Source organism: Melospiza melodia, chromosome 27 (genome assembly GCF_035770615.1).
Source record: "Melospiza melodia melodia isolate bMelMel2 chromosome 27, bMelMel2.pri, whole genome shotgun sequence".
In the NCBI taxonomy this organism is placed as follows: Eukaryota; Metazoa; Chordata; class Aves; order Passeriformes; family Passerellidae; genus Melospiza; species Melospiza melodia.
Window position 1 is genome coordinate 6,742,360 of NC_086220.1, and position 141,998 is coordinate 6,884,357.

Sequence of the window (141,998 nt, forward strand, 5' to 3'; positions counted from 1 at the left end):
GCAGGGACAGCTGCAGGGTCTGCAGGGCTGAGCAGTATTGCAGGCAGGGAGCCCCCAGTGTGGGGAATAATTGGCAAATGTAGTGGCATTCCCTACATTCTCTGGAAGTTTTGCAAAATAATAATAATAATAACAATAATAATAATAATAATAATAATAATAATAATAATAATATAATAATAATAATAATAATAATAATAATACCTATTGGGAATAATATAGGGAATTATTTGAATTATATTCCAATAACTGGAATAATTCACAATTGGAGTGAATAATCACCCCATTGATTCAGAATGCTGAACAATTGCTTTATTAAACTATATTATATTTATATATTTATGTTTTATATATATTTATATACACATATATATATAATTTATTAAACTATATTCTATTTAATAATTGCTTTATTAAAACTATAGTATATTAAAGATCCTATACTATAGCTATACTATACTATACTATACTATACTATACTATACTATAAATACTGAAAGGATACTAAAAAGATACTAAAGAAAAACCCTGTCTGAGACAGCCAGGACACAGCTTTGCCCCAGTTTCCCAAAGGAAACAAAACAATTCTGAGCAGAATCCAACCGACAAATCCCTTCAGGTAAACAATCTCCACAACACATTCCACACGTGCAAAACAACAGGAGCAGCAAGTACAGATAAGAATTGTTTTCTTTTTCTTCTCTGAGGTTTTTTGCTGAGATTCCCAGAAAATAACCTTGGGGAGTTGTTGGGAAAATATCTTTGGGAATTTGGGAAAATATCCTTGGGAAGTTGTGCCTGCCTGGTCTCCATGAGGAGAGCTGTGGCTGCATGTGCCCACTGATAGTCTGGAGGGACCAGAGCATTTCAGGATCATTGTTTGTCCATTTGTTGCTTCATTTTGGCTTTACAGAGGAAGTTTTGCATCCCAGTGCCTGATTTTAGGACCTTTGCTCACTCCCTGGGACAAGCTGGTATTTTGGTTAAAGCATTACTGAGGGCTACAGTGTGATAGAATGTGCAATGTTATCTTCAAGAAGCAACTGTACTTCATAACATGAATTAATTAACACCTCACACTTAAACCAAGTAGCTAATTACAGACCTTTTAGCTGAACAGAGTGCAGGGAGGGAAAATATAAATGGTAATTACTGAGTTAAGCAGGATGTAATGTGCATGCAGGGCTCAGCTGGGACATCTCAGTCAATACTCAATTATTTCCTTACCCTGTCCCACAGGTTGCCCACTGTGTTGGGCCCATGGCTGTGCTGGGATCACCTTTGCTGGTGATTCTTTAGGTAACCCCAAACCAGTCCTACATCACACCTAGGATGCTCTGAGAGCCCTTGTGTGGCAATTTTGGGGATGGAGCAGCAGCTCAGAGCCCGTGGGGACACAGAGGGGTCCAAGGAGGGGTGGGTGTCCCTCAGGAAGGCACTGGAGCCATCCCAGACCTGCTGGGCTCCTTGCCAGCACCAGGCCTGTGCTATTATGGGCAGATCACCTGCAGAATGCATTTTTAATCTTGAGAGAAAGAACTTGATTAGTAATTATTGGTGCAGAACACTTGGGGAGTCTCTGCAGAGGGTGAGGACGGGCTGTTTCACTGGAGCTGCCTGTCACTTTTGTCACCTAATTATAAAACTGTTCCGTGCCAAGACTCTGGACAGGCAGAGGAAAAAAAAATCCTCAGCGTAATTGTATTGGTCATATTTTATAGCCACTAATTACTTGCTTTGCAATTAGCATTTCTCTGGCTGGCTGGCCGGGGAGCTGTCACAGCCCTGGCTCAGGACACATGGCTCAGAGCATCCCTGGCACAGCTTCCTGGGGCAGGGAAGGACATCAGGCCATGGGTGGTGATTCTGCAGCCCCACAGCACAGGAGGGCAAGGGGGGCATCACTGAGGGATGTGGTGGTGTCCAAATCTGGGACAAGATGGGTTTGATGGCTCCACCTGAGCTCAGCGTGCTAATGAATCAAAATTCTCATGTGAACTTTAGCTGCGTCCATAAATTCTTCATTTGTCATTATTAAAGGTGTGTCAGCATTCAAACTGTGGTTTATAGCTGGAAATTTACATTGTATTGTCTCTGATGCAGCAAATATTCTTGTGCAAAGCCCATCAGGCAGTTTTCTACTGATTAGGAATTAATGGCTCATAAAGCAGAGCCAGAACAGGCTGGTGTGAATGAAGGGAAGGCTGTGCCTGGTGGGGTTCCCCTCCTGAGGAATTCTGAAGGAAATTGGGTCAGTCCTCTGAACTGCACCTCCAGGTGCTCTCCTCTTACATCTCACAATACTTTTGTTAAGCCTCTGGTTGTCTCTGCATTGGCAAATCTTCAAAATCCTTCACCTCCAGGAAAGACCATCCGCTGCTGCAGCAGCATGGAAACACTTTCAGCAAGCAAAAACTTCACTTTATCCTTTTAATTCAGCCCAGTGCCAAAAGTTCAGTGATTTATTGTGCTTTATGCAAGGTTTTTCTCTAGGTCTCTCTATGGCTGGTGTTTGTTTGGGAAGTTTTAGGGATTTTGCATTTGTTGGAGTGTCTCAGAGTTGTCATGATATGGTGAGAGAGCTTGTCTGGTCTGAACCCAGCCTGGGCTGATGTGCCCTGCTGACACTGTTCCATAAACACATCCAGTCCTCAACTAAAACTCTTCTAACAACTAAGTTAGATGGAATCAAAGATGAATCAGCAGTTAAATGCATTTGTGGTGCTCCAGGTGGCCGGGGGGTGATGCAGGAGCTGCAGCCTGGCCTGTGCTCCTGGGGCTCAGAGCAGGAATGGCTCTGAGAGGGTTGTACTGAATTATTTGTCCATTTGTTTCTTCTTTTTTGCTTTGCAGAGGAAGTTTTGCATTCAGTGCCTGATTTTAGGACCTTTGCTCACTCCCTGGGACTAGCTTGTATTTTGGTTAAAGCATTACTGAGGGCTACAGTGTGATAGAATGTGCAATGTTATCTTCAAGAAGCAATTGTACTTTATAACATGAATTAATTAACACCTTACACTTAAACTAAGTAGCTAATTACAGACCTTTTAGCTGAACAGAGTGCAGGAAGGGATAATATAAGTGGTAATTACTGAGTTAAGCAGGATGTAATGTGCATGCAGGGCTCAGCTGGGACATCTCAGTCAATACTCAATCACTTCCCTGCTCTCTGAAGGCTCAAACTTCCCTGCAGTGACATCTCCAGTGCTCTGACGTGTCCCTGCTCCAGCCCAGTGCCAGGAACACAGAACAGTCTCCTGATGTGGCAATACCAGTTGTGAGTTTCTCTGGGTCTGGATTGAAGGCACTTGAGGCAGTAGTTCATGTTCGGACTCAGGTGTTTATTATTTCTTATTAAAAACAGTCTCACTGCTGTGAGTTTGGCAGCTTTTCATTAGAAGGCACAAAATGGCCAACAATCTCTGGTTACAAGGTCCTTTAAGACTAAAATACCCAATTAAGAACTGATACCTGGATTATTTTCCCTTTTAGCCCAATAACTGACCCCAAAGAGCCCCCAATGGGGACTTTTCTGCCCAATTACAAAATTCCACCCAAACCCATGGAGAAGGAGGAAGAAGAAGCATGAAGAAGAAGCCCAGGACAGCACCCTGTGCCCTCCATCTTGCTGCCATCCACAGCACACTAAAAACCCCAAAACCTCAATTTCTCACCAAGTGATGCACCTACACTGCTCTCTATAATCTATTTCACACTTCAGTGGATTCCAGTCTATTCTGGAGTTTAGGAAACTTTCTCCATGAATGAGGGTCAAAGTCAGTGGGGCACCCCAGAGCAGACAGAGAAATATTCCCAGTGCCCTGAGTTTCCACATCCTGAGGCTGCTGTGCCCTGGCAACCAGCTCTCAGCCCGTGCCATGCCCTGGTGGCCCAGATCTGCCTGTGCCATGTCCTGGTGTCCCTTCAAAGGAAAAACGCTAATTTCTGTCTGAACAAGACAAGAGTTACAAATTCTACATCAGCCCCTTTTTGTGTGTGCTCCATGCAGCACCTCTGCAAAGGGTTTGAACAGGGATGAAACCCCCCTGGTAAGAAGAGAGGATGAGTATGGTGCTGGCTGGCAGCTGCTCCAGGCCTGTGGTATCTCAAAGCTGGGGCTGCCATCGAGGGTCCCCAGCCACCTGCAAGGGAAGAGCTTCTTTAGGATTATAACAGTGGCATCCTGTGTCCTCTTTGGTCCAAGCTGATGTTTGCTGAAGGATATTGGGAGAATTAGTAGAGCTATTTCTCTTTAATCCTGTCCCAAGTGACAGCAAAATCAAGCTAAAAGGCAGGAGATCCTGTGCTGTTGTTTTAGGCAAGAGCCCAGTGGTGATAACAAAGGGTTTTATCTTTATGGGGGTTGTTTGATTCAGAGAATAAAATAACCCTAAGTAACAAAGCTGGATGAATTAAAAGCTTAACAGCAAAAAAACATTTTCTAGCCCCACAAACTCTTCAGGAACTTGTCTGGGCTGTCCCACTCCTCCCTGAGACCAGTGACACTGCCAGGCAGCACTGTCCTTCCCTCTGGGGCTGTCCATACTTGGTTGCTGGATTTACCCTTTGTAGGAAAGAGGTTTTAGGGCAGGCAGGTGGTGGCTTTTGGCAGGGATGCAGCACTGTGGGGCTGCTGGGGGGTTCAAAGAGCCAGGACCCCAATTCTCACCGCTTGTGGTTTGACTTTTATTTGATGAGTCAAGGGATTTCAATAAATGGGCTGTGTTTGCAAGGGTGATGTTTCTGCATCCCTGACTGCCATGAACAAGGGCTGGGAGGGGGGGGATAATGGGAAGGGATGTTTCTGAGAATCTTCTTCAGTCTTTGCTCTCCTTTCCTGGCAATATCAGCGAGCGCTCCAGCACTGCTGCCCTCTAATCTAATCAGAGCCAGGGAAACAGGATTTGTCTGACCACTTAGATACCCACCAGCAGAGTAAATACCAGATATGTTCTGTGAGAATGGCCAAAAGCTATTCCAGCCCCTTTCAGTGCAGGGACAAGATCTCAGGAACCTGCACCTCTCCCTGCTTTGGGCTGCTGCTCCAAATTCCACCACTGCTGGCCTTGAGCAAGGCTCTGCAGGTGGGTTCATCAATACAGGGCAGGATCTGTACATGGGGAACTGCAGCCCCTTCCTTCTCATGAGCATTTATGGGTGTCTTCCAAAGTGTTTTCCTTTATGATTATTGATTAGTAGATAAAAGGCCATTTCTTCTTTTAATAAAGGCTCTGATGTTAATGGATTCCCTCCAATCAGATTAAGGTGTTTTGGCCCATTTTGCTCTAATGGAGGATGATTGAGAAATAAATATCTGGTTCACAGCTGGCTCCTTGCACTCTCACTGTGCTGAGATGCTGAGACACTGCTGGGAAATAAAAACCAAAAAGGCTGGAGGAGTTTGAAAGCCTTTACAGAGGGTCCAGCACTCCCTCCTACCAACCCCTTCTGGGCTGGGGGCACATCCTGGGACTATCCCAAAAAGCACATGGAGAATAGGGGGAGGTTGTGCTGGGGTTGTGCTCATCCCTCTGAGCTCTTGGGGCAACTGGTGCTGCAGGGACTGCTCTGCTCTCATGCAGTGGGAGCTGTGCTGCCCTCCCTGCCTGCTCCTGCCCTCCCTGGCAGCCTCTGCCATGTGCCATGGACAAGGGCAAAGCACAGCTCTGTTGTCTGCTGGATAATCAGAGCTATTAGATGCACTCGTGTGTGCAAGAGGGTGTGAAATGCAGATGGCTGGAGGGCCCTGGGGAGCAGCAGAGAACAAGTGGGGACGTGCCCATGGCTCTGCTGAGGCCAGGATGGAGCACTGGCTGTGGTTGCTGGCCTGGGGGCCCCTGGGGCCCCTGAGCCCATCTGAGTTGTACAGAGCAGCTCCCCAGGCTGTGGTTGGTCCCATTGTGTTAAGGCACCACTTCTGCATTTTAAGTGTGTGCTCCTGCCTCTAAATGATCCTGGAAATGCATTGTCTCCTTAACTACTTTTTAATTAAAAGTCAGGGATATTAGAAAAGAGAAATCAATTCTTGTCACAATTAAGACTTGGTTTGAACAATTGCAGCATGTTTCAGTGAAGGATCCTCTCTGGGCTTATTGATCTGTATTGTCATAATGTCTAGGTTATTGCCATGGCTCAGACAGACTTAAATGAATATTTCAGCTGAATTATGTATGTTATCTGGCAGGCAGAGGAGGCTGCCTGCTGCCACTCAGAGCCTGCAGGGCTCCCCTGGCTCCCACTCCTGCTGAGGCCTGGCTGGGATGAGCACTTTGTCTCCTCTGTGAGCCTGCTGATTGTGCCCAGGGCCTGGCGAGTGGCTGGGCAAGCCAGGTAATCTCGGGGTTTGCAGCCCCAGGAAATTCTCAAAGCTTGCAGGCATCCACAGGGCAGCCAGTGGCACCTGCAGTGCTGCATCTCCTGCTAACAGGAGCTGAGCACAGGGGCTGAGCCTTCCCCACAGCTGCCTGTGCCTCCCCCAGCCATGGAATTCTCTGTCTTCCTTTGTCTTCCCCTCCTTCTCCCTTTCCCTCTCTTTCTCTCCCTCTGCAGAGAGGGGCTGGTGGGAGGTCTCCAGCACTCTCCACTGAGAAAGTGACAGGAGAGTAGGAGGCTGATTAATCAAAATCTAATATGATGAAGGACCTTTTTAAAGGTAAAAGATGTCCCAGTTATGGTTTGTCTGCCCTTTAAAAGTTCTTGAGAACTAGGGGGTCTTGGAGGGAAAGAAAATTGATTTCTCATGGTTCCTCTCGTACCTTGGGGCAGAAAGCAAATTCAAAGGGGCCCTGCCATGAAAGGTTAGAGTCTGCTGCTGTGGCTGATAATGAGATCTCTCCGAGATAAATCAAAACACCTGGACTCCACCACGGAGCAGCCACTGGTTTAACCCAAGAGCTGGAATCAGGAAGAAGAGAGGGCACATGCTGAACCTGGCCTGCTGTGGAGGCAGAGGTGGCAGCAGCAATGCTGCAGCTCCTGTTCTGTTGGTGCCAGAGCTGTTCCCTCCTGCCTGGCGGTGCCTCTCCACAGTTTGTGCAGAGCCTCTGGCCCCCACCAATGTACTTTTCACATCATCACTGCTGCCTTCCATGCAGTGGCACATCAGCAGCTGTGCTCCCCCAGTCCTGTGAGCTGCATCCCCCAGACTTGGGGGCTGGGGAGGGAAAACCCTGATGGCCTTGAGTTAACCCTGGTTAACTCCTTGTTAACCAATGGCCGTGCCTTCAAGGGCTGCAGCCCTCTAGATCCCATTCACTTTGTGATAAGTAGGATTCACATAATAACTTCTGGCTCGTATTAATGCTTTTAATCTGCAGACCTCAGAAAGAGATGAGCCAGAGAAAACCAGGAGGAAAAAAAAAGAAAGGAAGCAGAGAAAAGTGAGTAGGATGAACTCTTTACCTCTCTATCCCATTAGCATGTTCACCGTGGATTGCAAATCCTGTTAGGCACAGGCAGCCTGCAGATCTCCGGGCAGAGCAGAGCAGTGTTAGAGGTGGCTCTGGCTCTGCAGCAGTGCCAGGGCTCTCCTCACTGCTGGCTGCCCCCAGGGTGCTGGGGAGGGCCCCAGCACAGCCTACCCTGCACTGGGACTCCCCAGCTCTGACATTTGGTGCTCTTTGTTTTGGGTTCAGCAACCCTCAGGCTCTGTGTTCGTGCCTTTGCTGTTTGACTAATTGGAGAAGTGTCTAATCCTCTTCTCCACCGATGTCACTGTCATGCAGCCTGTGATTAAACACGCTGTCAGCTGCTGCTGTTTACAGATAACAATGCTGCTTTCTCTCATTCCTACACTATCAGGCTCATTAGGAAGGTTTATGGATAAATTAGTCAGTCTGGGATTGAATAATGTCTGAAACGTCCTCAGTTCCACTAAGGAGCTGCATCTTCCTGCTCTGGATAGCCAAATGGGACAGGGTGACAGTGACCTGAACCGCTGCACGGGGCACAGGGTGACCCCCAGATCTGGAGCCTGATTGCTGTCCCCATGTGGGCTCTCTTCAAGGAGACTCTTCCAGGGGTGAGCCCCCACTTCTGGTACCAGGCTGGAGACAGCAGTCAGTGCCTGGCTGATAAAATCCTCTCTGATGCTTCATTACAGCAGATTCTGCAATACACATAAAAAGAGGTTCTTTTCCCACTCTCTTTGCATGAAACTCTCCTACATTTCCAGAGAAGGTTCCTGCTAGGCTTGCTGCCTGGCTGTTCAATACAGCAGCAACAAACTGCAGCTGCAGATGGGAACAGGTTGTTTCTGCCATTTGTTATTTTTTCCCCTAATTATCATGCAGACTGGATGCTCTCTCCAGCATTCCCTCCCTTTCTGTTTATTCAAGCAGGATTTTTGTGAACCTGTACACCCATTTCTGTCTGGGCCTGGAGTGCCCCATTAGAATGGAGAAGAATTTATTGCTCCCCTGAGCTGCAGCTCTTTCCCCAGTCCCTTCCACACTGGCCAGAGCTGAGCTGGGATGGCAACAGGCTGGGATGTGAGGGTCCCCTCTCCATCCTCAGTCTCTTTTCTCTCTCCAGGGCTGTATCTCACCCCTGGCAGGGTGGCAGCAGGAGCAGAGGCACCTGCAGGCATGGAAAGCTGTCCTGCTCTCTGCTGAGCACTGAGCAATCTGTAATTACAGGAGAGCTTTCAGGGAGCTGGACACATCATGCTGGTGCCTTATTTAGAGTCTGCCCAAGTGCTGAGTCCTGGAGAGTAAAATGCATCTCTGAATTAGCCACAGCTGGATTAAATTGCTAATTATAATTTGCAAAGTGTGTTCCCTTCTTCTGTCAGGGACAAATGAGAAAGACTCACTCTGCATGACCTCCCCATCACCCTCACCCTGTGACTGGGGGGGATAATTGGTGAATGCCTTGTGGTGATTGAGTTACCAAGCGAGTCCTGAAGTGTCTTTCCTCATCAGTGTGTCACACAAGTTGCATTTCTGATTTTCCTGGTGAGTAAGAGCCAGAGAAGAATCACTCCAGGGAAATCCCCAGCAGTTCACTGCCCTCGTTGTTAAGGGGCATTTACTGCCATGTTATTGAGGGGCCAGGAAAGTTAGAAATCTTGGTAATGCATTTTAAATGGTGATCAGCACAAAGATATAAATATGACAAAGCTCTTAATAAATAGAGGAAACACCATCAAACTGGGGAATCCAGGCCTAAGGTGCGTTGGCACTTTGGGGTCCCCTTTTGGGGTGCACAGGGGTGCTCTCCTCAGGAGCAGTGTGAACCAGACTGGCACACTTAATCTTCAAATTAACCAAAGTTTGAGCTGCAGGTTCAGCACAGGGCAGCTTGGAGCTGCTGAGGGAGGTCTGGGAAGCACTCAGGCTGTGGAGGGAGCCAGGAACCAGGGCAAGCACTGGCCCTTGCTGTGGCCACTCTGGAGCTCCTTCCCTGGCACTCACCTCAGAACCACACAACCAGCAGGACCAGCCTAAAACACCTCTGACAGTGAGTGATGGCCACATGCTACAGATCCCTCTGGGAAACATAACCAGCCTGCTGTAAAACCATTTCTGATGTGACTGAAAATAAAAATCCTGATGACAGCACTTCAAGCAGAACTGCTGCAAAGCTCTGTAAGTGGATTTAATGAAACCAGCCAGGAAGAGAAGGAGAGCAAATCAAAGGTAGGACAACTTTGTTCAAATTACTGTAACTGGTACCAAAATTATGTTGGTGGTGGTTTGCACCATTATACTTGAGGTACATCCTCATTTCTCCCTCAGTTCTCAGAGGTTCACCCACTCTGCACCTCTGCCTTTCAAACAGAGCAAGTGAAGCCACAGCAGAGGGGCAGGCTGAGGGGAAGAAGCCTGTGGGGTGCTGGAATCCTGCCCTGTGCTCAGGGCAAAGCACCTGCCTGTTGGGAAGGATGAAAGTTTGACAAGAAAGTCTCACAGATATGTGTGCTTGGCAGAAAGATTTCTGAATGTAGAATCGGAAGAAGGAATAGAAAAGAAAGCAAGTTTTGATATAGAAGAAAAGAATTGCTGAGCCAATATTACTGGATAACCAAGGAGGCAAAGGGTGTGTTAGTTAGAAGGGGTTTTATGGCTTAGAGCAAAGGATAAACCCTCCCCAAACAAGAAGATGGTTTTACCAAGCAGAAAGATTTCACAGGCAAACAAGTCAGCAAAGTTGCAAGTAAAAAAAGGTCTCAGAATTTTCCATTGCAGGAAAACTGAAAAACACCTTCTAGCTTAAACTGTAATGTACTGACTTTTAGTGATTGGAGAATAATAACATGAATATGGTAATTACAGTAGTTATGATAGGCTATAGATAAAAGTTAAGGTATAGATTGGTTCTGCTGTATTAAGATGCTCAGCAAAGAAAAGTATAGAATGTAATGTAACCAAAAGAAAAGTATAGAATGCATTGTAACCAAGAGAAAAGTATAGAATGCATTGTAACCAAAAGAAAAGTATAGAATGCATTGTAACCAAAAGAAAATTATAGAATGCACTGTAACCAAAACCAAAGTGTCTCCAGGCCTGCCTGCAGCGGGAGCTGACAGCTGTAGGCACAGGCTCTGTCACCCACAGCCACGGGCTGCTGCAATGTCTTGGATGTCCTAAACTGCATTTTGGAGAGCAGCCTGGAGTCCCACATCTCATTTTGTCTCTCACACCTGCCGCCTCCATGAGCCTTCCCACTGCTCCCAGGGGAGCAGATCCCACACAGCTCCTGAGCTCAGAGCCCCGTGTGCCCTTCAGGCTCTGTCACCAGGCTGTGACACCTGGATCCCTCCTGTCTGGCTCTAATTAGCAGCATGTGGTAATTTGTCTCTGCTTGAGTTGGAATTTAACACCGGGTGCATCCGTGCCCCAGCCAAAGGCAGGGTTCATGCTGATGATGACAGAACAGGGTATGACTTACATAAGGGTAATGATGTTATGCTGCCTGGAGCTCTGGATTTTCTCAGTATATGATGAATGTGAGGCATTTAAAAAAATTAGAGACTCTATTTTACATTATTTTCTAGAACATGGATATCTGGGAGCTGTCTGGAAATCCATTAGCAAGAAATGTAAAGATGCTTTAAGGCATTTACCCAGATTAGCTGTGTTTATGCAGTCAAGGGTCTTTTATGTGATTACCTTAAAAGCTAAAGAACTGCTGCAAAACATTTCTAGTGCAGAAGACATTGTGAGGCAAAGAGTACAGATCTGACAGAAAGACAGAGCTGTTAAAAAACAAGAGCACAGCTCTGGTAGCTTTGTATTTGCAGACAAAGAACCCAGAAGGTAGAAGGGTTTTTCCCTTTGCAGCTTTGAGCATGAGATTTATGGGGAAGTGTGGTGGTGTTCACAGGGGTCTCAGGATGAGGGAAGAGATGAGAATCTTGACTTTGTGTTTCGGAAGGCTGATTTATTATTTTATGATATATATTATATTAAAAGAAAATTATATATTAAAACTACACTAAAGAATAGAAGAAAAGGATTTCATCAGAAGGCTAGCAAGGAATAGAAAGGAATGATAATAAAATCTTGTGACTGACTAGAGAGTGAGACAGCTGGACTGTGATTGGCCATTAATTAAAAACAACTACATGAGACTAATCAAAGATTCAGCTGTTGCATTCCACAGCAGCAGATAATTATTGTTTACATTTTGTTTCTGAGGCTTCTCAGGAGAAAAATCTTGTCAAAAGGATTTTTCATAAAAGATGTCTGTGGCAGGGAAGCTTTACATTAACTTCCATTTTCACTGTGATTTCTGCCTGTTAGCAGGAGGGGATGAGCAGGAATGGAGCATTGTGACACAGGGAAGAAATATCTGAGCCCTGGGATCAGCTGGGGCTGGCACACTGGTGAGGTGCCACTGGGACCTGATATCTGAGCCACTTTCCTCTCTGTGATATTCCAGAGAATAATGCCAGGCACACTTGTGCTGTATTGCTGCTGCTTCCTCTGCTCTGGCTCTGCCCTTGTCACAGCAGAAGTCCTGGACTGTGTTTGTGTGACATGCCAAAAACAGTACAAAACTGCAGAAATCCTTTGTTTTTATTGTACAATAATACTTGCAAGTGTGGAAGAGAAAGGAGAGGTGCAAAAGCTTTTGTCAAGGATTGCTCCTTCAGCTGTACATTGGGGCCTGCATCCTCATGGCTCCTTTGTCCTTTAGCATAAAAAGTAATTTGTCAGCAGAAGAAGTAAAGTTTTGTTTTTCAGTACAGATCTGGCTGTCCTCCCACTGAGACTTTCAACTCTCTTTATCTCAGGAATTGATGGTCTTGGTTTCTGATTCTCTTTCCTTGGTGTTTGTATTGATTTTTTTTTTTCCAGGAGGGTTATTTTCACCGTGGTGTCAAAACTATCTTTCTGTCTGCACTTACAGCAGGTAATAGCTCAACTTGGCCAATTACACATTTTCTGGGCTAGCCCTGCTCTTTGCACAAGATCCCCTGAAAATCTGGAGCTTGGCTGACCTGATGCCTTTGCTTTTCCCTTTGCTCTTGTCTCTGCAGGCTCCAGGAAGGAGTGAGGAAGGGCAGCAGCCCCAGAGCTGGATGTGAGCAGCAGAGATTGTGGTGTTTGTCAGGGTCCCCAGGATGAGGTGAGAGATGAGAATCTGACTACAAGTTCTTAGAAGGCTGATTTATTATTGTATTATATTGCATATTATATTATATTGCATATTATATTATATTGCATTATATTATATTGCATTATATTGCATTATATTGCATTATATTATATTATATTATATTATATTATATTATATTATATTATATTATATTATATTATATTATATTATATTATATTATATTATATTATATTATATTATATTATATTATATTATATTATCAACGTATCATATCATATATCATATCATGCTGTACTAAAACTGTACTAAAGAAAGATAAAGGATACATCAGAAGTTTTAGCAAGAATAAATAATAAAAACTCATGACTGACTCAGAGTCTGACACAGCTGGCTGTGATTGGCCAGGAATAAAAAACAAATCAGATGCTGGATAAACAATTTTTAAATCACTTTCCAAAGCAGCAAAACAAGGAGAAGGTGAAGCTTCCCAGCTTCCCAGGAGAAGGAATCCTGGCAAAGGGATTTTTCAGAAAATATCATGGTGACAGAGATAACCAGACCACCTGGTGTTGCTCTTCCTTCACCTGCAGACACTGGCCCCTTGTTGTGGGCTGTGCCATCCTGGGGACAGCATTCCTCCATCCTATCCTTGGTGTGACTTTGTGAAGAAATCCAGTGGAGTCCATTAAAGGCTGCTCTGTTTCTCTGTTTTCTTCACACCAGCAATGGCTTTGTCATCTGCTGCTGCTGCAACAAAATTCATGAGATCATTTTTCCCAAAGCATGATACTTAAAATCTCAATTAAAATACCTCTGGCTGTTCTACTACCAAGATTTTATAAGTGCTTGGAATAATATTTCAGATAAACGGATAAGCTGTGTGCTTTTAACATGACAGACCCTTCTCCTAGTAAAACATATCTAACATAAAATCTTCCATATACTTCCAAAATCCTCTTCCCTGCTTGGCTCCTCAGTGACAGCAAAGTGTGCATGCCTGTGGAGCTTGGTGGTGAATGGAGCTGTCCCTGGGGTCTGGATTGATTTGCTTCATGACATTGATACCTTCCACTGTCCCAGCAGCAAGACCCAGTGTGTGAATACTAAAAGGAAGCTGCTGTGCCTGGAGGCAGGCAAGTGAAATCCTGTATATTACACTGTGAGAGTTGTGTGTCATATTAGAGCAATCTGCCTTTAAAGGGCATCTTTCAAGCACAAACTAGCTTTTTCCCACACTTGAGTGATCACACAAATAACTGTGATTAAAGGTCAAGTGCCTGGGTTTTTCTATTTTACTCCTTAAAAATTTTATATGCGAAAGAAAACCTAGAAGTTAACATAGCATGAAATTGTCATGCAGTTCTGAGCCTTTAACGACAACTAAATATCACTTTTCTTCCTGGGTGGCTTGAGAAATCTCCAGTAATAACGGGTCACTTCTTTTGGTTTCCACTTGAGGAAGATTATAAATAAACCCTGTCTTTTGCTTCCCTGCTCTGTAACATGAAGGAGGGAGGGTTTTGGTGGCATGAACATGTGTCCTCAGCCTGCATGGCTGTTCCTGCTCTCACCAGGAGCTCCTGGGCTGCAGGAGCATGGCAGGAGGGGCTCCAGGGCTGGTGCAGCAGCACGCCAAGCACTGATCCATGCTGAGCTGTCCTAGATGGGAAGAACATTGATAAATGGATTTCCTCACCAGTAAAGTTAACACAGAAAGGAAAGGTAATGACCATGTTGAGAAATGGAGAGCTGGAAACATCCTCTGGCTCCAGATATCCAGCTGGGCTTGGGCTGAAGTCTGAGCACCAGCTCCTGTCAGCAGGGCTTGGATTGGGCTACCAGAGCCTGGCCGGGCTGTGCTGGATGGAGGCTCAATGCTTTTATTTTTAATTTATACTGCAATGTTTTACATCTGACACACAATCACAGCAAAAGGAACATCTCACAGGAATAAATGTTTGCTTTGGTATCACGGTATCTGCCATCAGGAGGAAAACTGGTGGGCATTCAGCCTCACTAAACTTTGCAAGAACCTGCATGACCTACAATTAGTAATAATCAAACCTCGTCGAGTTCCTTCCCCAGTGCAGAAGCTGGCGGCAAATACCTTGGCTTTTACAGGACTAAAACAAAAAAGGGATTTTACACGACTAAAACAAGCCAATAAACACTGGCTCGTTAAGGCTTTGTGCTGTGGTTTGCACACCAGCATGAGCACCAAGGGTTAGTCCAGCCCTTGGAATCCCAGGGCTGTACCTGGGGAGGTCATTGGGAGCTGTGCCACGTCCTGTTGCTTCATCAGCCCCTGGCTTTGCTGCTGGTGTTGGTCTAAAGCCACTTTCAGTGAGCTTGGAGTTGTGCTCCTTGCAGCCAAGGATTGAAGAATCGCCTCTCCAGCCCAGGCGGCCACAGCACTGCGCTGGGTGTGGGTCTGGCAGGACTCGCCCTGCCCGGGCTGCCTTTCTGGCGTTTCTCTCTGGGCATTCCTGCTTTCACAGCAGCTGCTGGGCTTGGAGGACCTCGACATGAAGCCGGGAATAAAATTTCAAGACAGAAAGGCTCGATAAAACCGACATTCCCGGGCATCGTCTGCAGCCAGGGCAGGGATGAGACTGCCCCGCTGCTCTGCCGGACCCTGAGGGGGGCAAAGCGCTGCTGATTGCGGCCGCAGCATCTCGCCATCAGCGAGGGGAGCAGCTCCAGCAGCACAAAGCTCAGCACGGCCGCGCGTTCCCTCAGGAGCCAGCCCGGTGACCGAGCCCGGTGACCGAGTCCGGTGACCGAACGAGCCCGGTCACCGAACCCGCCCGGTGACCGAGCCTGAGCCGGGGGCCGCCCTCCCTCAGCCGGCTCCGGAGTCACCGCCCGCCCGTCTTGACCACGCCCCCTTTCGCCCCGCCCTTGCCTCCCATTGGCTGCGCGGGCCGAGGCCCCGCCCCGGCGGCGGCGGTTGGCGCGCAGCGGCGGCGCGGGGCGCGGAGTCGCGGCGCCATGGAGACGGCGCTGCCGCTGCCGCCGCTGCTGCTGCCGGTGCTGCTGCCTCTGCCGCTGCTGCTGCCGCTGCTGCCCGTGCTGCCGGTACTGCCCGTGCTGCCCCGCGCCGCCGCCGAGCAGGGTGAGCCGGGCGTGGCGGCAGCGCCTCCCGGTGCTCCGGCGCCTCCCGGTTCTTCGCCGCTCCCGCGCCGTGTCCCCGGTGCTCCGTCACCGCCGTGTCCCCTCGGCGCATCGGCGCCGGCTTTGGTTGCCCGCGGCGGGTCGCGCTGCGCGTTGCGGTACCGGGAGCGGCCGGCTCGGCTCGGCGCTGGGGTCGCTCCGGGATGGCCGGACCGGTTGTGGGGCAGGTGTGCCGCCGCTCTCCGGGGCGCGGAGATGTGCCGGAGGAGCGGGAGAGGACGGACGGGTCCCCGTGGAGTGACCGGGTCAGCGCGGGGTGTCCCGGTCCCCGCGGTCACCGGAGGAACGAGGCAGCGTGCTGCCAGTGCCGTGACACGGTTCAACCCTGGGGTCCGCGTTCGCGGGGACTGCGCTGCCACGGACGGAGCCCGCTGGTCCCGGAGGCGAGAAGAGCGTCCCGGAGCATCCCGGAGCGGTGTCAGGGATGTCCCCGCCGGGGATGCGCCGCCGCGCCCCTCGTTCCCGGTGTCCCGGAGCATCCCGGAGCGGTGTCAGGGATGTGCCCGCCGGGGATGCGCCGCCGCGCCCCTCGTTCCCGGTGTCTGAGCCCGAGGCTCAACCTGCCGCTCCGGGGTTGTGGCTGTTTGCTGGCTGTGGAAGGATCGTGAAGCTGTGAACTGAGGGAAATAGCTCTTCCTATCAAAGACAGAATTGGCTGTTTTGTGGGAGAAGGGTGGTGTTTGCCAGGGAAATCCCTCTTTCAAAGCAGCTGCTGGTGCCTTTCGGGTCCAGCATCCGCACGCTGTGGGCATGGTACAGTGGCAGTGCTGTCTGTGGTGATGGCACAGTGGCAGTGCTGTCTGTGGTGAGGGTACAGCAGCAGTGCTGTCTGTGCTGATGGTACCATGCTGTCTGTGGGCATGGTACAGTGGCACTGCTGTCTGTGGTGAGGGTACAGTGCTGTCTGTGGTGAGGGTACAGTGGCAGTGCTGTCTGTGGTGATGGCACAGTGGCAGTGCTGTCTGTGGTGAGGGTACCATGCTGTCTGTGGGCATGGTACAGTGGCACTGCTGTCTGTGGTGGTGGTACAGTGCTGTCTGTGGTGATGGCACAGTGGCAGTGCTGTCTGTGGTGATGGTACAGTGCTGTCTGTGGGCATGGTACAGTGCTGTCTGTGGTGAGGGTACAGTGGCAGTGCTGTCTGTGGTGATGGTACAGTGGCAGTGCTGTCTGTGTGTCCCTGAGGTTGCACAGTCCTTAGGACATTGATCAGGCACCTGCGAGCTTGTCCTGGGTGTGCAGTGACAGCTCCCTGCTCACACGGTGATGCCGTGGCTGCTGGAGCCCTGGCACAGCATGGCACTGAGCTTCCCAATGCATGGACACGGTGGATTTTACCAGCTTTTTTTTAACCAGCCTTTCCTGTGTCAGTGTTTTCCTAACACGCTGTCTTGCCTGCAGTTGTCCTGCTGGACTCCAAGGAATCACAGGCGGAGCTGGGCTGGACCTCTCACCCATCCAACGGGGTAAGCACGGGGTGGGACTGTCCCTCTGCACCTCTGGAGAGGGTGGAAGGGTCAAATGCTCAGCAGCACTTGAAGTCCTGCCTGTGAGAGCTTTGCTTACACGGAGCTGGGGTGGGGCTGGCAGCCTCGGGACCTCCTCATTCAAGGTCGATGGGTAGCTTGGTATGATCACTGCCAGGAGCCTCTGGGAGCAGAGCAAGGAGTGAGGTCCCTCCTCAAAAGGGATTTTACACTACTAAGACAAGCCAAAAAACAATAAACATCAGGGGGAAAACGGGTGGGCATTCAGCCTGACTCAACTTTGCAGGAACCTGCAAGACCTACAATTAGTAATAATCAAACCTCGCTGAGTTCCTTCCCCGATGCAGGAGGCTGCTGGCAAATACCTTGGCTTTTACAGTACTAAAAGAAAAAAGGAATTTTACACTGCTAAAACAAGCCAATAAACACTGGCTCGTTAAGGCTTTGTGCTGTGGTTTGCACACCAGCATGAGCACCAAGGGTCAGTCCAGCCCTTGGAATCCCAGGGCTGTACCTGGGGAGGTCACTGGGAACTGTGCCATGTAATATTTATTTCATCAGCCCCTGGCTTTGCTGCTGGTGTTGGTCTAAAGCCACTTTCAGTGAGCTTGGAGTTGTGCTCCTTGCAGCTTTGGGTTCATTTTCCTAAATGGAAATAAAGTGTTCAGAGGGAAGAGTGATAGGTCTGGAGTCATCTGTGTGGCACAGCTGTTTGTTTGCAGAAGGAACTCTGTTCTGGGTATGTTTTGACTGTTTTGCATAAATTTACCCCCAGAAAAGATTGCTCTGGGAAATTGCCAGGTTGTCATTCAGACTGTGAGGGTTGAATCATCATCATTTCACTGATCAGAATCTCTGCTGATAGCTTTGGGGAAACCCTGTTTCACTTGCAGGATTGGAGGATTTGTCCTGTTGTAGCTGAAACTTCTCCTGGCTGAGAAGCTGCTGCTGTTTGTGAAGGTGTTTGACATCCTGATGTGATGATGTGACTGGTGTCCTTAGAGATGGATTTCTTGGAAATCTTGGATTTCTTTGGGTGGCCCAACCCTATCCAGCATTACACTGTGTGGATGCACCTTCCCAGGGATGGAAAATCTGAGGAGTGTGTGGGAGATGAAGGCTCTGGCTCCTCAGCAGAGGATGTGTCCAGAATCAGGCTTTGTTTTCCGAGATCTGCTGCCTTTCTGGTTGTGTTTTCACATTTGCACCTCTGTGGAGATCTCAGGTGTTGGGTGGTCCAAGAGCAGCTGGTGGGTTTGGTGGGCTGAGGACTTCCAGTCCCTACAGCACCTTTCCAGGGACAGAAAATATGAGAAATGTGTGGGAGATGAAGGCTCTGGCTCCTCAGCAGAAGATGCGTCTAGAATCAAGCTTTGTTTTCCAAGACCTGGTGCCTTTGTGGTTGCATCTTGTGTGGTTGTAGCTCTGTGGAGAGCTCAGGTGTTGGGTGGTCCAAGATCAGCTGGTGGGTTTGGTGGGCTGAGGACTTCCAGTGCCTACATCACCTTCCCAGGGACGGAAAATCTGAGGAGTGTGTGGGAGATGAAGGCTCTGGCTCCTCAGCAGATGATGTGTCCAGAACCAAGCTTTATTTTCCAAAATCTGCTCCCTTTTTGGTTGCATTTTCACATTTTTACCTCTGTGGAGATCTCAGGTGTTGGGTGGTCCAGGAGCAGCTGGTGGGTTTGGCGGGCTGAGGATTCCAGTGCCTAAAACATACTGACCTGTGGTGGGGAGGCTGTGGCAGTGACATTTCTGCTGGTTAGCATGTCTCTGCTGGGCCAGCTCCCGCGCTTTGTGTTCTGTCCCCAGTGGGAAGAGATCAGCGGCGTGGATGAGACCTACAAGCCCATCCGCACGTACCAGGTGTGCAACGTGATGGAGCCCAACCAGAACAACTGGCTGCAGACGGGCTGGATCGCCCGGCGCGACGGCCAGAGGATCTTCATCGAGCTCAAGTTCACCCTGAGGGACTGCAACAGCATCCCTGGCGTGACCAGCACCTGCAAGGAGACCTTCAACCTGTACTACGTGGAGTCTGACTCCGACCTGGGCTGGAGTGTCCACGAGGGGAAGCCCACCAAGATCGACACCATCGCCGCCGACGAGAGCTTCACGCAGGGCGACCTGGGCGAGCGCAAGATGAAGCTCAACACTGAGCTCAGGGAGATTGGGCACCTGAGCAAGAGAGGCTTCCACCTGGGCTTCCAGGACGTGGGGGCCTGCGTGGCGCTGGTCTCCGTGCGGGTTTACTACAAGAAGTGTCTGAGCACGGTGCAGAACCTGGCGCTGTTCCCCGACACGGTGGCAGAGACGGCCTTTGTGACGCTGGTGGAGGTGCAGGGCACCTGTGTGGCCCATGCTGAGGTGGATGTGGATAACCCCCCTCGGATGCACTGCAGCGCAGAGGGAGAGTGGCTGGTGCCCATCGGGAAGTGCATGTGCAGCCCTGGCTTCGAGGAGAAGGATGGGGCATGCAGAGGTAAAAGTGGCCATTGGTGTCCTGGCAGCTTTTGTGTGTGTCAGTCCATGCTGCTGCCAGAGCTCTCTGGTGCCTGAGCACAGTTTGGACAAATAGATATTGGATATTTGGATAAGTGGAATTGTCTTTTGCAGCAATATGTTTGTTTGGGTGAAGGCAGCTCCCCATTGAAACACCAGAGGTTTGTTTGGAGGGCACGGGGCTGCTCTGCAGAAGTATCAGAGCAGGTTTGGTGGGCTGAGGACTGCTGCCAGACCTCTCTCTCTGGTGCCTGAGCACAGTTTGGACAGGTGGATTTATCTTTTGTCAGCAATATGTTTCTTTAGGTAATGGCAGCTCCTTAGTGAAGCACCAGAGCTTTGTTTGGAGGGCATGGGGCTGCTCTGCAGCATAGTGCTGCTTGGGCAGATGTGTCAGAGCAGGTTTGGTGGGCTGAGAACTGCTGTCAAACCTCTCTGGTACCTGAGCACAGTTTGGACAAATGGATATTGGATATTTGGATAAGTGGAATTTGCAGCAATATGTTTGTTTGGGTGAAGGCAGCTCCCCAGTGAAGCACCAGTGTTTATTTGGAGGGTGGTAATTGGAGGGCATGGGGCTGCTCTCCAGAAGTATCAGAGCAGGTTTGGTGGGCTGAGGACTGCTGCCAGACCTCTCTCTCTAGTGCCTGAGCAGAGTTTGGACAGGTGGAATTGTTTTTTGTCAGCAATATGTTTCTTTAGGTGATGGCAGCTCCTCAGTAAAGCACCAGAGGTTTGTTTGGAGGGCATGGGGCTGCTCTGCAGACCTGTCAGAGCAGGTTTGGTGGGCTGAGGACTGCTGCCAGAGCTCTCTGGTGCCTGACCACAGTTTGGATAAAAGGATATTGGATATTTGGATAAATGGAATTGTCTTTTGCAGCAGTATGTTTGTTTGGGTGATGGCAGCTCTCCAGTGAAGAACCAGAGCTTTGTTTGGAGGGCATGGGGCTGCTCTGCAGCCTGGTGCTGCTTGGGCAGACATGTCAGAGCTCAGGATGCTGGCAGGCATTTCCCACAGCTTTATCTGTAATGTTAAAATTACTCTAGAACATTAATATCCCTATTGATACGCTTTGGACACGGTTTAATGATTTGGTGACTGTACAGCTCACAAGGTTGTGTTTAAGGGCAGCTGCACAAATGGATGCACCCTCTGCCTTAACAAGGCATCCCACTAATGAACCTGGGGCTGGGACCACTTCCATCTCCCTTTCACAGGCAGGTCAGAGCCAGGTGTGGGATGCTGGCTGCCGTGCTCTTCCTCAGAGTGTGCAGCCTCTGAATGGAGAGAATTGCTGGGCTAATGCCACCCCTGGGCACCTTCTTGCCAGCTGGGACCTGGGGGAGGAGGTGAATTCTTCAGTAAAACACATCTGAAAAGACCCTTTGATGTCCAGGTGATACCTTGGATGTCCCTTTTCACCTCACAAACACATTGAGAAGAAAACAGCTAAAAGTCCCAGGCATTGGAGTTCCCCACACTGGAGGCAGGAGGTGCAGTAGGAGATTGAGCTTTCTGCCCTCCAGGAGCACATCCAGGCTGGAGGTTCTGCCTTGCTCCAGGTTGGTGGGATGCCCTTCCCAGTGCTCTGGGCAGTGGCTTCTCCTTAAGAAGACCTTATTAAAGCTATCAAATTGAAATCTCAGTGCTGTTGATTGCTTCCGTGGCTGCATGGCAGCTTGCCACGCTTCCCACATCTGTTTGGAGTGGGGATTTACATAGTGAGTCCCAGAAGGCTTTTGCTAATGTTTCAGGTTTCTCTGTGTTGAGTTTAAATAATTCATATTCTCTGAGGAAAAATATTTGAAGTAATTTAATGGACATAATTAAGTTTCTCTCCCCTCTCACAGAAAGCAGGTCATTAGTCATTCTCTGTGGAGCAGCGTCTGATGTCTGGTCAAATATCAGAAAATAGTTTTTAAGGGTTGAAAGTTTTGGGTTTGTTTGCAGCCCTGCATTAGGATAGTGCTAAGTGAATAGCTTGAAAAGATTCCTGATGAAAGCTGTGGAAATCCTTCAGTGAGGACAAAAGCCCTTGAGCTGGAGGCAGCTTTGGGAGTTTGGGGATGTTAAACCAGCCAGGTAATGGCACAACACACCTGGCACCACCACTGTGATCCTGTGGAGGCTTTGGAGGACTCTGAGGGTGTGAATCCTGCATGAAACCTCTTGGTCACAGTTTATTTTGCAGGTTTTGTGGGCCTGAGAGGTCTGGGTGGTGGACTGGGGGTGGTAGGGGCTTTGCTGGTGCCTGTGGGGTGGCATGGGGGCCAGGGTAGTGGTGGCAGCAGGACTATGGAGGTGACAGCAGGGCTGTGGTGACAGCAGGGCTGTGGTGACAGCAGGGCTGTGGAGGTGACAGCAGGGCTGTGGTGACAGCAGGGCTGTGGTGGTGGCAGCAGGACTGTGGAGGTGGCAGCAGGACTGTGGAGGTGACAGCAGGACTATGGTGACACCAGGACTGTGGTAGTGGCAGCAGGGCTGTGGAGGTGACAGCAGGACTGTGGAGGTGGCAGCAGGACTGTGGAGGTGACAGCAGGACTATGGTGACACCAGGACTGTGGTAGTGGCAGCAGGGCTGTGGAGGTGACAGCAGGACTGTGGAGGTGGCAGCAGGACTGTGGAGGTGACAGCAGGACTATGGTGACAGCAGGACTGTGGTGGTGGCACCAGGACAGTTACAGGACTGTGGAGGTGGCACCAGGACTGTGGAGGTGGCACCAGGTCTGTGGAGGTGGCACCAGGACTGTGGTGGCACCAGGACTGTGGAGGTGACAGCAGTGGAGGAAGCAGGACATGAACTGCTGAAGGTGTTTACCCTTGGTGGCAGAGCTGGTGTCCCTGTAACCCTGATTGAATTACTGAAAGCATCCTGTACCAAGAGAAGGTTTGTGTCCTCACTCTGAAATTAGGAGAGATGACAAAAAGGACAACAGGATTTCTGACTCTGCTAATTCTGCCTGCAGGAGAATTAGCCTTGCCATGAAGGAAGCTAAGGAGAAAGGAGAAGCTAAGGAGAAAGCTGAGCCTTCCCATGTCCAGCCTTCAGTCCTGCACCACTGACAAGTTTGCATGTTTCTGATGAATTGTTTTTCTGTTTGGTGGAGTGCAGCCATCTCTGGGGTGGGACTGCACAACTTTAGTGTCTGTTTAACATCCACCCACAAAGAAGAGGAGAGTTTGTCACTGAAAATACACTCAGACTTGTCTTGCCTGATGTATCTCTGCAGCCAGTTGCTGCTGTGTGCTTCCTCTGACCATAAAACACATTCCCAGCAGATACACAGCAGGCAATTGGGCAGCCCTGTGCTCTGTGGATGATCCCTTGCCCATCCCTGTTTTGTTTTCACTTGCCTTCTCAGCTTTGATGTGTTTTTGCCATTAATTTTGTCAGGTGTGAGCTGTAGCCCCTTTGTGCTGGTTGTTTTGTGTAAATGAAGCCCTGGTGTGGGGGATCTGCCTGACATTTTCATTCAAAGTTGTCTCCCTCTGCTTCCTCTCTTCTATCCAATCCCGGGTAATATCTGCAAGGAGAATTTCAGCAAAGCTCAAGGTTAATATTTACCAGCCAGATTTGCTGCAAATAAGACAACTTAAACCAGACATTGCATTAATATGATGGAGGCCAGTTACCAAAAATAGCAGCCAGCCACTCTTCTTTGACAGAAACAGTAAATTTGTGCTCTGGCAAAGTTTCCTCCTCAATTCATTTCCCTCCATTTCTGACAGCCCTGGCAGGAGCCAGCTCTGCCCTGCTGCTGTGTCCCATGCTCTGCTGCCCCCACCAGCACCTGGAGCCCAGCTTGGTCTGGTCAATGATGGTCTAATTAGTGTCCCTGTCCCTTGGCTACGTGGGAATGACATCACTGGAAACAGTTTTAGAGTTGGAATAGTTTCTAGTGCTTTGTCAGGATTTTTAAGTGACCTTTTAAAGAGATGAGGGTTGCTCATCCCTTTAAAACCTCACACAGGAGGTGGCTGCAGTGACAGCCTTGTCCACAGGTGCTGTTTGAAATGGGGAATAACAGAAATTCCCCCTCCTTGTCTGCATCACTGGGTGGATTTTTGAGCAGCATGTTGAATTCAGCCAGCTATGGACAAGACACAAGGAAGATTTATTTGTATTTCTCTTAGGGAGAAAGCAGAGGTTTAGGGTGGGAGTGGGATGTGGGGTGAGTCAGTTGTTCTTCTGTCCTTTGGATGTGTCCCATCCACAGCATTGTGTCACTGCAGTGTCCTTAGGTGGAAAAGAAATAGTTCCATTGAAAGTTAGAGCAATTTTTGACAATATTTTGTCATTTACTGCAAAGATACCTCCTGAAGCCTGAGGTCTGCTTTTCTGTTTAAATAGAAAAAAGATGGATCCAAGTGTACAGCACTTGGAGCTTTTGATTTGTTTCATCTTTTATACATTAGCTTACAAACCTGTAAGTGCTCCTGGAGTGTTCTTTATCTGCTGACTGATGCTGGAGGATTATGCATACATTTATTTTTCCTCCTGGGGCTCTGCAAGTTGCACAGAGCACCAGGTTTTGCTTTCATCACAGATGCAGCCACAGGCATCCCACAGTCAGGCCCTGTGCTTGCTGCTGTGTGGAACTGGAGGAAATTCCAGAGGAAATTCCAGAGGAATTCTGGAGCTGGACATGTTGAGGGGAGGTTGTGAGGTGGGATCAGCTGGGTGCTGCTGCCCACCAGCCACACACATGGAGCAGCAAAATGAGTTCAAATGAGTCCCTAATTTTTGCTGCTGTGTGGAACTGGAGGAAATTCCAGAGAATTCTGGAGCTGGACACATTGAGGGGAGTTTGTGAGGGATGGGATCAGCTGGGTGCTGCTGCCCACCAGCCACACACATGGAGCAGCAGAATGAGTGTCTCATTCTTGCAGCTGTGTGGAACTGGAGGAAATTCCAGAGGAATTCTGGATCTGGGAACATTGAGGGAGGGTTATAAGGTGAGATCAGCTGGGTGTTGGGTGCTGCTGCCCACCAGCCACACACATGGAGCAGCAAAAAGAGTCCCTGTGCAGTAATGTCCAGCCTTGGAGGTGTCCATCCTTTGGGACTGCACGTTCCCTTGCTGCTCGCAGCGTGTCTGAAATAATTCTGCCTTTGGAAGTTGTGACAGATCCACACACAAATCGCTCCGTGACATTTAATTTCAGAGCAAGCTGCTCTGACAATTACAAGCATCACAAGTTGTTTGCAGGATTCCTGTGAGGTTAAGGTCATGGATATCATGGATAACGTGTTGGATGGGCTGTTGAAATCCAGAGGGGACGTGTCTTGCCCACAGCTGAGGGGGTTTGTGTGAGCTCAGAGTGCTCAGCAGGGCTGTCCTTCTGTCTGTCTGTCTGACTGGTCAGCCAGTCCTTCACCAGGAGCTGCTTGGTGGCTGCATTAGGGAGCTGAGAACACAGCAGTGAATTGCACTTGGCTGAGAGGATGTGCCTGCTTCAGTGTGTCCTTGAGGAACATTCTGGCATAAATAGCACAATGAGGTTCTGTCAGTCCTGGCTGGATTCATCACATGCACTCTGGTAGATATTTCCAGACTGTCTTTCTTCTGGGCTAAATCATCAAATTTAATTTCTGCTATTAAGAGTTCCTTGTTGGGGATGCACAAGGATCTTGCCCTTGGACTCAGGTTTTCGTTTTAGTACTCCACAAATTATTTAACAAGGACAAAAATTACAGAGTAGCATTGTCTAGAGGTGTCAGAATTGCTGGCAATGTGTTGGACTATAGGCTGCTTGTTGAAAATCAGTTATTAAAAACCTCCAAATTGTGTGGAAGGCTTTTGGATTCTCTGGGGTGGTGCAGCCTAAAGTTCCCATCCTGGCAGCCATGGAACAAGGTGAGAAGAGCCTGACTCAGTGCTTGCATTGATTGCTCCTCATGCTGGCTTTGTCCCTCTCACAGAGGCACAGAGATTGGACATGGGTGCTGTCCCTCCTCTCTGCCTGCAGTATTGATCCCAGCTGGTGCAGCAAGGCAAGGTGAGACCTCAAACTCAGCATGGAGGGGCAGGAGCCTCTCTGCCACCTAAGGATGTTTTCAGCAAGGCTCTTTGTAACCTCAGTCACAGCACTGAAGCTCTGTCAGTGATTTGGTGCCCTGGCTGGTTTGGGCAGGGTGTCCTTGTCCATGGGCACTGCTGGCAGCATCTGTCCCTCCTTGGGGCTGCTGCTCCCTCCTTCCCCCTGTGCTGGCCTGAGGCACTTTGCCTCTGAAGCACTGATGAAATGTTTGGAACATAATAAACAGTGACTTGATAATGGGATTTGGATGGATGGAGTAGGGCTGTGCCAGTGAGGGGTCAGCAGGAGCTCCTGTGAGAGATGCATTGGGAACAATTTGGGTGACAGAGGTGACATTGCAGGTTTGAGTGCTGCTCAGGGAGGGCTGGAGGGGCCCAGTGCTCCCAGTCTGCCCTTGCTGGGAGGGATTTGGGCTGTCAGGCTGCCTGTGGTGCTGTCCTGGTTCCTGCTGTGGCACCCCCAGTGCTGGCTGCCTGTTTCCCCAGCTGTGGCTTTCCTAAAGAGCATTTTTATGAATGTCTGCTTCAACAGAGAAAATTAACACACATTAAAGCAGATGAACTTTGTCAAATACAATTCCAGGACCAAAACTGGAAAGGAATTGATTTTGGAAGACAACCCAGTTGTAGTGTTAATTATAAATGCCTGTATAGGCATTTTGAGTGAGGCTGCAGCTGTTATTAATTCATGCTGGCACACACAGCACTGCTGCTGGTAGGACTTCACTGGGAAGGGGAATGGAAAGCTGTGCTGTGCCACTGGAGTAGGAAACCATGCATTTTCTAGGTCTGCATCCTCAGTTACCCCTGCTTTCCCCATGGCACAGGCTGGGAATGAGAGAGGACGTTGCTCTTTCCAAAAACACCCTGGTGCTAAGAGAAGCCTTTCCCAAGGTTGCTCCATGCTGGCTAATTAGCCAAGCTGCCTCACAAATGAGTGCTGCTGCTTTGGCAGTGTGCAGGCAGTGTTACAGAGGGGGAATGTGCTCTCCCTGGCAGTGACAGGATCCTAAATGTGTTCCTCCCCTCTTGAGGAGCTCCTGTGGTCAGCATGGTGGAGCTGGAGAGAGGCACTCGATCCATCTGACCCATCTGACTGCTTCTCTTTGGCTCTGGGACAATGAATCATTGAATTTCATTGTTTAATAATTTAGTTGTGGTAGCACCAGAGGACCAGGAACATGACAGAAAGCAGTGTACAAAAAAAGAGAATTTCATTCTATAAATTGATGACCTGATCCCCCAAAGAGCTGTCACATTCCCACTGCAGAAATAAGCAGTGTGAAACGACAGGGACACCTAAACCAGCTGGAGACCAAGAAAAACACTCGTAGGATGAGGTGGAAGAGGGTGGGAGTTTGTCTGAAAAAAGAAGCAGAGACTCACACATGATGCATCACATGTGCTGGGCACTTTTGTTCTTTTCAAGGGCAAGGTTTGGACAGCCAAGATAAAAAAAAAAAAAAAGCAAATAAAGCTCATAGCTCCTTGTGGAACATACTCACATGTGGTGCCTGCTCCTGAGACATGCAAATTGGGGCATTTTGTGGCATTATTAATGTCAGGCACTTCTGTAAACTTACTTCTGGCTGTTGGAAAACAGGGTGGGCCATTCTGAAAGACACTTCTAATTGGGAATGTTCAGTTTCCTGCCATGAGATGTCAGATTTGTGTGACAGGCACATCTGAGGGATGGGGTCTGGGTTTAGTGTTGGATCCCAACATGTTTGTCAACAGGATTGATTTTCCTGTCTGATGCAGTGATGTTTCTGCCCTGTGTGGTGGTCAGTGCTGCCTAACTAAATGAAAAAACCACACTGTGTCTCCATTCTATGAATACACTACAAGTTTTGATTTGGTTTCTCAACTCTAAAGAGGGAACTGGAAATTTCAGGAGTCATTTTAACATTTGCTATTTTTTCCTGGTTTATCCAGCACCCTAGACAGGGAATGACATTACTGGGAAAGTCAATGCAGAGCTACAGAACCCAAATGGGTAAAAGTAAAAAAAGTAAAAAGTAAAAAAGTAAAAAGTAAAAAAAAAAAGGGAATCTTTCTTTGTTGGTGCCAGGATCATGCAGGTGCTCAGGGAAAGCAGCTTAGAGGGTGGTGTCTGCAAAGGAGGCTCCAGGAAACAGGGAAATGCACTCATCAGATGTGTCCCAATTTGTGTGTCTCTCCCCTTAACAGCCTCTCTCTCTTTCAGCTTGCCTTCCAGGGTTTTACAAGCTCTCCCTCCGTCTCCCTCTGTGTTCTCCGTGCCCTGAGCACAGCTTCACACATGAGGAAGCCTCCACCTTCTGTTTGTGCCAGACAAATTACTCCAGGTCTCCTTCAGACCCACCATCTGCCTCCTGCACACGTACGTCTCTGTCTGTCTGCCCAGGCACTCTGTCTGTCTGTCTGTCTGTCCAGGCACCCTGTCTGTCCTGCAGTGCCCAGGGCTGTGCCTGCCTGCTCTGTGTGCTCACCTCAGTCTGTGCTGGGGTGGGGATGGAGGGGCTGTCCCTACAACCCAGACTGGTGAGGCAGATGTGCAGTCAGGCTCACAGACTCCCTGATAAACTGGGGCACTGTCATTTAGTCACTATAATTCACAGGTTTTAATTAAATGGCCTCTAGTTAATTGGACTGGACTCCAGCTGCTCTGGTGATGGATGCTGTCCAGCTGGCAGCACAGGGATGAGGAACCCTCCATGTCTGCTGAGCATGGCTGGGCAGTGTGTGACCAGGAGTGGGCTCCCAGGGCTGGTGCTGCTCAGGGAGGTGCTGGGACAAGCCAGGTGCTCCTCACTGTGAGCTGTGGCTGGTGGTGCACACACACCCCTGCAGCTGGCATCCTCTGTCCCACATCCCACCAATGCCTCCATGTCCCCTTGTGCCACCTCTGGCTGTCCAGGAGCTCTGTGTCCCCTTGTGCCACCCCTGGATATCCAGGACCTCCCTGTCTCCTCATGCCACCCCTGCCTGTGGCTGTCCAGGACTGTCCCCCTGTGCTCTACCCCCAGTGCCTGCTCTGCTGCTCCCAAAGAGAACATTTAGGTTTGTGATGTGTTATTCTTTGAGCCAGGTCTTATGAGCTCTCAGAGAAACCCATCACACCTGAGACAGCTCAGCTACCCTGAACGGCATAAAATTAGCAGCGTGGCTTTTGAGGCAGTGTTGGGAACAGAAAAAGGTTTAATAAAAGGCAAAATAACAAAGCTCTTAGAGAGAAAAACCCAGCCAGGTTTTTCAGGGGCAAGAGGTGCTAAAACACCTCACAAAAGTGATTATTTGCTTTGTTGAATTAACTAAGTGGGAGCTCTTGGCCTCTGTCCAGTTGGGCAGCCCCAGGTCTGAGGTGAAGTCCCCAAGGTCCAAACTGCGAGAGGAACTTGTGGGCTTTATCCCAATTGAAGCAGACAGAATAATTCAGTCACTCCACCAACAGAGAGCACATTCCTATATGTTTACCCCAACACCTGTGCCCTGACCCTGTTTTCCTTGCAGGCCCCCCCTCAGCCCCCAGGAACCTGGTGTACAGCCTGCGCCAGAGCTCGCTGGTGCTGCACTGGAGCGCCCCGGCCGACGCGGGCGGCCGCAGCGACCTCACCTACAGCCTGTGGTGTGCCCGCTGCCCCGCGGGGCCACCAGGGCACTGCCAGCAGTGTGGCACCAGCGTGGGCTTCGTGCCACAGCAGACGGGGCTGGTGGAGCGCACGGCCACGCTGCTGAACCTGCTGCCCCACGTCACCTACACCATCCGCGTGCTGGCGCTGAACGGCGTCTCGGCCGTCAGCCCGCTGGGAGGGCAGCAGTATGCTGAGGTCAACGTGTCCACTGGGCACACAGGTAGGTGACACTGTTGGAATAATTACCAATATAGCTGGATGGGATGTGCTTGAGCTTGTCTGGCCTTGCCGCTGAACCAAACAGCAGCACTGTGGTGTTTCACCCCACAGACACTTTGGGCTGGCTGGGTGTGTGGTGTTCACCCCACAGACACTTTGGGCTGGCTGGGTGTGTGGTGTTTCACCCCACAGACACTTTGGGCCGGCTGGTGTGTGGTGTTTCACCCCACAGACACTTTGGGCTGGCTGGGTGTGTGGTGTTTCACCCCACAGACACTTTGGGCTGGCTGGGTGCTGCAGTTGGGCCCGTGGGGACAAGTCCAGGCCTGCAGGAGCTCTGGGGGTGCTGGGATGGAGCTTCCTCCCATAACAGGGGCTGCTCCTCAGGTTTCCCTCTGGCAGAGAAGCTTTAAGGTGATGGTGAAGGAAAGGAGTCAGTTCTGATGGAGGGTTTGGATGCAGAGCTTTATTCTGGCCCACAGGCCTCTGAATGCAGCACCAGCTCCAGCAGAACTCCCTGAGCCCGTGGGTGCTGTTCCTTTGAACCCGGGGAGAGGGGCAGGGAAGGGGCAGGGAGCCACCAAGCAGGGACAGGAGGGGAGGGACAAAGGGACAAAGGACACCTGGATGGTCCAATGCCCCCAGAGGTAGAGGGCATCCTTTGAATCTGCCAATCACTCGACACCTTCTGGAACTCCAGGACTGACAGACAGTGCTGGGAGGGGAAAGGAGAGGGGACTGACACACCTGGGAGGGAATTATCACGGGAGGAACTGGGCTTCTGGGGTAAACCCTGAAATCACAATGCAAGAGCACAGATGGGGACAGCTCGCTGCTTTGTGCCCCTGTGGCTGCTTTGCTCTGGCATGTTGTATTTGACACTCCTCTGGGAGGCAAGGTGCTGTTGGGGAAGGTGAGACAGGAAAGCCTCATAAATATGATTGCCTGGCAAAAGATTGTGAGAAAATGGAAACTATAAGTGAGATTGAAATGAAAGCAAGCTTTGAGATCCCTCAGTTACTGAACAACAGGAAAACAATGGCATGGCCAGCTGAAGGTGATCCCCTTTGGATCAAACAATCCCCTCTGCTTGCAGACAGGCCCAAGGCTCAGAGCAGACCCTGCCAGCTTGGCAGAAGGGCCCAAAGAGGAGTTTTTAGGGTTTAAAATGTAACCCAGTGTGGGAATGTAATGATTCTTCTAGGCTGTATGGAAATGCTGTAGGATTTTTATCTTGCACTGGACTGGTTAGTGAGAATGAGAATATTCAGCAAAGAAGAAGATTTATGGTATTGTAAGGGGAACTTTGCTCTCTTACCCTCTTACCTTCTTTACTGTCTCTCCCTCTCTCTCACCCTCTCTCCCCTTCTCTTCTCTCAGCCTGCTCTGAGCTGTGGCTGGCAGCTCCCAGCAGGGCCCTGCACCCAGGCCCTTTGCAATAAACCCGAAGTTCCCAGACCTGGCTGCAGAGATCTCTGCTCTCTGTCCATCCCCACTGTCCCACCCCCATCGCTCCTACACAAGGAGTGAGCCTGGTGACAGCCTGAGATGTGAAGGGACAAGTCTGCTCTGAGATCTGGCTGCAGTTTGAATTTATAAATCATAAAACCCCCTTTGATGAAGCAGCATTTCCAGCCCATTCATCAAAAAACCCTCCTTAAAATAGATAATTCAAATGTTGGCTATCCTTCAGAAACAAAAAAATTGATTTCCTCTCTCTATCCTGTGCTGGTCTGTGACACAATTCTTACTGTAACTGTCCCTTTCCATTTCCAGTTTGGCATTTCTGTTCCCTTGGGTAAGGGGAAGTGAGTGCCCATCCTGTGGACAGGTCCCTGAGCAGAGGGGTTGGCTCAGGAGTCCCTCCTGAGGTATTGTCTGTGCCAAAGGACAGTCAGGTCCCTCCTGTGCTGTTGGCTCTGCTGAAGGACAGTCAGCTCTGGCTTGTCGTGTCCTTGTCCATTCCTCTGCAGTTACATTATTAATTTGCATGAAAACCCTTTCCCAAGCCACACTTAATGGAGACAGATGATCCTCAGGTACCTCTTGGCAGGAAGCAGCCAACAATTTCATCTGAAGAGATTAAACTTTGATCTTGTTAGAAAACATTCTCCCACCACTTGATCAAATGCTTTTTTGTGCACGTTGCTGCTTTCTCTTCCCTCATGCCATAATCCCTGTGGCTGCATTGGGGGATGCTGTGCTGCAGACTGCTCCTCAGCTGAGTTGTCACTCCTCATTAGGATCTTTGCTGTTCAAGGATGGATTTAGCTCTGGGAAGGTCTTCTGCCTCCTGAGCTCAGGCCAGGGGCACAGAGAACAGGCTGGGGTGTGGTGAGAAGCCATTCCTCCATCCTGGTGCAGGCAGAGAGACCTGGAGCTGCCACCTTGCCTGGGCCCCCAGGTCTGAGCTGGCACAAGCTCAGGTGTGGGCAGTGAGTGCCCTGTTTTCTTAGGGAGCAAAGCAGCAAGTCAGTGATGCCAGCCATGCCTTGGTGTAAGAGCCTGAATGAGAGATGTGGGACTCCAGGCTGCTCTTCAAAATGCAGTTTATTCCATCCAAGGTGTTACAGCAGTCCAGGGTTGTGGGTGACAGAGCTGTGCCGACAGCTGTCAGCTCCAGCTGCAGGCAGGCCTGGAGACCCTTTGGTTTTGGTTACAACACATGATATACTTTTCTTTAAGTCCCAATGCATTCTATACTTTTCTTTTGTTACAATCCATTCTATACTTTTCTTTGCTGAGCATCTCAATACACCTTAACTTTTATCTATAGCCTATCAGAACTACTATAATTACCATATTCATGTTATTATTCTCCAATCACTAAAAGTCAGTACATTACAGTTTAAGCTAGAAGTTGGTTTTTCTTGCAGTGGAAAATTCTGAGACCTTTTTCCTGCTTGTCACATCAGCAGGCTTGTTTGCCTGTGCTATCTTTCTGCTTGGTAAAAACATCTTGTTTGGGGTGGGTTTATCCTTTGCTCTAAGCCATAAAACCCCTTCTAACTAACACACCCTTTGCCTCCTTGGTTATCCAGTAAGACTGGCTCAGCAATTCTTTTCTTCTATATCAAAACTTGCTTTCTTTTCTATTCCTTCATCAGACTCTACATTTAAAAATCTTTCTGCTAAGCCCACATATCTGTGAGACTTCCTTGTCAAACTTTCATCCTTCCCAACAGTCCTTGGCTGCTCAGAACAGCTTTTCCCCTGGGGGAGGGGGAAATCTCAGCCCCTTGCTCAATACCATGTACTCCTGAGGGAACTGAAATGCACGTCAAGAATGTGGATAATTAATCCTGTAATCTGCTCAAAATCAATGTCTCTTGTTGAGCTGTCAAGTCTCCAGATGCAGGTGGTGGCTGGGAATTACCCAAGCAGCTGAGGCTCGGAAGTTTCTTGGAACACCGACAGTTTTTATTGCTGGGGCTGCTCTGCCCTGGTTCCTCTTGCCTCTGCACCATTGGCAGGGGGTGACAGTGATGGTTAACCCATTCCTGTCAACAAAAAAGGGGAGAACTGAGGAGAAGCTTGTCTCCTGAGCTCTGTCTGCTGATAAGCAGGTTCAGAGGAAAAATTAAACAAGAAGCAAGACCTTATTTAGCTGTCAGAGCCTGCTCCTCTAATCCAGCTCCTTGCTGTCCTTCCCCTCCAGCACTCACCAGAGGGAATTGTCCATCGCTCCTTGTAATTGCAGCCAAAAGAAGAGATGCAATTTAGTCTGCAGGTGGCAAAATTAATACTGTGTTTTTTCTAATCTGTCCCCAGCATGAGACTAAATAAAAGTGTTTGAGGAGTGAGGGGAGCTGTTTGCCTGCAGGAGTGGAGCTGCATTAGCCATGTAAATGTGCACTCCAGGCCACTGTCATTTGTATTCCCGGCAGGAATACAAGGCTCCTGCCTTAAAGAGCTTTTAAATCTGCTGCTGATTAATAATGCAGCCAGTGCCAGAATGCAGCCTCCTTCCTGAGGCTGGAAATGGGGGTTGAGCTGGATTTGGTCCTCCAAAGCAGATTTGCCTGTGTGTGCCCAAGGCTGACTCAGTCATTGTGGGGCAGTGGGGCTGCAGGATGAGCAGCAAAAGTCTGAGCTCCTGGGGTCTTTGTCCTGAAAAGGTGCCTCTTGATGGTGAGGCAGCTTCTCTGCCTTGAAATGGAGATATCTGAGGCATGTTCAGTGTTGGGATGTTAGTAACTGGTGAGGGAAGGGAGAGGTAGCTCTATCTGCACAAGCAGGGGGATTTGATGTTTGTGCCCAAGTGCAGCTGTTGGGTGCAGTGAGTTGTTCTGGGGAAGGACACAGTGCCACATGTTATTTTATGCCTGTTCTGCTGTAGTTTTATGCCTGTTCTGCTGCTACCCTGCTTAATCAACAGGAGAAAACCCACGTACAGGGGAATGGAGTTTATAAAATCAGGCTGAGTGGTGAATAATTTAATGTTTGCTTTTTCAAATAGAGGCAATGATAGGAGAGCTTAAAATATTGATGGGAAACACATTTTTTTCTTCACAGTGTGAAATGCTTTATAGCCTGTGTGATTTTCTTTAATGTTTTTAAAACATGTTTGAGGCTGGCACCTGCTTTTCTGTCATGTACCACGGGCTCTGCTCTAAAGCCCATCTGTGAGTGAGCAGGATTTTTCCTGATGACTTTGTTAACAGTCAGGACCACACAGTCAGGTCTCTCCAGTCCATTTCCAGGATTCAGAGACACAGGAGGGCAGCTGGGTGATATTTTATTGATGGGGATCATACAACACAGTAAGGAGCACTTAGCTTATCTCACAGGAGCAGGACCCAAGGCAGGTGTTGGGGGATAATGTTGGATTATGTCCCACACCCTGAGGGAGCTGTGTGTGGGCCATGGAGCTGCACAGGAGCCCCTTTGACTCCTCTCACAGGCAGCCAAAGTGACTTGGAATCAAGGGGCAAATCACCATGAATAAAATATCATGAGGGCTTTTTATTTCAGCAAAGATTAATGAGCTAAGTAATAAATACAAAATTTCACAGATACTTAAGTTTACTTTCTAGGGACTTGTTCCTTTCCACAGGAGTCTTGGTGGGACAGAGACAGGTCCAGTGAATGTCCTGATTTGATGGGAAGTGGATGGCCACCGGCTCATCCTGGACCTATTCAAGTCCTGATTCAGAGAGAGGGGATTGGTATCTGCAGAAGCCACACACTCTGTTTAAGTGAAATGTTTTACTGGAGCAGCCCCTCAGTCAGTGCCTTTTTCCTCTCTGCATTTCCAGAGCCAGCTCCTGTCACTGACATCCGCACAGACAGAGTGGAGCAGAAGAGTGTCACCCTGTCCTGGCAGGAGCCAGGCCTGCTCACTGCCAATGGCACCGAGTATGAGGTCAAGTACTTCGAGAAGGTGAGCTCTGGGTGTGGGAGTCCTTAAAATCACAGGGCTGTGGGAAAGCTGCAAAAGGCAGCCTCAGAAACAGCAGAACTGTGATTGGAGCTAAGCAGAAGCCATGAGACTGGTCAGCAGGAAAATTATGTGAGAAGTAGAAAAGTAAGGACAAATAGAACAATGGTCTGTGTATTAATGCTTAAGGAGTTATTATTAAGGAATATTAAGTGTTAAAATTAGTGAGCAGTAGAAAAGTAAGGACAAATAGAACAATGGTCTGTGTATTAATGCTTAAGGAGCTATTATTAAGGAATATTAAGTGTTAAAATTAGTAAGCAGTAGAAAAGTAAGGACAAATAGAACAATGGTCTGTGTATTAATGCTTAAGGAGTTATTATTAAGGAGTATTAAGTTTTAAGGAGTCTAGAATAACTCTCTAAGCTACAGAAAAGTTTATCTAGCAAGATATTAGGAAGTTCTAAGCTTAATAATGGAACTCTGTGCATTGTGTCTTAAGGCTTACAAGCAGGTATTGTATTTGAAATAAGCAAGCATTGTTTAACCAAAGGTACCTGTGCTTATAGTGGTTGGATGGAACTACTGTCAATGTGCTTTTGCTTTGTGTGATTGGTCAAAAAACTTTTAAAGTAAGTTGTAACATTGAGTTCTTAGTCTGCTGCCTGGGATGTGAGCTGGTGACATCTTCCCATTGTCATCACCATGTAATGAGACTGATGCTGGAAAATAAAACAGCTCAAGGCTGTTCCCCAGCAGTCCCACCCTGTTTGTGCTTTGTACAAATTTGTACATATTGCCTGGCTGGCAATACTGGGCACTGCCATGGGCTCTGCTTGTGCCCCTGGCTCTGTGTCCTTCCCTTGCCCCCTTCAGGAGCAGGGGTGCTGTGTGTGCCCATCCATCTGTGCCTGACACCACAGTGGTTCCTACATCCTGGAGGAGATGCTCTCTGTGTTCCCAGCCTGCTCTCCAGGAGGGTATTGCACCTTGTGCTCTGCACTGGTTTAGGACTGAGAGCCACAAACCTGTGACTGTGGGTGGCCCTTCTACATGGGAAATATTTTTATGACACTTTCTTGATTTTAAAAACTGCTGCTGTTTGACAGGTGCAGTAGGTTGGGAATTTTAGGAGAAATACCAGTGGGCAGAGCAGGGACAAAGCTCTAAATGAAAATGAATGCAGTTTATGACACAGTTCTGCAAATTACCTTATCTGCGTGCGCTCAGGCTCGTTCTGGAGCTGATGGTGTGTCAGGCACACTGTGCAGGTGACATGTCAGCATTCTGTATTTAGAAACAAGCTACCCTGAAGCTGATTCATATTAATGTGATTTGCAGCATCTGATAGATTTGAGAGGAGGGATCTGTGGAGGAGGGCAATTGCTGGAGCCCAAGACAATAATTCCTGTGCAAATGGGCTGCAGCAACATGATACTTGGGGTATGAAATGAGGAACCTTCCTCCTTGAGTAGAGAATTTAAATTCAGTTTAGCAGTTATTCACTGAAATGAGCCTCTTGATGCTGACATGGATATCAGCTTAGTTCCTAATCTTTGCTTTTAAAGCTTTTGTTTTTACTGTGAAGATTCAAAGGGGGAAACATATCAAATGGAAACACATTTGGTAGTGATGTGAGCAGTGCAGTGAATGGCTGCTGCTCATGCCCATGCCTGTGCCAGACTGTGGGGCTGGGACACTGAACTGTGGGGCTGGGACACTGAACTGTGGGGTTGGGACACTGAACTGTGGGGTTGGGACACTGCCTATGCTGAATTGTGGGGCTGTGGGACACTGAACTGTGGGACTGGGGTCACTGAACTGTGCTGAAATGTGGGACTGTGGGACTCTGCCAGTGCTGGACAGTGGGGTTGGGACACTGCCTGTGCTGGACAATGGGGTGGGGACACTGAATTGTGGGTCTGGGGTGCCCTTGGGGCTCCACCTGCCTTTCACCAATCCCCACAGATTTGCTCCAGTCCTCAGCAGCTGCAGCAGGGGAGCAGGGAAGGACTGGGCAGTGCTGCTGGCTGCTGCCACAGCTGGGCCTGGCATGGGCAAGTTGCCATGAGGGGTGGCACAGCTGCTCCTCACCACCCCATTTTCTGCCTTCATGTCCTCACAGCACCATCCACCTCCATCTGCCATCTCCTGTGACCTTCCCATGTAATTTCTGTTGATCAGACATGCAGTGGATGTATTGTTTCTTTTGGAGGCTGTCCTGACGGGGCCCAGAGCTGAGGACAGGGCTGTGCCATGCTGGCTCTGTGTCACAGCTGTCAGTCCAGCTCCATCTCAGGTATCTCATTATTTCACAGGATCAGAGAGATCAAAGCTACTCAACTGTGAAAACCACATCAACGGCCGTGACAGTCAATAACCTGAAGCCTGGTACCCTCTACATTTTCCAAATCAGAACATCTTCCTCTCCAGACTACAACCCTGGCATTGAAGTGGAGACATTGGCAGAGTGTAAGTGCAGCAGGGCTCTAGCTGAGCCCCTGGGGATGCTGTGCTTGCAGCTCATGCTCCTGGTTTCATGGAGCAGCACTTGTTCCTCCGGTTCTGCTGCTCCAGGTCTAAGGGTCACTGCTGCCCAGGAATTTGCTTCTCCTTGCATTTTCCCATCAGATGTTGATGAGGTTGGTCCTGCCTGTGCTGGGGGAGCCTTTCCTGTCTCTTCTTAGTGAAGAGTCAATGAGGGCAGCTGCTCTCTGGCTCCTTTCTCATGAGGAGGCTGGGACAGGCTCTGCTCTTTGGCTGAGCTTGCCCAAAACCACGCTTAGCTCATGGCTGCTCCCTGCTGCTGTCCTGGCTCAGGAGGCACTTGGCTTGCCTGCTCCTTGGCTGGCTCAGGGCAGCCAGCAGCAGTGGTATCTGCTGAGACTTCTCCTTTTAAATTCCCATTCATAACTCTGGTCCAAAAGCATCTTATTTCACTGAGAGAGGGCTGGAGGGATGTTGGGCTTCAGCACAATCCCCCACACTGGCTCGAAGAGCAAGGCTGAGCTGGCTGGCTCAGAACAGCTCCCACAGATTGTGTTTAACAGGGCTTTAAATTGCCTTCATTTGCCACACAGAAGACATTTCAGAATTAATTGAAGCCAATAAAATTTTTATAGAGAATGTAGTAGCTATCTAATACCCCTGTTTGCAAAAGCAGGAGGAAAAGGGATTAATGTGATGAAAGAAAACTATTTGTGAGGCCATAAATTTTGATATGTTCCTCTGATAAACAGGATTCTTCCTCAGCTCTGATTCCCAGCACCAGGAGCTGGTGCAGTAGTGCTGGGCTCTGTCTGTCAGCATGTTGGACTGATCCCACCAGCCTGGGCTCTTAAAGCTGAACCATGTCACAGACATGTTTTCTGAAAAATCCTTTCCTTAGCATTTTTTCTCCTGAGAAGCTGAGAGGCCTCAGGAACAAAATGTAAACAATGATTATCTGATGCTGTGGAATGCAACAGGTGCATCTGTGATTGGTCTCATAGAGTTGTTTTTAATTAATGGCCAATCACAGTCAGCTGGCTCGGACTCTCTGTCTGAGCCACAAACCTTTGTTATTCATTCTTTCTTATTCTATTCTTAGCCAGCCTTCTGATGAAATCCTTTCTCCTATTCTTTTAGTATAGTTTTAATATAATGTATGTAATAAAATAATAAATCAAGCCTTCTGAAACATGGAGTCAGATCCTCATCTCTTCCCTCACCCTCGGACCCCTGTGAACACTGTCACAGAACCAGAACATGAATTGTTGTGAGGATGGTGGAAAAAGCAGCCAAACTCCCACAGCTCTTCTGGCCATGGGAGCAGTGAGCAAGGCTGCTGCTCTCCTCAAACCTGGCTGATGAGTGGCTCTGCTTCCCTCCTGCAGTGACAGTGGCCTCCAGTGAGCAGAGCCCCGTGCTCATCATCGCCGTGGTGGCCATCGTGGGGCTGATGGTGCTGCTGTCCCTGGTGCTTGGTGTCATTGTCTGGAGGAGGTGAGCAGGGCCAGCTGTGGTCCAGGGGGGTTTGAGCTGGGGTGAGGAGCTACTGCCCAGGTGCTGCTGGGCTCTTGGAGTCTCTGTACTCCTGGCTGACCCTGAGATGTGTCAGAGTCTCTTTTACCAGCCTTGCACCCAAAGAAGGAGTCAGGATTCTTCTGTTCTGCTTTTCAAGGTTGTTTATTTGCTGTTATCTATGACATTCTTTCTCTGACCTGCTGAGATCTGTCTGGCAGGTCAGGTTGTGGCACAGTCCCTGCCCTTGGGGTGGTGTTGGCTTTTTATACTAAAAACTACTTGTACTTTATTTACAATAATTTCCCAATACCTATCACCTATGTTAGACAGTCTGTCTCTACTCTAAACCAATCCAGAAGTGCCACCATCACAGCAGAAGATGGAGGCTAAGAAGAAGCAGGAGGAAGGACAGGACATGCCCAGATTCCTCCATCTTGCCTCCTGAACCCCATTCTAAATCCCCAAAATTCTACTTTTTCACCCTGTGATAAATTTACTTACATTCGATTCAAACTCTTGTGGCTTGTAAATCTTCACACAAAACTGATAATTGTTTCCATGGGCTCAAATCAAAGGCACAGGTGTTTGTGACTCTGTGCCAAGGTCTCTGAGCCCTCTGTCAGGGTTTTGAGTCCTCCAGAGGAATGTCCTGGGTTCTGACACTAAGCATCTTCATTCTCTTTGCAGGCAGTGTGGGTACAGCAAAGCCAGCCAGGATGGGGATGAGGAGCTGTACTTCCACTGTAAGTGGCACCAGCTGTCACAGCCAGTGTGACTGTGGGGATCCCTGATTTATCCCTGATTTATCATTGTTAATATCCCACCAAAGGAGCCCTGAGCCCTCACTTTTGAAGTGCTGTCACCCTGGGTTATCCCAGAGCAGGGGCCAGCACAGCAAGGCTCTCTGAGGAGCTCCATGTGCCAATGTCTGGCCTGGCTGCATGGGGGTCACTGTGTGCCAGAGGAAATGGGGACACTTGCAGCGTCCATGGGGTGTGTAAATTATTGTCAGCTTCGCAAGCAAACAGCCTTGTGTTCTGGGGCTACTCTGGATTATTGAGCAGCAATATTTTACAGCAGTTGTCAGAGGGAATTCAGATGTAGGGACTGATGAGTTTATTTGATTCCAAGCCTATGGAGTGCACACATGCTTTTCTGTTCCCCAAAGCGTCTCAGAAGGAGAAGAGCCTGCCTTGACCATTCCACTTGGCTTTGGAGGGTGGGAGCTTCACTGGAGCAGAGGGGCTGCTCTCCTTTACCCAAGAGTTGTGGTAATGGAGCAGAGCAGTTGGATTCACTCAATCCTAAAAAAAAAATAAAAAATCTTAGGAATCTTAGAACTGAGTCTTTTGCTTTGCTTGTAGAAAGGTGGTACATTGGTTCTACCCACAGACCAGGAGATGGATGAGCTGGGATGGTGTTTCCCAGGATGGGTGGGTGGAAGTTCTGCTGAGCCCCTCTCCTCTGCTCTTTCTGTCTTTCCTGCAGTTAAAATTCCAACCAGGAGGACATACATTGACCCCAGCACCTGCGAGGACCCCATGCAGGCTGTGCACCTCTTTGCCAAGGAACTGGACAATGCCAGCATCAAAATTGAGAGGATTATCAAGACAGGCAAGTTCCAGGGGTGGTGGCTGTGCTGGTGTGCTCCCCTTCCACTGGGCCATGGCAGTCCTGGGGGTACCCACCTGCAGCACAGGAATTTATCCAGTGAGGGTTTTATCCAGAAGCTTTGTTCCTCATTCCTGGTGTTTTCCTGAGGCACTGAGCACAGCCAAGCCACGCAGAGCAGAAAGCATCAGCAATTATCTGCATCTGGGCAGTTTGACAGCAGCATGAAAACTATTTATAAATACGTGAACCTAATGATTTATCGATTTTCATCAACTTCACTGCCTAAAACTTAAAAGCAAATTAAAATCCCCTGACTGGACCCTAGAGCCTTAATGGCTGCTGTATGCCAGAATGTGGGAAACGTGATCATTCTTTGTCATTTGTTTTCCTAAAGATAAATTCAGCTGTAGCAGCAGCAGAGGTGGAGGAAGGGAGGAGGGAGGGCTTTGCCTGCAGCTGAAGGACAGTGTTGAAGGGGAGAGGACACTGAAGAGGGGATGAGGTTGCCTCTGAACTGCAGGGTGGAGCAGCTCAGAGGAGCCCCATGTACCTTGCATGAGCAAACTGGTGTTCGAAAAATCAAGAAAGAAATTAGTAATGAAGACATTTAAATCTAAGGAATTGGGAGTGTGTTTGTCTCACTGCTGACCTAACAATAACCTGATTTCCAAATCAATAAAGCTGCTCATAGCTACATGCTTTTTGCTGTCAAGCCAATATTGGTTTTTTATGTTGGGAATTCTGTAGCTGCTGTTGTGGAGCACATGGCTGTGCAATGGGATGTTCTTCCTCAAGGATTGCAGGAACCCTCCCTCACAGCCCTGCTGTGTCCAGCTCTGTGGGAAGGAGACCAGGAGGCAGAACCAGCCAGGCCCAGAGCATGACCTTGGTGATTACTCCTCCTCTCATGGGCTAAAACACAATATGCACTGGGGCAGAGCATGGAGAGAACACTGAGAGGCTCTGGAGGGTCAGCAGCTTCCATGGGGTGTATAAATTATTGTCAGCTTCTCACGAACATGAGCAGACAGCCTTGTTTTCTGGGGCTACTCTGGATTATTGAGCAGCAATAATTTTACAGATAACAATTGTAAGACTATTGGAATTTACCAATATAGCTGGACAAAACATGCCTGAGCTTGTCTGGCCCTTGCTGCTGAGCCAAACAGCAGCACTGTGGTGTTTCACCCCAGAGACACTTTGGGCTGGCTGGGTGTGTGGTGTTTCACCCCACAGACACTTTGGGCTGGCTGGGTGTGTGGTTTTTCACCCCACAGACACTTTGGGCTGGCTGGGTGTGTGGTGTTTCACCCCACAGACACTTTGGGCTGGCTGGGTGCTGCAGCTGGGCCCGTGGGGACAAGTGCAGGCCTGCAGGAGCTCTGGTGGTGCTGGGATGGAGCTTCCCCCCATAACAGGGGCTGCTCCTCAGGTTTCCCTCTGGCAGAGAAGCTTTGAGGCGATGGTGAAGGAAAGGAGTCGGTTCTGATGGAGGGTTTGGATGCAGAGCTTTATTCTGGCCCACAGGCCTCTGAATGCAGCACCAGCTCCAACAGAACTCCCTGAGCCCATGGTTGCTGCTCCTTTGAACCTGGGGAGAGGGGCAGGGAAGGGGCAGGGAGCCACCAAGCAGGGACAGGAGGGGAGGGAAAAAGGGACAAAGGACACCTGGATGGCCCAATGACCCCAGGGGTAGAGGGCATCCTTTGAATCTGCCAATCACTCTGTGCCCTTCTGGAATGCCAGGACTGACAGACAGTGCTGGGAGGGGGGAGTAGAGGTGACTGATACACCTGGGAGGGAATTATCAGGGGAGGGATCCAGGGTTCTGAGGTAAACTCTGAAATCACAACGCACCATAAGACGGAATTCAGATGTCAGGACTGATGAGTTTATTTGATTCCTAGGAGTAAGCTAGTGATAAAGATTAGTTTTGCCTGGGGGTTCATTAGCAGGGGAAGGAGTTGAACCATCATTTTCGGTGTATGGACCTGATAGCTTGTTCAGCTGACCCTACTAGAAAGTAATATAAAGGAAGTATGGAGCATTTTGATTCCTCTAGTGTGTGTTTGATTCCTGCTTTTCTAAGTGCTAGGAGATGAGAGGGCTGGTATATCTCCATGTTCACTTTATCAAAGTGACCCTCATTGTTCAGGCACATTTCCAGTAGGGCCTTAGGTAAGGAGGTAGGCCTGCATAGGTAGGCTCCCACACATGCACAGAGCTCAGGATGGCCTGGTATGAGTGCAATCAGTCCTGCCAGGGATGTGTTTAACCCATTTCTCTGCCATGCAGGAGAGTTTGGAGAGGTGTGCCGGGGGTGCCTGAAGCTGCCGAGCAAGCGCGAGCTGCCGGTGGCCATCCGCACGCTGAGGGCCGGCTGCTCCGAGAAACAGCAGCGCTCCTTCCTGGCCCAGGCCTGCACCATGGGCCAGTTCGACCACTCCAACGTCATCCGCCTCGAGGGGGTCATCACCCGAGGTACATTTATTGGAATATTTACCAATATAGCTGGATGGGACATGCCTGAGATTGTCTGGCCTTGCTGCTGAACCAAACAGCGGCCCTGTGGTGTTTCACCCCACAGACACTTTTGGCCGGCTGCGTGTGTGGTGTTTCACCCCACAGACACTTTGGGCTGGCTGGGTGTGTGGTGTTTCATCCCACAGACACTTTGGGCTGGCTGGGTGTGTGGTGTTTCACCCCACAGACACTTTGGGCTGGCTGGGTGTGTGGTGTTTCACCCCACAGACACTTTGGGCTGGCTGGGTGTGTGGTGTTTCACCCCACAGACACTTTGGGCTGGCTGCGTGTGTGGTGTTTCACCCCACAGACACTTTGGGCTGGCTGGGTGCTGCAGCTGGGCACATGGAGACAAGTCCAGGCCTGCAGGAGCTCTGGTGGTGCTGGGATGGAGCTTCCCCCCATAACAGGGGCTGCTCCTCAGGTTTCCCTCTGGCAGAGAAGCTTTGAGGCGCTGGTGAAGGAAAGGAGTCAGTTCTGATGGAGGGTTTGCATCCAGAGACTGTTCTGACTGCTGCAGCTCTCTCCCATTAGTGTGTGTGCAGAGCCTGGCTATGGATGTGATAGTTAAATGGATATTTGTGTAAATCCAAAGAAACCAGAACATGTGAGCTGATTCTAACCCTAAAAGCTACGGTTTTCATAAGGAAAGGAAGTTCTGGCTGAGCTGGTTGCTTTTGCTTTCACTGGGCTGTGCTGTCCTTTGTGATTCAGAGCTTCTGATACTGGAATCCTTCCCAGCTGGGAATGGCAGGGAAGCCTTGGCCTAGTGCTCATTTTAACTTGGCTGAGATAACATCCTTATCTCCCCCAAAAGCCAGGCAGTGCAGGAGTTGGCACCTGGATTTGTAACCCCTGCAGGGTCTGAGTGATGGCAGCACTGACACCATGCTGTTTGTCTGTCTGTGCAGGGAGCACTATGATGATAGTGATGGAGTACATGGGGAATGGCCTGCTGGACGCCTTCCTCAGGGTGAGTACTGGGGTGTCTGCCCAGCTTGGACTCTCCTGGCCGTGTTCCCATGGCTGCCCTTTGGCTTTTCCTCCTCTGCTTTCACAGAAACACGAGGGGCAGCTGACGGGCACGCAGCTCATCTGCATGCTGCAGGGCATTGCCTCTGGCATGGCCTACCTGGCAGAGATGGGCTATGTGCACAAGAGCCTGGCTGCCCACAAGGTCCTCGTCAGCAGCAGCCTGGCATGCAAGATCACAGGGTTCAGACAGCCTCAGGAAGACAAGATGGAAACCATCTTCTCCACCATGGTGAGCTGCATTTCCACATTCTGTTGGCAACACTTTTCCTAGGCTCCCATCTCCTTCTTCAAGTATGAATAGGGATTCTGCACCTTGGGCTTCTTTCTCAGGTGGAAATCCAATGTGTTTGGTCAGGGACCTTCACAGCACCACGCCTCCTCTGCCCACAACCCTGCTGCACAAATCAGGGCAGAGGGACTTGTGTTTGTACAGCTGTGAGGTGGTTTTCCTTAAATGTCAGTGTACAAAATGCCATCAGCTCTTCCTGGGGACATCCTCCTCCCCCATTAATATTTCAGGACTCACACTCCAGTGTCGCGTACAGTTGCAGGGACATTTTAAACAAATTGAGGAAAAAGTTTTCTCTTAGCACTAAATGTGCTCCTGGCACACGGGTTTGCTCAGTGTCCACCCTGTGATGCCAGGCAGGGCACGATGAACAGTGAATGGCTACCTGGGAATTGCCAGCATTGGCCACATCCTGCTGGGCTCTCAGAAGGTTGCAGTTTATTGTAGCCCCTAGATATGTGAAAAGTCTCTGTTTTGGCTGCATGTTCAAAGAATGAGTCAGAGCTCTTCAGTTCTCGGTCTCAGAGTTGTTTATTGTATCTTATCTATAAAAATTTTTCTCCTGCCCTGCCAAGGTCCATCCAGCAGGACAATTCCAGGCACTCTGCCTGCCCCCAGGGTGGTGTTGTCTCTTTATACTAAAAACTACGTGTAAAATGTTTACAATAACTTTCCAATACCTATCACCTATATTAAACAGTGAGCTTCTACTCTAAACCAATCCCAAAGTGCCACCATCACAGCAGAAGATGGAGGTAGAGAAGAAGAAGAAGAAGGGCTGGACATGCCCACGTCCCTCCATCTTGTCCCCAAAACCCCTATTCTAAAAATCCCCAAAATCTACTTTAGTGATAATTAGTGATAATTTTATTATTACACTAACTTCTGTGGCTTTCAGGTCTTCATACAAAGCTGGTAATTTGCTCCAGGGGTCAGAATCAAACCCCCAGGTGTTCTGGGCTGTGTGCCAGGCTCTCTGAGCCCCCTGGCAGGGGTCCTGGCAACTCTGGACACCCAGAGGGATGTCCTGAGTTCCTACACTGGCCTGTAAATGATAAATCATTCCTGCCCTTCTGCAGCATGGGAAGAGCCTGGTGCTGTGGTCAGCCCCTGAGGCCATCCAGTACCAGCACTTCAGTCCTGCCAGCGACGTGTGGAGCTTCGGCATCGTCATGTGGGAAGTGATGTCCTACGGGGAGAGACCCTACTGGGACATGTCCCACCAGGATGTGAGTGCCCTGCAGCTGCAGGAGGGGCTGGGAGGCTTTCCCCAGGGTTTGCCTCTGGTTTGCAGCACCAGCTGACCCCAGCCCCTGGTGTCGTGCAGGTGATGAAGGCTGTGGAGGATGGGTTCCGCCTGCCAGCCCCTGCCAACTGCCAGCCTCCCCTGCACCAGCTGATGCTCAACTGCTGGCAGAAGGACCGCAGCCAGAGGCCCAAGTTCTCGCAGATCCACAATGCCTTGAGCAAGCTGGTGCAGAGCCTGGAGCCCCCAGAGTGCCCCAGCTCCACGTGTCCCAGGTGAGCACACCTGCCTGTCCCTCCTCTGCCCTGCTGTGCCCCACTCCCTGTTCACCCCGCTCTCTGCTGGCAGGTCCCATGGCACCTCCATCCCCCTCTCCAAGAGAACCTTCTCGGCCTTCCCCTCGTTCAGCTCCGTGGGGGAGTGGCTGGAAGCTATAGAAATGGGCAGATACAAGGACAACTTCACTGCTGCAGGCTACTGCTACCTGGAGTCTGTGGCCAGGATGACAGCCCAGTAAGTGACCCCTTCTCCTGGCTGTAACCTCGTGTGTGGGTGCAGTGAGAGCAGAGCCACATCCAGAGTGATTTACTGATAACCTGTGGTGCTGCAACACGGGGTGGTGGGCTCAGAGCTGCCCCACACTGGTGTGCTGCAGGCTCCTGTTAGCCCACAGTGCCTGGTGTCAGGGTCAGTGCTAAAGCTTGGGGATTTCTTATTTATGCATTTTCCTACTTGTGCATGTGTGGAATGGGCACTGCCTGGCCTGGAAGCAGTCAGTGTTGGAGCACACGGTGGTGGTCAAGGTGATGTGAAATGCACGTCAAGAATGTGATAATTAATCCTGTAATCTGTTCAAAATCAATGTCTCTTGTTGAGCTGTCAAGTCTCCAGATGCAGGTGGTGGCTGGGAATTACCCAAGCAGCTGAGGCTCAGGAGTTTCTTGGAGCACTGACAGTTTTTATTGCTGGGGCTGCTCTGCCCTGGTTCCTCTTGCCTCTGCACCACTGGCAAGAGTGCAACGATTCCCAAATGGGAATCAAGTTAGCTCATCTCCAGATGCTTTTATATTCATTAGCCACATCTTAAGTGCTGTAAATACACACTTGAGAAGTGTGGATGATTAACCCAGTGATGATTAACCCATTCCTATCAGCAAAGAAGGGGGAGAAGGTTGTGTGCTGGGGAGTGGCTGCAAGCTGGGTTTGTCTGTAAGGATTGTATGTGCTGGCTGACATGGGGCTCATTTTGCAGAGACATCCTGAGCCTGGGCATCACTCTGGCAGAGCACCAGAGGACCCTCCTGAGTGGGATCCAGAGCCTGCGGGCCCAGGTGATCCGGATGCACGGCCGGGGCGTGCAGGTGTGACACTGTGTCTGCAGCCCCTGCTCCTGGGGAGGAGAGACCTGCTGGGCCAGCCAGCCCCACCTCTGAATCCTGGGGGTCTCAGGTGGGCTGTGGGAACTGCTGGGTGCTGCCAAACACATGGTGGGAGAGCAGGGCTGCTGTCCCCTGTGCCAGCCCAGCATCCCCAGGGTGGTGTCTGGGGGACGTGGCTCTCCCCAGCACTGTTTGTAAGATGAGTCAAACTGTAGTGATGCCATTTCATGTGGTGGTTGAGTTCACAGGGTGGGATGGACCTTTTTGCACTTTCTTAATCCAGAGCCAACACTTCTGTATCTAGGATCCTGCTGGTGAATCCATGGGGACTTTTATACAGCCTGACAGATCACAGCAACCCCACAAGGAGTTTTTATTGCTTTTATATTTAGAGAGCAGCTCTCACCCAATGCCCAACTCCTGGAAGGTGACTTTCCCCATCTGTGCTGAAGGAAACTCTTTCCCAGTTGCATCCCTTCTGCTCCATGAGCTACTTCACAGAGTTTTGACACCTCAGCTGGTGAACAAAACCAAATATTCTCCAGTAAAGCACAGAGGAAATGGTGCTGGCTGCATCCATGCAATCCACACTTTGTTTTGTGAGCACTGTGCTGCCTGCCTGACACACTGGCAGCTCCCAGAGCTGCAGCCTGATCCCTGAGAAGACATAAATAGCATCTTAATAATACAACTTTCCTTGAGGTTTGTTAATTAAATGGGTATTTGCAGCTCTGTATGCAGTTTTTTTAAGGTTTTATTGTGATCTGTAAGTGTCTCAAGTGAATTATTAACGCTGAAAGACAAAGATTTACATAGGGGATGAAGGCTCAGAGTCTGGTTGGAAATGTGCTCCAGTCAGACCCTGCTGTTAGCTGCTCTGAGAGGATGAGGATGTGAATGAGGATTGAGTGCAGGGCCCCTTGGGGCTGGCAGGGTGAGCACTCTGCCCAGGAGAGCTGCATATGCTCTGGGGTAAACAAGATCTCTCCTTCCTGCCCCCTCTGCAGTTCAAACCATGCTCCAACCCCAGAGTCTCTTGGTCAGTGTTTTTAACAGAAATAATTTCTCCCAGTCTGGCCCATTCCAGTTAGGTTGGTCACTTGCCATCCCCATTTTTCTCACCCTGAAGAGCAATAGCAGTGACCCAAGCCCTGCATTCAGTGAAATGCCTGATCCCAAGGATCAGGTGCAATTTGTGTGCTCTCTGTGTTTACATTTTATCTCTAGAGCAAGTACATTACAGCTCTCTAGGCAGGGGGTTGAACTAGCTTGGTTCTGGGTCTCCTCTCCCCTCTCCCTGCTGGTGCTGCCTGTTGGGATGCAGGAGCCATGCTGGGAAGCTGCTGCTGGAGGAGCTGGTTCAAGGAGATCTGGAGACATCTAGGGCTTGGTGGTGAGGTGACAGCGTGCCTCAGTGTCTTGGTTTGGAAAGACAGGAGTCTGCTGAGCAAGGCAGGAGCCTCCCCTGAAATGGAGAATGCAAACCCTCCCCACCCCTCCGAATTGCTATAAATTTTAAATTAAGGGGCTCTCAGGCAAAGATATGGGAGCAGGAAATAACAGTTCTTTAATAGGGAAGAAAATAAAAGGATAAAATAAACAATGCAGTGAACTAAACCAACACTGCCAGAGTCAGAACCCAACCTGACACCCTGTGGGTCAGGCTGTTGGCAGCAGTGCCATTGGAATTGTGGCTCAGCCCTCCTGCAGTGTCAGGGCTGGCTCTGCTGGAGCAGGGATCCTGGAGAAAGGTGCAGTCTCTGCCTCTGAAGATCCAGGGGCAGAGGCAGCTGCTGTTCCTCTGGGCAATCCAGTGCAGAAGCCGTGCTGGTGTTCCAGAATCTCCAGATTCTATCCGGGTAGGAATGCTTGGCTCCTCCCCCTGGGCTCCCATCTCCCAATGGGATGCTGTAGTTCTTATCAGCCATGCAGGGACATTCAATAGCTGTTATCAGCAGGTGTGTCCACCCAGAGGGAGGAGTGATTGTGATCACTCAGAGAGAGATAAGGCAAATTGCTCACTTGACCAAAGACAACTGCCATACAGATGGTAATGGAACACATCCTGCCTTGGGATCTGGAACAGTCAGTTTGGAAAACAAACCTGGCCATGAGCAGGCAGCACCGTGTTCCCTCGAGTCCCCCAGAACAGACCCTGCCTCCAGAATAAGGGATATGACAAGGGGCCAGCTCTGGGTGCCTCTTGTGGGCACTAAAATCTGCTTTTCTGTCCCTCTGGATGCTGCCCAGCTGGAAAGGGATGAACCTCAGCTCAGTTATCTGTGGTCATGGCTCTTTCCCTGGGCTGCAGTGGCTGGGGGCTGGCCAGAGCTCAAATCTGAGCACCTGTTGGTTTGACCACCAAACTCCCAAAAACTCATTTACTTTTCAAACCAGGACACTCCTGTAGTAGCTGTGGCTGTGCGGAGGGGTCCCACAGGAGCTGGGCTCTGGGATGAGCTCTGACCCAGCAGAAACAGGAATCATCAGCTCTCCTGCAAGGAAGGAAAGGAAAGCCCCCCATGGAAGCAGCCTCCTAGCCCAGTTTTTGCAAAAATAAACCCTTTTAATTGAGCTCTCACCAACACGAGATAACAAAATTCATAGATTAAGCTACAGATTGTTGTTATGATATTAAAATTAACTTGCATCCTCTCAGCTTCTCTCCTTGGGGAAGCAATATAATTAAATTAATCAGCAAGGCTGTTTTGCAGCTGCAAGGGAAATGCCTCAAAATGACCCTGATCTCTTCCCATCCAGCCTCTGGCATGTCCTGAGGCTCTTGCCTTCTCCAGCATCTGCAACACTCCCCTCACTAGAAACCAAATGGGAATCAAGGTGGTTCATCCCCAGATGCTTTTATATTCATTAGCCACATCTTAAGTACTGTAAATACACACTTGAGAAGTCAATATATATTTTTATAAGCTTGAGACAAATGTAATATAATATTATAAAGGACTCTGTGTGCATCTCATGTTTGAACTATAGTCAGACATCTCCAGGGAATCTCAGTTGGTTTGGAATATTTATTAATAATGATAATAATAATAATAGTTATTATAAATGGTAATAAAAATCTATTGACATTTTTTTAAATTTTTTGTATTTATTGAACCACGGTTGAAGCTGGCAATAAAGAGATATCTAAATATCAATAATCCTGCCCTGGTTTGTCTGTGTGGGTCATTTCAATGTTCTGGGGGGAAATGCCACTTTATCAAAGGTGCCATGTGGTGAGTAAGGGACAGTTTTAGTAGCACCAAGGTGTGAAGTGATGCCTTGTTTTGTTAAATGACATCTGTGCTAAGGTGGGTGATACCTGTAGAGGGGGCTGGAGGGGTGGTTTCTTGCTAGTGGCACTTTGTGGGGAGGAAAAAGCGCCTGCTTTGCTTTTCTGGTGCATGTTGTGGTGTCAGGAAGGTGCATGGGCTGGCCTGTGGGCCAGGTGCTGTTCAGAGAGGTGGGAATCCCTCCCACCACCCCTCAGCATTCATTGCATGGTGAAAGTGAAACCCAGCCCTCAGCTGGCACCCCCAGCAGGTTTGGGGTTTGGGGAGAGCAAGGGAGGAACCAGGGCTGCTCCTCCTACCCCTCACTGCAGCCCAGACATGAAATCCATCCCCTTCCCCCTTCCTCAGACATGAAATAATCACCTTCCCCCTCCCGCTGTGTTCTCTCGGTGCAGAGAGGCTGCCAGAGCCGGGTGCAGGGCTCAGGTGAGCCTGGCCTTGCTGCCCCCTGCCATGGGCAGTGCCCTGGGAATGTGCAGGGCTCAGGTGAGCCTGGCCTTGCTGCCCCCTGTCATGGGCAGTGCCCTGGGAAGGTTAAAGGAACCAGGCTCTGGAGGAAGAGCAAGGTTTGAATGTGAATAATGGCTGATTATCAGGAAGAGCAGGTGCCATTTGTCATGCTAATCAGCGATCTGTCAGCTCAAGCAGCTCCTTTCCTCCTGCTGTTCCCCTCCCACGTGTGCCTGGAGAGCCCTGCCCGGGCTGGGACACGTTCAGACCCCTCAGCTCCTCCTGTCACACCAAGGACGGGTCCCCAGTGCCACCCTGGGCTGTGCCCATTGCCCTGCACCCCCCACCTCAGCCAGGATTAGGTGAGTGCCCCTACACTGGCTGGCCAAGGGATGCCCATGGTGAGACAGATGTGGGGATTTGTGGCCAGCTGAGGCACAGCTGGATGACACTGGAGCAGGGCTGGGTGACACTGGCACAAGGCTGGGTGACATTGGCAGAGATGGGTGCCACTGGCACAGGGCAGGGTGACTTGCACAGGGCTGGGTGACATTGGCACAGGGCTGGGTGACACTGACACAGCGCAGGGTGACACTGGCGTAGGGCTGGGTGACATTGGACAGGATTGGGTGACACTGGCACAGGGCTGGGTGACACTGGGACAGGGCAGGATGACACTGGCACAGGGCAGGGTGACACTGGCAGAGGGCAGGGTGACACTGACACGGGATTGGGTGACGTTGGCACAGGGCTGGGTGACATTGGCACTGGGCTGGGTGACACTGGAGCAGGGCTTGGTGACATTGAACAGGGTTGGGAGCCACTGGCACAGGGCTGGGTGACACTGGCACAGGGCTGGGTGACATTGGCACTGGGCTGGGTGCCACTGGCACAGGCAGGGTGACACTGGCAGAGTTGGGTAACCCTGGAGCAGAGCTGGGTGACACTTGTGCCTTGCCACTCAGAGCAGGGCCATGTGCACAGCAGCAAGAGCAGCCTGGCAGGCACATCAGCCATTGAATGACACAATTATAAACAACTCCGGCCTTTTTATCTTCCTGGGGCTGCCAGGCACCTTGAGCAGCACACAAAGAGCAGCTGTTATCACTCAGCACAGCAGCTCCTCCTGGGCAGCTGCCACCCCTGAAGGGGCACAGACAAAAGCAGAGGAGCTGTGCTGTGCCAGCAGGGCCAGGAGTGTCCCAGAGCCACTGTCACAGCTTGGCCATGGAAGCCCATGGAAGCTGGAGCTTCCTTTTTTCTGCCACCTCCAGAGCCCCAGCAGCAGGAGCAAAGGGGAAGGAGGACAGACAGGAGGTTGTTCAGAGGTTTCTGGAGTTTCTGTAACAATAAAAAGCACTCACAAGGTGTTCTCCCCTGGCACCTGCTCCCTCACACTGTTTGTTAAGGGTGATGTCTGGCTTAGAGGATGTCAGTAATTAAAAAGTCATTTAATGAGCTCAGGTTTATTGGCAGAGCAGACTTTCAGGAGTTGCTGTGCCAGGAGGAGCATGGCACCAGTGTTCATAGAGCTCTGAAAAGCAGCCACTGTTGGTGGCGCTGCACAGCTGCCAGGATGGCACTGGTGCCAAGCCAGGGTCATCCCCTGCCTGCTCTGCTGCTGGGCACCTCCTTGGGTGCTGTGGCACATCCCTGCTGTCCTGGGATCTCAGCTGCTCACAGTGACCCCAAGATACATTAAAAAGTCTCTTTTCCCAGCCCAGCAGTCAAAGAAGGAGTCAGAGCTCTTCAGTTCTCGGTCTCAAGGTTATTTATTGTCTCTTATCTATAAAATTTTTTTTCCTGTCCAGCCAAGGTCCACTCAGTAGGACAGACAGATGCACTCTGCCTGCCCCTGGGGCAGTGTTATCTTTTTGTACTAAAAACTACGTGTACATTATTTACCATAACTTCCCAATACCTATCACCTGTGTTAGACACTGAGCTTCTACTCTAAACCAATCCAAAAGTGCCACCATCCCAGCAGAAGATGGAGGCCAAGAAGAAGAAGGAGAAAGGCTGGACACACCCAGATCCCTCCATCTTGCCTCCCGAACACCCATTCTAAAAACCCCAAAAATCTATTTTTCACTCTGTGATAAATTCACTGTCATTCTACTTAAACTGTCGTGGCTTGCAGATCCTCATCTAAGGTTGGTAATTTGCTCCATGGGTCATAATCAAAGGCACAGGTGGCTTGGGCTCTGTGCCAGGGTCTCTGAGCCCCCTGGCAGGGTCCTGGCAGTCCAGGACAGACAGAGGGATGTCCTGAATTCCAACCCCCTGGCACCTGCAGCATGTGGGGAGCTTCCCTTGCTGTCCCTGCGTGGTGGGAGCCCAGCTCACTGCTGGGTGTGAGCCCTGAACATTTCCATTGACTCCCACAGGATTGGAATTCCATAATGGGGCTGAAATAAAGCAGCAGCATCACACCCCTGTGGGAGCCCTCAATCATCTGCTCCAGAGGCACCCTGGGGAAGCGTTTGGAAGACAATTTAGAACTGGGCAATTCAGGTTTTTCTTGCAAATCCCTCCTGTGTAATGAAGCCTGTTCCTGGTGGCTTGTTCCCAGGGGAATATTATGTCTCTGTTTGCTGGAAGCTTAATGCAGCCCAGGTGTGATGGGGCAGTGATGCCTCAGGTTTAGCTTTTATATTTTTCAGATTCTGTGCTGCTTTAGTGTGTGGGTCTGGGCTTCATATTAATGGATGGTGAGCTCTGTGCACAGAGCAGGGAGACAAAACAATTCCTGCTCCAGCTGGGGACCAAGGACAAATAATCCAAATTTCAGGCCCAAGAGCAGAAACAACATGGGATGAAGAGAGAAAAAAAAGAAGGGTGGGACTTCATAATTGGACAATTAACTCCAATATGCAAATAGAGCAGGACTGATAAAAGTGAGAGACCCTATGACCAGTTGTCCATTTTTGTGACCATTTTGGTTCATCTTGGGTATAGCTGGCTATGTGCTCTTGTGCTGCCCAAGGTGCATCCATTGAGGCCTACTAATAAATCCCTGCTTTATTCTTTAGCTCTGTCCAGTCTCTGTTCTAGGCCAGGCTTCTGAAGGCATCAGCAGCAGTGGGGAGCAGCCAGTGCTGCCAGACCTGGCTCACAAACCCTGTGGCTGCAGGCCCAGGGACTCCTGGGGTCCTGAGCAGGAGGTGCTGGGGCTGAACCCTCAGGCAGCCCTAGGGGTGGCACTCAGCCCTGGGGGTTTATTTGAAGAAATAGATATTATTTTTAATATTTATTTAATATTAATTAAATATTTTTAAGTTAAATATTTTAAAGTGAATTCTATTAAACACTAGGAGGCAAAAAGATTAAGAGGGCAATGAAGGAGATTTTTGTGAGATTTAGGTGTTCCTGGGTGATGGCAATTCTGTGTTGGATAATTGGCTGTTTGTGAGTGTAAATACAGTCTCCCAGGGTAATGGGATGTACATCAGGAATGCTGCACACCCCTGGGGAAAAACAGGCACCTCAAAAATGATGAAAGTTTCCCTGAGCTGGTTAAAATCATCGTTTAGAAGTGCTGCCCCTCCTGAGGAGAGCTGGGTGGATCTGTGAGGCACACACTGTCTCACAGCAATGCTCAAATCCCTGCCTTGCCTCAGGGGGAAAAGGATGTGTTAGGTATCACATCACACTGCATCGAAATGAGAAGTGGCACAATGAATCCAACTCCCCAAAATAAAACTTTCTTCCAGAAATAAGCTTGTCACTGTCAATTTAAACTCTTGCCAAAGAAGCGTGATTTGAGACAGGTTCCTCTTGCCAGTGATTTACAGTGGTGGGTGTGTTTAATCACTATTTCTGATAGCAAGAGTCTAAAGAGAGGTGTTTCTATTCAAAGGTCCAAACCCAGATCCTAAATGCAGCTCTGATACAGCACAGCTGTGAGGAGAGAGCACAAAGGACAATGCACTGAAGGAAAAGGAGCTTTTCCTGCATTTCCACTTCCCCAACACCACCCTGGTGACACAGGGGGGCTCTGGGCAGGAACACTGCCCACCCAGCCACAGCACTGGCCCTGCTCCTCAGCACCCTGAGGGGGTTTAAGGGGTTATTTAGAGACAAAATCTTACAAAACTCTGCAGGGAGGGAGGGGATCCTTCCTGGTTAACAAACTGTGAGAAAAGCATCAGAGTGCCAGCTGGGGAATGGCCTTTGTCTGGAGAAAGCCCTGATGTGCCATGCATGGCACCAATCCCAGTGGCTCCATGTTGGGGAAGATGAAACAGGAAAGCCTTATAAATATGATTTCCTGGCAAAAGATTTTGAGAATATGGAAACTCTAAGCGAGATTGAAATGAAAGCAAGCTTTGAGATCCCTCAGTTACTGAACAACAGGAAAACAATGGCATGGCCAGCTGAAGGTGATCCCCTTTGGATCAAACAATCCCCTCTGCTTGCAGACAGGCCCAAGGCTCAGAGCAGACCCTGCCAGCTTGGCAGAAGGGCCCAAAGAGGAGTTTTTAGGGTTTAAAATGTAACCCAGTGTGGGAATGTAATGATTCTTCTAGGCTGTATGGAAATGCTGTAGGATTTGTATCTTGGACTAGATTGGTTAGTGAGAATGAGAATATTCAACACAGATTTATTGTATTGTAAGGGGAACCTCACTCTCTTACCCTCTCATCCTCTCTCTCTCTCATCCTCTTTACCATGCTCTTCCCTTCTCACTCTTTACCACTCTCTTTACCTCTCTTTCCCTCTTGCTTTTACTCTTTGATCTCTCTTTCTGTCTCTTTCTTTGGGGTTCCTCTTTGGGCCCTGCACCCAGGCCCTTTGCAATAAACCACAAGTGCCCAGCCCTGGCTGCAGAGATCTCTCATCTCCATCCGTCCTGACCATCCTACCCCTGACACTCCTACAGCTCTCTTACTCCATCTCTAGGGGATGGGATGGGATGGGATGGGATGGGATGGGATGGGATGGGATGGTGAAATGCTCCTGGGCTGTTCTGCTGCCAAGACAAATCCCTGCCATGCCCCCAGAGCAGCCCAGCCCTGCTCAGGGAACCCACTGAGGCACCAGCTTGTGGCTGGTGGGTCCCTGTGAGATCATGTTTGGGCTGTTTGGGTCCAATATGCAACAGGACCCTTCAAGGCTGAGCCCAGCAGGGGCTCTGTCACTGGCTTGAGCAATGTTTCAAACACATCATTTATTTTCATTACACTTGTACCAATATCTCTGTCCCAGCGTTCCTGATGCAGGTAGACAGCAGTCCTCAGGAATGCTTTAATTGTGTTTTCCTGGCTTTGCACAGCTCTTATCTAATGCCTCCTGGCTTCATTAGATTAGACACCTCTTGTCCCGAGGATGTTGTCATGTTTTCAAATGGCTTCAATCAGCACCTCCCAGGCTCTGGCTATTTCAGGATACAATAAAGCTGAACCTTATCCAGGCTGGTGAGTAATGGAGGTGCATCTCCCACCCCCGTGCAGCCTGGCTTTAAATTTGCCTGCCTGACATCCTGTAGCTGCAGGCAGAACACAATTAAACCTCTTGTCTTTCAGGCATCGTCCACGCTCACACACAGCTCGGGAGGAAGAGCTCAGCAACAGCAACTGGGTTTGTAATGATCTTGTCATCCAGAACAGCAGAGAGAGATAAATGAAAGAGTGAGGAAGCAGCCAAGATCAAAGCCAGCTCTCCAGATGTCCAGGGCATGGCAGGTTGCAGGCTGGCTGTGCTCATCTCCTCGGACCCACGCTGGCACAGGATGCAGGGACGTGTCCTCAGTGCCAGGGAGTGAAATGCAGAGGGAGCAGCCTAAGCCCACCCAGCACCAGCACTGGGGGCTTCTCTCCAGGTCTGACTGCTCATAAACCTCATTCTGCAGAAGTGTTCCTCCTCTTGGGGTCCCAGGATCCCTCACCAGCCTGTGTCCCCACCACCCAGCTGCAAAGTGCCCACAGGCTCAGGAAGGAAACTGAGGTGGGAAGGGACAAACCAGACCCCAGGGTGGGGACAGAGACCCCCAGCTGCTCTCTGGGGGAGAGTGATGGTGATAGTGGAGCCCTGGAAAAAGTTAAAGATAGAATCCAAAATGTTAGGCTTTGTGCTTCCCCAGATCAACTGCACCTGTGTAAGCAGTACGATAAATTATATAATTGTTAGATGTGATTGTTTAGTAATTAAATATAATTATTATATAACCATAAGAATAATGAGAAACTATGTTGGAAATTCAGCGAGGGGCTAAATTTATGTATACAATAGAACAACATAAGTTTAATAATTAACATGAAAGTTATATAACAATAGAATATAAAAACATGATCATTTTGGATGTATGGTCGGAGTCAGATTTGGGTTGAATATACCCCTGGCACCCAGAGGTATTATTTTTATTTATTATTTATTTATTTTATTTATTTATTATTTATTATTATTATTTATTATTTTATTTATTTATTATTATTTATTTTCTTAATAAAAAGCACTGCATATAATCCCTGTGTGATTATGTGGTTTTGAATGCTAACAATGGCTCCAGGACAGTCCCTGCACTGTGTGTCCCTCCTGCAGCCCAGCACAGCAATCCCAGGCACAGCAATCCCAGGCACTCTCCCCTGGCAGCAGAATTTCCCCAGCCCTGTGTTCTTATCATGAGCCACCACAACATCAGCATCGATCCCCTTCACCCCACAGGCAGTATTTTGACTTCTGGAATTCATCTTACCTAGCAAGGGACTCTAAATATATCCCAGACAATTTCCTCTCCTCATTTTTAATAATCTCTTTCAGCCTTAAATTCATTTTTGAAAATATGTATTGGGATGATGGGCTTTTTATCACAGCTGATGGACAATATCCATCACACCTGTGTCCTACAGCTCACAATACACACACACACACATTCCTTCCAGCACTCCTGCATCAATTTGAGCAGCACTTAATTCATTACAGCCCCATCACTGCCTGTGCCTGCCCCCCTCAACAATGGCACTGGTGATTTGTCACTTGGGTCCCTGTAGGCAGCTCTGTCCCAGCTTGCAGAGCCACTGGCACTGCCTGAGCCATGGCATGGGGTGGAATAGCCCTGTTCAAGCACAGCAGGTGTAAAGGGTGCTTGTGAAAACCCAGGGCACTGGGAAGAGTTCCCTGTCTGCTCTTAGGGTGCTCTGACCCCCAGGGGAGCACTGACTTTGACCATCATTTATGGAGCAAGTTTCCTAAACTCCAGAATAGCCTAAAATCCACTAGGTGTGAAGTAGATTGTAGAGAGCAGTGTAGATGCATCACTGGGGTGGGAAATTGAGGTTTTAGGATTTTTAGTATGTTGAGGATGGAAGCAAAAACCTGAAGACAGAAAAGATCCAGTGTGTCTCTCCTTCCTGACACAAACCCATTCCAGGAGTGTTTTTGCCCCTGGGAGGGCCCAGCCAGAATCCCAGAAGTTGAGGAATCAGCCACAAGTACCCAACAGCTGCTTCACTGTCCCCACCCTGGAAACCTCCAGGAGGAGGCAGGTGGGAGAGCAGAAGCAAAAATCCCTTTCCTGTCCAGGATCTCTTGTCTCACTGGGCACAGCAGGGCTGAGGCTGTGCTGGCACATCCTCCCAAACCCTGAATCCTGGTGAGACCAGAGGGGAAGAGCAGGCTCTGGCTATTTCAGGATACAATAAAGCTAAACCAATGTGCTGAGGCTGTGCTGGCACATCCTGCCAACCCTGAGCCCTGCTGAGACCAGAGGGCAGCCCTGGGCACTGCACCAGTGGTGCCTCTCTGGGCTCCCAGCTCAGTCAGGGGCCCCAGGACAGCAGCTCCCCTAGCAAAACTTCTCCAGCAAATTCCCATTTTGCTAAAAATTGGGCAGGACCAATGTGTCTCTCTGGGCCCCAAACTCAGTCAGCTGACCCAGGAAAAACAGATTTTTGGTGGAATTACATGGGTCAGGGGAGAGAGCTGTATGTGCTGTCCTGCACCTTCAAATCAAGAACTCCTGCATGAAAAATCTGCCTGGAGATGGCTCTAATTTGTACCAAACCATCATTCCTTCCATCAGCAGGCAGGGAATTGCTATCAGTTTATGTCTTACACTGCCATTGAATCCATGGCCAGCTGGAAGATGTTGAGGATGACAAACCTGGCAGTGCAGCTCTGCCAGGCTGCTGGAGCTGCTGCTCAGGAGCTCAGAGCCAGCACAGGGGATTCACTGATAATTATTTCTCAGATCAATAGTTTTACATTTCCATTAATAATTTGGGCAGAAATGTGGAGCTCTCACAGCAGAGCTCAGCACACAGAGTCCCCCAGGCCCCAGGCAGCCCTGCCTGAAGCAGGGCTGAGCTCTGGCACAGCCAGGGGAAGCAGAAATGCATTTTCCCTGCCAGGCTGCACTTACCCAGCCCTGGGGAAACAGCCACGTGCTTGTTCCCTCTGCAGCTTCCTCTTTCCTAAGGAAAACTTCTTTTGGAAGAGCTTTGGTCTTAAAAATTGCAACTAGAGCTTTTAAATCAGGTGATTGATCAGTTAGAGCTTTTAAATCAGTGTTGATTTAAAAGAATTCTATAGCCAGGCTAGAAATAATAATTATTTTTGTTTTCCTTTTTTAAAAGCAGAATCTCAACTTACACATTCAAAAGCACATCCATTTTTTATCTACAGCTCCACTAATGGATGCCTTTAATTAATTAATATGTGCACAGCAGAGCAAGGCAGGTGTAGGTGGAGCTGAGTGGGATATGTTATTGCCACCTGCAGTTAGGACTTAGAATCTGCTCAAACCTCTCAAAGAGAGTTTTCCAAATCCATGAGGTCTTCCATACAATAAAATGGTTGTTCTCCAAAAGCAAATTAATGTATAAATGCTGTTCTATAAGCTTTGCCACACCCTGCACCAAAGAGCTCTGATTGCAGTTTATCTCCATTTTAACTATGTTGCAGGCCTGGTTTTGCCAAAAGTAGAACTTTTGAAATACAGAAAAGGTTTCAAAATCTCAACAACCTTGTTTATAGCTCCATAAAGAGGCTTAAATGAAGGACAAAGAGGCATCTTTGGAAAGGACAGAGCACCAGCTTACAAAGAAACAGGCTTTTTTCTAGAAAAAGAAAATTCTAGACAAAGTTAGAGAGAAGCAGAGTTCTTTACTCTGAACATGACAACCATCAGGCTTTCTGCCCACTTGCTAATCTGCAAGCCCAAGAGAAGTGTCATGGTTTCAACCTTAAAGGAAATTTTAAATTAATTTTATTTCCCTCCAAAGTTCCATTCATTTTTCTCCCATTACACACCATAGGTAAAATAACTAGTTTTTAGCTTCCATTCTGCATATCAATAAAAGAAATATACAAATAAAAACAAGAACTACAGAGGGATGTCTTGCTCACTGACTTCCATCCAGGGGCAATTTTGCCTCGTTGCAAGCCTGTGTGAGACAAACCTGAAAGGAAAGAGAGATCCATCAGTACTGAGACTGGTACAGCCCACAAGCACCTGCAGCTCCAGCCTAAAGCACAGCTCTGTTTTTCAGAGTGACAACAGCTCTTTTCCCCACTCTGTACTGAGCCAGATGTGATGTAAAGTTCCTGCTTCTCCCTTCTTCACCTCAGCCAAAATTCAAGACAAGGGGTCAGGGGAAATAAGGAGTTTCTATTGCAGCTCAGCAAGCCCCTGACTGGTGACAGAGGGACAGCACTGCCTTACAGCCATGGCTGACAAAAACACCCAGACTTACTGACAGCTTCTGCATGAGCCCTTGGGCCTTGGGGTTCAGCTGAAGGAAATTCTTCTTGGTCAGATCCTTTTCTGTCAAACGTATGCTCTGTGGAAACAAACACAAAGCTCAGGTTTTCTGTCTGGCCAGCTGAAGACAGTAAAAGAGTTAAATAAAAGAGGTTAAGATCTAAGTATAGACAGGCAGAGAACGACATTCAGCTCATCTCACACCTTTCCTGCCGAGCATTAATGCATTACTGGCTGTGGTGGTTTTAAATATCTTGTTTTGTGGTATGGGGGATAAAGCCACACTGAGTGAATGATTTTATTTTTGTGGGTGCACTGGCATTCAGCCATCATCAAACCCACTAAGGCTGCAGTAGTGTCAGTGTAAGTGCTTTAAAGTGAATGCACAATGAAACACCCTCCTGTTGTTCCAACCAGCTTGAGCAGTCCCCACTTCTGGCTAAGAACCTCTTCAGGTTTGTTTTAAACTCAATCAACCCCTCAGATAAACTGCAGTGGCGCAGCTAAAGATACAAGAGGGGCTGAAGGGAAGCAGGTGAGGCTCCAAGAGGTGCCTGGGCAGTGAAGGGTCAGGATTTACCTCTCCCCCACCGAGGGGCAGGGTGAGGATGACATCCTCAGGCTCAGCCAGGGGGCTGCCCTTGGCAGAGAAGGTGTAAACACGCTCGTTGATGGCGGGAGTGCGCAGCCCCGGCGTCTTGAACATCCTGAAACAACGAGATAGGAGAGAGTGATGTCTGCTCACAGCACCTGCAGACCACTAAGAACCTGAATGAGGGATGTGGGACTCCAGGCTGCTCTCCAAAATGGAGTTTATTCCATCCAAGGTGTTACAGCAGTCCAGGGTTGTGAGTGACAGAGCTGTGCAGACAGCTGTCAGCTCCAGCTGCAGGCAGGCCTGGAGACCCTTTGGTTTTGGTTACAATGCATTCTGTACTTTTCTTTTAGTTACAATGCATTCTGTACTTTTCTTTAAGTTATAATGCATTCTATACTTTTCTTTTGGTTACAATGCATTCTATACTTTTCTTTGCTGAGCATCTTAATACAGCAGAACCAATCTACACCTTAACTTTTATCTATAGCCTATCATAACTACTGTAATTACCATATTCATGTTGCTGTTCTCCAATCACTAAAAGTCAGTACATTACAGTTTAAGCTAGAAGTTGGTTTTCAGTTTTCTTGCAGTGGAAAATTCTGAGATTTTTTTCTACTTGCAACTCTGCTGACTTGTTTGGCTGTGCTATCTTTCTGCTTGGTAAAAACATCTTCTGTTTAAAGTGAATTTATCTTTGCTCTAAGCCACAAAATCCCCTTCTAACTAACACACCCTTTGCCTCCTTGGTTATCCAGTAAGACTGGCTCAACAATTCTTTTCTTCTATATCAAAACTTGCTTTCTTTTCTATTCCTTCTTCAAATTCTATATTCAAAAATCTTTCTTCCAAGCATACATATCTGTGAAACTTTCTTAGCAAACTTTCACCATTCCCAACATAGCCCAAGTCTTTCGTTTCAGGTCCAAAGAACCACTAAAGGCTGTGTTATAAACAGATGGTGCAAGGCAGATTGGATTAGAGACAGAGGGGAAATGTATTTGTTTTCTCTGTTAACAAACCTGGGATCAAATCTGGGTGTAACCATGGAGGTGCCTCCCTGAGCACACATATCAACCATTCTGCCAGAAGCTGGAGTGATGAAACTGTTTTTGCTTGATCTGTAAAAGGGAAATAAATATCTGTACATAACACAACCTCTAACAAGTGTACAGACACTTGGAGAAGGTGACCACCACTAACCCCAGGGGTTATCACTAACCACTGACCCCGAAACTGGGTACAGCTTGTTCTCACAGGACAGCCAGCTGTCCATCTTTCATTCACATCAGTTCTGCCCTGTAGTGAGGCACAACTCTCCCCCCCAAACCAAAGCCCATCCCACCAAAGAGAGATATTGATATTTGCACTCTCCATTTCCAGAGAGGAGACCGAGACATCCCCTTTACCTCTTGTTCATGCCCTTCAGTCTCGCTGAGGGAGGTCTTCTGGCCACACGTGGTTTTTTGGTGGATGCCTTCACCTGCAGCACACATCACTCACCAGATCAGTTATTTCCATCTCGTGGGAGTCCACACAAAGAGGCTTCCACACAAAATGCTCAGTCCCTTTCCATGCACAAGAGCCCAGAGCAAACAGCATTCTAGCCTTTGGGACCCTCCCCACTGCTAGAACTCTCTGGGAAGCACCAGCTGGGTGCAGTCCCCCTCAGGGCATCCTGGGCAGCCCTAGTCAGCAGCTCAGTCAGCAATTCCTCTCCTGAGGATAATTCCACCCCAGAGAACAGCTACTCACTCACCTTGGCAGTCCTTGCATCCCCACTCTCAGCCTCTGAAGGACAGTGGCTGGCAAGTCGAGATCTCTTCTGCCGTGGAAGTGATGGAGGCTCTGCTTCCTCATCACCTTCAACACTCCTTTTGATTCTACTCACTGCAAAGAGAAAGTGTTATCTAACTGAATAATAACTTTAAATTATTATTTAGCAGGGAAGGCAAACAGCTACAAGCAGTTTTGGCAACAATTTGCTTCAGAAATCCAAATTCCAAAGCCTAATTGTTGCCAGAGCACTACTTTGGATTATTTTGAATGTTTTAATGAAATTAATTAGAGGTACTGTAGGTACTAGGGATAAAAGTAGAATTATTCTCCTAGTTTAAGCATACTGATGGATATGAACTAAGAATTGAACTATTATTCACATTAAGCAACCACAACATGCTTCCACAATGTTTAAACTCACCCTTCTCAGCAATATCCAAGAGGGGATCGACGATATCTGTGCTCAGCCTGCGGATTTTCGTTATTTCCGTGTCTGCCTAAAATTAAAAACACTTGTGGCACCACTGGGATTGTTGGCAGCCAAAAGTTTGTGTAAGTTAAAGTTGCAGAGCAAACCCCCAGTAATTTTACAGCCAGATGAGTTCCATGTTTGCTGTTGTGCTCAAACTGGGCCTTTCATGCATCTCTGCCTCCCTCAGGACTCAGTGCCTGGTTGGCAGCTGCAGGTGTGCCTTTCCTACACCCTGCTGCCCAACCAGCTTAGAAATGCTGTGCTTTACTGCAAAGTGCATGTGCTCTCAGAGATTAGGGAGTGCCATCTAGCAGATCAGGAAAGATCAACAGGGAGGAGCAGCACCACATAAATCACATCTCTGATGGGATTTACCTGCCTCTCTTATTGTTGAATTTTAAAGAAACCTTTGTGAAAATATTGATGTAACTGTTTCAGTTGTAACCATCAGTATGATGAGCAGAGTAGGATAGCTTTAGAGAGCTTTATGTTTGTTCTGGACACCTACCTTAGCCACATCCTCCAGTGTGTTTTCACCTCTTGCTAGAAAGAAAATGAATCAGATACATCAGGACATGTCAGGGGACACTCACACAGCACAGCAGGGTTGTCACCATGGGGGTGAAAAACCCAGCACAAACCAGAGAACAGAAGCAGTGGGGTAGTGGGGTCTTTCCCTGGGGATTGCAGGGAGAGTAGATCCCATCCCATCCCATCCCCTCCCTTACACCCACTGGGGTTCATTATTATCCACGGAGGAAGGGGTCCCTGAGCCCAGCACCCCCAGCCCCGCTCCTCACCGAAGAAGTACAGCCAGTTCATGTCGCGGATGGCGGCCGGCAGCCTCAGGATGGCCATGTCGTACATGTGCTCCACTTCTTGCACCATGCGCTCCCCGTCCGCCTCGATCCGCTTCAGCCGCCGCTCCACTGCGGGGAGACGAAGCATTAGCCCTGCCCGCAGGCCCCGAGTCCCTCTCTCCTCCCCGCGATCCCTTCCTCCTCCCCGCGATCCCTTCCTTCTCCCCACGATCCCTTCCTTCTCCTTCCCCCTGCCCTACCTTCTCTGTCGAAGTCTTGGAGGAACGCCTCCATTTTGCGGCGGCGGGCGCCGGAGTTGCCCTTTTTCTTGTTGGGCGCCATTGGTGGTTCTGTGGTTCTCTCCTCAGCGGGTTCTTATTAACGGGTTCCTTACTACGGGTTCTCTCTTCAGCGGGTTCTTGTTACTTATTGCGGGTTATTTATTGCTTATTGCGGGTTATTTTTTGCGGGTTCTCTCCCCAGCGGTTCCTCCGGGCGGGCTCCCTCAGCGCTCGCTCCTTCAAACGCAACCGCCGCCCGGGCTGGCCAATGGCGGCGCGGCGCGCCCCGATGACGGGCGGCAACAGCGCCGGGCGGTGATGGCGGCGCCCGTGGCCGCGCTCCGGGCCTGGTCGGAGGCGGTGGCGCGGGCGGAGACGGCGGCACGGGGAGCTCTGGCAGCCACGGCCCCGCTGCTGGGCTCGCTGGCCGCGCTGGCGGCGCAGATGCGGGCGGCGCGGCGGCTGCCATGGGACGCCACGGCGCTGGGCGCCTTCCCGGAGCTGCGGGCGCGGCTGTGGCGGAAGCAGCGCGGCGCGGCCGAGGCGCTGCTGGAGCAGCTCGGCCAGCGGCGGTGAGGGGGCGGCGGGGGCCGGGCGGGCAGGGCTGCCAGGGCCCGCCTGACCCCGCTGTGCCGGCAGGGAGGAGCTGCGGGCCGTGCGGGACGCCGTGGGCGCCGCGGGCAGCGCCGTGCTGCGGCTCGTGGAGGAGCGGGGCCCGGCCGAGCTGGGGCTGGCCGCGGTTCTGAGGCGGGGGCCGCGCTGCCCCTCGCTGGCCGATGTGCTGGAGGGGCTGCAGGACGTGGAACGCTACTACCGGCACCTGTATCCATCCTGCCGGGGGGCTCTGGGCGGCGCTGGGGGTGTCAGGGAGGTGCTGGGGGTTTCTTTTGTCCTTGTTATCCTTAGTAGGCACGAAGGTACTTGGAGATCAAACTGCTCCTGCAGCGCCTCAGCTTGGACAGCCTGGCAGACGTGGAAGCCGTGCCGCAGTCCTGGGAGAGGATTTTGGAGCGCTACAAAGAAGATGAGGTTGTTCAAGGTACCTCTGTGTATAAAGAGCTGAGGGGTGATGTTCCCTGGGGACAGGCCTGGCTGTGCTAGCTCTGTGGCAGTGTGTGACCCTGCTCTGAGATCTTGGTCAGCTTCAGGTGAAAACACTCACCATCACACCTGGGCACAGCTGGAGCAACATCCTCACAGTGTGGTAAGGGCTCAGTGCTCATCAGTTCTACCCACACTTTTCTTTATTGCCTTTAGGACAAGTTTTTGGGATACAGAATACAGGTAAAGCACTTTCAGCTGACGGGGTTGTTGTTTTCTCTCTGTCTCAGATACTCTCCTGAAGGTCTCACTGTTTGTGGAGAACCATCACGAGGTGAGCTGCTCACCTGGCTCCTGACAGGCAGCAGGGACTGGCACTGCCCAACTTCTGGCACGTTCTGTGATGCTGCAAAGGGGATGAGGAACTGAGGGAGCTCTCCTGGTGCTTTTTGGAAGCTGAATGAGTTGAGTCTTGGCCTCAGCATGAAATGCTTGGACTCTACCATTTTCAAGTGGAAATGGTCTTGGTCTCTGAAGAGGCTGAGCCAAAAAAGCCATGAAGATAGAAGGGAGTCACCTCCAGCTGTGGAACTTCTCCTTTCCCTCATCTGCCATGCCTGTTTTGTGTCATGGTAAAAATGATGTTGATACTTACATGAGGTGCTGCAGGTGTGTGAGTGTAATAGAGTCCTTCAGGCTGCTGCCATAAAAGATATTTGTCCTTACAAATAAAGAAAACATGTCAGATTAGAGTTTAGAAACAGTGCTCACCTCGTGTCTTTGAGCAGTGTGTTTGCACTCATCCTACCTGGGCATGGAGGAGGAAGGAAGCAAATCTGAATTCACTCTTAAAAAATTTCACTGTCTGGTAGCCACTGCTGACAGTTCAGGGACACCTTTTGGTGGCCATGGCCAACAAAACTGATCCTCTGAACATTCCCAGGAAGCTGTGGGGTGTTTGTCTCCCAGCTGTGTATTTGGTGAGGAGCTGCAGGGTGGCATTTTCTGGGGTCCCCCATGGCAGGAAAGAATGAATCTGATGATTCCATGTTCTCAGAAGGCTTATATTATATTATATTATATTATATTATATTATATTATATTATATTATATTATATTATATTATATTATATTATATTTAAAACTACACTAAAGAATAGAGGAAGGATACAGACAGAAGGCTTAACAAGATACTAATTAAAAACCTATGACTGTCTCTAGAGTCCCAAAACAGCCAGACTATGATTGGTCATTAAGTAAAAACAATTCACATGTTGGATAAAACAATCTAACCTCATTCCAAAGCAGCAAAACACAAGAGAAGCAAATGAGATAAGAATTGTTTTCCTTTTTCTCTGAGGCTTCTCAGCTTCCCAGGAGAAAAAATCCTGGCAAAGAGATTTTTAAAAATTTAATAATAACACTGCAGCTTCTTGGAGAAAGCTAATAAAGAATTGCATGGGACAGGTTGTGGGTGTGATGCTTGTGCTCAGATTTCTGTGTCCCCAACCTGGGTGTCTCCTTGGCCACCTGAGGGCACTGCTTGACCCATGAACACTGAGGGGAGCAGATCGGGGTGCTGGGGGTGCCAGGGGTGGGAAAGGGCTGGATCAGGGCTAGGGCTGCCAGTGCTCCCATCAGGGATAGGGGATCATGAGTTCTAGCTGCAGTTCTTCACACACAGAGTTATAATTGCAAAGAAAACGCTCTCCTGGTGCTGGGTGCCCTGCCTGTGGCATTCACATCCTCTGAAAAAATTCCTTCACCCAGGTTTTCTCCTGGGAAGCTGAAAGGCAGCAAGAGACCTCAGAGAAAAAGGAAAACAATTCTTATTTCATTTGCTTCTCCTGTGTTTTGCTCATGTGGAGTGTGTTTGGAGATTGTTTACCCACAGGTGATTGTTTCATTGGATTCTGGTGTGAGTTGTTTTCACTCTTTGGCCAATCAGGGCCAAGCTGTGTCAGGACTCTGAAAAGAGTCAGGAGTTTTCATTATTATCTTTTTAGCATTCAGTAGGTATCCTTTCAGTATTCTTTAGTATAGCATTGTTTAATATAATACAGTATAATAAAATAGCCTTCTGATAACACGGAGTCAGATGAATTGTTCTTCTCTGTCACAGGGCTCACTGTGCATTTACAATGCCCTGCCCAGGGTGGAGGTGAGGTGGGTTCTGTTCCTGGTGGAGGCTCACATGCCTGTGTAGCCTTGGCTCCTCACACAGGGTTTGGAGCATGGCTGGTGGCTCAGGGTGAATCAAGGGTGTCATCCTCACAAACCAGATGGTGAGCTTGGATGCAGAATTGTCCTTGCATGTGTGCAGCTGTACAACCCTTCAACACCCCTCTCCTGTCAGCCTCTCTTCAGGACAGCTGCCAGTGAACAAATGGATTTAAATTCAGGGAGATGTTCAGCACAGTTCAGTGGTGGCCCACAGTTCTGCTGTTCCCAGATGTTTGGCCCCTGATGTCTTTGTGCTAACAAAGTGCTGAGGGAGCTTTCTGCATTGAAAGTGGCCGTGCCCTGACTCTGACTGACTGAAATGGGGTGAGTGAGGTGCTCATTGAAGTTCTGGTGTGATTAATTGCTCTGTCCTGTTCCTGTTTCCTGGGCTGTGTCACCAGCTGCATTTGCCTACAGCTCCCTGTGGGGTGTGAGTGAATTTCTGCATCCGAGCACTCTAATTGGGATCAGCTGTGGGTTGTTCCACTGCAGATCTGCATTTTCTGTCAGGATGGCTGCCAGAGACCCCAGAGCTGAGGAGGACATGGTTCCTTGTGTGTGCAGAGCTCCCTTCAGCCTGGGAGTCACTGTGAGCAGAGCCAGGATGGGCATTCAGCCTGGCAGTGCCACACAGGTCCTCAGGCAGGTGCAAAGGCCACTCCTTGCCATCACCCTGCCTGTCAGGGTGATGCTTTTTCCTTGATCCTAAAGTTAAGAGCCAGGCACAGTTAAGGGATAAAGGGTTTTTACCTTGTAATTTAATGATGATCCTTTTGGTGCAAGACTTCATTAAGGTGGAGTATGCTGAAATGTACACCTGAGAGATTGTGTGTACAATTTAATAGATTTTACAAATTAGTATATTTAATAAAGATGCTTCAATGAGAGGCTTGAATCAACAGTGTCACATTTTCTAATCTCAAAGTATTCCCTTTTGGATGGGCTTAATCTTAGTTTATAAGATATATTTTAGATGTGACCTTGGATTTTCAAGATAGTGTAGGGCTTTCCAGCTTTCATCTACAAGGCCTTTAGGATGTTTGATCTTCTAGCCTGACAGAATACCAGGACTATATTAAATTATCAGACTTAAAGAATTACAAGTATGTATTCTAAGAGCACTGAGAATACATAAAAGATACAGAAAAGATCTATAAAAGATCTATAAAATGCAAAAATTCATCATGGCATCATCCAGCCTGTGCTGTGTCTTAGTGAGGCTATGGGTAATGCAGCACTAAGGGCTGTGAGACCAACTGGTAAAATATATGTAACCATAAAAATAAATCCAAGTACCTTTATTTTTGGACTAGAGCTCTTAAAAGTATCCTTGCACGGAGATCTGTCTTTGAGGAATGCAATAAAATGCAGTTAGCAGCTGGAGCTACCTTGTTAAAGGAAAATTGTCAGGAAACACAAAGCTCACACTTTGATTTTCAGCTTTGCCTCCTGCTAACTCCATTGGAAAACAGTTATTCTTCACTTACAGGAAAAGCACAAACTCAATTCAGCTATTAAATTCAAATGCCCACAAACATTTATAAGAGCACCTGACTCATGTGTGATTGTTTTGTTTCCTCCCATAGGGTGGGCACTGCTGGTGCAGTTCTGCTTAGAAATGGGGACCTGCTCTTGGTAACACCAGATTTCCAAAACAAACCCAAAAGCTTTGCTTCAGCCTAAGCTCATGGATTTGAAACAGATTTCAAAACTGAGTGTATTACAAGAGCCCACAGTTATGGAAAAGACAAAGGATTTGGCACCTGAACTGAAGTGCAAAGTGGCTCAGAGGCAGAAATATGTAATAAAAAGCTTTGTGATTAATTTAATAAACCAAGTATGGGCTTCACAAGTCCCTGTGGTTTTTGAGCTTATTCTTTGAGACTTTCATCTTGGCCTGAAGCAGAACTCCTCTGTGACTTTGCTGAGGGGCTGCCTGAGTACTTATTTGCTCTGAAACACAGCAAACATTCTCCACTACATGTTAGCTGGCTTTTTGCTGTTCCCCAGTCCTGGCTCAGTGTTTCTCTAGTGCCTGTGACATTGTCACAGCTTTAGCCCTGTTGAGCTCCAGGGAGGGGCAGGTTCTGAAGATCTGATGGGTGTGCAGTGAGTGGGGAATGGTTCTGTGCTGTTGGCACCCCAGGCCCAGGAGTGGGGATGTGCTGGAAGGATGAACCTGCCTTGTTGCCCTGTACTTCCACCACCTCCCCAGCTACCAGTGCCTCCCCACACACCAGAACATCCAGAAATATTAATCATATATTTAATTTCCCAAAAAAGCACCCTGAGATTGGGATCCCCTTTGTCCCCCGGCATGCCACATCTGCCTCTTCACTGATGGCTCCCTGTGTCACCATGATATTATGAAAAATCCTTTTGCTAGGATTTTTTCTCCGGAGAAGCTGAGAAGCCTCAGAAATAAAATGTAAACAACAATTATCTGCTGCTGTGAAATGCAACAGGTGCATCTTTGATTGGTCTCATGTGGTTGTTTTTAATTAATGGCCAATCACAGTCAGCTGTCTCAGACTCTCTGGTCAGTCACAAGATTTTATTATCATTCCTTTCTTTTCCTTTCAAGCCTTCTGATGAAATCCTTTCTTCTAGTCTTTTAGTATAGTTTTAATATATCATTTTCTTTTAATATAGTATATATCATAAAATAATAAATCAACCTTCTGAAACACAGAGTCAAGATTCTCACCTCTTCCCTCATCCTGGGACCCCTGCAAACACCCCCACACTCCCTGTTCTCCCTGATCCTTCTCTCCACAGCCCAGACAGTCTCTAGGCTGCCTGGGGAAAGCAGAATGAAGAACATCAAGCCAGTAAGTCTCTCCTAACCATTCTGCTATGTGAGGAATGAATCCAAGAGCCTTTGCACACTATTAATCTTTTCCAGTTCCTAAGAAAGCAAACGATCTCCTCCCGCTCCCATAAATCCAACCTCTCTCTCCAGCTTCTCCCCTGGTGTTTGAACTGCTCGCCAAGAGCTTTATTAAAACCTACAAGATGCAGTTTTGTTCCTCACTGAATCCTAAACAACTGTGCTAGATGGAGAAGAAACATTTGGTGCTGTCAGCTTTAGAGCATTTTTGTGTGTAGTCCATGGCCACTTGTCAGCCTCAGCCCCACATTGAGCCCAACAGAACCTTTGCTCTGCTCCCCTGAGTTTGGGAGATAAATTCAAGCTGGCCAAACCTCATGGCCTCATGTCCCAAAGCACCTGGCACTGATCTCTATGGGGGCAGCAGGAGGGATGGGTGCAGAGTGCTCCTGTGGCACCCTGCCCTCCTGTGGCAGCATCTGCAGCTTGCCAGTGGCCTTGGGGACACTGTGCTGGGCAGCTGTCACACCCTGGCACCTCCTGCTCTGAGTGGAGAGGCTTCCTACAAACCCTGTGTGTGTCCCCTTGGCATCACCCAGCCAGTGCCACCGTGGGGGTGTGGGGCACCAGGGGATGGTGCCCAGGTGCTGGGGTGAGCAGAGAAGCTACAACTGATGTGGGGCAGCAGGGGATGGTCTGTCAGTACCAGGACATTCCTCTGGCTGCCCTGGGTGACTCCAGACCCTGACAGAGGGCTCAGAGACCTTGGCATGGAGTCACAAACACCTGTGCCTTTGATTTTAGCCCATGGAAAAAACTATCAACTTTGTGTGAAGAGTTACAAGCCACAAGGGTATGAATAGAATGATAGTGAATTTATCACTGGGTGAAAATGTAGAATTTTGGGGTTTTTAGAATGAGGGTTCAGGAGGCAAGATGGAGGAATCTGGATGTGTGCTGTCTTTCTCCTCCTTCTTCTTGTCCTCCATCTTCTGCTGTGATGTTGGCACTTTGGGATTGGTTTGGAGTAGAGACAGACTGTCTAACATAGGTGATAGGTATTGGAAAATTATTGCAAATAAAGTACATGTAGTTTTTAGTTTAAAAAGACAACACCACCCTGAGGGCAAGGACTGTGCCACAAACTGACCTGCCAGACAGATCTCAGCAGGACAGACAGACAATGTATTAGATAAGAGCAAATAAACAACCTTGAGAACGAGAGCCAAGGAATCCTGTGTTCTTCTTTGGTCTCAGAGACTTTCCAACACCTCAGGGTCATCCCACCACCAGAGACCCCATCAGTGGTGCCCAGGTGGTGGGGTGAGCAGAGAGGCTGCAGCTGGTGCTGGGCAGCTGTGGGTGTGCAGGGACAGCCAGGTGAGGGTGAGGCTGGCAGGTCCTGTGGGACAGCAAAAGTGAGGAGCACAGCAGAGCCCTGCAGCTGCCCTGCATCACTGCTGGCTCCTGGCACATCCTGCAATGTGTCACAGCCTTCTCCCTTTTGTTTCCTAATGTTCCCTCAGTCTGAAACTCATCAACCAGAGCTGAGAGAAAACATTCACAGACGAAGCCAAAGCAGAAGTGAGCAAAGCTGTTCCTTTGGCTGGGTTCCTCCAGCTCCTTGTGTGCTTGGTTTGAGCCAGAGCCACCTGAGCCATGGGGAGGGACAGCAATCCCCAGCTGCTCTGGGGGAGAGCTCTAGTTGTGGCTTTGCCAAGGAGAACTCCCTTTCATGGTGCAGTGCTGGTACCTCTGCTCAAACCCCAGGGAAGGGGTGAGAGCAGGTTGTGTGAGAGAAGGAAGACAAGGCTTGCACAAGGAGAGCTTTTAAACTTCATAAACCTACTTGTGAGGAGCAGGAAAGGGGAGAAAGGGATGAGAAAGCCAGCACAGCTGTGCCCAGAGGAGAAGCAGTTCTAGAAACAAGAAGCTGCAGCTGCTCTGCTGGAAGCAGAGGCTGAGGGCACCTGGGGCACTCACAAAATCCTGCTCACGAGGAACCTGAACAGGAGCCCCCGTGCAAGCCCCATCTGGGGGGCCCAGAGCTGGCACAGGGGGGTTTGGGCAGTGCTGGGGTGCCAGGGAGGACAGGGAACCAAGCATGAGGAAAAGCCCCAGAGGTGAATAATCCAGCCCAGCTTTGGCTGGACACGGCTCCCCCAGCTCTGAAAGGCTTTTTGGTTGTGTTTAATGAGATTAGTCTGTAAGCTCTGGAGATGTCAGCCTGCTGGCAGCTCCCTGTTCAGTAGTTCCTCGTGTGCCAGGGAATGATGTTCATTTCATTGGCCTTGACTCTGCTGGATCAGGCTGCTGCTCTGCTCCTCAATTAGCTGCATCTGCGTGGCAGTAATGAGCTGGAGGTCACACAGCCCAGAGAGGGGTGCTGAAAAGTTCACTGGTGTGCAAGGGAGCTCTCCATGCTCCCAGACAGGAGATGCTGGGGCTCTGCACCCAACCTGACTCCTATTCTCCTCAGGAGCCCCACTGGGGTCCAGACCCTTCTTATCACTGCACAGCTGAGAGCCTGTGCTTGTGAAAGCTCCAGTCTGGGTCTGTGCTGACATTATTGAAGCTACTGGTAATAAAACATGTCACTACAGGGGCCAGGGCCACATCCGAGCCTGTGAAGGGAAAGCAAAAATCCAAACAAAAACCCCAAACCTCCGAAAAGCTCTAACCAAGGACATGCTGAGGGTAGGGCTGCATTTCCAGGCATGCAGACCCCACTGCTGCCACCCTACCAGGGTGAGAGGCATCTCCTGGCCCTGCTGGGACACAGGAGCCCCAGCTTCCCAGTGCTGAACCCTCCCTGTAGTGCAGGGAACTACAAATAAATGCTGTTGATGCCTCTGCCCTCCCGTCAGGGATTAGGACATGCTGGAGCAATTTGCATGGGGATGAAACTTGGAAGAATGGCAAAGCTGAGGGAATATGATATTATTTATTATTGCCAGTTGCAAGGGAACAGCAGCAGCCTCCAAACTTGTATAACTCTGGAACATGGCTATTATTAGAACGCAAAGTTAGCAAGCAATTAGCTAATTGCAATTCACATTGTCTGTTGGCAATTATAAGGAGAACAGTTATAAACCCCAACAGATGGAACTCAAGTGGGTCAGCCTCTCTTTTTCTGGTTTATTTTTTCCATCCCCCAAAGGCATTTGCTATGAGCTAAACTCAGGTTCTCTCTAGCCAGCCTGTGAGTCAGTGTGCACCGGGGTCCCTGCAGGTCACAGTCCTGCACCCCAGCCCTGCACATGGGGCTTGTCCTGTCCAGACCTTCCCCAATGACCCAGTTTTGAGGCCAGAGAGCTCAGTTAAAGCCCTGTGGTTTCCATCATTTGCTGTCTGTGCTGGTGTTTTTTTAGTGGCTGTGGAAAAGCAGAGAGCAGAGAAATCCAGCTGCAATTTGTCTCTGTTCCCATCCAGCTCTTCACAGCTGTACAGCTTCAGGTAATACCTTCCCTTCCCTCTCCAGCAGTGACACAAACTGATGGTGCTTCCCTGAGCAGGATTTCTAAATCTTTTGAGGTTATTTGAAGGATTTTCATTCCCTTCTGAGGCTGAATCAGAACAGGGATCTCTGCAAAGAAGAGCAGGCAGCAAAGCAGCTCTGCTTCCCCTCCTGCAACAAAAGATAGCAGCAGAACAGCTCCCACAGGGCAGAGATTATCCCATTGCTTTGGTCAGAAATGTCTGGGTGATGCAGCACCAGGACATGACAGAAGGGTAGAACACAAGCCCTGGACTCAAGGGGTCTCTCAGTGCATGGTTTACATCTGTTTAACCAAACACAGGTGCTCCTACCTGTGACACTTTGCTCTCCTCTGGGTGGGTTTTGTGCTCTCAAGGGGTGCTGTGACAGGTGTTTGCTGAGGGCCATGCCTCAGGTTTTGGCTTTTATATTTTTCAGGTTCTGTGCTGCTTTAGTTTGTGGGTCTGGGCTTCATATTAGGGGATGGTGAGCTCTGTGCACAGAACAGGGAGAGAAAATAATTCCTTCTTTAGCTAGGGAACAAGGATAAATGGTCCAAATTTCAGCCCCAAGAGCACAAACAACATGGACTGAAGAGAGAAAAACAAGCAGGATGGGACTGCATGGGCTAAAGCTGGAATTGGACAATGAACCCCAATGTGCAAATGGAGCAGAACTGATCACAGTGAGAGACCCCATGACCAGGTGTCCATTTTGGGACCATTTTGGTTCATCTTGGGTGCAGCCCTGGCTGGGCTCTTGTGCTGCCCAAGGTTGATCCATTGAGGAGATCCTTTTAATAAATCCCTGCTTTATTCTTTAGCTCTGCCTGGTGTCAATTCTAGATCAACCTTCTCAAGGCATCAGGGGGGTGAGAAATCATCCTCTACCTGCCAGGCATTTCTCAGCTGTAGCATCCCAGGGTCCAAGCTGTGCACACAGATCAGCGGGTTGGACACCAGAGCCATACCAGGGGCACACATGAGAGCCCCAAAACCCCAAATGCTGCAGCCTGAAATGTGCCTGCCTCTTCCTCAGGTTTAGAGCACATGCAGGAGTGAGGCAGCAAGCCTGCTCTGACACCTGGAAACTCATCCTGCATTTCAGATTATTGGAAACTCAGCCTGCATTTCAGATTTGTGGAAACTCATCCTGCATTTCAGACTCATGGAAACTCATCCTGCACTTCAGATTCATAGAAACTTATCCTGCATTTCAGATTTGTGGAAACTCATCCTGAATTTCAGACTCATGGAAATTCATCCTGCACTTCAGATTCATGGAAACTCAAGCAGCATTTCAGATTCATGGAAACTCATCCTACATTTCAGATACCTTTTTAGAGTATCTAAAGTAGAGATACTCTAAAGTATAAAAGTATAAAGTATAGATAGATGATATAGATATAGATATAGATATAGATATAGATATAGATATAGATATAGATATAGATATAGATATAGATATAGATATAGAGACAGAGATAGATTAGGTATAGATATAGAGATATAGAGATAGATAGATAGATAGATAGATAGATAGATAGATAGATAGATAGATAGATAGATAGATAGATAGATAGATAGATATAGATAGATATAGATATATCCAGAGTATCTTTAGAGGGACCAGTACAGGCAGATTTGGCCTTAAAAGGAAATATCACAGAAAGTATTCTGAGGAAATATTTCACTAAAGAACCTCATATCTGCCTCCAGATGCTTTGTGGCCATGGAAGGAGTTTTGCCCTTATTTTTCCTGAGTGCTGGTGATGCCAGTGACCATGGCAAAAGAACATCTTTGATTTGGGGCAGGCTGATGCAGACACAGACACAGCTGGGTGATCTGAAACAGTTTAGGCCCAGCAATATGAATTTCATAAATAGCAACACAAACCCACTGCACACCTTTGGCTGATATTAAACAGGGGATGGGTTGGAATTCATCTCAGAGCAAAGGGATAATAATGAAATGGAAACATCAGGTTTTACTTAGAACTCCCAGGTTTCCCATAGGAGGCAGTTTGTGTAGGGCCCATTTATTAAAGACAAATGCTATCATTTGGAACATATCTCATGGAGAGCAGGGGACTGACTGGGGCAGGGCAGCAGTAACTGGAGATGGGGCTTTGCATTTACAAGCAGTTGTTGTCAGCAGGCTCTGCATGTCCTGCCAGGTGTGCTGAAAGCTGCCAGGTGCCCCAGAGCCTGCCCTGGCCCTGGCCCTGCCTCCCACCGTGCACAGCCCCACGGGGGCCCTGACCCAGGTGAAACACGCTGGACTTCAATGAGTATTTAACAGCAGACAGAAAGATAATCTGGTTATCAGAAGCCAGGCAATCATGGGCTAAAATAAGCAGGTATGGATGGGGGGCCCAGCTCTGGCTCCAGGTGCTGAGCCCTGCTCTGTGCTCCAGGAATCCCTTGAAATGAGAGCCAGATCCTGAAGAGCATCTGCTGGGGATGCCTCAGGTCTGAGCTTTTGTGTTTTTCAGATTCTGTGCAGCTTTAGTGTGTGGGTCTGAGCTTCATATCAGGGGATGGTGAGACAAAGGGATAGGGAGACAAAACAATTCCTTCTCTAGCTGGGGACCAAGGACAAATGATCCAAATCTCAGGCCCAAGAGCTTAAACAATGGTGAAGTGAAGAGAGAAAAACAAGCAGGGTGGGACTGCATAACCTAAAGTTGGAATTGGACAATGAACTCCAAGATACAAATGGGGCAAAACTGATAAAAGTGAGAGACCCTGTGACCAGTTGTGCATTTTGTGACCATTTTGGTCCATCTTGGATTAATTTTGTGACCATTTTGGTTCATCTTGGTTGCAGCCCTGGCTGGGCTCTTGTGCTGCCGAAGGTGCATCCATTGAGGAGATCCTTTTAATAAATCCCTATTTATTCTTCAGCTCTGCCTAGTTTCTGTTCTAGCTCAGCCATCTCAAGGCATCCCTGGCGCTGGAGGAGACCTTGGCCAAGGAGCAGCAGGGAGCAGGATGTCACCTGTGCCCCAGGACACGTGCCAGCCTGCACATTCACCTCCTCACCTCCTGAGGCTCTGGGGTCTCTGATTTGGGATCCTCACTCAGAAATCTTCAGAGGCTGTGCCTTTTGGAGGGAGGCACTCCCTGGCTCAGCTTGTTCCTTTTGAGGCCCTTTTGGGTCAGCACCTGCTGGGCACCAGGCTGATGTTCCTTTCCTTCAGTGAGTGATGGTTCTGAACTAAAGGGCAAATGCTGAACAGGAACAATTGCTGTTATAGTCACATCTGCTGTTATAATTACATCTGCTGTTACAGTCACATCTACAGGCACCTTTGGTTCAGGTACTCACCTGGAAAGAAACAGTGTCCAGTTAATTAACTGAAAAAAAATGCCCTTCTGGATGGGTCCTGGCATCCCAACAAGATTTCTGTTTGTTCTTTTGATATCAGAATCCAGGACAGGCCTGTCCTTCCTGGGCAGTAGCAGGGAAAGCTGCATGCTTTGGGAAGTACAAATTCTGCTCTTTGCATGTAGGAGAGCTTCCTGCTTCGATGCAGGACGGCAATTGCCACCATGAATTGGAATAAATTCCATATTTATGCTCCATGCAGCTTTTAGTACATCAGACAGAGCATTCACATGGGACAGAACAGTGAGTGCTGCAGTGTCCATGCAGTCAGTCCTGCCTGTGTTTCCCCTCCCAAGTGATCATCAGGGATCTGACATCTGATGCCACTGCTCCTTTTTCTTACAGAGCTCCCAGAGGCCAGTTCATGGAGTCCTACAAGAATTCCTATTGGGAATTCTTGATTCCCAGAGACTGATTAAGAGATTGATAAAGGAATTCCAAAGATTGATAAAGGAATCTTGATTCAAGATTCCTTTTGGGTAAAAAGCAGCTCTGGAGCAAGAGGGGTTTGGGATCTCTGCCCATTTCTCATGCTGGGTACTGGATGGGAGGTAGATCCCCCTGCAGTGTGCCAGGGAGGAAATAATAAATAACATTAAATATTAAAATATAAATTACATTAAACATAAATTACAGCCAGGGAGGGATGTAAATTAGGGTCAGTTCATGGAATCCTACAAGAGCCATGGATTTTTCTGGGGTAAAAAGCAGCTCTGGAGCAATAGAGGTTTGGGATCTCTGCCCATTTCTCATACTGGTACTGGGGGAGAGGCAAATCCCCCTGCAGTGTGCTAGGGAGGAAATAATAAATAACATCAAACATTAAAACATAAATTACATTAAACATAAATTAGAGCCAGGGAGGGCTGTAAATTAGGGTCAATTCATGGAGTCCTACAAGAGCCATGGATTCCTTTTGGAATCCATGGAACAAGAGGAGTTTGGGATCTCTGCTCATTTTCTCATGCTGGTACTGAAGGAGAGGCTGATCCCCCTGCAGTGTGCCAGGGAGGAAACATTAAATAACATTAAATATTAAAATATAAATTACATTAAACATAAATTACAGCCAGGGAGGGCTGTAATTTAGGAAAGAATATTGACATTGCTGTGATCCCCCCAGTGAGCACTGCAGGCATTGGGGAACCTCCTGCCAAAATACAGGCACAGGAAAAGGTGCTGGACTCAAGAATCATCATTTGGCAGCCCTTAATGAGAAAATCGAACCTTGTCCTCACAAATAATAAATTTGTGCTCTGCTGCAGGTGACTTGACCCTGGGAATGTAGCTGGGGGAAATCTGCATCTGTGCTGAGCCTGCCTGGCCCCTGAACAGAGGGGAATAACCCCCAAAAGGCAAATGGTATCAGACAAGGGATCTCCTGACTGCCTCATCCTGCCAGCTCCACATCTGGGAGGGGAGCAGGAGGGCAGAGAAGTGCACTGCCTGCTTGCCTGCACCGTGCAGACAGCCTGGTGACAGCTCAGCAATGTAAATGATGCATAATAAGCCCTAAATAAAGTGTGAGGAACATGTTTGGGATCAGCAAATCCGTTCTGACAAGAAGAAGCAAAGGAATGAAATCCCTTTTCCCAAACAGACTGCTAAATCATGGAATAGATGTAACCTAATCCCACTGAGAAATGGCTACTGGAGATTTCTAGCTGGAAATCCCTGCTCTGCTCCATGGTGTACCAGGGGACAGGGACAAGGAGAGCTGGGAGTGGGGGCCACATTCTCATTCTAAAAATGCTCAGGTTCTACTGAAACCACTTTGTGCATGTGTTGGGGAAGATGAAACAGAAAAGCCTTATAAATATGATTGTCTGGCAAAAGATTGTGAGAATATGGAAACTCTAAGCAAGATTGAAATGAAAGCAAGCTTTGAGATCCCTCAGTTACTGAACAACTGGAAAACAATGGCATGGCCAGCTGAAGGTGATCCCCTTTGGATCAAACAATCCCCTCTGCTTGCAGACAGGCCCAAGGCTCAGAGCAGACCCTGCCAGCTTGGCAGAAGGGGCCCAAAGAGGAGTTTTTAGGGTTCAAAATGTAACCCAGTGTGGGAATGTAATGATTCTTCTAGGCTGTATGGAAATGCTGTAGGATTTGTGTCTTGTACTAGATTGGTTAGTGAGAATGAGAATATTCAGCATGGAAGAAGATTTATTGTATTGGAACAGGAACCTTGCTTACTTACTTTTCTATGCTCTTAACTCTTACCTCTTGTCTCATAGCTCTTGCCTTTTATGCTTTTACTCTCTCACCCTCTCTCCCCCTCTCTTCTCTCAGCCTGCTCTGAGCTGTGGCTGGCAGCTCCCAGCAGGGCCCTGCACCCAGGCCCTTTGCAATAAACCCCAAATTCCAAGACCAGAAGAAGATTTATTGTATTGTAACGGGAACCTCACCCTCTGATCCTCTCTTTTACTCTCTCATTCTCTCTTTCCCACTCTCTTTATCTCTCTCTCCCTCTTTGGGCCTGCTCTGAGCTGTGTTTGGCAGCTCCCAGCAGGGCCCTGCACCCAGGCCCTTTGCAATAAACCACAAGTTCCCAGCCCTGGCTGCAGAGATCTCTGCTCTCTGTCCATCCTGACTGTGCAACCCCCTGACACTCCTACATGCTCTCATTTACAGCCAAGTCTGTCCCATTTCCTACATTCCCCTCCAGACAAGGGGTGGCTGGAGCCAAATGTTCCCCTGACCCTCCAGAGCCCTGTGAGCCCTCCTGCCCTGCTCAAGTGGGAGGCTTAAGATAAGCCCAGAGGAGTCTCCAACAAACACAGGGAGCTGATGGGTGACAGGCTGTGCTGGCCAGATGAGAATAAAGGGATTCTCTTCACAATTCTGTTGTGCTGTGGAGGTTTTGTCCTCACAGGATGACAGGCAGGCCAGGAGCCACTGCAGCACTGCACAGCAAGACAAGTGGAGGTCACAACCACAGGCAAAGAGCCCAGAGCAGCATCCTGGGGTGGCTTCAGGTGGCCTCATTCATGTGATTAGCCCAGAAATAAGTTTTGCACCTTTAGGACTCGTTCTGAGAGGAAAAGGGGGCAGAAGAAGCACAGTTTGTTATCAGAAGTTGCAGTCACCCCTCCACATTCCTGCTCCTGTGCTGTCTGCAGCACAGACAGACAGCAGGACAGAGCTCTCCTTCGCTTTTAGGTAGTTTTATCAGAGGCAGAGAAGTTCCCTGGACTTTGGTTTTTCTTTTTATTGGACCTCTTTAAATCTGCTCTGGACTGAGCACCCAGAAGAACTCCAGCAGCTCCACCTGTGGCCCATGGGGCCAGGCCAGGGAGCTGATAAGAAACTGATAAGGGATTGATAAGAGACTGATAACAGACTGAGTGAACCAAGCTATAGCCTACGGAGGAACTTTCTGAGTTTGTCATCTCTTTTGGAGCAGCAAGAATTTTTATTGTTTGATATTATTCATTTTTTGTGCTGGTGAAGGCTTTACCTGTTAAATAAACAATTTTCCCCACTTTTCTCCAAAAAAATCTTGTTCCTGAACCAGCTGGGGGAAGGGCTGCTTGAATTGGTTTTCTAGAGGAAACCTTTTCACAGGGTTTTCTCCCAAAATTGCCCTAAACCCAGACAAGCAGACAAGGTGCAGCAGCAGTGCTGGGAGGAGCTGTGGGACCTCAGGGCTGCTCCTGGGAGCAAGGACAGCCCCATGCTCCACGCAAAGTGTGATCTGGCCCAGCTTTGTACTGTTAATTTTCCATGGGTTTCTATGCCCACTCCCTCTGCTGAGCCACCTCCAGGCAGGTCCATATTTTCCAGGGAAAATGCATTTTTTTGTCTCATTTTTTGCCCACGCTGGGAGGTGCTGAGGCTGTTTCTGTGGAGCCTGCAGGGAATGGCCCTCCCTGAACTTCATTGGGACTGTGAGTATTTAATCAGCTGTTTTATGTTCTTTGTTGCCCTTTCACTTGAGCAGGGGCCAGAAAGGTGGGATCCAGATTGCAGGTGTGTTTCTGGTGCCTCTTTCTGTGTGGGAGCTGCTGCTCCTGGCCCTTGTGGGCTGCACTGAGGGTCTCTCACTGTCCCCTGGATTGAGAACCACAGCCCCCCCAGGCTCTGCAGGTTGAGCAGGCAGCTGTCCCAGGACTTGGGGCTGCACTCACAGCACGAGATGCAGCCTTGGAGCACAGGAGGCTGCCAGGACACCTCATCAGAAGGAGATTGCCTCTTTGTTCCTCTGAAAACCACAAAGAATAAAGTTTCTCTCGTCACAGTTCACTGATGCCCAGACAAAGATGATGTGAAATCTGTGGGAAGAGTTATTTTATTACAATATAGGAATGCACAGAACCAGATGTTGAAGCTTAGCTGTGGCTCCTCCATGTCCTGCTGTCCCTGCTCATGGGGTGATGTGCAGCACTCAGAATGTGACACAGCACTGTCACATCCTCTGTGGGACTCTCACAGACTCTGGGCAGGTCCCCAAGAGATGCTTGGAGTCAGGGACACAATGGGGAAGGAAGGAAGGAAGGAAGGAAGGAAGGAAGGAAGGAAGGAAGGAAGGAAGGAAGGAAGGAAGGAAGGAAGGAAGGAAGGAAGGAAGGAAGGAAGGAAGGAAGGAAGGAAGGAAGGAAGGAAGGAAGGAAGGCTCTGACTCAATTTTCTCAGAAGGCTAATTTATTACTTTATTATACTATTTATATTATACATATTTATATATATAATATATATGATTTCTATCTATTATTATACATGTATTCTATATTATTAATTTGATTGTATATTATTATATATTATTATATATTTATTATATAATATTATATTATTTTTATAATATAATATTATATTAAAGAATACTAAACTAAACTATACTAAAGAATACAGAGAGGATACTTACAGAAGGCTAAAAAGATAATAATGTAAACTTGTGACTCTTTCCAGAGTCCTGACACAGCTTGTGTTTGACTCTGGCCATTGAGTAAAAACAATTCCCAGAAACTCAATGGAACAATCACCTGTGGGTAAACAATCTCCAAACACATTCCACATGTGAGCACAACACAGGAGAAGCAAATGAAATAAGAATTGTTTTCCTTTTTAAACAAATTCCAAAGGAGCAAAACACAGGAGAAGCAAATGAGATAAGAATTGTTTTCCTTTTCTCTGAGGCTTCTCAGATTCCCAGGAGAAAAATCCTGGGCAAAGGGATTTTTTTTCAGAAAATATGAACATGACAGGCCATGACCATTGCAGGTCCCCTCTGTGCCACAGTTCCTGGAGGAGCAGGTGTCCCTTGGTGACCCCAGCAGGGCTCACAGCCCCATCCCCATCCCCTGCAGGTGCTGCTCTGCAGGTCCCAGCCTGTTTTGCCTTTCTGTTTTCTCCTGAGGCCAAACCCTGCTCCTGGTTTTCTGTTTGTCTCTGCTGCTTCTCCACTGAGTTAAACCAATCCAAGTCCAGCCAGGGCTGTGTCCTGGTGGAGCTGGGAGCCTGCAGATGTTTTGCAAGAGCCTGGGATTGTCTCCCCAGCCCAGCCCAGGCTCACACGCACCTCCAGCCTGGCAGCTTTGTTTGTTTCTCCAGCAGCCAGAATTTCATCTTTTCCACCTCCAGGCTGCCAGGAGAGCCCTTATGCACTGCCCTGACACCTCCAGGGTTATTTCCAGCTGGGCCACTCTGCCTCCATATGTGCTGCTGCTGCTGGTTGTGAAGTCAGTGCTGTTGTTGGTCCCCCTGCCTCCATTCAGAAGTTGGCAGTCATTAAAAACTCATTCATCCTGGGAGCCCAGTGGCAATTTTAGCCTCTCCTTTGGGGTGGGTTAACTCCTGCTCTCCCACCAGCCTGAGGGGCAGCAGCCACACCTGGTTCTGATTAATGTGGTGCACAAAATCCAGTCCTGATTAATGTGATGTAGAAAATCCAGCTCTGAGTAATGTGATGCAGAAAATCCAGCTCTGATTAATGTGATGCAGAAAATCCAGCTCCCCATTCTGCTCAGGAAAACAGGGGGAAGGAAAGGGGGAAAAGAGTGAAAACTGCATGGAGGCAGGAGATAAACTGGGTTATTTTGACTCTGGACAGAGCTGTGGGCACTGCACCCCCTCACTGGGAAGGGCAGTGTGCTCACTCTGCAGTGACTTCAGCAATGATGGGAGAGGACGTGGGGATTTCCCCATCAGGGAAAATTGTCAATCTGATTGTAAAATTAAATTCTAAAATTGTCAATCTGATTGTAAAATTAAATTCTAAAATTTCCAATCTGATCACCCCTCATTGCCTTCCCAACTATCGAGGTATTCTTGGTTGTTAGAGGAAGAACTGGCAAATGTTTGTGGAGAATTTCAGGGACCATCCCCCAGGAGGTTTAAGGTTTAAGTAAGGAATTCACTGCCTGGAGAAGAGCAAGGCTCACAGTGATTCCAGTTCCAGGGACAGGAGGGGTTGCTCCCCTGGACATGGTCACTGCTTAAAACTTCTTCAAACTTCAGCAAATCAAATGCTCTGAATTGCCCCTGGATACAAAACTCCCAAAGCACGTGGATTGTAATGACCAGGAAAGGGCAAGCTGAGGGTTTGTGGCCCCTGAGCAGACTGTTTGCAATTCCTCCTGCTCCAGAGGTTCCCTCCAGGCTGCAAGTCAGAGCTAATGCTAAAAAAATATTTTTTATGCAAGATCAACTGTGAAGTGAAATCGAGAAACATACAAAGGAATCTCAATTGACTATCTGGCTCTGACACTCCTGAAGCTCGTGGCTATTTATCTCTGTCCAAAAGTGTGCTCTAAAGACACAACAGGAATCTTCCTTTGGGGAGAGAAAGGGGTGAATGTCAGGCCTTCAAATGTCAAATCCAACACCAAAGATACGGGAAGCACATAAACACCAGAGAACAAATACTCCATACCTGAGATGAAGCTTGATTTTGGAAGCAGAAATGTGTTTATTTTCTTGGAAAGAAGCAGGCCCTGGCCTTTCAGCTGTTACAGATTTTCTTGAGGGAATGATTTTCCTAGCAAACCTTGTTCCTTCTGTAATCCTTCGTAGCAACTCACCGAGTCATGCTGCCCTTGCTTTAAAAATACATTTTCAAGGCCCATTAGCAAATTCACAGGTTTTTTTTCTTTTTTTTTTATACACTGAGAATTAAAGTGAAAACATAAGACCCAGCAAACCATTTTCTCTTTATATACAGCCTCCCCAGTAAACAAGTGTTGCAAGAGCCTGTGTGCTGCCGGCAGAGCAGAGAGATGGGAACCAGAATGTGGTCACATGTGGTTTTATTCAGAGAGTTATTTATATAATCTGAAGTATAGTAACAATGTCCTTGGATCCAGAGCCTCCCAGCTCTGCAGTCCCTGCTGCTGGTGCCTCTTGGCTTCTCCCTGAGCTCCCAGTGCTTCACTTCCATGTGATGCTGCTCCAGTCAAGGTCCTGGTTCCTGGGAGCTGGGAGCTGCAGGGCTCTGGGACACATTGCCAGAGCTGCATGCTCCCATAGCCCAGCATCCTGCATCCTGGTACTCACTGGGTACATCATCCTGGTACTCACTGGATACTCACTGGTATTCACCGGTACATCATCCTGGTACTCATTGAGTACATAATCCTGCACCCTGGTACTCACTGGGTACATCATCCTGGTACTCACGGGGTACAGCATCCTGGTACTCACTGGGTACTCACTGGTACATCATCCTGGTACTCACTGAGTACATAATCCTGCACCCTGGTACTCACTGGGTACATCATCCTGGTACTCACTGGGTACATCATGCTGGTACTCACTGGGTACTCACTGGTATTCACCAGTACATCATCCTGGTACTCACTGAGTACATAATCCTGCACCCTGGTACTCACTGGGTACATTATGCTGGTAGTCACTGGGTACATCACCCTAGTCCTGACTGGGTACATCATCCTGCACCCTGCTACTCATTGAGTACATCATCCTGGTACTCACTGGGTACATCATCCTGGTACTCACTGGGTACATCATCGTGAACCCTGGTACTCATTGAGTACATCATCCTGGTACTACCTGGGTACATCACCCTGCATCATGAAGCTCTACTGGTACATGCTCCTGTGTCCTGGTACTCACTGAGTACATCATCCTGGTACTCACTGGGTACTCACTGGTATTCACTGGTACATCATCCTGGTACTCATTGAGTACATAATCCTGCACCCTGGTACTCATTGGGTACATCATGCCAGTACTCACTAGGTACATCACCCTAGTTCTCACCGGGTACATCATCCTGCACCCTGGTACTCACTGAGTACATCATCCTGCCTCCTGGTGCTCATTGAGTACATCCTCCTGCATCCTGGTACTTATTGGTACATCTTCCTGGTACTCACTTGGCACATCATCCTGCACCCTGGTACTCACTGGGAACATAATCCTGCATCATGGAGCTCTACTTGTACATGCTCCTGTGTCCTGGTACTCACTAGGTACCTCATTCTGGTACTCACTGGGTACATCATGCTGGTACTCACAGGATACATCATCCTGCACCCTGGTACTCCCTGGGTACACCACCCTGCACCCTGGAGCTCTGCTGGCCCATGCTCCTGTGTCCTGGTACTGCCCTGCTACACCATCCTGGTGCTCCACATGGGTGTTCAGCACCACCTGAGGCTGGGCAGGAGGGTGCTGTGACAATACCTGGAGGACAGCATGTCCCAGAGGCCAGCATGGCCTCATCCTTCCTGCTTCTTACCTCCCTCTGCCCTCTCAAAGGCCCAGTTTATGTCCAAAAGAACTGTGACTCCATCTCCTCACTGTCTCTGCATCCCCTGGCACACAGCATTATTGTATTTGTGGGATGCCCAGATGAAGGCAGGAATGATGAATCTGAAATCCGTGTTCTCAGAAGGCTAATTTATTATTTTATGATACTATATTATATTAAAGAATGCTAAACTATACTAAAGAATACAGAAAGGATACTTACAGAATGTTAAAAATATAATAATGAAAACTCATTTCTAGAGTCTCAACACAGCTTGGCCCTGATTGGCCAAAGAGTGAAAACAATTTGCAGAAACCTAATGAAAGAATCACCTGTGGGTAAACAACCTCCAAACACATTCCACATGAGCACAACACAGGAGAAGCAAATGAGATAAGAGTTGTTTTCCTTTTTCTGAGGATTTTTCAGCTTCCCAGGAGAGAAATCCTGGGCAAAGGGATTTTTTCAGACAATGTGAATGCCACATTTGCCTTCCTCCTGAGGATGACTCTGGTTCAGCTCAGCAGGTGCTGAGGAGCTCAGAGCCCTCCTTTCACCCCTGAGAGCTCAGACACTGACAGAGACCAAAGCTGAGTGAGTCAAGCTAATTCTGTTACAGAGAGCAGCATTGATTGTCAAAATAACTCACACCAGAATCCAATGAAACAATCACCTGTGGGTAAACAACCTCCAAACACATTCCACATGAGCACAACACAGGAGAAGCAAATGAGATAAGAATTGTTTCCCTTTTTCTGAGGATTTTCAGCTTCCCAGGAGAGAAATCCTGGGCAAAGGGATTTTTCAGACAATGTGAATGGCACACAGCCTTTGCTCCTGTGCCCTCCCAGAGCCCCCATACCAAGGGATGCTCCCTGTTGGGATGGGCTGTGCTGCCCCCCGTGTCTGCACGCCCTGGGGTGGGCACCAGCCCAGCAGCACCCCCGGGTTCCTGCCAGGGCACAGGAGGGCACTGAGCTCGGTGCATGGGCTCTGCAACACTGCAGACTAGTGGCACTCTGGAGATCAGCTGGGAAGGGCCACAGCAAACACCTGATCCATTCATCCATTCCCGTTTCTTCAAAATGTCTTTAATCTTGCTGGCATTAGAGGTTATGGTCAGCCATTCTCCAGGCAGGTGAATGGAATTCCTTATTGTGCCTATTTGGTAATATCTTGGATAGCAATAAGGATTACCCTCGGATTTTTGTGTCTCACTCAGAGCCCCTCAGCACATGTTTATAATTTTCTTCTCCCTTTCAGGCAATGCCAGCAATCTCCTGAAGTTCTTAAACTGAACCTGTGAAATTTAATGGCTGGACAGTGTATCTGACATATTCCTCTAAAATTCAAATATGCTTCTCATGCTGATTTATGATCTCTTTTTTTTTTTTCTCCAGCAAAATATCCCCTGTATTTTATCTCCAGCATTTCTCATGTGATTCTGTGTCAGAAAGGAAGGTCAGGCACGCCACTGCTCTGAATTTCCAAGGAGCAGCAGTAGGTGGCTGGCTTGGATTTCTTTAGTCTGGTTTGTGCTTGTTTGTGCAGGCAAAGCCCTTTTCAAGGCAGGGACAGTCAGAGGCTGGGCTGGGCAGGTCCTGGCCCTTGGCCCTGGTGCTGCAGGCACAGCAGGGGCTGGGTGGGGCTCAGGGCAGCACTGCTGGCACTGCCCAGCCCTGCTCCCCTGCTCTGGGGCACAGCTCAGCCATCCTGCTCCACTCTTGGCTGCTTTTCTGTTATGAGCCAGGGGTTTAAAACTTGAAATAACCACGGATAATTGCCCAAATTGAGGGGGATGATGCTGCTGCTCTTCCTGAGCCAAAAGAAAGATAATTTATTGTGGAAATTCCATAGGTTTTCCTACACTCACACACTCTGCTCCTGTGGAGCTGGCTGGGTGACTTGGGACACTCAGGTGTCCCCATACCAGATTTTGGTGAACCTTTTGTGTCTTGCTGTCCCCCTGGGGTGCACCTAAGGCTGGTGGGGGCAGCCAGCTTGGCTCTGGGGCTGCAGAAGGGTTCCAGGCAGTGCTTGGTGGCAAGGCTGGATGCTGAGCCCCATGAATCTGTAATTGCAAATGTGGAGCTGTGGTACTGAGGGAATTCAGTGAATCCACAGATTTCATATCTCCACTGATCTTCTGCGGCCCATAAATGGTCTAAATACTGGTTCCTGTTGCCTGTGGTCAAGAGTTAGCTCTTGGGTTTTTGAACAAGAACTGGCATCACTTGGCAGCAGATTTGAGGCCGTGTGGAGTCATCAGCTCTGCTTCTCAAAAGCTTTTTTCAGAAGCAATTTCTTCCACTGAACCTTTAAGAGTTGTCCTAATCCTAGCCCTGCCCTGCTCTTGTTGCACCCTCAGCCATCACATCCATGCCTGGTGTGGGGCTGCCCCTCTGCCTCTCAGCAGTGATGGGCAGAGCTTTAAGGGCTCTGCTTCCCCTCCCAGGCTCCTGCACAGCTCCCAGGAGGAGGTGGCACTGCCAAGGGGCAGCAGGAGGTGGCACTGCCAAGACAGGAGCAGCCCCAGGAGCTGCACAAGCAGAGGGTTTGCAGGAGGGATCCAGTGGCACCACCAGGCGCCAGCGTGTGCTGGGAGGAGGCTGCCAGAGAAAACTTTTAACCTTTTTCTTTTCTTTTCTTTTCTTTTCTTTTCTTTTCTTTTCTTTTCTTTTCTTTTCTTTTCTTTTCTTTTCTTTTCTTTTCTTTTCTTTTCTTTTCTTTTCTTTTCTTTTCTTTTCTTTTCTTTTCTTTTCTTTTCTTTTCTTTTTCCTTTCTTTTCTTTTTCCTATCCTTTCCTTTCCTTTCCTTTCCTTTCCTTTCCTTTCCTTTCCTTTCCTTTCCTTTCCTTTCCTTTCCTTTCCTTTCCTTTCCTTTCCTTTCCTTTCCTTTCCTTTCCTTTCCTTTTCCTTTTCCTTTTCCTTTTCCTTTCTTCTCCTTCTCCTTCTCCTTCTCCTTCTCCTTCTCCTTCTCCTTCTCCTTCTCCTTCTCCTTCTCCTTCTCCTTCTCCTTCTCCTTCTCCTTTCCTTTTTTCACCCTCCCACCCCAGTCTCTGTCCTGCCCAAGTGTTTCCAGCTTTCAGAAGCAAAGGCACAAGGCAATCTGCTGCTGTCCCCTGCACTGCGCCTGGGCTGAGCTGTGCTGGCATTGGCACTGCCACCACCCTGCTCCTGCCCTGAGCCCCTGTTGCCTCTCCTCGCCCATGCCATGGCACAGGGGTGGCTGCTGCCTCCTCCAGCTGCCCAGCCCCGTGGCCCTGGCACAGCCATGGAGCCCAGGACCCTCATGCAGGGACAGCCAGGCTCCTTTCCAGCCCAGCAGAAACCCACGGTTTGGCTCTCTGCTTCCTCCCATTCTGCCCAAGTTTATTTTCCTTGTTTTCTGTTTATGAGCTAGGGGAGTATTGAATTTCCCAAAGTCACTGCCATCCATTGCCACAGGTCTCGCACACAAAGACTCCCTCCATGCCAGGATCCAAGTTTTGCAATTGGACCAGTTCCCTTTCTCTTCAACCATTGTGGAAACTGCCTTTGTTTTGCTTCTGGATCTTGTTCCTCAGGCCCAAATCAAGGGCCACTGTCCAAGCCTGGCTTGTTTGAAATCCGATTTCACTGCTTTAATGAAAACAGCACATTGCAGGGGCTGGGGCTGAGGTCCTTGAACAGTAGGATTGTTTTTTTCTGCAGGACTTGTCTATCTGCAAATGCTGCGCTGTCCAGCCCTGCCAGATCCCTGCAAACAGCAGGAACTGCAGGGACAGGGCAGAAATGCTCCTTGGGGACTTGTTAAAAGAGAAAGCTGGCTCAGAATCTCCATTCCAGCTGCAGACTGGCAGCCAAGGTTGAGCATCCTGTGCCCCCAAAGGGGCTGGGGAGCTTGGCAGGTGCCAGAGTGTCCCCAGTGTGTGTGGGGAGCAGTGGCTGTGGCCAGTGGGAGCCACTGTCATGCTGTGGCTCCTCCAGGGCCTCTCTGGTCCCAGGAATGTCTCCTTTCACTGGAGTCACTCATTGCCTCCAGTGGGAGATGCCTCTGGCAAAGGACAGCCGTGCTCCTCTGCTCCATGCATGGAAGTCACACCAACCTCAGCCTCTCCTGATGAAAACTCCATTTATTCTGGGCCTGTAGGAGAGGAATCCCCTCTAACTGCGTGCTCAGGCATGTGCTGAAGCTGCCCTTGTGTGTGTCAGAGCCAGGGAATGGTTCTGTAATCGCCCATTTTGATTTAATTGTAACGCCTCTGTCCCACGAACTGTTCCAGATGCTCTTATGGTTCCTAGCTCTGGGCTCTAAACATGCTGTTCTCCTCACCCTGGTCCCCACCCTTCGAGCACAAACAATGGTTTTGCTGGTTTTTGAGCCTTTTTTGTGCCAACGGGATGTGGGGAGAGGATCCCCTCCATGCCAAATCCAGTTGATAATACAAAACAGGAAGGGAGCTGGATGCCTCAGAGAGCTGGGCAGTGAGGGCCAGGCGGGTGTCACTGTCACCCAGGGCAGGGCCATGGGGCAGAGGAGCTTCATGGAGGGATAGGAAGGGGAGGCTGCACCCCTATATTGGAATATTTACCAATATTGCTGGACAAGACGTGCCTGAGCTTGTCTGGCCTTGCTGCTGAACCAAATAGTGGCAACTGTGGTGTTTCACCCCACAGACACTTTGGGCTGTGGGTGTGTGGTGTTTCACCCCACAGACACTTTGGGCTGGCTGGGTGTGTGGTGTTCACCCCACAGACACTTTGGGCTGGCTGGGTGTGTGGTGTTTCACCCCACAGACACTTTGGGCTGGCTGGGTGTGTGGTGTTTCACCCCACAGACACTTTGGGCTGGCTGGGTGTGTGGTGTTTCACCCCACAGACACTTTGGGCTGGCTGGGTGCTGCAGCTGGGCACATGGAGACAAGTCCAGGCCTGCAGGAGCTCTGGTGGTGCTGGGATGGAGCTTCCCCCCATAACAGGGGCTGCTCCTCAGGTTTCCCTCTGGCAGAGAAGCTTTAAGGCGCTGGTGAAGGAAAGGAGTCGGTTCTGATGGAGGGTTTGGATGCAGAGCTTTATTCTGGCCCACAGGCCTCTGAATGCAGCACCAGCTCCAACAGAACTCCCTGAGCCCGTGGTTGCTGCTCCTTTGAACCCAGGGAGAGGGGCAGGGAAGGGGCAGGGAGCCACCAAGCAGGGACAGGAGGGGAGGGACAAAGGGACAAAGGACACCTGGATGGCCCAATGCCCCCAGGGGTAGAGGGCATCCTTTGGATCTGCCAATCACTCTGTGCCCTTCTGGAATGCCAGGACTGACAGACAGTGCTGGGAGGGGAAAGGAGAGGGGACTGACACACCTGGGAGGGAATCATTAGGACAGGGATCCGGGGTTCTGAGGTAAACCCTGAAATCACAATGCAACACATCCTCAGCTGCTCCTGGTGAGCACCTCGGATGTGAAGGGGCAGGGGAACCTCCAGGTTCCATGGCCGCATGGGCAGCCAGTGCCCTGGGGAGGGGACTGAGGGCTGTGAGGACGCTGCTGGCAGTGCCAGGAGCACCCAGTGCCATGGCAGTGCCACCACCTGTGTGTCAGTGCCAGGCAGGTGCTGTGCCCATGCTGGTGGCACCGCTGCCCTTCTCAGGGGCTGTGGGCAGATGGCCCAGAGGGACCCTGAGCAGCTGCTCCCTCCCTCCCCCTGCCCACTGCCACCTTTGCTGTTCTTGGGGGGATCAGTTGTCCTTGTCCCCATGCTGATGGCAGATGTGGGCAGGCACAGCTCCAGATGCAGCTGGAAAATTGGTGCCATCAGTGCTGGGGCCACATGGAGCCACAGGAAGGGGACCCCTGCTCCCAGCACAGATTGTTGCTCTGGTCTCTGCAGGTTCCCCCATCTCCTCTTTTATCCCTCCTTTATATATATTTCAGAATGATATAAATTCTCCGCTATGGACCCTGCTGGGTGAGCACAAAAGAGAACTCGCAGGCAGGCCCAAGAGAAAGGGAGGATGAAAAAAACCACAGGAGAAAATTAATAAAGCATTTGAGAAAGGGAGAGGATGCCTCGCTGGGAAAGTGTGTAGCACACAGGGCTCCCCAAAGCACATCAAAGCCTGACTCTGAAATTAGCCCAAGTGATGGGAATGTAAAGCAGGGGATTCTCCCACTGAGCTGTGGATTGAGAGTCCCCCCACAGGCTGCGAGGCACTGACATTTGTATTTATCCAGGCTCGAAGCTCCATCATGGAGCTTTTCAAAGGGCACTGCTGGGACCCAGCAGGCCTCCTCCCCAGCATGGCAAACATGGCACTTTTAATTACTGCTCTGTGCCTGCACATGTGCCCGACCCCCACACTAATTCTTGTTGCAATTACAGCGATCTAATTGAGTTTATTCACTCCCTGAAGCCTTTGTGTCTTTCTTCCTCGCACTCCCTGCCGGTGAGAGCCAGGCCCTCCATTGATGGGGTAGGTAGGGACAGGGCCAGTGCCTGGTGCTGGCCCTGGGGCTTCTTTGTGTCCCCTGAGCTGCTGGGAAATGCCAAATCCCCCCCAGGCAACGCCCTGCTGACCTCGGCGCCGAGCCTGGACGAGAAACACTTTTACATTTTTATAGGAAAATTGCTCCCAATCAACAGGGAAAGGATGGCACTAAAGTGACAAACAGAGTGTTCTACAGGGGCTTCAGACAGAGATTCCTGGCCCTGGGACATCAGGGAACTTCTGTCCCCTTGTCCCCACCTCATCCCTCACTCTCTGCAGGTGCTTGAGGCAGGGCTGAGACTTTCCAGGTTCCCAACTTTGGGACCCAGAACATTCCTCTGGCTGCCCTGGGTGACTCCAGACCCTGGCAAGGGGTGCAGAGACCTTGGCATGGAGTCAGAAACACCTGTGCCTTCCATTTTAGCCCATGGAAACAATTACCAACTTTGTGTGAAGAGTTACAAGCCACAAGAGTTTGAGTAGAATGATAGTGAATTTATCATAGGGTGAAAAAGTAGAATTTTGGGGATTTAGAATGGGGGTTCAGGAGGAAAGATGGAGGAATCTGGGCATGTCCTGTCCTTCTTCTTCTTCTTCTTGTCCTCCATCTTCTGCTGTGATGGTGACACTCCTGATTGGTTTAGAGACAGACTGTCTAACATAGGTGATAGGTATTGGAAAATTATTGTAAATAAAGTACAGGTGGTTCATAGTATAAAAAGATAACACCACCCCAAGGGCAGGGACTGTGCCACAAACTGACCTGCCAGACAGACCTCAGCAGGTCAGAGAAAGAATGTCATAGATAAGAGCAAATAAACAACCTTGAAAAGCAGAACCAACTAATCTCAACTTCTTTGGTCACAGAGCTGGGAGAAAAAAAGAGACTTTCTGATATCTCAGGAGCCATTTCAAGCACAGAAAACCTGAGACCCAACATGAAAATGCACCCACCCACCAGGGAGGAGACACTTTTGGAAGGGGGTTCCTGGCTGGGAGGGGTCTGCTCCAGCGAGCCCCAGCCCTGCCATCAGCAGGTGCCAGCACTCTGTGCCCAGCAAGGGCCATCAGTGTGCAAATAATGAAATAATGTCCTTGTCAGAGCCCCCAGCTGTGCCTGGCACCTGTGGCAGGGATTGCAGTGGAGCCAGGACCTGTCAGGGAGTCCCAGGTGAGTCATTGGGAAGAGCCCCTGGGTGCTGCCTCTCCAGCTGTTTTATACAATGGCAAATGCTGATGTCTCCTGAAAAGAAGCAAACCCATTCACAAGTTTCTCTTGGAAATAATTTGCCCAGAAAACAAACCAAAATCCACTTAATTTTTTTTTAAAATCCCCTTAGCTTTTGCATCTCCTGGGAGTGAATTTTGCCTCCTCTTTTTCAGCACTCACCTGCTCTTTCCTTTTTTCCCTTGCCATCTCTCTGGTTTACAGGGCCGTGGTGAGACATGACATTCCATCTCCAGGAGCTTCTGCCACTGCTCATCCCACTCTTGCTTTTCAAGCTTATTTGATTACCAATAAGGAAAATAAAACTTGCTGGTGCTTGAAATTAAAATTTCCTCATGCAATATCAGCTGCAGAAATTCTGAACCTTCCACAGGGAAAAGAGCAAAGCTCCCACCTGAGACAGAGCCAGGCTGAGCTGGGGCCACAGGGGCACCTCCATTCCTGCAGGAGAACCTTTCCTTGGAACCTCTCTTCTTGGAGAGCCTGATGGCAACATCTGCCGTGGCTTCTGTGGATGCTCTTGAGGAGGGAGAGAAGCAGACACATGGTGGCTGGCACCCAGCCCAATGAGGGAGGAGGGGGAGGAATTAACTCTCATTTAAGTCCACTTTTGTTGTAAATAAACTATAATCACTTCAAACCTTTTGCTTAATCAGAAAAGGCTGTTGAACATTAAGTAAACCATCGGCAGACTTGTCTTACTGCTGGATTAGAGATATTAAATGCCAGCAATGCTTGATTTTTTTAATCTGTCCTGCAGCTGCATTATTAAAACAAACACATTTGCAGACCTGCAAAAATCCAGAAATGAAAACAAAAGATGAGATTGAAGCTCTCCCAGAGGCAAGATCTGAAATCTGGATAATTTAAAAATCTACGTTTAGTCTTCATCTTTTGAACCAAATAATGGAGGGAAATGACACATAATAAAATTACCACTGGAATTAGCAGCACATTCCCTAACAAAGCCAGGTTAAAACTTAGGAATCCCTCTGTGCAGAGGCAACAGCTCTGGAGCCCTCTCAGTGCCCTGCTGGCACAAAGGATTCCTCTGAGCCCAAGTTTCTGCTGAAGAGAGCAAACAGCTCTGGCTGTAAAAAAGATGCTGTTATTTTATTTTATTTTTTTTTCAGGAACTGGTGGGATTTCTGAAATCTCCAACTTCTGGACTCCAGAAGGTCTTGCCTCACCTGTATTAAAAAACTAAGCTTTCTGGCAGAGAAAAGCTTGGAAGCGTGATGCCCAGGAGCCACAGGGCAGCCCGTACTCATCATTTACTCAAGGTTTGTGTCCTTGTGCTGGCCAGGGAGCAGCTGATGGTGCCAGGGAGCTCCAGGAGGCCACAGGGAGAGTGACTCAGTGTCTGCTGGGCTTGAAACCCCACTGCTCCAAGAGTGTCCCTAGAGAGGGACTGGGGGCCCCTGAGGATGAGGCACGGCCAGGAGCAGAGAGTGGAGCGCTGCCTTCAGCCAGGGTGTGAGCAGGGTGTGAGCAGGCCCCTCCTTGCCTTGCCACTGCCACCCTGCCCACAGCTCTGGCATCCTTTTGTTCCTCCCTGCAGCCCTGGGCACAATAAATCCCGATTTTAAGGGAAGCAGGGGAAGATGCCAGCTTGGCAGGGCTGGGCACGCTGGGACGTGCTGCTGTCCCAGGGCAGCAGAGTTGCAGAGAGTGGCTGTCGCTGACAGGGATGCCAGCCAGCAATTTATTTTCCACATTAATTTTGATTATGAGTTCTTATATGGTTGCAGAGTCCAATTTTCAAAAGGGAAGTTTCCACCCCCACTACACACAGGACAAAAAAAAAAAATCAGATTGACCTAAAGTTGTTCTTTCCTAAATTTCTTGTGGAATCTTGGCTGGATACAAGTTGTCTCAAATGCAATTACACTGTCATAAATAATTTTCCACCTCTTTTTTCCGTCTCCACCATCCCGCTCCCCTGTGGTCAGTGGAAATTTCCCCCTTTTATTAGGTTAGACTCATTGGCAATGAGAAACACTCTGCTCATGGCATCATTGTCTGCTTCGAGCCAAATCCTCGGAGATTTCCCTCCCACTGACACAAAAGCTGGGGCCAGGGCTGGATGAGGGAGCCTGCAGCCTTCCACCAGCCTGGGGTGTCCTTGTCCTGATTTAGGAATCTCCCCTGGGAGTACCTGCTGTGCCCACTGTGCCTTGGGGGGCTCAGGAACAGCAGCTCCCCATGGGCTCAGAGCTCCTGGTGCTTCGAGACTGTTAAAAACAGGACCAGACTCCCAGTACTAAAATGATTTCAGCATTTATTATAATTAAATAAAGGCCTAAGGCAAGGGGGCCTGAGCAGGAGTGTTCCTGTCAAGGATGCTGCAGCACCAGTGCTGAGTCTCCTTGAGCAGTGATGTCCCTGATGCCTTCCCTGGGTCAGATGCCCCTTTTCATCCTGTTTTTTGTCCCTTTGGATTGGTTTCTGTTTGGATCTTTCATTTGCATGAAGGTTTAAGGCCTTGATTGGCCCATTACAGCTCTGTCCAGGCTGGCTCCTTTTGCCATGGGGGTGATGCACTTTACTGAGGTGTAATTTCTTATAGCTACACTTTTAACCCCTTTTATAATATAACAACCAAACTAACAATACATGTTAAAAACGAGAGCAGGCTCCTGGTACTAAAGTGATTTCAACATTTATTATAATAAAAGAAAGGCCTAAAGCAGGGGCCCGGGCCGAGCAGGAGCGTTCCCATTGAGGATGGAGCAGTGCCAGCGCTGGGGCTGATCAGCAGTGATGGCCCCGATGCCTTTCCTGGGTCAGATGCCCCTTTTCATCTTGGTTTTTGTCCCTTTGGATTGGTTTCTGTTTGCATCCTTCATTTGCATGAAGGTTTTAGGCCTTGATTGGCCCATTACAGTTCTGTCCAGGCTGGCTCATGGTGCACTTTACTGAGGTGTGTTATGGTACATTGAGTACCTTATTTCTTATAACTCCCATTTTAAACCCTTTTACCATAACCAAACTAACAGTACATGTTAAAAATGGGACCAGACTCCCGGTGCTAAAGTGATTCAGAATTTATTATAATAAAAGAAAGGCCCAAAGCAGAGACCCGGGCCGAGCAGGAGCGTTCCTGTCGAGGATGAAGCAGTGATGGCCCTGATGTTCCAGAGGAGCAGCACACCTTCCCTGGGTCAGATGGCCCTTTTTATCCTGTTCTTTGTCCCTTTGGATTGGTTTCTTTTTGGATATTTCATTTGCATGAAGGTTTAAGGTGCTTGATTGGCCCATTACAGTTCTGTCCAGGCTGGCTCATGGTGCACTTTACTGAGGTGTGTTGTGGTATTGCCGTGATTTTTTAAGTTTTTCTAAGCCTTCTGATGTTTACATTCTTGTAATGAACTTTCTCACAGTAAGTTATGTAAATAATGTATTGTTTTGCATTATTTTATGGAGGAGGAGAAATTTGATGGACTGTTGGTTTGTCCAGTGTCATTGGAGAGGTGGCACTGTCACCCTGCAATCCACTGTCACTTTTGGAAATTTATAAATGTTGGAGTCAGAAATTAAAACTCTTTGACTTTGAAAGAGCAGCGTGTCTGTGTTGCGTTATTTCGTGTCTATGGTGACATTTTGGTACATTGAGTACCTTATTTCTTATAAATACCCTTTTAACCCCTTTTACCATAACCAAATTAATAGTACATGGTTAACAATTACCAACTATTTTACAGCAGTTTCTAACCTGTTTTTAACACAGACAAACACAAGAGGCATTTCTAGAAACTTCTCTGCAGTGATGTTGGCCAGGGGTTATCACAGGCACAGCTCTCGAGGTTTTTTGGCCCAAAAAACCCTCACTTGTGCCTGCTCTGCTCCCTGAGCTGTGCTTGCTGAGTCTGGACAGACAGACAAAGGGATGTGACTAACAGCTGCCACATGTGGCTGTGTCCTCCTGCTGGAGTGACTTGGCTGGGCTGGGATTTACTGAGCTTTTCCTTCGAGCTGCACCCCCAAAGCACTTCCCAGAGCAAAGTGATTGGAACCATGGGTGCAGAGCCATGAGGAGAGGAAAAGTTCCTTGAGAGGGGCTTGTGCTCCATGCCCTGGCTGCTCTGCAAGGCCAGGACACCTCTCTACCCAGGCTCTGACTCACCCAAGACAGGGCTGAGTAGATCCCATTAATTCACCCCCTTCAAGGGCTGGTAGACAATTTTTAAGGGTCATTAAAAGTATTATTTTATGGGTTCTGTGATTATTTTATATTTCATTTTATTTTATTTTATTTTATTTTTTATATATATATATATATATATATATATATTTTTAGTATGGTTCCTGGGATGACCATTGGGAGCACAGAGTGGGATGGCTGTGGGGGGCACAGTAGAGGCTGTGCTGCTCCAGGCTCATCCTTGACCATTTGCTCAGCCCTTCCTTGCTCCAAAACTGCCTCTCCTGCCAGATGAATTGGGCAGAATTGGGCACCCCAGCACTTTGTGGGGGGACAGTAGAGGCTGTGATATTCCAGGTTCATCCCTGACCATTTGCCCAGCCCCTTCTTGTTCCACACACTGCCTCTCCTGCCGGATAAATTGGGCAGGACTGGGCACCCCAACCCTCTCTGCTTGCCCCCCAGCCCTGCTGACACTCTGCAGGGCACCAGGAGGTTGTCTTAGGCCACAGAGCCCATTTTGCAATGCTGCAGCAAGCCTCAAACAGTTGGATGTATGTTGTGCTGCAAGAAGTTTGTTTCTTGACACACACTTCAGTGCCTTCCCAGCATCCAGGCTGCCTCACTGCAGCCTGACAGGGCTCTGGTTTCTGTCTGGATGAGGAGGGCTCATCCCTCTCCTGCTCCTGTGCCTGAGTGTTTTGAATTAAATCGTATGGGAGACATTCAGGAAAGTGTGAAGTGATTTTTATGTAGCGGATGAAAAAGTTGCGGGGGAAATAGAATTTGATGAAATTGCACTGTCCAATATTAGCAACTGGTTCACAGGAAAGCAGAGAGGAGTCTGCAGCCCCGAGTGCTGTGAATCATTACTCACTGAGTGGAAAGTCCAGGTAAAGCCCAGCCCCTGGCTGCACATGTGGAAGTGATTTGGGCAGATCCTCTGTCAGAGCTGACATCATGACGAGAGGTATTTACAGCCAACAAGGAGGGCTCTGCACAGACCTTGCCCCCCCCTCCCCTTCCCTTTTTTTTTTTGTTTTATTCTGAGCTGTTATTATAAAGAATTATTTATGAAGTGGTGAGAGCATGAGCAGCACAACCCTGCCAAACTTAAAGCACTTTTCATTTAACAGAATGAAAATTATTTTAACATGAGTATCTGAAGGAAAGATCCACAGATTCTGGACAGCTTTATGGAGGCAGGATATAAATTCTGAGCTCACAAAACTATTTTTCTCACCAATAGGCTTCTCTTTACCTCTGAAAGTTTACTTTCAGTAAACACAAGCTGACTCCTCAGCAGTCTGCAGAGGAGGATGTTCACAGCCATCACTGTGTGCAGTCCCTGGGATCTGTGGGTCATTCCAGAGGCACTTGGGGACACGTTTCCATGTGTGCCAACACGAGGCCTGGGGCTGGGGCTCAGTCCAGGAAGTAGGGCTCGTCCTGCTGACATCCCTGGACTGTCCATCAGCTGGAATAAGATAAATTTCTCTCTGGGTTATAGCAGAGGTCAAGTTCCGAGCCTTGGGAATGGGCCAGACCAGGAGTGAGCAGAACCCCTGTCACAGACATCTTTTCATGAAAAATCCTTTCCTTGGGATTTTTCCTCCTGAGAATCTGAGAGGCCTCAGGAACAAAATTAAACAATGATTATTATCTGCTGCTGTGGGATGCAACAGGTGCATCTGTGATTGGTCTCATGTGGTTGTTTCTAATTAATGGCCAATTACAGTCAGCTGGCTCGGACTCTCTGTCCAAGACAGAAGCTTTGTTATCATTCTTTCCTTTCTATTCTTAGCTTAGCCAGCCTTCTCATGAGAACCTTTTCTTCTATTCTTTTAGTATAGTTTTAACATAATATATATCATAAAATAATAAATCAAGCCTTCTGAAACACGGAGTCAGATCCTCATCTCTTCCCTCACCCAAGATCCCCTGTGAACACTGTCACAAATCCACACCCACTCAAGATCAGGAGTGCTCTGCACTGGCCCCAGTGAGACAGAAACCTGCCCAAAGAGGGGGAGACAGGCACCCTGTGCCCCTCTCCTGTGTGCCATTGCGGTGTGTGCCCTGGATGGAAACACCCACAGCATCCCCCAGACTCCAGCTGACCTTCTGGGGGTTCTGCTTTGCTGCCTCACCTGGCCACACACAGCCAGAGAAGGGCTGTGTTTCTTTCTCACATAGCTCAGAAAGCCAGTTGCCATCATATTATTTTTATTTGTGATCTCATGTCAGCTCAGAATGCTACTGTGTCCTCCCCTCGGCGAGGGCTGTAGGGAAACCACAAGCTTTTTGAAATGCAAAACTGGTAAAGCAACAAAATTATGAAACCACAGGAAACGAAATGAGCAATTCCTGCAGTTCATGCTTTCCCCCTTAAGCTCCTCCATTGCTCTCAGAAAACTGTGCATTAAATGTGGTGTTAGCAAATGCTTCCTGTCCTCCAGTAAGATTCCAGCTTCCCCAGAGCTGGGCAGGATGGAGGGGTGAGCTGCAGAGGGTAATGCTGACTCATTGTGACAAACACCACAAATGAAAGGAGCCCATCAGGAGCACTGGGCAGAGGCTGACAAAGGAGCCCAGGATGACAATAGGCAGTGACATCTGGGATCTGATGGCAGCCTGGTGGCACAGAGAGCCACAGCTTGCCTCCTGCCCTGCTCCATGGTTTGGGGTGGTTTTTGTCTCGTTGTTGGCACCCCAGTGTCAGACATATTCTATGAAAAATCCTTCTGCTAGGATATTTGCTCCTGAGAAGCTGAGAGGCCTCAGAAACAAAATGTAAATAATAATTATCTGCTGCTGTGGAATGCAACAGGTGCAACTGTGATTGGTCTCATGTGGTTGTTTTTAATTAATGGCCAGTCCCAGTCAGCTGGCTCAGACCCTCTGGTCAGTCACAAGATTTTAGTATCATTCCTTTCTTTCCCTTTCAAGTTTTCTGATGAAATCCTCTCTTCTATTCTGTAGTATAGTTTTAATATATCATTTTCTTTTAATATAACATATATCATAAAATAATAAATCAGCCTGCTGAAACACAGAGTCAAGATGCTCATCTCTTCCCCTGTCCTGTGAACACAAACACACCCCAGCAGGGGGGCAGCCCCACAGCCCCTGGGCTCTGCTCACACCAGTGCAGGACAGCTCCATGCCAGGCTCTCTCTGCCTCTGCCAGCCCCAGGCCTGGCTTTGGGCAGGGGGTCTGTCCTGCTCAGAGGGTGTTGGTCCTTTGTAAGAGCCTGAATGAGGGATGTGGGACTCCAGGCTGCTCTCCAAAATGCAGTTTCTTGTATCCAAGAGGTTACAGCAGTCCAAGGTTGTGGGTGACAGAGCTGTGCCTACAGCTGCCAGCTCCAGCTGCAGGCAGGCCTGGAGACCCTCAGACTAGATCCAATTATCTACTTTTCTTTTGGTTACAATGCATTATATGCTTTGCTGAGCATCTTAATACAGTAGAACCAATCTATACCTTAACTATTACCTATAGCCTATCATAACTACTACAATTACCACATTCATGTTACTGTTCTCCAATCACTAAAAGTTAGTACATTACAGTTTCAGCTAGAAGTTGTTTTGCAGTTTTCTTGCAAAGAAAATCCTGAGACCTTTTTTCTACTTGCAACTTTGCTGACTTGTTTTCCTGTGCTTTCTGCTTGGTAGAAACATCTTGTTTAAAGTGAATTTATCCTTTGCTCTAAGTCATAAAAACTTCTAACTAACACACCCTTTGCCTCCTTGGTTATCCAGTAAGACTGGCTCAGCAATTCTTTTCTTCTATATCAAAACTTGCTTTCATCTCTATTCCTTCATCAGACTCTACATTTAAAAATCTTTCTGCTAAGCACACATATCTGTGAGACTTCCTTGTCAAACTTTCACCCTTCCCAACAGTCCTTTCCAGCCTCGTGGGGAGAAAACTTCACATTTTGGGAATGTTAGCCCTGTGAAGTGACAGAGCAGGTACAGCATGGCCCTCAGCACATCCCCCTGCCCTGTGAGCCTTGTCCCTTGCTGTGGAGCCCGAGTCCCCCATCCTCCATGCAATCCTCACTGCCAGTGCAGCTACAGAGGAAGTGCAAACAGGCTGGTGCTTGTGGTTGACTTCACTGTCATGTGGTTTGTGTTTCACTGGTGACACGTTTATGAGGTGCCATGCCAGGGCAATGACCCCTGAAGGGAGTGAGAGCATCAGTGCTCTGCCCTGTTTGCAGAGCACACAGCTGCATGCATGGTCAGAAGCTGGAGAAGCTTCACGGTGCTCAGAGGCATGATTCACACTAATAATATCATAAAATCATAATAATCATAATATCAGTGACCAGAGCACACAGCTGCATGAATGGCCAGAAGCTGGAGAAGCTTCACGGTGCTCAGAGGCATGATTCACACTAATAATATCATAAAATCATAATAATCATAATATCAGTGACTAGAGCAGCTTCAGCCCTTCCATCTCCTCAGCAGGTGCAGCTCTGGAGAAGCTTCACGATGCTCAGAGGCATGATTCACATGAATAATACCATAAAATCATAATAATCATAATAATCATAATATCAGTGATCAGAGCACACAGCTGGATGAATGGCCAGAATCTGGAGGTGCCTGGGCTCTCAAGCCCAGTCTCCACAGTGCTCAGAGGGATGATTCACACTAATAATATAATAAAATCACAATAATGATAATATCAGTGACCAGAGCAACTTCAGCCCTTCCATCTCCTCAGCAGGTGCACCTCTGGAGAAGCTTCATGATGCTCAGAGGCATGATTCACACTAATAATACCATAAAATCATAATAATAATCATAATAATAATAATATCAGTGACCAGAGCACACAGCTGCATGAATGGCCAGAAACTGGAGAAGCTTCATGATGCTCAGAGGCATAATTCACACTAATAATACCATAAAATCACAATAATGATAATATCAGTGACCAGAGCAGCTTCAGCCCTTCCATGTCCTCAGCAGGTGCAGCTCTGCTGGCTCCAGAGCTGCAAGCCCAACCTCACAAGTGACAAACAGCAGGGGCTGCTGGCAGTGCTCACCACTTTCATCTCGCTTTTGGACAGTCAGAGGGTGATGGTGCTCGTCAGATCCCTCTGAATCCTTTCTCAGCAGCCCAGCCAGGGCAAGGGGAAGGTTCTGTACCCTTGGAGGGACTGTGGAAAGTGAAGCAGCAGCTCCCAAAGCCTTGGCAGGAGAGCAGGAGAGCAGCTGCCTGCACACCACGCTGCTGGCTCCACTGGGGTGTCCTGGTGCCTCCAGTGAGCTCCAGGATTTCCCCAAGAAATGTCAAGGGACAGCTCAGAAAACGATGCTTTTCAATAACAAGGAAATATTCCATGAATGAAACCAGATCTGTTTATTTTGAGTTCACTGTTGCAGATCATTGCAAAGAGAACCCAGTCCTACAGAGTAGGTCCAGCATGGATGTGAACCACATGAGGTGCAGGTTTGATCCAGCACAGAAACTTTTTGAATTTGCTTTCTTTAAATCTAATTTCTTATTGAAACAATGTGGTTTGCATTAAGGTTTTGATGTTTTGTTTTAAAACCACACATCTAATTTTAAATGTTTAAGACTTATAAATAATACAGTAATTTTGATGCAGCCAAGGAAGATCTCATGCGAGAAACAGATAAATCAGTAAATCAGTACCTCATTTACATGTTTAACATGTGCCACATTTCATTCCCCATCCTCCTTGGATGAGACTCAAAGGGACTTTCCAAAGAATTTGCCCCCACATCCCTGCTTCATCCTGAGACAGAAACAAATTCCAGTTTGGAAAAAACCCCCAGCTTTTATCACAGATGTCAGCAATTAAATTGTCCATTAAATAAAACATTCACTCACCTTATTTTTCCCTTTTCTCATTTGCTAAGATGAGAACTATTTCCCTCTGTTGCTGCAATCCTCTGGGAAGGGTTTCCAGCACATCCATGGGGCAGCTCCTTAGGAGTTGAGCTGTCCTGAGGAGCCAGAGCTGCTCCATGGGGCCAGCTTGGGGGTCAATACCTCCTCCAGAGCCACCTTTGCCCACCCAGCTGCTCCTAGGACATCAGGCATGGCACACAGAAAGCTTTCAGTGAGGTAAAGAACAAGCTGAGGTTGCTCAGAGTGCCCCATATCCCCAGCAGGGCCACCCACAGCAGGTTTGTTATCACCCAGGCCTGCACCTGTCCTCAGCCAAGTGATAATCACACCCAACCCAGCTCATTTCCTCCTGCTTCCCCTCACCACAGAGCTTCTGCCTCCTGCAGAAGGATTAATTCCAGTAATTAATTCAGCCACTCTAGGCACGAAGAGAAAATGCCCCAATTACTGTCTCTCCTCCTGTGGTGTCACAGTGAAATCTCATTAGCACTTGTGTGCAGCCAGAGCTGCTCTGACGGGATGTTGGATGTGTTAATGGAAAACACTTTCCATTTATCCTTTGGCAAATCCAGCTGTTTCCACCAAATCAGGGCGGAATTTGATCTGGCAGAGCCTGCACGGCCTGGCTTTGGGGTGGTGAAGTGTTAAAGGCAGCAGAGCTCTGTCAGTGCCCTGAGCTCACTCAGAGGTCACCCCAGCACCTCTGTGCTTCTCACCTGTGCTCTCAGATTTGTTCAAGGTGCAAGGACCTGAATCTTGAGCCATTTTATCAGTTGATGTGCAGCAATGTGTGGCTCTCAGAGTTTCTGAGCAGCTGAAGGGGCTGGCTGGACCTGCAGGGCCATGGGAGAGGGCTCCCAGCAGTGCCAGTGCCCTGTCCTTGGTCTGTCACAGTGCTGGAGAGCCCAGGCAGTCTCCTCCTGCCCATCCTGCTCTTGGCCATGCCTCCACCAGGCCTGCTGGAAAGGTTAAAAGCATTCTTGATCTGATCACAGAGCAGGTCTGAATTAGAAAGAAATGAAAAAGAAAGAGGACAAAACTATCATTTGAATTTTATTAAAGTTTCAGGAGGGATACAGGCCAATAATTCCTTTTTATTGATAAACCTACCATCAAACAATGCATTCCCCCATCCCTTTCCACTTTTGGCTGCAAGGTGTCTGGCACTGACAGGCTGAGGAATGTGCTTTCCTCTGGGAGCAGAGACATTTTGGGCCAGGGTGCCCCACATCTGCTGTTAAAATAGGTTAGAAACTGTTGTAAAATAGTTGATAATTGTTAAGCATGTACTGTTAGTTTGGTTGTTATACTGTAAAAGGGGTTTAAAGGGGAGTTATAAGAAATTACACCTCAGTAAAGTGCACCATGAGCCAGCCTGGACAGAACTGTAATGGCCAATCAAGCTCCTTAAACCTTCATGCAAATGGAGGACACAAACAGAAACCAATCCAGAGGGACAAAAAACAGGACAAAAAGGGGGAGCTGACCCAGGGAAGGTATTGGGGACATCACTGCTCAAGGAGCTCAGTGCCAACTGCAGCATCCTCGATGGGAACGCTCCTGCTTGACCCAGGCCCCTGCTTTGGGCCTTTATTTTATTATAACAAATGTTGAAATCACTTTAGTACCGGGAGTCTGGTCCTGTTTTTAACATGTACTGTTTGGTTATAGTTAAAGGGGTTAAAAGGGCAGTTATAAGAAATAAGGTACTCAAAGTACCATAACACACCTCAGTAAAGTGCACCATGAGCCAGCCTGGACAGAGCTGTAATGGGCCAATCAAGGCCTTAAACCTTCATGCAAATGAAGAATCCAAGCAGAAACCAATCCAAAGGGATGAAAACCAGGATGAAAAGGGGCATCTGACCCAGGGAAGCTGTGCTGCTCCCCTGGAACATCGGGGCCATCCCTCATGAGCAGCCCCAGTGCTGTCGCTGCTCCATCCTTGACGGGAACGCTCCTGCTAGGCCCGGGCCCCTGCTTTAGACCTTTCCTTTTTATTATAATAAATGCTGAAATCACTTTGGTACTGGGAGTCTGGTCCTGTTTTTTATATGTACTGTTAGTTTGGTTACTGTAAAAGGGGTTAAAAGGGGAGTTATAAGAAATTACACTTAAGTAAAGCACATCACCTCCCAGGTGAAATGGCCGGCTTGGACAGAGCTGTAATGGGCCAATCAAGCCCCTTCAACCTTCATGCAAATGAAAGATCCAAAAAGAAACCAATCCAGAGGGACAAAAGCCAGGATGAAAAGGGACATCTGACCCATGCTTTTCTTTTATTATAATAAATACTGAAATTGCTTAAGCACCAGGAGCCTGCTCTCGTTTTTAACACCTGCCAAGAGCTGCTGTCCCATGGCTCTGGGGTCATTGGCAGAGCAGGAAATCCCAGTGCCCCTTGCCACTGGTTGTGTCACAGGGGTGCTGCAGCCCTGACCAAGACGATCCTGTTTGTTTTGTTTGGCAGGAGAAGTGCTTCCCTTGTGCTGTTTATTGACACATGAATCAGCGCTGGCACGGCAGCCGGGGCTCGGCACTTGTGTACAAGCACGAGAGAGCGCGTGTCAGGCAGCGCAGTGAAAGCTGCACTAATGAGCCCATTCATCTTGTCACTCGCAGGCAGGGACAGCCCACAGGCCCCGGTGCGTGGGACACTCGCCACTGGCTGGGTGAGGAGAGCCCAACACACGGCCAGCATCACTGCCTGTGGGCTCCTGGCCAGCTCCAGACAGCCAGATGTGAGTTCATGCCCATCTGTCCCTTCCAGACACCCAAATCTGAGTTCATGCCCATCCCTCACTTCCAGGCACCGTGTTGTGAGTTCATCCCCATCAGGCCCTGGTGCGTGGGACACTTGCCACTGGCTGGGTGAGGAGAGCCCAACACACGGCCAGCATCACTGCCTGTGGGCTCCTGGCCAGCTCCAGACAACCAGATCTGAGTTCATCCCCATCTCTCACTTCCAGACACCCAGTTCATGCCCATCACCCACTTCCAGACACACAGATGTGAGTTCATGGCCATCACTCACTTCCAGACACCCAGATCTGAGTTCATGCCCATCCCTCACTTCCAGACACCGTGTTGTAAGTTCATCCCCATCAGTCCCCAGTGCGTGGGACACTCACCACTCACACACAGCCACCATCACTGCCCACAGGCTCCTGGCCAGCTCCAGACACCCAGATGTCAGTTCATCCCCATCTTTCACTTCTAGACACCCAGCTGTGAGCTCATCCCCATCAGTCCCCAGTGCATGGGACACTTGCCACTGGCCCTGTGAGAGGAGCCCGTCCCATGGCCACCATCACTGCCCACAGGCTCCCAGTTACTTCCAGACACTCAGATATGAGTTCATGCCCACCACACACTTCCAGACACTGTGTTGTGAGTTCATCCCCATCAGTCCCTGGTGCGTGGGAGACTTGCCACTGGCTGGGCAAGAGGAGCCCAACACACAGCCACCGTCACTGCCCGTGGGCTCCTGGCCAGCTCCAGACGCCCAGATGTGACTGACTTCATCCCCATCTCTCACTTCCAGACACCCAGATGTGACATCATGCCCATCTCTCCTTTCCAGACACCCAGATGTGAGTTCGTCCCCATCAGTCCCTGGTGTGTGGGACACTCGCCGTTGCCTCGGCGAGGAGAGCCCATCCCATGGCCACCATCACTGCCCACAGGCTCCCAGCCAGCTTCAGACCCCTAGATGTGGCTTCATCCCCATCATCCACTTCCAGACACGCAGATCTGAGTTCATCCCCATCTCTCACTTCCAGACCCCCAGCTGTCAGTTCCTGCCCATCCCTGCCCTGCCACAGCCACGGAGGTCCCAACATCCACCCCAGCCTGGCGTGGGAGCTGCCTCAGCCCCAGCTCAGTGTGCTGCGTCCTGCAGTGCTCCTCTGACCGTCCCCGAGGGTGCCCCTGATCTCCCTGGTGGGAATGGCAGCATCCTGGTGTCCCTCCATGCCCAGCTCCACCTCACCCAGCTCACTTTGTCCCCATGCACAGCTCTGCCTGTGCCAGTGGCCCTTTCTGCTTCCACATGCCCACAGCACACGTGCTCCTTTCTCTGCCTCCACCCATGTTCTGCCTCTGCAGAGCTAGCAGGACAGCTAGTAAAAAACCCAGCAATTTTTATTCAGCATTAATAGACACTTTTAGTCGTTATTTTTCACAACTTGAGAGGATTCATTTTGTTTGATCCTGGGATATAAAGTGTTCCCCTTCAGGGAAATTTCCACTGAAAGTACTAACCTAAATAAGAAGTTTTCTTGTAAAATCTCAGAAGGAGCTTTCTTTTGAAAATGATGACACTTCAGAGAGAGTTTGCAATGAGTTTTACTTTGAGTGCAACACAGCTTGACCTCAATTATGGAGCTGTCCCTGCTGCTTCGTTAAACAGATAAATAACAATAAGAGGCAGATTTGCTTAATGTCACTGCAGAGTTTGTGGGCCAAGTTCAGAATGTTAAGTGCTACACCAGGGTCTGTGCTGACACTTCAAGCAGAATAAATAACAACAGACATGACATGTGGGGGACATGGCGCTGGTGGAGCTTCCTTCCTTCCTTCCTTCCTTCCTTCCTTCCTTCCTTCCTTCCTTCCTTCCTTCCTTCCTTCCTTCCTTCCTTCCTTCCTTCCTTCCTTCCTTCCTTCCTTCCTTCCTTCCTTCCTTCCTTCCTTCCTTCCTTCCTTCCTTCCTTCCTTCCTTCCTTCCTTCCTTCCTTCCTTCCTTCCTTCCTTCCTTCCTTCCTTCCTTCCTTCCTTCCTTCCTTCCTTCCTTCCTTCCTTCCTTCCTTCCTTCCTTCCTTCCTTCCTTCCTTCCTTCCTTCCTTCCTTCCTTCCTTCCTTCCTTCCTTCCTTCCTTCCTTCCTTCCTTCCTTCCTTCCTTCCTTCCTTCCTTCCTTCCTTCCTTCCTTCCTTCCTTCCTTCCTTCCTTCCTTCCTTCCTTCCGTCTCCAGGAGCTGCTACTGGTGGCTCTGCCTCAAGAACATGATACAGGTTTTGCTGCATTTCTACAAACTGGTCTGTAACTCAAATCAGCAGCACAGGAAAGCCCAGCTCCTTGTGACACAGAGAAATCTCTTTTTGTGTCTGCCCTGTGCCAGCAGCAAGACTGACCTCTCCTCTGGGCAGCAGCTGCTCTGGTATCAATAAACTGCTGGAGGAGGTTGGTGAAATCAGGACAGCACCAGATCGTGAGCACTGCCCTGGTCACCCATCAGCAGCCTCTTGGCACAGGGAGCAGCCAGCCCAGCGTGGGCTCCATTTGTGAGAGCAGAGCCTTGGCAGGGCTGCCCTGATGTGCTCGGGGTGGATGCACTGAGCTCCTGCTCTGCTGAGCTCCAGGACAGGGCTGTGCTGAGTGCTGGCTCAGGGCTCAGCCCCACACAACCCCAGATCCTGTCCCTGTCTGCCTGCACCTGCTGGGGCTCCTGGAGCTCCTGTCCCTGCCTGCCTGCAGAGGGAGGGAGGATGTGCACCAAGGGTTGGATTCTGCAATGCTGCAGGTTCCCAGCAGTGCTAGGGTCTCACAATCTCTGCTGCTCACAGTGACTATGAGATATGTACAAACTTCTTTTTCCCAGCCCAGCAGTCAAATATAGTCAGGATTCTTCTGTTCTCATTCTCAAGGTTATTTATTATTTCTTATCTCTAACATTCTTTCTCTGACCTGCTGATGTCTGTCTGGCAGGTCAGACAGAGGCACACTGGTGTTATCTTTTATACTAAAAACTATGTGTATTTTATTTACAATAACTTTCCAATATCTATCACCTATGTTAGACAGTGAGCTTCTACCTTAAACCAATCTTTTTATACTAAAAACTACATGTACAATATTTACAATTACTTCCCAATACCTATCACCTATGTTAGACAGTGAGCTTCTACCTTAAACCAATCTGTAAGTGCCAACATCACAGCAGAAGATGGAGGCCAAGAAGAAAAAGGAGAAAGGCTGGACATACCCAGATTCCTCCATCTTGCCTCCTGAACCCCCATTCTAAAAACCCCAAAAATCTATTTTTCACCCTGTGATAAATTCACTATCATTCTGCTTAATTTGTTATGGCTTGCAGATCCTCATATAAAGTTGGTAATTTTTGGTTGGTCATAATCAAAGTCACAGGGGTCTGGGGCTCTGTGCCAGGGTCTCTGAGCCCCTGGGCAGGGGTTTGAGCCCTCCAGGGCAGCCAGAGGAATTTCCTCGGTTCTGACACTGGGGAGGGAGGATGTGCACCAAGGGTTGGCATCTGCAGCTCTGCAGGTTCCCAGCACCTGCCCTGCCATAGCCACAGCCAGTGCCAAGAGACAAACAGACAAATTCTGTCACTGCTGTTTGTGCTGTAGATATTCTGATTAAAGCAATGAATCTGATTAATGCAAACCAGAAATGCAATTCAGAGTGAGGAAGGGGAGGATAAAACCCATCACCCCAACCCTGCTTGGGGGATTCTGGGGAGCTGTCTGCAATAAGCTGCTCCTGCTGGGCAGCCCTGAGTGCCAGGTGTGACATCCATGAGGGCAGTGCTGGTGCTGGGGGAGCTTTGAGCACAGACCATGGACAGCTTTGTGTGTTTGGTTTTACTGCAGCATGTGCTTCCAGGAGGTCTGTGCTCTGAGGGAGTGCAGAATGCAGCAGAGATGCAGCCAAGAGCATGAAGTGAAGGAGATGTGAGGCAGGGAAAACCCACCCGTTCCTGATCTCACTCTCTTGGACTCAGTGCAAAATCTCTCCAGTCTTAGCACGCGAATTAACTGGTAAATTAAACATGAATTTTAAGTTGATGACATCCCTTTAAATAAACAACAACACTGGTATCTTGCTTGCAATCAGCTCCTGATCAATTATCTGTGTTTTCACCAACGTGCTGTTGCACAGTGCCTGCAGTTCCTTCGTGCACTGCAGCATCCTGAATCAAAGGAACCTCTCACACGAACATCATGGGCTGGAAACAATGGAACTGAGCACCACTTCTTCAACTTAAATTGCTAACAGACGACAAAATTAAATAGATTTTTTTTTTTCCATCAGAGAGCTCTCGGCAGCAGAGTCAATCACGGGGCACACAGAGTGCTCAGGAGGTGAATCTTCTCATGAAGCTCCTGCTCAAGCTTTGGGGGGCTGCAGAAAATGAACCCCGGAGCTGCTGTGTGTCCTTCTGGGTCAGATGGACAGATGGATGGATGGCCAGAGGCCATGGGGAGGTGGTGGGCTGAGGTGAAGTGTGGAACATCACCAGAAGCCCCAGGGGACCCTGCAGTGCTGGCAGCACCCACAGCTGGCCCAGCACTGTGTGTGGCTGGGTCCTGAGGACTGGGGGCTCTTCTGTTAATCTTTGCTCCTAAATCTCAAAATAAAAAAGAAGTTGAGCTAAAATTTATCCTTCCCCTCTGAATTACTTTTTTGGCAGAAGTATGAGCCGTGTGACAGCTGCTACTTCAGACACTAAAAGTGCTCATTCATCACAGAAAATACAAGCCCTCGATGCTGTTCAGCTGAGAGCCCATGTAATCACCATGTAACTGAATTAGAAATGGGTGACTTTGCTCAGCTTCAGTTTCACACGATCCAGACAAGACCTGCTCGGCTGACTCCTCTGGGAACAGCACGTTATTACAGCTTCAAAAATTCAATAATGCCCAGAAAAAAAGCTAACTTTTATGACCTCAGCCAGTGCCCACCATGCCACATAACACTCATATTCTGAATTTCCAACATCAGCACGAGGCTCTTTGAACTCAGGCTTTGCTTTGTGTTCTCATTGCTGGGATTGGCTTTGCTGCTCTAATTGGAGGTGCAATGTCCAGGATCTGGGGTGCAACACCCAAGATGTACCCAGGACCTGGTGTACAATGCCTGGGAGCTGTAAGAGCAGTGCCCAAGAGCTGGGGGCACAATGCCCAGGATCTGGGGTGCAACCTCCAGGATGGGGGTGCATCACCCAGGACCTGGTGTACGATGCTGTAGGAGTGGTGGCAGAGAACTGTGGGGACAATGGCCAGGATCCAGGGGTGTGATTACAAGGATCTGGGGTGCAGCAGCAGCCATGGGGGGCTGCAGTTCCTGGGACCAAGGGGCTGAACTGATGGCCATGGGGCCATGGGGGGCTGCAGTGCCCGAGATGCAGGACCATGGGGGGCTGCAGTGCCCAGGATTCAGAGCCTGAACTGATGGCCATGGGGGGCTGCAGTGCTTGGGATTCAGGGGTTGAAGTGATGGATGGTCATGGGGGGCCATGGGGGACTTCAGTTCCTGGGATCAAGAGGGTGAACCAGTGGCCCTGGGAAGTTGCAGTGCCCAGCATACAGGGTGGAAGCAATGGCCATGGGGGCTGCAGTGCCCGGGATTCAGGGCTGGGGGGGCTGCAGTGCCTGGGATTGAGGGACTGAAGTGATGGATGGCCATAGGGCCCCGGGGGCTGCAGTGCCTGGGATTCAGGGTTGAAGCAATGGCCATGGGGCCATGGGGGACTGCAGTTCCTGGGATTCAGGGTTGAAGCAATGGCCCTGGGGGCTGCAGTGCCTGGGATTCAGAGCCTGAACTGATGGCCATAGGGGTCTTCAGTTCCTGGGATCAAGAGGCTGAAATGATGGCCATGGAGAGGCCGCAGTGCCCAGGATTCAGAGCCTGAACTGACGGCCATGGGGCCATGGGGGGCTGCAGTGCCCGGAGTCAGGGTCATGGGGGGCTGCAGTGCCCAGGCTCAGGGAAGGACAGACTGCCAGCAGCTGCAGTGCCCGGCTCAGGGCCGGACAGACAGACAGACAGACTGCCAGCAGCTGCAGTGCCCGGCTCAGGGCTGTACTGATGGCCTGCAGTGCCCGGCTCAGGGCCGGACAGACAGACAGACAGACTGCCAGCAGCTGCAGTGCCCGGCTCAGGGCTGTACTGATGGCCTGCAGTGCCCGGCTCAGGGCCGGACAGACAGACAGACAGACTGCCAGCAGCTGCAGTGCCCAGATCAGGGCCAGACAGACAGACAGACTGCCAGCAGCTGCAGTGCCCAGGCTCAGGGAAGGACAGACTGCCAGCAGCTGCAGTGCCCGGATCAGGGCTGTACTGATGGCCTGCAGTGCCCGGCTCAGGGCCGGACAGACAGACAGACAGACTGCCAGCAGCTGCAGTGCCCGGCTCAGGGCTGTACTGATGGCCTGCAGTGCCCGGCTCAGGGCCGGACAGACAGACAGACAGACTGCCAGCAGCTGCAGTGCCCAGATCAGGGCCAGACAGACAGACAGACTGCCAGCAGCTGCAGTGCCCAGGCTCAGGGAAGGACAGACTGCCAGCAGCTGCAGTGCCCGGATCAGGGCTGTACTGATGGCCTGCAGTGCCCAGATCAGGGCCGGACAGACAGACTGCCAACAGCTGCAGTGCCTGGCTCAGGGCTGGACAGACAGACTGCCAGCAGCTGCAGTGCCCGGCTCAGGGCTGTACTGATGGCCTGCAGTGCCCGGCTCAGGGCCGGACAGACAGACAGACAGACTGCCAGCAGCTGCAGCGGCCCCAGCCCCGTGCCCGCCGTGGCTCCGCGCCCCGCAGGGAGCTTTGCGCAAGGCGAGCTGCTGCTGTCAGGATTTGCACATAAGTCACAGGGTTTAACCGAAATCCAATTTGCCGGAGAGAAGTGTTGGTTTAGATTATGGAAGAACAATTCTCTTGCGGGTGTGCTGGGAGGGGAGCGGGGAGGGCAGGGGATGGGGGGGCCGTTCCCTCCCTTCCCTGCCATCGCCAGGTTTGGTGGAGACTCGCTGAGCCTGAATGAAAACAAATGTAAAACTGATAGGTACATTTGTAACCCATTACCAGGCTGACTTTATGAAACTCTAAACTTGCTGGCAAGTGGAGGGAGGTGGTGGCTTCCAAAATGTTTTTTTTTTTCCCCTAAATGAGAAAGTCGCTTCAGATTGCGCTGGTTCTCCTGGCTGAGGCCGAGCCCCCACACCTGGAGCCCGGCTGCACCTCACTCTAATCACCTGAGGCAGCACTTCCAAGGCCTGCTGCACGTGTGGGTGTCACGCCCGAGTCCCCCAGCCTCTGATCCCCACCATAAGGAGGAGCTGATCCATTGCCATGGGTGGGAATTAGCCAGGGAATTTTGAGGCAGGCAAGCTGGAGTCTGTGGATCCCTGCCCAGGATTCCTTCACAGGAGGAGTACCGCAGCCTTTTGTGGTGGCACAAGAATCAGTGTCCCATTGGGGACATCTGTGATAGCCCCAGAGCTCCTTCATGGGAGGAGAACCATGGCCTTGTGGGGTGGGAATAGCATCATTGTCCCATTGGGGACATCTGAGACTGCCTCAGAGCTCCTTCATGGGAGGAGCACCATGGCCTTGAGGGGTGGCAGGAGCATCAGTGTCCTGTGAGGGACATCTGCGATAGCCCCAGAGCTCCTTCACAGGAGGAGCACCATGGCAGGAGCATCAGTGTGCCATGAGGAACATCTGCAATAGCCCCAGAGCTCCTTCACAGGAGGGGCACCACAACCTTGACATGGCAGGACCATCAGTGTCCCATTGGGGACATCTGTGATAGTCCAAGAGCTCCTTCATGGGAGGGGCACCACGACCTTTTTGGGTGGCAGGAGCATCAGTGTGCCATTGGGGACATCTGTGACAGCCTCAGACCTCCTTCATGGGAGGAGCACCACGGCAGGAGCATCATTGTCCCATTGGGGACATCTGTGACAGCCTCAGAGCTCCCCAGGCCCCACCAGCCACCAGCTCAGCTGGGGAATGGAGAAATCAAAGGTGTCTCCTTTGTTTGTCAGTCATGTTCTGGTGACTCACTGTGCTCCAAGCACTTGTAGGGTTTCTGTTTCAGCCATTCCTATAATGGATTTGTGCAAAAACAGCACCCAGCTCTTACATAACACAGCTCCCTGCTCTCCCAGGGACAGGGATGGTGTCACTGCAAGGGCACCACAGCCCAGAGCTCTCTCCATGGTGAGGGGCTAGCAGGGGTCAGTGAGTGTCCAATAAATCCCCATAGGATCATTTCCACCTTTTCCCATCAGGGTGATGGTGGCAGGGCTTGAAGGCTCTGGCAGCTCCATCCTGACCAGGGGATGATGGAGTGTGGGTTCCTGAGCACAGCCAGAGACCCAGCTGCGGTCCCACAGTTCTGTTTCCATATTTACAGCTCTCAGTGATGATCCTGGCATCCATATTAAACACTTGAGTGATTTTTGCCCCTTACACCTGTCTTTTCCTTGGTGGGGAGTCAGGAGGGGATTTCTCCTGGAGCACCAGGCCTCCTGCAAGGTTGCATCTCCCCACACTTGGCAGCACCAGCACAGGGTCTCCTATCAGGTTCCCATGTATAAAGGAAGTTATGGGCCCAGGCAGGAGCTGTTGTGGATGTGCTCACCCTTGAAAATCTGACCCTCAAATCCTGTGCAACCCACATGAATTGTGAAGGAAGAAATACTGGGCTTCATTTCTTAAAGGAAAATAAGCGATTTCAGAATAAATCAATAGAACCCAACTTTGCTCAGTGGAACAAACCAAGCGGAGACGCGGGAAAATAAACTCTTCCTGACAACTCCTGCTGAAAGATCCTCATCTCTGCAGGTCATGGGATCAGCTCTGGAATGGCAGCCCTTGAACTCTGGCAGGCAGCCCGCAGGCTCTGGCAGACGTTCCTGGCACTGAGGCACGAGGATGCTTTGCTGGTTGCTCCTGGGCTGGGCAGGGCTGGCTCCTGGGCAGCCTCAGAGCCCCAGGTGCCACTCTGGGGTCAGCCTGAGCCTCCCCCTGCATCCCACCTGGTGTGGAGCTGCTGGGCTGGGGCAGCACTGGTGGCCCTAGGGGCAAGACAGGGGTCAGGGGTAGTGCTTGAAGAGATGGGGCCTCACCAGCAGCTTCTGGAGGTGCTGAACCATCAGGAGAGGCACCAGGGATGCCTCTGCATCTGTCTGTCCTGCCCAATGTCCTGTGAGATGGCAGCTGCCCACCCTGTGCAGCAGCACCTGGCTCCTGCCCATGCAGCCAGGGCAGAGTTTGGGTGCCCTTTGGGGTCCCACACCCTCTGGGGTGGCCCCACTTCTCCATCCTCCTGCACTCATGGGAGGTGACACTATGAGACCATGGAAGGGCAATTTGAGGAGGCTGGCAGGACAGACCCCCACTGCCAGCTCAGGAGGTGATACCTGGAGTCCCAGCAAAGTCACTAAAATGGGGAGAAACTCTCATTTAATTTGGTTCATTTGTTATAATGATTCTTCACCACGGTCCATATTAAACACTTCAGTGATTTTTGCCTCTAAAACCCTCTTGCAGGGACCGTGATGAAAGGTATATTTATTGTACTTCGGCTTGGAAAGTTGTTTCAGATGTTTCCAATTCATCAACCAGTTCAGACATCTGTTCCTAGTTGGGGCAGAAAAGCTTAACTCACACACTCACACACACACACACAAAAACTGCTCATTTTGGAGGGTTTTATGATGAGCTTTCTAATCCTGACAAGTTGTCAGATAGTGCTAATAGCCACATCAGCCATGGCCCCAGCACCCCCAGCCCCAGGTAGGAGCCTGTGGTGACCTCGGGGGACTCAGAGATGTCCCCAAGCCAGGGCTGCCCCTGGTGAGACCCCCAGTCCTGCCCCAGCCCCAGCAGGACGTGCCCAGCACTGCACAGACACACTCAGGCTCTGCTCAGGATTGCAAAATCTGGCTCTAAGCTGGAACAAAATGATAATATTTAGAAATACTCTGGTACAGCAAATCAAACCTCAAAGAAGGTTTTGGGGGGAGGAGGCTGAGATGTTTCAGTGAGGCAAAAATCAATGACTTTGTTTGGTTACAACTTGTCGATAAACACAATCCATTGCTGTACCAAAAAAAGGCAGCGAGGTCATTCCAAACAAGAAAAAAAAAATCAAAGTGATTCATTCAGAAAATGTCAAAACAGGATGTTTTGATACTGTCGGAGTCTATTTCCAGATTTCTTTCGAAAGATATTTGGGTTGAATGGAGCAGGTTGCAGGAAGTGCTGGGATTTTGGAAGAAGAACCACATGCTGTGACAGGACAGGGCAGACACATCACCCTCCCTGTGGCTGCTCCAGAATTCCCTGCCAGCCCTCGCTGATGCAGGCAGGCTGGGCTGGCCACAGTCACACAGTGCTGGCCCAGGGGCCAAGGGGACAGCACAGAGATGAACCCCTCCAGGCTGACAAGGTGTGCACACCTGGTACATGTGCACACACACACCTGGGCTCATGTGTGCACACACATGGACACGGGTACATGCCACAGATACACAGAGATATACACACGGACACACACACAGATACACACACAGATACACAGAGATATACACACGGACACAGATACACACAGATACACACACAGATACACAGAGATATACACACGGACACAGATACACACAGATACACACACAGATACAAACCACAGATACTCAGAGATACACACACAGACACACACACAGATACACACACAGATACAAACCACAGATACTCAGAGATATAAACACAGACATAGATACACACAGATACACACACAGATACAAACCACAGATACTCAGAGATATACACACAGACACACGTACAGATACACATACAGATACAAACCACAGATACTCAGAGATATACACACAGACACACACACAGATACACACAGAGATACAAACCACAGATACACAGAGATATACACACAGACACACACACAGACACACACACAGATACAAACCACAGATACTCAGAAATATACACACAGACACACACACAAATATACACACAGATACAAACCACAGATACTCAGAGATATACACACAGACACAGATACAAACCACAGATAGAGATATACACACAGAAAAACACACAGATACAGATACAAACCACAGATACTCAGAGATATACACACGGACACAGATACACACACAGATACACACACAGACACACACACAGATACACACACAGATACAAACCACAGATACTCAGAGATATACACACAGACGCACACACAGATACACACACACAGACATACATACAGATGCACCCCCATGGACACAGGTACACACACACAGATGCACACACAGATGCACAGAGATAGACAGAGATAGACAGATACACACCCTAGATACACAGAGATAGAGATACACAGATACACACCACAGATACACACCATAGATACACAGAGATAGAGATACACAGATACACACCATAGATACACACGCCACAGATACACTCACAGATGCACAGAGATAGACAGAAATACACAGATACACACCATAGATACACATCCCAGATACACATGCCACAGATATGCATGCAGATACACACCAAAGATACACACACAGACATAAATACACACCACAGACTGATACAACAGCTACACACACAGATACACACCATAGATACGCACAGATACACACACCAGAGATACACATGCAGATACACACAAAAGATACACACAGGCATGGATACACACCACAGATAGAGACTGATACAACAGATACACAGAGATGGACATGCAGATACACACACAGACGTAGATACACACAAATACAGACAGACATACAGATACACACATATGGACACAGATACACGCACAGACACACCACAGATACACACACAGACACACCTACACACACAGACGCACAGACACACACATGGACACAGATGCAAACAGAGATACAGACAGACACTCACAGATACTCATAGATAAACACACATGGACACAGACACACACGTGGATGCAGATACACACCACAGATACAGAAACACACAGGTACACACCACAGATAGACACAGATACACACACAGACACACAGATACACACAGACGGACACAGATACACATAGATACACACACACAGATTCACACCACAGATACACATGGATGGACACACAGATACACATACAGATACACACTACAGATACACACACAGACATAGATACACAGAGATACACACGCAGACACAGGTACACCCAAATGGACACATAGACACACACACACACACACAGACACAGACACACACACATACACTGAAAGACAGACACACAGACAGACACAGACAAACACATACGCACACACAGACAGACAGACAGACACACAGACACACACACACTGACAGACACAGACACAGACACACACACATGGTTTCTCCAGCCATGACAAGGGGTTTGCTGGTGGATGTGACTTTCCAGCACAACAACAGAGAGTGAGGAGTGAGATGTCACCCTCTGCTCCCTGCCCTGGGAGCTGGGGACACTCTGGGGACACTCTGGGTCCCCTTCTGGCTGCACTGGCAGCTCTGGAAACCAGTGCCTTCCAGCACCAGGATGCTTTCCCAGGAGAGGCTGCAGCTTTCCTGGGAATGTCAGCTCCTTAATTAACCCTGAGCCTTGTTGCCTTCCTGGGGTGTGAACCCCCGGACACGCTCTGCATCTGCCCCAGAGGGAGAGTGAGAAAAGTTAATGAACCACGTTCTTCAGCTCCACACAGAAGTTCCCCTGCTTCCCTGTGCCAGGCAACCTGAGGGATTCCCACAGCCTAATCTCTGCAGAGAGACAGGCTGTCTGTGACTCTGCAATGCCACAGATCCCAGGGGTGAATCTGCCCTCGGGTGCCACGCAGAGATTCCTTCATTAAAGCCAAGGTTGCCATGGTGGGGTCCAGAGAGCTCGTGACAGGCTCAGGCTGGGGAACAACAGCCAGCACACAATCTCATTAGCACCTGCAGCTCCAGCTCGTTATTGCATTGGGCTGCTGTGACCGTGTTCACAGGGTTCTGAGGATGAGGGAAGAGATGAGGATCTGACTCCATGTTTCAGAAGGCTTGATTTATTATTTTATGATATATATTACATTAAAGCTATACTGAAAGAATGGAAGAAATGGTTTCATCAGAAGGCTGGCTAAGAATAGAATAGCAAAGAATGATAACAAAAGTTTGTAGCCCAAGCTCTGTGTCCAAGCCAGCTGACTGTGATTGGCCATTAATTACAAACAACCACGTGAGACCAATCACAGATGCACCTGTTGCATCCCACAGCAGCAGATAATCAATGTTTACATTTTGTTCCTGAGGCCTCCCAGCTTCTCAGGAGGAAAAATCCTAAAAAAAAATTGTTTTCAATAAAAGATGTCTGTGACAGGCTGCTTTGAATTTTCATTGTGTGGCCTCCTGGTTCTCACCCCTCTGGGGGCATGGGGAGCAGGTTTGGGGCACATTGCAATCAGCCCTGCTCAGCCTGGCACAGGCACATCCCAGCCTGACAGGAGCCTCTCTGTGGGTGTTGGAGGAGCAGCAGATTCTGCTCAAGCCTTGGGAATAAGGCAGGTTCTGGTGAGCTTTGCCAGGCAGGGATATCTGTTATCACAGCAGCTCTGTGGGGGGAGGAAGGAGCAGATTCTGCCCTCAGCCCAGGGGAGAGCTGCTGGCAGACAGCAGAGCGTCTTACTCACCTCTGCAATGGGAGGGGACAGTTCTCTCACAGCTCCCAGGCAGTGCCTGCCCTCCAGGTGACCATCCCACCTGGCACCAGGCACACCTGGGGAGCTGCAGCAGGTCACACTGGTGCTGCAGGCCAGTGCATGCTGCAAGCAAAGAGACAGGATGGAGAGGTGCCACTCATGGCATCCCATCCCATGGCATCCCATGGCATCCCATGGCATCCCATGGCATCCCATGGCATCCCATCCCATCCCATCCCATCCCATCCCATCCCATCCCATCCCATCCCATCCCATCCCATCCCATCCCATCCCATCCCATCCCATGATGTTCATGCTGGGGTTTTCCCTCTCCACCAGCACACAGCCCATCTGCTGAAGCACCCGTGACATTTCTGGTTCTGTTCCTTCAGCAGATTCCTGACAGAATTCACCTTTCTGCAGTAATTCCCATATTTTCCAGCTTTATTTCTGAACTGAAAGAAAACCAGAATGCTCCAACCTCCAAGCCAAGCCAGGATGCCAGGAGCTCAGCCTGAACTCCAGCACCCACCGAAGGGCAGAGATTTGCTGTCCCACATCCTGCACCCTGCCATGGCCAGAGCAGTTTCCAGGGTGGGTGTGCTGAGCCTCAGAGGCACCCTGAGGACCAGGGCAGCACTTGCTGTGGCTGCTGTTGTGCTTCCAATTATCCCACATCTGCTGCTGCTCTCCGAGCGCCCACCCCACCTCGAGCGCCTGCAAGTGATTTGGTGCAGCAATAACAGAAATCACGAAACCTGAAATGAATCTAAACAAAAGGAATCTTTCCAATCACCCTTAACCCGTTGAAGGCCAGGCCCTTGTGTGCAACCAAAGGTTTTGATGTGCTCCATGGCACAGAACAAAGTTCTTCACCCTGTTCTGGGTGTTCCATGGCAGCCCCCAAAGGCACAGCTGGGCCAGGCTCCCCAGAATGGTTTTTTTTTTAATGTTGGATGTGTCTGACACAGATGTGGGGCAGTTCCCAAAAGCATCCAGCCCCTGCTGAGCACAGGAGAGTCCCACAGTGAACCCTGATTGCAGGTTCTAGAGTTTTCCATCAAAGGAAAGGAAGGAAAGGAAGGAAGTGGCGGAAGGAAGTGGCGGAAGGAAGTGGCGGAAGGAAGGAAGGAAGGAAGTGGCGGAAGGAAGTGGCGGAAGGAAGGAAGTGGCGGAAGGAAGTGGCGGAAGGAAGGAAGTGGCGGAAGGAAGGAAGTGGCGGAAGGAAGGAAGGAAGTGGCGGAAGGAAGTGGCGGAAGGAAGTGGCGGAAGGAAGTGGCGGAAGGAAGTGGCGGAAGGAAGGAAGGAAGGAAGGAAGGAAGGAAGGAAGGAAGGAAGGAAGGAAGGAAGGAAGGAAGGAAGGAAGGAAGGAAGGAAGGAAGGAAGGAAGGAAGGAAGGAAGGAAGGAAGGAAGGAAGGAAGGAAGGAAGGAAGGAAGGAAGGAAGGAAGGAAGGAAGGAAGTGGCGGAAGGAAGGAAGGAAGTGGCGGAAGGAAGGAAGTGGCGGAAGGAAGGAAGTGGCGGAAGGAAGGAAGTGGCGGAAGGAAGGAAGGAAGTGGCGGAAGGAAGGAAGGAAGGAAGGAAGGAAGTGGCGGAAGGAAGGAAGGAAGGAAGGAAGGAAGGAAGGAAGGAAGGAAGGAAGGAAGGAAGGAAGGAAGGAAGGAAGGAAGGAAGGAAGGAAGGAAGGAAGGAAGGAAGGAAGGAAGGAAGGAAGGAAGGAAGGAAGGAAGGAAGGAAGGAAGGAAGGAAGGAAGGAAGGAAGGAAGGAAGGAAGGAAGGAAGGAAGGAAGGAAGGAAGGAAGTGGCGGAAGGAAGTGGCGGAAGGAAGGAAGGAAGTGGCGGAAGGAAGTGGCGGAAGGAAGTGGCGGAAGGAAGTGGCGGAAGGAAGTGGCGGAAGGAAGTGGCGGAAGGAAGGAAGGAAGGAAGGAAGGAAGGAAGGAAGGAAGGAAGGAAGGAAGGAAGGAAGTGGCGGAAGGAAGTGGCGGAAGGAAGTGGCGGAAGGAAGGAAGGAAGGAAGGAAGGAAGGAAGGAAGGAAGGAAGGAAGGAAGGAAGGAAGGAAGGAAGGAAGGAAGGAAGGAAGGAAGGAAGGAAGGAAGGAAGGAAGGAAGGAAGGAAGGAAGGAAGGAAGGAAGGAAGGAAGGAAGGAAGGAAGGAAGGAAGGAAGGAAGGAAGGAATAGATTTGCACTGGGAAATTGCTGTGCTATCCTGCTCTGCCCTTCCATCCATGCTATGTGATGCAAGATTTAATACTTTAGTTTACATGTGCTGCTCCAGGCTCCACCTTTCAGGCCAGGCTCCTCCTGGGATGGTGAGATAATTTCCACACTGGATTCTGTGGTCCCCAGAGGATCATCTGGATGCACACAAGCGCTGAGATTGAGCAGCACAGAGCAGCAGCCGTGACCTCAGCCCATTAATGGAGCTGGCCCACTCCACAACCACTCCGGGGTTCCTGCCCTGGAAGCTCCAGATGTCCACAGCAGTTTTATTACTCTACACCAGAATTCTCAAAGGCCCAAATACATAAATAATAAAGCTTTTTTTTTTTTTTTTTAATTATGTCAGGAACGCACCAGCTTCTTTCAATACAGCCCAATTCCGAGGCATTTCTGTGGGTTGTTGCAAATGACCTCCAAGCAGGAGGTTAATGCTGGTGGTTGTGGTTAGCAGTCACCCACGAGCTGGAGGCTCCTGACACTGCTAACAAGGCACATGTGTGGGAGCAGGGGATGAGGCAGGCGTGTGGCAGCACCAGCGTTTCCTGTGCTTGGGGAGGGCTGGAGCTCTCTGGCAGCACCACATGCCAGGGCTCAGGTTTCCCTGAGCTGCTGCAGCACGATCCAGGCATGTGGCAACACCGGATGGAGCTGCCACACCTGCCCAGTGCTGCTCTTGTAGAGGTGGTTATGATATAAAGTAGAGATTATAAGCAGTTTTAGTTGGTAACTTTTTATTATTGAACGTGGCTGACTTTTATACACTTTCTAATTGCCTATGCTTCTTCTACTTTAACTATTAGCCACAATAAATCAACGTAACACTATTAGTGAAAAGTTATAGTGACTTCAACTAACTTTCTAAAACTACATCGTCCAGCTACAAAATTCTCTTATCTTTCTTCTCTCAATCTCCTTAGTCACAGCCTTAAAAAAAACTCCTTATCAACTTCTTACTTCTCAGCTTCTTCTCACACTTTTAGCTAGCAAACCCACTATTAGCCCCTTCCACACAGTGCCAGTGCTGGATGGGGGAGCCTCCTGCAGCCAAAACATCTGGAAGGGAACTCATGGGTGGGCAGCACCTTTCTCCCTCTTCCCTCCATGTGCTCTCCTTTTCTGATGGTCTCCATCACTAAGGGTCACAGGGCTCAGATTTGGGCTGAAGATTCACCTTCAGCTAAGGCTGGTTGTGCTGTAATTTTAGTTATTTCCATTGCACAACCCCATGTCCAGGGAGCTGCCTGGATGAGCATCTCCTCACCCTGCCCCTGCAGACTTTCTGTTCCAGCAGCAGAGAGGACACAGTGACCCACCCTCTCTGTTCCCTGCTCATTCCCAGGCTCCTAAATCCCCAAATAAACTCAACCCCAACATGTGCTCTCCTTTTCTGATGGTCTCCATCACTGAGGGTCACAGGGCTCAGATTTGGGCTGAAGATTCACCTTCAGCTAAGGCTGGTTGTGCTGTAATTTTGGTTATTTCCATTGCACAACCCCATGTCCAGGGAGCTGCCTGGATGAGCATCTCCTCACCCTGCCCCTGCAGCCTTTCTGTTCCAGCAGCAGAGAGGACACAGTGACCCACCCTCTCTGTTCCCTGCTCATTGCCAACTCCCCAAATAAACTCAGCCCCAACCTGTGTGGCCAACTGGGGGCACAACTGCAGAGCAGAGAACCAAGCATGGATTCCTCACGTGGGGAATGCCAGCAGTCCCACAACTCATATTTCTGCATCCCCCCTATGAGTGTGGATGCCATGATATAATTTGAGGGGTAAAAGGAGCATTAAAGATGATTTATGCAATAAATTAATGCCCACCTTTCCAGAGAGGCGTCAATGAGGAAAGGTTGGGGAAGGATGAGGGGCAGGAAGAAGGTGAGCTCCCCCACAGAAAGGTGCCTTGTCACCTCTAATCTGCATATTTATGAAGCCCATTCTCATCTGTCAGATCAATCACTCCAAGCCCAGAATTTGCAGGAATTCTCCTGGGCCCTGTTTTGGCAAACTGCACTGCCAAAGCAAAGCCATTTTTACAGCAGCAGTGTCATTTTGCTATCACGCTGTAACAGCTACTTTTGCAGAGGGGAATCTGCACTCCTTTTCCTCTGCAGTCACAGTAAATGTGTTTTTCACTTTCTTACCATGCTTAAAAATAGCATTAAGTTTTTGCTGATCACATGATTCAAAAAAAAAAAAGAAAAAAAAAGACAGACTGAATGATGCAGGGAGTAAAACCATGTGGCACAGTAAAAACAAATTAGGCTCACATATGTTTTGTGTAACCCTCAAGACTTGTCTGTATTAGATATCGGTAATGAAAAGAATATTAAACTCTAACAGCACAGAATGCCATATGCTGAGGAATTCAAAGAGGAACAATGCATTTGCACAGGATGCTCCTGAATGGAAAATGCCCACAAATGAGCATTTTTTTCCTTAGTTGTGGAAAAAAAAAATCCCAAACTATCACTCTTTTACTTTTCCATGGATTTTTAGCAAGCTTTTAGGCAGTGCTGTCACGTCACTGGAAGGGCCCTGTGCGGTCATCCCGTGATGCAGGAGGCTGGGACACAGGTTGGGAATGGCCACGTGCACAGGAGTGGGATCAGCGTGGCCCAGGGGCTCTCCTCTGACCCCCAGCTCAGGCCACAGGGAACAGCCTGGGGTTTGCCCTGCACACCAGGGAGAGGCATGGTCCCCATTCCCATTGCTAAACCCATCCCCGTGTCTCCATCCCTATCCCTATCCCTATCCCCATCTCCGTGTCTCCAGCCCCATTCCCATTGCTATCCCCATTCCCATCCCCACGTCTCCATCCCCATCCTCATTCCCATTCCCCTCCCCATCCCCATGTCCCCATCACCATTCCCATGTCCCCATCCCCATGTCTTCATTTCCATCCCTATCATGTCTCCATCCCCATCCCATCCCCACCATCCCATCTCATCTCCATCCCTATTTCTCCTTCTCCATCCCCATCATGCTCCATTCCCATCCCATTCCCATCCCCATCCTCATGTCTCCATCCCCATCCCCATGTCTCTATCTTTATCCCCATTCCCTCCCCACCGTCTCCATCCCCATTCCCATCCCATTCCCATCCCCATCATGCCTACATTCCTATTCCCATCCCCATGTCTCCATCCCCATTCCCAACCCCATTCCTATCCCATCCCTTCCCATCCCCATTCTGTCCCCATCCCTATCCTCATGTCTCTATCTCCATCCCCATCCTGCCTCCATCCCCATCCCCTCCCCACCATCCCCATGCCCATCCCATGTCTCCTTCCCCATTCCCATCATGTCCCCATTCCCATTCCCATCCCCATCCCCATGTCCCCATCCCCACCATCCTCATCCCCATGTCTCCATACCTATTCCTATACCCTCTGCATCCCCATTCATGTTCCCATTCCCATCCCCATCTCCATGTCCCCATCCCCACTCCCCTTCCCATCCCATCCCCACCATCCCCATGTCTCCTTCCCCATTCCCACCATGTCTCCATGCCCATCCCATCCCCATGTCCCCATCCCCTCCCCTCCATCCCCATCCCTATGTCTCCTTCCCCATTCCCATCATGTCCCCATTCCTACTCCCATCCCCATCCCCATGTCCCCACCATCCCCTCCTCGATGCCCACCCTGCTATGACCCCCATCCCATCCCACCCCATCCCACCCCATCCCATCCCATCCCATCCCAGCCCAGCCCGGGCAGGAGCTCTCCTCTCGTGTTTCCCCCGCTGTTTACGAGCTGTGAGTGGGGATCCTCCCGTGACTCACCGCCCGCAGCCACGGCTCAACCACAGCTGAAACTTTCCAGTTCGCCTCAGAAATGAGGGGGGGACGGCGGCCTGGAGGGGGAAGAGCTGGAAAATGTTAGGAAAAGGCAGCAAAGTCTCTAAAGAGGCCAGAGGCAGCTGAGAAAAACAACAAATGGCCTTAGTAGGATAGTAACATTTTAACAAGAATTCCTTTAATTTAATCACAATAAGATTCACCAAGAGGAGGAGGAAGCAGAAGGCTTCATCTGAGCATTTAATGAAAAAATCTTCACAGTAAGGGCCAGTGCTGCTGCAATTAATTCTCCTTGGTGGAGTTTCCATGTGCACCTCAGGAGTCAGAGCTTTCACGCCTTGGCATTGGCAGAGCAGCCAAAGGCTTGGCCCAGATTAATTTACTTTAATCTTCTGTGCCTCCCTCTGATGTTGGTGGCACTGCAGCCGTGCCACAGCCACACTCTGGATGTCCCAAACAGAAACACAGGAGGTGCAGGAGGATCTCTTGCTGAGAGCAGCATCCACAAGGGCTCTGTGTCCCTGAGACCCCCAGTGTCCCCACATTTCACAGAGAAAAGCAAGGCACAATTCTTCCCAAGGATATTTCTGGGTTCCACATTCTCTGAACCTCAGAGAAAGAAAAAACAATCTTTATCTCATTTACTGCTCCTGTGTTGTTCACAAGGGGAATGCATCGTGGAAGGAAGATTGTTTACCTGAAGGGAATTGATAATTGGATTCTGGTGTGAGTGTTTTTATTCACTGACCAATTAAATCCAGGTCTGTGTGTGTTGGGACAGTCACGAGAGAAGTGCAGTGGGGTGCTTGGCAGATTCAGTTTAGATGCAATGTAATGTAGTGTAATATAATATAATATAGTGTTATTCTATAATAATATAGGAATTCATTACTATATTATTAATAATTACTAAAATACTAGTAATTAATTACTACAATAGTAGTAATGGCAAATGCAGTTTAGATGTAATGTAACACAGTGTAATATAATATAGAATAATATAGTATTATTCTATAATAATATAGTAATTAATTACTATATTATTATTAATTACTGTAATAGTAGTAATTAATTAGTAATTAATTACTAATACTATTAATTACTATATTATTATTTACTATAATCATGGCTAGTTAATATAATTATATATAATTAATAGCTAATATTATAATATATATAATTAATATATTAATTACTATAATAAATCATTAATATAATATTAATTAATTAGCCTTCTGATAAGTGGAGTCCTCCTCATCATTCCTCTCCTTTGTCAGGGGCAAAAATATCTGATGGGGTCTCTTGCTCCCCCTGCTCAGGGAGCAGGGCACCTCTCCCCATCACACTGCAGGTGACAAGGTGCCCTGTTTTGAGGCTTGCTGCTTTGGGAACTATCTTATCCAAAACTTTACATTTAACCATTTTCCTTGAGGAAAAAAAAAAAAAAAAAAAAAGCAGGACACAGGGATGCTGAGGGGCCAGGGAGGGCTGTCCTGAATCTCTTGTCCAGGACGAGCTGGAGCAGCTGCACAGTGCCCTGCTCTGAGCCTGGCTGTCCCCTCATCATGCCACACCCAGCTCCCCAGGCAGCTCCTGACCCCCCCAGCACAAAATCCAGCGCTGCCCTTTCCCAGACGTCCTTCCCAGGCTGATTTCACCAGCTAATCCCGGGCAACTGCTGAACCATTGTCTGCCCAGCGCTGAGCTAGGATATTGTGGCTGGGAAAACTTCCTTCCGATCTGCAAGCTGTGTGAACAGAACTTGTTTAAAATAGCTGCTTTGACAAACAAACAGAGCCAGCTCCGTTTTCATCAGCATCTCCCCTCCTCAAACATCAACATTTGCGTTTGGGTAACGGGAGGTGGCCTTTGGAGCAGCCACAGCCGGGGCCGTGCAGATCCTGGCCAGCACTGCTGGGCAAGGCAGGACTGAGGAGAGGCTGAAGGGTGAATTTGGGCAGGGACAGGATCTCTGGTGTCCCAGCAAGGCCCTGCCAGCAGCTATTGCCTGCCCAGATCATGGTGAGGGTGCCCAAGTGGTGAGAGGCACCTCAGTGTTGGGGAAGATGAAACAGGAAAGATTTATAAATATGATTGCCTGGCAAAAGATTTTGAGAATATGGAAATTATAAGCAAGATTGAAATGAAAGCAAGCTTTGAGATCCCTCAGTTACTGAACAACTGGAAAACAATGGCAGGGCCAGCTGAAGGTGATCCCCTTTGGATCAAACAATCCCCTCTGCTTGCAGACAGGCCCAAGGCTCAGAGCAGACCCTGCCAGCTTGGCAGAAGGGGCCCAAAGAGGAGTTTTTAGGGTTTAAAATGTAACCCAGTGTGGGAATGTAATGATTCTTATAGGCTGTATGGAAATGCTGTAGGATTTGTATCTTGTACTGGATTGGTTAGTGAGAATGAGAATATTCAGTACAGAAGAAGATTTATGATATTGTAACAGGGACTTCGGTCTCTTACTCTCTTACCCTCTCATCCACTCTCGCTCTCTCATCTTCTTTACCTCTTTGGCCCTGCTCTGGGCTGTGGCTGGCAGCTCCTAGCAGGGCCCTGCACCCAGGCCCTTTGCAATAAACCCCAAATTCCAGCCCTGACTCCAGAGATCTCTGCTCTCTGTCCATCCCAACCCTCCTACCCCCATCACTGCTACACCTCAGGAAGGGGCTGGTGCTGCTGGGTGCCTTCCCTGGGATGGAAAGGAGCACTGCAGGCAGAAATGAAAGCCCATGAACCACAAAGCACCCCGAGGACAGACTTTGAAGCTCACGTTGTTTTCATTTGGATGTCGTTATTAAAAGAGTCACTTGCGTGTTTTCTGGTAAAACAGTTTTGCTGCAATGTTTGCTCTTCTCCACCTGCTCTGAGAGGAACCTGATGGGAACACCCATGGGGATGGAGACGTGATGGGAATGGGGATGGAGACATGGGGATGGGATGGGATGGGATGGGATGGGATGGGATGGGATGGGATGGGATGGGATGGGATTGGGATGGGATGGGATGGGATGGGATGGGATGGGATGGGATGGGATTGGGATGGGATTGGGATAGGATGGGATGGGATGGGGGTAGCTGTCTCGTCAAACACCTCTGCAAATGACCAGGGTGGAGATGGGGACAGCACCCTGGGCACCCTGATCTTGTCAGGCCTAGCTGATGCTGGGTGCCCTCCCTGCCATCTCCCAGAGCTGGGGCTGAGGCTGATAAAGGGCAGGAACTCTCTGGGTGTAGCCTTGCTGCAGGCAGTGCAGAGGCAAAAGGAAGAAGTTCTGTGGAAGAAGGAGAGGGCCAAGTGGGTGGATTGGTCTGCAGCCACTGCCACTGCTCAGGGCCAGCACACCCTGCACAGCTGGCACAGCTGTGCCCATGGAGAGCTGTGTGCCATGGTGCTGCAGAGAACCAGGCTGTGCCCAGAGGTGTCTGATAAAGCCAGACAGTCAGGCTTGTCCAAAAACAAAGCAGCATGGCATTGGGGCAGGCAGGAGTGCTGCTGCTGCCTCTCCAAGCCAGCTCTTGAGAGGAAAGGGTGTCCCGTGCTTTGGAAATCACTTTCGCTGACTTTTAAACCCAGAGGATCCCTGCTTAGCTGGAAACTACCCTTCCAACAGAGACAATTAATTATGTCCCAGAGAAGCAGCGAGGAGGCCAGCTGGAAGCAGCCTGAGCCCTCTCTCACCCAGGGCCAAGTTCCATTGCACATGAATGACATCAGTGGGTGCTTGGGCTGCCGTGCCAGAGGAGCCAAGGTCTGTCCCGGGTGCAGACAGCTGCATTACAGGCAGGAGAAAACCCAGGCCCCTGATGGAGCTCCCAGTGCAAAGGGATCCCTCCCTGCTGCTCCTTTGTGGGGATTTGGAGGGCACTGCCTGTCGCAGGCATCTTTTATGGAAAATCCTTTCCTTAGGATTGTTCCTCCTGAGAAGCTGAGAAGCCTCAGGAACAAAATGTAAACATTGATTATCTGCTGCTGTGGAATGCAACAGGTGCATCTGGGATTGGTCTCATGTGGTTGTTTGTAATTAATGGCCAATCACAGTCAGCTGGCTCAGACTCTTTCTGAGACGGAAACCTTTGTTATCATTCTTTCCTATTCTATTCTTAGCCAGCCTTCTGATGAAACCTTTCCTTCTATTCTTTTAGTATAGTTTTAATGTAATATATATCATAAAATAATAAATCAAGCCTTCTGAAACATGGAGTCAGGTCCTCATCTCTTCCCTCATCCAAGAACCCCTGTGAACACCGTCACAACTGTCCCCAGCCACAGAGCAGCTGGGCTGTCCCCAGGCTGTGTGGGGGTTTGGAGGGCACTGCCCCCAGCCACAGACTGTGTGGGTGACACTTTGTGGGTGACACTGTGAGTGGGTGACACTGACACCGTGTGTGGGTGACACTTTGTGGGTGACACTGTGAGTGGGTGACACTGACACTGTGTGTGGGTGACACTGTGTGGGTGACACTGTGTGTGGGTGACACTGACACCATGTGTGGGTGACACTGACACTGTGAGTGGGTGACACTGACACTGTGTGTGGGTGACACTGACACTGTGTGTGGGTGACACTGTGCGTGCAGCCCGTGTGGCGCACAGCAGCCCAGGGGGGATGTGCACAGCCTGAGGCGGCAGCACCATCCCTGCAGAGGCTGTGAAGGAGGTGAAGTGACTGAGCAGAGTGAAGGGAGGCCTGGGGACAACCTGGGGACACCTCCAGCCTCACCTGCAGCTGTGTGACACAGCAGAGTGAAGGGACACCTGGGGACAGCCTGGGGGACACCATAAGGGGAAAGAGTGACTGAGCCACAAAATCATGGAAGATGGACCTCAGGCTGGTGATGGGGAAACAAGCCCCAGCTTGCCAGGCTGGGAACTGGACAAATGACTGTGACTGCTCCCTTCCCTCTCCTTTTGTCTCCTTTTTCCACTCTTGGTCAGTGGGTGCTGGGCTATCTCCAGTTTGAAGTGCACATGTGGGGTTTGAGCACCCACCATGAACCTCCCCAGCTGGAAGGAAGATGTGCTGTCTCATTTGTCCCCTTCCCTGTCACCTGCGGGCATCACTGGCCCCATAGTTCCATTTCCCCATGCCAACCTGGCAGGTTTCTGTGTCAGGAGGTGCAGGACAAGGCTGGAGGGACGAGGGAGCAGCAGTGCTGAGAGCATCAGCCAGCAGCAGTAAAACCAGGAGTGCAGGACACATCACCAGCTGTGTGACACAGCAGAGTGAAGAGAGGCCTGGGGACAGCCTGGGGGACACCTCCAGCCCCATCTGCAGTGTGTGCCATGGCTGGTCCCTGCCCAGCTCTGTATCTCAGCTCCCTGTACCCTCCCCATGTCAGCACCAGCCCTTCCAGCCCAGCTCTCCATGAGGGCCATTCCTCTCCAAGAGGGGCTGAGCAGGGCGGAATGGGTCACAGGCAGAGGCTCAGCTCAGCTCCTGCGTGTCCCTCCTGTGTGTGTGTCCCTTCTGTGTGTCCCTCCTGTGTGTCCCTCCTGTGTGTGTGTCCCTCCTGTGTGTCCCTCCTGTGTGTCCCTCCTGTGTGTGTGTCCCTCCTCTGTGTCCCCTCTCCCTGCCCAGCTCCAGGCTCCAGCCCAGCCTCACACCCTGCACTGATTCCCCCGCCAGCAGCGCTCAGGTTACACTTGACAGAGCAAAGTGGCAGCAAAAATGAGTTTAATTTATTTACTTTTTAAATGCAATGGTGGGAAACAAAACATGTTGCAAAAGTTGTTTGTGTCGGGGCAGCTCTGCACAGAGCCGCTGCAGGAGGAGTGGCTGCTGGCAGCTCAGCTCCTCAGAGACCGGCCATGGCTGGGCTCACAGCCCGTGCCAGGGACCAGACGCCTGCTGGAGACACTTCCCTCCCTCCCTGGGGGCACAGAGCAGCCCAGAGCCCTGGCCAGGGTGCCCATGGCCACGTGGGACCACTGGGTGAAGCCGGTGCCAGGCTGAGCTGAGCAAATGCCAAAGCAGAGGTGCTGTCAGGGTGGGATGAGCTCCTGCCCACCATCCTGCAGTGCCCTGAGCTGCTCTGCCCCAAGCCTGCTGCCTCCAGAGCAGGCAGGGACAGCAGGGAGGGAGCCTGTCCTGCACATACCAGCACCCAGCAGTGGGGCTGGCAACTCCCCAGATGGGACAGGGCACGGGGATGAGGTGGGAGCCATGGGCAGGGGTCATCCATCCCACCAGGAATGCAGCCCCAGGTGGGACAGGACCCAGGGATGAGGTGGGAGCCATGGGCAGGGATGCAGCTGGCAGCTGCCCAGGTGGGACAGGACATGGTGGGAGACACTGGCAGGGCTCATCCATCCCAGCAGCAGTGGGGCTGGCAGTTCCCCAGGTGGGACAGGACACAGGAATGAGGTGGGATCCATGGGCAGGGTTCATCCATCCCACTACCAATGCAGCTGGCAGCTCCCCAGGTGGGACAGGACATGGGGACAAGGTGGGGGCCATGGGCAGGACTCAGTAACCCCAGCAGCAATGGGGCTGGCAGCTCCCCAGGTGGGACAGGGCATGAGGAGGAGGTGGCAGCCATGGGCAGGGCTCAGTAACCCCAGCAGGAATGGGGCTGGCAGCTCCCCAGGTGGGACAGGACAGGGCTGGCAGCTCTCCAGGTGGGACAGAACACAGGGACGAGGTGGGATCCATGGGCAAGGCTCATCCATCCCAGCAGGAATGGGGCTGGCAGCTCTCCAGGTGGGACAGGACATGGGGACAAGGTGGGGGCCATGGGCAGGGCTCACTCACCCCAGCAGGCAGCAATGGGGCTGGCAGCTCTGGCAGGGGCTCAGCAGGGCTGGAGTGTCCAGAGAGCCCAGCCCCGTGCTGCACCCCCAGGCACCACCTCCCCTTGGCCCCAACTCTCCCATGGCACCGTCAGCGCTCCAAATTTATGAGGGACCACCAAGCCTGGGCATTGTCAGGCACCTAATTGAAAACACTGTGGAGGCAACACGGCAACGCAGCCCGTGCTGGTGGCCACCCAGGTGCCCCGTGGGGGCCCAACAGGGCACAGCTGGCATGCAGGGGCACTGCCAGGCCAGGATCCCTCCTGGTGGGCACTGCTTGGCCCCGGGTCTGCCCCAGCCAGGGGATGAAAGGGGAGAGGTCCCAGGGAAAGGGGAGAGGCCCCGGGGAAACCTCCCACAGATGTGCTGCCTCCCACGCAGGAGGGTGCTCCTTCCCAGAGCTTTGGTTAGGAGATACTCATGAGTTAATTAATCCTTGAGTTTTTAAGCAGAGACATATTTATGAGCCCTGCAAGAGGCTGGGGCCCAGAGAGACATTTCTTTATTCTTCCTCCAGCTCAGCTGAAGGAAACCATAAGGGGAAAGAGCGACTGAGCCACGAAATCATGGAAGATGGACTTCAGGCTGGTGATGGGGAAACAAGCCCCAGCTTGCCAGGCTGGGAACTGGACAAATGACTGTGACTGCTCCCTTCCCTCTCCTTTTGTCTCCTTTTTCCACTCTTGGTCAGTGGGTGCTGGGCTATCTCCAGTTTGAAGTGCACATGTGGGGTTTGAGCGCACACCATGAACCTCCCCAGCTGGAAGGAAGATGTCCTGGTCTCATTTGTCCCCTTCCCTGTCACCTGTGGGCATCACTGGCCCCAGAGTCCCATCTCCCCATGCCAAGGGGATCTGTCAGGTTTCTGAGTCACGAGGTGCAGGACAAGGCTGCAGGGATGTGGGAGCAGCAGTGCTGAGAGCATCAGCCAAGGCCCCCATGTGAAACCAGGAGTGCAGGACACATCACTGTGCTGTCGTTGGGCTCTGTTTCATCCCAAACAGCCCAGAAAATGTGTCATGGGGACAACCAGCTGCCTTCCTGGGCAGGGCACATTTTTCCAGGCTGAGAGCTTGGACCAGAGGCTCTTTGGCTTCACCCATTTCCTCAGAGCGAGCTGCTCGTGGCATTCCCTGTCTCCCTGCAATCGCCAGTTTATCTCTGCACCTCAGATGATGCTTCCTCAGCTTTACTGCTCATCTTGGCCAATAGCAATGGAGAAATGTGGCCACCACATGTTGGCAGCAATTGAATCCTGGGCACATTTTTTCTCTGCGCAGCCTTTAAGCTGTGGGAACCATTTCAAAGGAAACCATTCCCCCTATAACATGCTTGTGATCTGAAGATGTCTATTTAGATGGCAGCCCGGCATTAATTTAGCAATTCACTACAGAGTTTGGCGTGATGTTTAAAGCACTAAAATAAATTGTGGCGAAGCCGTTTCCCTCAAACCAGATTGTGTGGTTTACATTATTTGTCAACCTTAAGTACAACTGGCATGTTTGTATCACTCATGCAAAGCCCCATTGTGCCTCTCTCGGAGGGGGAAGGATCCGCACAGAAATGCATCCAAGTTCCTGCCCCGGCAGTTGGGTGTCCCTGGGAGATCTGCCCCGGAGGCACGCAGCCCGAGCGGCTGGAACAGAGCCTGGGCTTTCCTCACCATGATGGGTGTTAAGTGCAGGCTCATATAGGTTATATTACAAAGGGCCGGTTTAATCAGAGGCAGATTGGAGCTCGCAGCCCGCAGAGCCGCGATGGCTCCGGCACGGCCGCAGAGAGCGCGCACAGGCTCGGCGTGCCCCGAAAATGGGGCTGGGGGCACCTGGGGGGCACCGGGGAGGGGATGGGGGCTCGGCCCCACCTGCTGCGGGCACAGCGTGCCCTCCTGCCCTGCCCGGTGTGCCCGGGGGGCGGCAGGAACGGAGGGAGGGAAGGGACGGGTGAGGGACAGGTGAGGGAGGGAAGGGACAGTGAGGGAATGAAGGGACAGGTGAGGGGAAGGACAGGTGAGGGAAGGGATGGGTGAGGGAAGGAAGGAGCAGGTGAGGGAAGGAAAGGACAGTGAGGGTGGGAAGAGACAGGTGAGGGGAAGGACAGGTGAGGGAAGGGATGGGTGAGGGAGGGAGGGAAGGAGCAGGTGAGGGAAGGAAGGAGCAGGTGAGGGAAGGAAGGAGCAGGTGAGGGAGGGAAGGGACAGTGAGGGAAGGGAGGAACACCTGAGGGCAGGGACAGTGAAGGAAGGGAAGGGACAGGTGAGGGAAGGGACAGGTGAGGAAGGGAAGGGACAGGTGAGGGAAGGGACAGGTGAGGGAGGGAAGGGACAGATGAGGGAAGGGACAGATGAGGAAGGGAAGGGACAGATGAGGAAGGGAAGGGACAGGTGAGGGAGGGAAGGGACAGGTGAGGGAAGGCAGGAGAAAGTGAGAGAGGGAAGGAGCAGGTGAGGAAAGGCTGCCCTAAGCTGCCCACGGCGATCTGGCTCTGCCTTTGGAAGCCCCCCTCTCTCTGAAGTGTTGGTTTGGTGACATCCCAGGTGTGGCCAGGAACAGGAGGGAGGGAAGGAACCGGTGAGGGAGGGCAGGGACAGCTGAGAAAGGGCAGGGACAGGTGTGTGAGGGCAGGGACAGGTGAGGAAAGGCTGCCCCGAGCTGCGCACAGGCATCTGGCTCTGCCTCTGGCATCTCCCCTCTCCCCCAGGGGTTGCTTTGGTGACATCCCAAGCAAGGACAGCCAGGACTCTCACACAGGGACACCTGGCCATGTGTCCCGGCTCGGGGGCTGCCCCAGGTCTCTGCGGGGTCCCTGCTGTCCCCGCTGCCCTGCGCTGCGGCGCTCGGCGGGGTCAGGCGGGGACAGCACGGCGACACTTTCGCCAGCGCCGCCGGCAGCAGGTTGGCGGGGCTGCTGCGCTGCCTCCGGGCGAGCGGGCGGGATCTCGGCTGTGATCTCAGCGCTTCATCCCTTCCTTCCCTCGCCCCGGCCGCCGCTGCAGCCGGAGGAATCCCGGCACGGCTGTCACAGCGCTCTGCGCGCCGGCAGCGCCGAGCGTGGCTCATTCCCGCACATCCCCGGGGCCAGAAGGAGCGGCCGAGGCTCTGCTGACACAACGGCACTGGCACAGCTCTCCCAGGCTCCGAGGCGAGCGCTCTGCCCAGCCCCGGCACAGAGGGGCAGGTCTGGTCAGCTCTGCAGGACAGCGGCTCCCTGCCCTGCTCCGGGATGGTGCCATCACCAACCCTGGGGATCACTGTCCAAAATTCCACCGTTCCCTCTTCCCCAGCCCCTCCAGGACCCCCATCTCTCCCTCCTGGATGGTGCCATCACCAACCCTGTCCAATCACCAATATTCTGCTGTTCCATCTTCCCCAGCCCCTCCAAGCCCCTCTGCTCTCCCTCCTGGATGGTGCCATCACCAACCCTGTCCAGTCACGAAAATTCTGCTGTTCCCTTTTCCCCAGCCCCTCCAAGCCCCTCTGCCCGCCCTCCTCCCGGATGGTGCCATCACCAAACCTTGGGATCACTGTCCCAAGTGACCAAAATTCTGCTGTTCCCTCTCCCCCAGCCCCTCCAAGCCGCTCTGCTTTCCCTCCTGGATGGTGCCATCACCAACCCCGTCCAGTCACGAAAATTCTGCTGTTCCCTTTTCCCCAGCCCCTCCAAGCCCCTCTGCCCGCCCTCCTCCTGGATGGTGCCATCACCAACCCTGCCCAATCACCAAAATTCTGCTGTTCCCTCTCCCCCAGCCCCTCCAAGCCCCCCATCTCCCCCTCCTGCCCCTCCTCTGGGCCCTGCTCGGAGCATGGCAGGCGTGTGCCCTGTCCACGTTCTCCTTCCCCAGCCGCATTTCTCCTGCAGCGTTTCTGAATTGTAAGAGACACCCGATTTTCTGGGAATTAGAGCTGAGACAACAAAAAGCTCTGTTGCTCCCCAGAGCCGCCTGTGCCGTGACCATGGACGCGTTTGTGCTTTCACTGGGCGGTGGCAGAAAATCCCCGGCTCGAATGGGAATTCCAAGGGACAATTCCAAGGGAATTCCAGGCACGGCAGCACAGGCTGATGTCCCCTCTTGTCGCAGGTACCCGGGCAAGCAGCGCCTGTCCATGGGACACTGCCCAGAAGGGCTGCACAAAAGCTCCCAGCCGCGGCATGAAGTAATTGTCACATTTTTCTTCGGTAAGGATTAACGTTCCTGCTAACCTTGCAAACGTCCATTGAGCCATTGTCACCCCCCGAGAGGCGGCACAATCGCGGGGGATTAGGGTGTCTGCGGAGCAGCCTGTGCCCCTATTGTGCGCTCCCGGCGGGGGCAGGAAATCCGGCGACATCAGCCGATGTCCCAAATTCACTGCCGGCAGGGCACACGGCTGCCCCGGGGCCCGACAGCCTGCGGGGACACCTGGCACTGTCCCTGCACCTGGCACTGCGGTGGCACCTGGCACTGTCCCTGCAGTGGCACCTGGCACTGTCCCTGCACCTGGCACTGTCCCTGCACCTGGCACTGTCCCTGCACCTGGCACTGCAGTGGCACCTGGGGCTGTCCCTGTGGTGGCACCTGGCACTGTCCCTGCACCTGGCACTGCAGTGGCACCTGGGGCTGTCCCTGTGGTGACACCTGGCACTGTCCCTGCACCTGGCACTGTCTCTGCACCTGGCACTGCAGTGGCACCTGGCACTGTCCCTGCAGTGTCACTTGGGATTGTTCCTGCAGTGGCACCTGGGATTGTCCCTGTGGTGACACCTGGCACTGTCCCTGCACCTGGCACTGTCTCTGCACCTGGCACTGCAGTGGCACCTGGCACTGTCCCTGCAGTGTCACTTGGGATTGTTCCTGCAGTGGCACCTGGGATTGTCCCTGTGGTGGTACCTGGCACTGTCACTGCAGGGTGGGTGGCACTGTCCCTGCACCTGGCACTATCACTGCGGTGGCACCTGGCACTGTCCCTGCGTTGGCACCTGGGATTGTCCCTGCACCTGGCACTGTCCCTGTGATGGCACCCGGGATTGTCCCTGAGGTGGCATCTGTGAGCTGTCCCTGCAGTGGCACCTGGCACTGTCCCTGACCCTGGCACTATCACTGCGGTGGCACCTGGCACTGTCCCCATGGGGATGGGTGGCTGGGAACCTGGCCGGGCTGATGGCACTCCAGCCCTGTCCCCTCCTGTAGGAAAACCATTCTGTGCTGTTCTCGTGAGCCAGCAAAGCTTCCTGATGATAAGGAAAGCCCCTTATCTCCCCTGAGGAAGACACCGAGGTTGTCACCATGGGGACGTGATGAAGGAGAGAAAGTTGAGAGATACAGACTCCAGAAAGGCTCACAAAATGACTCCTTGATCACCTACTGGCTCCTTGATCACCCACTGAGAACTTTGTTCCTTTCCTATAACCAATGTGGATGTGAAGGGAATGGAAATAATCTTGAAAATGTATAAAAGTAAAATGCTGCTGTAATAAATCTCTCTTGCACCCTTCCGATGGAGTCGTGGTGCTTTGTGCTGTGTCGTGCTCTATAATGACACTCTCCCGGTGCCCCGTCCCCTCCTGGTGCCCTGTCCCCTCCTGGCAGCAGCTTTTGCCAGCTCTCGGGTGCTGGGGAAATCCCATAAAAATGTAGCAGGAAACACAGAGCCATAAGGGGAATTTCCCGGCGTTTTTGTCGGCTGTGCCCGCTGTGTGCGCTGTGCTCAGGCACCTGGCAGCCCCAGCAGGAGGGAGCATTAGCAGCTCGCTCCCAAGGCTCTCCCTTTGGAGCAGGAGCAGATGAGCATGGCAGCAGCACAGAGCACAGACCTTCTGGGGAACAGGGCTCCAAATCCTGCAAAAAGGCTCGGGCTTGCAGACAGGCAGGACAGGCAGAAGCTGTGTTGCAAGGATGCAAGAGGAAAAAAAGGAATGCTCAAGGAAACCCATGATTTATGTACGTGGGTCCCAGGAGGGTCCTACAGAGCTTATAAATGACAATACATATTGTGGTTCAACCCCCATGCTCAGTAGCAAAGGAAAAGGAGTGGGAAGCGTCTCCAGAGCTGGGGCCATTGCACAACAGCAGAGAATGGAAAACAAACTCATCTGCTTCTCCCCAGCATCAGCATCCCCACTCCCAGGGAGCTTTCCCAGGGGACAGAGCCGTCCCTTCCAGAGAGCCACGGGGACAGGAGAGCCCTGAGTGTGGTGCCCAGGGAGCAGAGCCTGGCATCCTTCTGTTGTGCCCACTTTGGACTGCTCAGCCAGAAAAAACCAAACTCCGTGCAGATAAGGACCGTTCTACCCAAGACAGAGTGAAATCCCCGTGATGGATGTCTCTGAGTGCTGCAGGTGTTTATTTCTGGAAAAGAATTGGCTTCTGGGGAGTCTGGGGCTGGTCTCCTGCAGATCTGCACCAAGAGGAGCTGTGGTGGCAGATGTGGCATCTGGATGCCTCCTCCCAGCAGGATCTGCATTTGCCAGCCCTTTGGCAGGGCACTCAGTGTTTAGGAGCCAGGATTGTTCCTGCTGTGCACTGGGATTTCATGGCAGTTTTTCACAAGCTTTGCACGTGTTTGATAGTACAAATAGGAACTGAAGCTCCCCACAAGTGACAGCAGCCTGGCTGCCTGGGGCCCGCTGGGGCTTGAGAGGAAAGATGTCCATTCACAGTCAGAAACTCTCTGTATTCACTGAGCACATGGCACAATTTGGCTTCTCTGCTCTGGCATCATGGCAGGGGAAGGGCTTCCCACTCTGCCTTGAGGATGTGCAGGTGGCTGTGCACAGAAAAAGAGCCAGACAGCAACCTGGAGCTCCTCTGCTAAATCCTGCACTGGGAGATTTCCCTGGACACATCTGCTGAAGGAAAAAATGGGTTTTGCATTTTGAGCTCTTTTGTCATCTGGAGTAACGTTGAGAAACAAGTTCCTGCAGTCAGGCTGGCTCTCCTTGGTCTCATCTCTCAAGGCTGAAACGAGTCCCCATGGACAAGGAAGGCACTCAGAGTCCCCCTGTGCTTCTGTGGGACTTCTTCTCATTGGACCTCCTCAGGCCACACCTTCTGCTCCATCAGGGTGCCCATTTCCAAAAGGCAGGTGGTGACTGTGGTGACCAGGATCCATCTCAAGACATCTGGAGGGAGGCTGATCTTCAGAAAGCAGCAGCAGACGGGCTTGGTGCCTGTTGAAAATTAAGATCTGACTGTATATAATGTCCTCAAAGCACAAGCAGCTGCAAAATCCCTGGTCTTCCAAAGGTAGGAGGTGGTGATGCCTCCACTCTGCTGGCCTGGCTGGTTCTGCCAGGCACACACAGCAGCTGTAGAGAAACCAGGAATGTTTAAATTATTTAATTTTTCACCAGAAAAGGTCAGGAGGTCCAGGATGGGTGTCCCACCCTGGGAGCAAATTTGGCTGATGCCAGGGCAGCCACCATGGTGGCAGATGGAGCTCCCCTGGCTCAGTGTGACCCATGGCTATTGGCTATTCCGGAGATGGTTTCCATGAGGACTTTTTTATTTTTTATTTTTTTTGTAAAAATGTTGAACAATTCTGGTTTCGTCCCCATGTGGAGCGGGAAAAATTTTGAAATCTCGAACATTTTTGAGGGCTTAAAAACAATTTCCCACCCAGTTATAGCCACCAGTCTCATCAGGATGTGTTTGAAAAGCCTCCAGCAGGAGCTGAGCAGAGCTGGTCTCAGCTGGATACCACTCTCAACGAGAAATGCCGTGGCAAAGGGTCATGTTTCTTCAGAAAAAAAGTATCTTCAATAGCTCAGGAAGTTATTAGTGTCTGCTAACAATAAGAGCTTTGGATTGATTCAATAGATGCTCATTTTAATTGTAAAATGCCAGTAATGAGAAATGTGCCATCCAATGACTCATTTTTCCCTTGTAAAAATTATTGGACATTTTTATTAGTTTTACAAATGACAGGACCTCGTATTTCTGAGAACACTTTATACAAGCCTTGCACAAGCCCACTCTCATAAAAGCGTGTCTGTGGTGACATCCAGAGCCACAAGAAGGGGAGCGGTAGAAAGGCCCAAAGTGGTGAGGACAGCCCACAAGTGGAACTGGCAGGAGCGAACCCCAAGAGGGTGGGAAGGGGTGGATACAGCACCGGAGACATGAGCCCCGGCACTCCTTCCCAGCAGTGCCTTTCTGGAGAGGCACGGGGCAGGCAGGGGGATGGCAGCCCGCCGGCGCCCGCAGCTCTGCCCGCCGCGGAGCCCCGGCGGCTCGGGGCGCTGAGCGGAGCCCGGGCGGGCCATGAGCGGGGCGCAGGGAGGGCAGGAGGCAGCCCCGGCCGAGCGGAGCTGAGCCAGGTAAGCGCCGTGCCACGGCACCGGGCAGGGCGGCAGCGCCCAACCCGCCCCGGGCTGCCGCGGAGGAGCTCGCCCCGCGCCCACGGGGCGGTGATAGCGGCGATATCGGTGCCGATCCATGCCGGGATTAGCTGCGCTCCCGGTGCGGTGATCCTGGGGTTATCTGTGCTCTCCGGTGCGATGATGCCGGTGTTATCTGTGCCGATCCATGCCGGGATTAGCTGCGCTCCCGGTGCGATCATCTCGGGGTTATCTGTGCCGATCCATGCCGGGATTATCTGCGCTCCCCGGTGCGGTCATCCCGGTGTTATCGGTGCTACCGGCGCGATCATCCCGGGGTTATCTGCGCTCCCGGTGTTATCGGTGCTACCGGTGCGATCATCCCGGGGTTATCTGTGCCGATCCATGCCGGGATTAGCTGCACTCCCGGTGCGGTCATCCCGGTGTTATCGGTGCTCCCGGTGCGGTCATCCCGGGGTTATCGGTGCTCTCGGTGCGATGATCCCGGTGTTATCGGTGCTCCCGGTGCGGTCATCCCCGGGATATCTGTGCCGATCCATCCCGGTATTATCTGTG

At 50.0% G+C, this 141,998-nt stretch overlaps 3 protein-coding genes across 3 annotated transcripts; 2 read left to right on the forward strand and 1 right to left on the reverse strand.

Moving 5' to 3' along the window:
• The first annotated feature begins 15,555 nt into the window (after positions 1-15,555).
• Positions 15,556-48,705, forward strand: EPHA10 (EPH receptor A10). Its single transcript, XM_063177353.1, has 17 exons — positions 15,556-15,679; positions 17,140-17,204; positions 19,038-19,707; positions 27,976-28,131; positions 29,262-29,603; positions 34,861-34,985; positions 37,301-37,454; positions 38,858-38,966; positions 39,675-39,730; positions 40,476-40,601; positions 42,897-43,082; positions 44,036-44,097; positions 44,185-44,388; positions 45,528-45,677; positions 45,776-45,969; positions 46,043-46,207; positions 46,947-48,705. Exons 1-17 carry the CDS (start codon positions 15,556-15,558, stop codon positions 47,059-47,061), a joined length of 3,003 nt encoding a protein of 1,000 aa, XP_063033423.1. The 3' UTR covers positions 47,062-48,705.
• Positions 48,706-59,898: 11,193 nt separating this feature from the next.
• Positions 59,899-64,697, reverse strand: CDCA8 (cell division cycle associated 8). The gene is made up of 10 exons (XM_063177342.1): positions 64,426-64,697; positions 64,166-64,294; positions 63,874-63,908; positions 63,315-63,390; positions 62,874-63,004; positions 62,524-62,597; positions 62,137-62,235; positions 61,097-61,223; positions 60,509-60,595; positions 59,899-60,214 (listed from the first exon to the last, which is right to left on the reverse strand). Exons 1-10 carry the CDS (start codon positions 64,505-64,507, stop codon positions 60,158-60,160), a joined length of 897 nt encoding a protein of 298 aa, XP_063033412.1. The 5' UTR covers positions 64,508-64,697; the 3' UTR covers positions 59,899-60,157.
• Positions 64,698-64,764: 67 nt separating this feature from the next.
• AIRIM (AFG2 interacting ribosome maturation factor) lies at positions 64,765-69,562 on the forward strand. Its single transcript, XM_063177411.1, has 5 exons — positions 64,765-65,018; positions 65,086-65,268; positions 65,364-65,485; positions 65,778-65,821; positions 69,297-69,562. Exons 1-5 carry the CDS (start codon positions 64,765-64,767, stop codon positions 69,324-69,326), a joined length of 633 nt encoding a protein of 210 aa, XP_063033481.1. The 3' UTR covers positions 69,327-69,562.
• The last annotated feature ends 72,436 nt before the right edge of the window (positions 69,563-141,998 follow it).

Excerpts from the sequence above, each read along its gene's own strand:
- CDCA8 (XM_063177342.1), bottom strand. The coding sequence starts at position 64,507 with ATGGCGCCCAACAAGAAAAAGGGCAACTCCGGCGCCCGCCGCCGCAAA. Across the intron at positions 63,391-63,873 it reads CACTGGAGGATGTGGCTAAG|GCAGACACGGAAATAACGAA; the intron begins GTAGGTGTCCAG and ends TTTTAATTTTAG. Across the intron at positions 60,215-60,508 it reads GGCTCATGCAGAAGCTGTCA|GTTTGTCTCACACAGGCTTG; the intron begins GTAAGTCTGGGT and ends CTTTCCTTTCAG.
- EPHA10 (XM_063177353.1), top strand. The coding sequence starts at position 15,556 with ATGGAGACGGCGCTGCCGCTGCCGCCGCTGCTGCTGCCGGTGCTGCTG. Across the intron at positions 39,731-40,475 it reads TGAGGAGCTGTACTTCCACT|TTAAAATTCCAACCAGGAGG; the intron begins GTAAGTGGCACC and ends TCTTTCCTGCAG. Across the intron at positions 43,083-44,035 it reads CGAGGGGGTCATCACCCGAG|GGAGCACTATGATGATAGTG; the intron begins GTACATTTATTG and ends CTGTCTGTGCAG.
- AIRIM (XM_063177411.1), top strand. The coding sequence starts at position 64,765 with ATGGCGGCGCCCGTGGCCGCGCTCCGGGCCTGGTCGGAGGCGGTGGCG. Across the intron at positions 65,269-65,363 it reads GAACGCTACTACCGGCACCT|GTACTTGGAGATCAAACTGC; the intron begins GTATCCATCCTG and ends GTAGGCACGAAG. Across the intron at positions 65,822-69,296 it reads TTGTGGAGAACCATCACGAG|GGTGGGCACTGCTGGTGCAG; the intron begins GTGAGCTGCTCA and ends TTCCTCCCATAG.